This window comes from Antennarius striatus, chromosome 17 (genome assembly GCF_040054535.1).
Source record: "Antennarius striatus isolate MH-2024 chromosome 17, ASM4005453v1, whole genome shotgun sequence".
NCBI classification, from domain to species: Eukaryota; Metazoa; Chordata; class Actinopteri; order Lophiiformes; family Antennariidae; genus Antennarius; species Antennarius striatus.
In genome coordinates this window covers 16,431,540-16,575,718 of record NC_090792.1, presented here as the reverse complement: position 1 = coordinate 16,575,718, position 144,179 = coordinate 16,431,540, and the positions used below count along the sequence as shown (strand labels likewise).

At 41.4% G+C, this 144,179-nt stretch overlaps 1 protein-coding gene across 1 annotated transcript; it reads left to right on the top strand.

The window, feature by feature from the left end:
* The first annotated feature begins 29,664 nt into the window (after positions 1-29,664).
* On the top strand, positions 29,665-128,442 carry gfra4a (GDNF family receptor alpha 4a). Its single transcript, XM_068339264.1, has 8 exons — positions 29,665-29,903; positions 103,573-103,854; positions 106,163-106,243; positions 110,674-111,013; positions 113,706-113,815; positions 115,315-115,449; positions 126,295-126,464; positions 128,262-128,442. The coding sequence occupies exons 1-8, from the start codon at positions 29,846-29,848 to the stop codon at positions 128,409-128,411; spliced, it is 1,326 nt and encodes a 441-aa protein (XP_068195365.1). The 5' UTR covers positions 29,665-29,845; the 3' UTR covers positions 128,412-128,442.
* The last annotated feature ends 15,737 nt before the right edge of the window (positions 128,443-144,179 follow it).

The window sequence follows — 144,179 nt, the reverse complement described above, 5'->3', positions numbered from 1 at the left end:
AAGTAAACGCCTGAACGAAAGACGGAAAAACCTTTCTTGGCGTTTTTTTCCCTTCTTCTCCTTCTTCTTCTGCGTTCTTGTATTTCATTTTCCACCCCGCTCCTTATGTATATGACTGCGTTGCTGTAATGGCATTAGCCGAGGTTAATTTTGCTGGGCTAACAGCTTTAATGAGGTAATTACCTAGACAGTGTTATACAGATGGCATTTATTCCAGCAGCAGATATCAGATAACTGGCGCATGAGATGGAGCTTGAAAGATGAGGTCAGGATGTTCGCAGTTTTGGCAGCAGTAATTATTTATGTGTTTACTAGTGTTATAGAAAGATGGAAGAGAGTCAGCGCAGGGCTAAAATGAATAATAAAAATGAATGGTGTTAACACCATGCGGTACGATGTACAGCCCTCTACTAAATACATGGGGGAATCATTTTTAATAATATTAATCAATGATGAAATAATAATGAAGACAGAGTGGAATCAGAAGTTATACTTCTTCTGGCTCCTTTTTAATTCATGTCTGAAGTTGTGTAATTTGAAATAAAGAATTCTTTCATTCGGTCACACTGATTTACACTCAGCCGAGTCTCAGCTGCGGTGACACCAGTTGCACCTTTGCTCCAGTTACACTTTTGCACATGGATGTGTGAAAACACACTTCTTTAACAGTGTTGTGCAAGCCCTTTGAACTTTGTTGTGTAACTCGGCAGGCGCACACACACACGCACAACGCCACCAGTTCACATAAATTCTGCACAGAAGGTAAAAGTGAGCGTCGACGAGGACCGAGCTGTTATCTGAGAATGATAGATCCCCCTCCGCCGCCACACCGAGGATCACAGAGGAACCTTGAGCTGATTTATCTAGCTCAGAAAAACAGGGGGAGAATGAGGAAGCTGTCCTCTGGCTGGAAATCGCTGTCATTCTTCATTTAGGTGACGTTTCACTCAGTCCTTGAAGAGAGTCCCAGGGAATTTTGCTCTTTCTGTTTTTAAGATGATCTCCGTGGCACTTTGGCTCTCATGAAATGTTGTTTAGACACAAAACAGGACAGGAGGCATGAGAGGAATGACGCTTGGTGTGGACTCAAAACCCTGACACTGCAAATAAATTGCTTTTCATGTTTTTTATTTTCGACTTACCGGTGATATCTATAGCAGAATGTCACATCAAAATACTTCCAACACAACTCACCAATAAATAGACTGCAGACATGAATCAAGACGGCTTTGCAGCTCTCAGACAACATCCTTAAAGTAGACAGGATACCTTAAGACATATAGTTTTGCCTAAAGTCTTGCCTTTTCTCATCTATGTAGACATGAGGAATGAATATCAAGTGTACTTAAGAAGCATCATATGTATCATACCGCTGAATAATTCAAGAGAGAAGGAATAAATTCAATAAAATATTTCTCAAAGCAGTCATTTGAAACGTCTGTAGGAAGTGATTTTGCTTTATCCAAGTTCAAATTCTAAATATATGTCACAACAAACTACATGTTGACCCCACAAACAGCAGCATGCACAGGAAGTGGAATATAGGGGGGCTGTTGTGACCCACGAGTGGACCGATCCGCAGCAGTCCACCAGCAAGTTGTGCAACTGGTTCTATTTAACGAGTGCGTGAATTAATTTCAGCGTCACTTTCTGCTGCAACCACAGTTAAGAATTCATTACCAGATACTCCTTTGCAACGTCACCTTTTATTTTTTATTTTTAAAGATCTTTAATAATATATACAGGGAGAAATCTGTTCTCGGATGCCACGCTCAGCTCCTACGGTGGCTCCGGTAAACCGTGATGCAACAAATTCTCACTTTTAATCTTTTTTTTTCTTTTTTTTTTGCCTCCATCACCGTTGCTTTCTCCGCCTCCACATGCAGCACACAGCGGCGTGAAAACAAGCGTGCATCTGTTCTCTGGAGGCTGTCAGACGGGAAAGATGAGGCAGGTGGACGGATGCTGAATACACTGCAAGACTTGACTAAACACTTCATCACAAAACCTCCCAGACAGCGCTGCATATCACATTTCCAACAACGAAAAGGTTACCTGAGGTCATTTATTCATTTAAAAGGTTTACAAAATCCTTCTTTCGTTGCAACCGGGCAGCTGTCCAACACGGGCGGTCTGCTACCAACACAGACTCTTGACTAAATAATTAATTTTCTGCTCTATCACGATCTGGATGAAGCATTTTTTTTCTCGTACAGCTGAAAGATGTCCATTACAAGTTGTTGTTTTTTGTTTTTTTTTTGGCAATGGAAATGGCAAATAAATTCTAGTCTGATTGGACAGGGAGCAAACAGCCTCATCACCATAAATGAATACTCGCAGCTGTAAGGCTGTGTTTTGCTCATTTTCAGGAGAAGTCGGGTCAAAAAAAGACTTTTTCTAATAATTAGTTTTGTTTAAACAATAGCCGTTAAGTTTGACCGTTGCCAGGCAGCTGTGGTGAAGGTGGAAGCATCCTCTCCAGACTGTACCGTGAGTCGAGGAGCATCCTTAAAGGTTGATTGCTTGTCTGATTTGCTGTTTGATCTCGACGTTGCTTGGCAACCTGTGTAAACCCAGCAATGTCAGCTGCACAACACACAAGAACACAGACATGGAACTTCTGCTTTATTACCATGCAGTAGTCAACAAAATAACTTTAAGAAAATGTTTGTCATGTTGCTCTTTCTCCAACAACATCTCCTTTCTCCTGTCAACATCTTGTAGATGTCGATAGACTATATTTATTTTATCTTCTGTGTTGGGAACTTTCCAACGAGCTTCTTTCCTTGGGTTGTTGAAACTTGAACACCTGGAAGTAGAGCTGGAGCAGAGCCGCAGCCTTGAGGTGGTTTTGGGCTTATGATGCCTCTTGGGCATCACCCGTTGGGTTTTCTCAGGAGACCTCGGGTAATAGTCCTAGAACTTGTGGAAGTGATTTCATATGTCATCTATCCACAAAACAATCAAGTTTTATTTATAAAGCGCTTTATCATGGCAATAGACATTTCAAAGCACTTTAACAGACAGAAAAAGCCAACAGAACCCTCCAAAGCAAGCATAAGCAACAAAAAAAAACTCATTGAGGAAGAAACTCGAGGTAGGACCCAGACTCTGCTGGGTGGCCATCCGCTTTGAGCAGTTGGGGGGGGGGTACATTGAAGATAAGGACAGGGTAAGAGAAAGAGACATTCAGAGAGAGAGAATGGCAGATAGGCCAGACATTATGGGATCCTTCAGAAGCTGGGATTCCCTGCTCTGCTAGCCCAGGCGGACTAGAGAGAAATTTACTCCCTACATGTACAGTAATCCACTACTGTTCTAATTTGTCATCGATAAACTTGCTAGCTAATGCTCCCTTTTGTTCTATTATGAGTCATATGAGATTTCATTTCTGTTGGACTCACACTACCCCTCGTAGCAATAAATTACTGTAACACAGAATAAAAAAACTGAGTCATTTCAGCTTCCTATATATAAAAAAAGTTTCCCTCTGCAGTCCTGGAGCCATACTAACTCATCGCTCCTGAGTACAAAGAGTTGCTCCCTGTCGAATTCTACAATAATTCCTAGAATTATGATGTTTTTCAGGAATTACCCTGTAAATTTAGGAAGCTCCTCTGTCAGACCTAGTTTTTGGGGTCAACTACACTTCATCATTAAGACGAAGGATTCTATTCCAAGCCAATGCTGCGATCTTCACCGAATGAAGGGGATGTTCTCACGCTTTTTCACTGGGCCCCAAATATTCACCTGCTATGCTTCATGTTGTCCTATCATCCAGAAACGTACTGTACTGCCTCATCCATCTACTGTCAGCTTCATCAGCTGTCAGTCGGCTAGCCGTTGCTGTTTTTCCCGCCAATCATGGCTGGTGTCACAGCTAGCGATCATCTGTCTCAATGGCGGCGTTTGGCCAGTGGCAGAGCAATGTGGTAACAGGCAGCCTGAAGACACCGATGATTTCATGGATTTATACAGATGGATGGATTCATGGATCTGGCTCCATCACCCAAACCTAAACTACCGTATTACACTGATTCTTTCGGACTAACACCCTTTTCGGGTTGTTTTGTCATTCATATATTCATTGGGGTTGAAACAAATCTGTGTTTTTAATTCCCTTCCTTTGCGTCCCTGAAACATCTCTGTTACACCCCCGACTGACCCACCCTGAGCCAAAGGAGTGATACGAGATCTGAAGTCAGAGAACAACACATTGATTTATTTGGCCTTGCATGGATTTTGCTGCTCCGTAAAGTTTATCCCTGCCTCATCTCTTCAGGATGAAGTGTTGAAGGTGTAGATGGAACTTTTAAAAAAATTGCTCTTTGACATTTTATTGCACAGAGCAGGCCAGGAGAGACAAGAAACCAGGGAGAGAGAGGAAATGGCATGTAGACATACGCTGATAGTTGGTAGAAAACCAACACCAATTTGGGGAATTTCAGCCACACACCTTCTCGGATTCTTCTGATTGCTGGTTTGGCAGGATGAGGTGGGACGGGTAACAAGACGCGGCTCATGAGGAGTTTCAATTTGTGGCTTTTCAGTTGAATCCAGCATCATTAGGTCAATACCAGCCTGCCTGGGGATGACCTTTGGTGCTAAACCTATGTGACACTTTAATGGTTAAGGCAGATGTTTGGGCTCCATCAGGGAGAGAAATGTTTCCAAATGATCTCTTCACCCGATTGTCTTCCTCTTCCTCTGCTGGCTCAACTGCTCCGCCTTAGGGTGGATATGATTGGTTAATTGCCCCTGTGTTTAGCTGTGGCTTGCCCAGAATTGACCTTTGTTGGTCCATGACCTCTATAATAGATTCCAATGTGGTGTTACACATTTTACACATGATCGCTCTGTACATACATGATATAAGTCTTCATTAGGGTCTGATCCATGCTGGACTCACACATAAAGAAACAGCATTACTCTAGTCTTTGAGGTTGCAGCTGATTGACCCTAGAATTATTACAGAATTATAAATTATGATGTAATCAAATGCAATTATCTGAAGGTTATTTTGCATGTTAAACAAAAAAAGGATCCATTTAGACGAGGTCAAGGTAACATTTTAATGGGGATAAGGATGAAATTCAACATGCAGGAAAAGATCTGCTGTCCAACAACAGACAATTAAATCTCCAAACTTGAAATTTTTTGTGTTTTGGAGGGGGAAGGGGAGTCAATGTGGTTCAGATACGGTTTTGCAGGAAGTGAAGGAGGATTCCACTCTTACACGTCTCAGATCCAGAACTGTTTACACACTTTAATGGCAGCTGAATCAAACCTAATTCTTTTTTTTTTCAGCTCATGCTGGTGGCAAAACATTCATAGTGTTCCACTGGGGGGGGGGGTTAATCAAGTTATTCATCAACGCCAATTACTCACTCATTACTCCATCAGGGGTCACATGTATAAATTGCGCAACTTGACAAAGTGATTGAAAAAATAAAATGCTTTACAGCAGGAACAGCCCTGCGGCATGTGATCCAGACAGGCTAATTGTGCATTAGCAATTTATGCATTAGTATTTATGTGCTATCTATTTTCAAATGATATGCTTCATAATAACACATACATCTGCACCCAATTATAATAAGGAATTACTTCTTTGGACCCCCCCAGCGATTAACATGTCAAAGTTTGAAGCGGCATTCGTGAAAGGTGAAACACAGACACAGGTGCAGAACCTTTTATTTATGACCTGTAGAGGCTGCTTCATGGATGGATGTATTCAAAACATCTGTGTATCTAAAAGAATTATCATTCCGACACCGGTTGAGGTGAGGTTGGATGGAGTTAAACACCTTAAATGAGGAACATCTATTTATATTACCTGCAGCTGTCCTCCAGATGCAGAAATGATAAATGTGTCACCCCATCAAGAATCGAACACTTATGAACAAAGTGAACGATAAAATAGTTTCAGAGGAAAACGACTCTTCCTAATCAATTCTGAGCTAAATCAGAGCCGTCTGAAAATATTTCTATCAGAAGCTTAAAGTCTGATTCTGTTTCTGATTCTGTATCCTGTCATCTTCCACTTTTGTGCATCATTTTCTGAAGATATTTTCTACAACATGACCCATGTGAACCTGTCGAGGCTTATCTTAGTTTCTGACTAAAGCTCCCTTTAAATAGATAGAAAAGACCGTGCCATCGATTCCAGATCATTTTGGTCAGTGGAGCAGTGCCGTTCTGCTGCCTCAAGAGAGCAATGAACCAACAGTGTGCCTGACCACACTTCAATTTGAGATCAACACACACTTGGATGCACAGATTAGTCCGAGAAGACTAGAGTTTCTCCTGAACGAATGTAAGCGGTGGCTGTGACATGACAACTGTGTTGGATGGAAGCTAACAATGCTGCGTCCTGCACCTCTTTTGTTCTTTAGGGCATGAAATTGAAAATTGTGAAATATCTCTTTGACAGAAGCGAGTATAAAGACTTGTGATCAGCTGTTCAAAGTAATGAGATGGTGGGAAAGGGGTGAAGAAGAGGAGGCAGTGGGTGAAGAAGAGCGACAGAAATGATGGAGCGATTGAAGGGTCGGCAAATGCTAAATGTTTAAAAGACAGGAGGTGGAGCCGGAGATGATCAATTGGGAATCAGGCGGATTAGAAATGATTTTATTGAAGGGACGGCACATGAAGGGTGATGAGATGGTTTGGCCAGGGAAAGAGATGAGGATTGAGGAAGATGAGGAGGACAAGGAGGGTGAGATGGAAGCTGAAAGAAAAAGATCTTTCAACCAAAACAAAGTTTGATTACTTTGTATTGCAAGATTAGCTCGCAGCAGTCTCTGTACCGCTTCATTCGCTGTCCTTAAATCCATCAGCTGGTCAACATGTTTGAAGGTTATTGGAAATAGAAATGTCCTTTGTAGCAAATGTCACTTAGCAAACAGAAAGTCCAAATAGGATTTGAATGGGAGCGAGTTCATGTCTTTGCACAGTAAATATACAGTAGATGTTTCAAGATTCTCTCTTTTTTCCTTTCTCATAGATATTTGTCTGAGTTTGTTCTTGACCATGAAAGTAGCAAAGAAGGGCACTTTTCTCTTGTAGGACGACGTCATTTCTTTACTTTGCACACATAGAAAGGTCAGCTGTGATTTAATTACTTCAGACCACTTCTATAGATTCTGTTCAGGTGTCAGCAGGTGGAACATCCAAAGACTGCCCGTGTTACAAAGGAAGATGCAAAAGAAAAGCTGCTCAATCTTTCCTGGAGGGTTGGGAAATGGTTCCAGAAATGTGCTGCTTTTAGTAATAATAAGCTTAATGGTCTGAGAATAACAAAATGAAAATAATTTGAAATAATCTGTAATTATTTTGTTGATTTAATTGTGTTTCGGTTCATTGTAAGTATGTCCACAAATAAACTTTTACCTGACAGTTTCAACAGTTACAGAGAATTTCATCAGAGTAGTAATTTAATTGTTAGAAGAAGGAGCTTTTTTAAAATGTGTACCAAAAGCATAAGATTTGTTCCTAAAGTAATTGCTTTATCTAATTGGCTGACTCTTTCTGTCCTCATCATTTCGGCTCAAATTTTATTTTAGAAAATTTAAATCAGCACCTGAATCTCTTGCATCCTCGTCTGTTGTGCTCTCTTTATTTGCCGAGCTCTAATCTCTCTTTTCTATTTGGTAGTGGCAATTTGCAAGCAGCCCCATCTGGCAACGACTCCGTGTCACTAAACGAACAGACGTCAAGTTGCGGTGAGTATACAGATATTTGCTCGCAGCCCTGTGTTTGAAACAGCAGTTTAATTTTGTGCAAGCTCAATTTCCTTCCTAGTGTATTACCCGCCTTTGTGAGCGAGCCAAAGCTTTTCGATTGGCTTTTCCCGTTAAGTGCAGATGCTCTTGAACTGGGATCAGCATACCTTTTGAAGCTAACTTTAAAATGGTCTGGTTGGAAATAAACATCTCATATCTCCCTGATGAAGTGATACTTTTCTCAGTATTTCTTCTTCATAATATCTCCACTACAAATTATGAGTCATATTCTCCATCAAAAAAACCACGAACCCTGCTTTGCACAGCAACCCGCTGCACTCTTTTAATTAATTCTGCCATCTTTTTGCAAAATCACATCACTAAAAATTTAAATTTGAGCAGATATGCAGTTAAAGCAGCGAGCGCAGCGCTGAGCCTGCCTTGGTGATAACGCTGCAATTTCCCCTCCAAAATAAATCCAGCATAGCGAATCACCTACTGTGTCATTTTCTCGGCGTGATCACAGGTATTTCTGTGCAGAATGCATCACTCCATCTTACCATGTGGTGGAATCTTCAATGATGCGTCTGTCAGCAGCGTAAACAAAAAGTTGATTGCAGAGCTGAATGATCTAGATTTCCTGTCTTTCTTAAGCGCCCAGAGATATCATACCACCAAAGAACAGATAGAGGTACTTGCCTGGCATGCACTTGTTTACAAGATAGCATCTTTTGCGATAAGTTCCCCTTCTGAAGCCCCGCCCCAAACAATATAAATGTATATGAGGCAAAACTAGGGCAAGGCGGAATCAGAATTTCAAAAAGGACGCTTTTTTTTTTTGTTTAGACTTGCAATTTTTTCAGTAAGCACCACCACGCCCAGAATATCAATCAAAAGCTGTTATTCTTATGTCTCCGAAATGTGATATGAGTGAGACATTGCACTTCTCAGTGGAAACGGCACCAGTGAAAACATCGACGATAATCGCTACCGGAGGCGGATGTCACAGATTGTTATTTTTTCCTCCACATGAATTATTCCTGTGATATTAAGCGCTGACATCTCTTATTTATTTATTTTTACCCCTTCACTGACGATCGACATCAACATTTCCAAGTCCTATGTGAACCCCCACTTCACACCACCCCAATACATTAAACAGCAGCATTAGCTCGCTCATTCCCTGGTGCATTTTTACTGAAAAGATACTCACAGATATTTGGTTGTAGAGGCTAAAAATAGAAAGTAGGTGATGAGTATTCAGTTTATTGGACTTAATGGAGCTCAGTTTATAGGAAGGATAGTGAGATGTTGAAATGACAGAGCCGGAGCGATAGTCCCAGTGAAGCCAGAGGAGTCAAAAATGCAAGGAAACTCTTAGTCATGTGTTGTAAAAGAAGAATAAATGAGACGTCGTTCAAAATAAGGTATTGTGTCTATTCAGCGTCTTGCTGTGAAGCGTATTGTCATTCAAAGGCAGCACATTTTTATTTCAAAAGAAGTAATTAGGGTATTTTTTTTTGTGATGTCAAGATAAATGTGCAAAAACCAAACCGCGGTGAAAGCAGCTCTGAGCGGTAGAAGCCAGAAGTTGACAGACGTGTCCGCCACCTACGGTTGCCTCAGGTTGAACGTAAGCGAAAAGAAAAGCTGATACCTGCACAAAGGCGTGAGATTGTTGAACTGGCGTGCTGCATATTTTATCCCCTTTAGCTGATCGACTCCTGGCTAAGCCTCATTAGTGAGTTTTGAGAGGAAAGTTTCTTGCAGGTGGGACTGAATGTGAAGGCCAAACGTGCCGCTTCCCATGACAATACCAAGGATGTTGTTCCGCATAGTCGCGGCAAAGTCCTCGACTCATCGAAAATGCTGTTTCACATAATGGGAGCAAGCTGAAAACAGATAAACCTGATAATGAGGCTTTCACTCAAGTTCTGTTACATTTTCCAATAAGAGTCACCTGAGCTTCTACCAGGTGACCAACATCCTTTGGTAATCGTTGGGTGAGCACGCCAATGAGCTGCAGCGCTCTGCTTGCATCTGTGGTTCTTCCACTGCTCTCATGCTAGCAACATCTGCCACGCTGCTTAGAATGATGTACACAAGAAACGGTGACTAAAATGTGAGAAATATGCATACATTTGTATAAAAATTCCATTGACACTTTTGAAACTATTTTTCCATGCAGCGGGAACTTTGTCACTTCTCTAGAAATGCGTAGATGTTGATAAAATACAGGCAAATAACTTTTAAAACAGTCCATGTCAAAGACTTTAAATCGACTTATGTTATGTTTGAGCATCAAGATGACCGTCGAACATTAAATGCAGGCTAACTTCATTCATGCATTCATCTTCATAGCCACTTCTTCTGCTGCCGTGGGCCATGGGGGTTTCTGGAGCGTTATCCTATTGGACTTTACAGGTGAGAGGCGGAGGACACTCTAGGCACATCACCGGCGCACCGCGGATCGTACGGTAACTCTTTCACCTGTAATGTGATGCATATCTATAATATTTCACTGAAAATTATTTTGAAAAATAAAAGCTTTTAAATTCATGTGTTAACAACCCATGTTCTTAATTTAAAAAAAATTAAGTTGATATATTTACTCTTTATTTACCACAGCAGCGCAGTAGCTTAGCTGCCACATATTAACAATACTTTTGAAAGAAAGGCTTCAGCACCTTTCAGTAGGTAAATGCATAAATCATTTCCAAGTATTGAAACACGCCTTATTGACTCACATATATAAATTGAAATCAGCATGTTTACAGCCCGGAACAAAAGTTAATGTCTTCATTTATGACAACAATTTAAATTTCATTAAGGGGTAAATTATGGAGATTGAAGCTCTGGAATTGTTTGATTTGATAGCTAGCAGTCACCTTACCTGCCTGCTGTGTTGTGAGTTATATATATATATATATATATATATATATATATATATATATATATATATATATATATATATATATATATATATATATATATATGAGACACGGCCCAATTACAATGTACATAAGTATGTACAGGTACACATCTTAACATAGAAAACCAGGTTTGTGTGTTTGCTGTCCATTAAAAACCATTAATTGCAGCTGTGACATCTGTCAAAATGGTAGGACAGAGGTTTATGTATATATACAGTATATATATAGCAAATGCAATGCTTCTTTCTCCCGAAGTTTGTTTGTTGGAGAAGAAAAGTAAGAACATCTACTCAAGAACACTCTTCAACTCTAGGATGTTAGCTGCTGTAAAAGAACCTGACATCATTTTTCACAAGATGACTGATGGTAGCAAATTATGAGGTGGTCGGAAAGTGATGACCTTGGCTGACAAAACGTTTTTAAAGGAAGGCTGAGGTGTCTGTTCAGGTTTGGATGATCGACGGCGGGGGAGCACTCAGAAGTGCAACCTTTTTAGAAACTGGTTATCACCGGCGCCTAAGCAAGAGGAAAAAGATTTGGATGATGATGGCTAACGCTGACATTTGTGAATATAACTGATTCAGGCAGTTCTGTTGGAAAGCGCGACTGAAAAAAATGACATATGAACTGATTGGAAAAAGTTCTTGATGCTGTAAGACTAAGATTACTGCTGTTACCTGCATGAATTAAGCTGGGCATACATATACATGATTTTTACATTTGAAATGCTGCTCATGTTCATTGATGTTTTACATTACTCTATAAAGACTGAGCTGCTTCATCTGCTTCATCGCGGGTTGCAGAACGCTGGAGCCTGACTAGGGAGCGTGAGTCAGGGGACATTCTGGGCATCACGCCAGTGCACCACTGAACCACATGTAAACAGACGACCACGCACGCACACACTCACACTTACGGGCAATTTGGTATCACCAATTCACCTCGAACCGGGAGCCGCCTTACTGCGCGGCGACAGCGCTACCCACTGCACCACGGCACCGCCCGTCTGATTGGAGCAGCAGTGCTTTATTTAATTAAAAGCTGTTTCTGTTAAAACATGATGTGGATTACTGTGTTTAATGAACTATATTGAAATGTAAATGTGACTCACTTGAAAGCAGCTGCTAAATGATGAGCCTGTTTGTACTTTCACTTCAGCAAGGACTCGGAGTTCATTTAACTTTATCGAGGAGACATGTCACCAACTAGAGCCTGGATGTTGTTGGGATTTTTGTAACAGTGCCAAGTTTGCATGTTAGCACTTTAACATAGACACACACACATACACACACACACACACACACACACACACACACACACACACACACACACATACTTACACGAAATACTTGTAAGCGTGTGGCATTTTAAACAGCTTTATTGTCAAGAAGCATAAAGCAACTGTGTCAACCATGTCGATTACAAACCACAGAGCAGAGAGATGCTCAAACGACTGTCTTAAAGGTGGTTCTCCGTGGAAATAATAGAGCAAAATTGTGGGTTGTTTGTCTCACTAATGCCACTCATTTTACTTTTAAAGCAGGTACATTTTGGCAAAGTGCGCTCTTGATCTGAACGTGCCTGGTGTTAATGGAAGCTGTGCAGTTGGAGGTGGAGGGCTGCAGCCGTCCAGGGATCCTTGATAAAAAGCCATTAGTCTCCTGTGGCCAATACCTACTTCTTTACAGTGTGTAATGGACTTAACATGCTGGTCGTGTAGCTTTGTGTTTTGTATTTTATCCCTTGTACTGGAATTAATCCCTGAAGGCTGATAGATACTAAATGAATATTTATGACCCCAGATGGTGAGGGTGAGTACTGTAGATTCACACACAAACCACAACCCGCCCATTTCACCACAGGTACGTCTGAGGTGTGTGGTCGTTTGCTAAAGTGGACCGACATTATCAGCTAATGTTCATTTAACCAAAGAACTACAGTGGTTTAATGACCCTTGACTCTGACAACGTGGTGCAAAATTTATGCTATGAGAAAATTTGCTGTGTCTGCTAACGCTAAGCACGTGTATAAAGGATAAGACACATCATGTAACTTTTAGTCATTTATTAGTGAGCATCAGTCATACAGCCAAAAATATCCAATCTGCATCTTATGCCTTATATTTCAAGAACATCTATCAGGAGCTTTGATGTGCTTGTTAATGTTCCCCAGAGGACGATTCCTTAATTACTTTTCTGGTGTCAGAACAGAAAAGACAATAATCAAACTGAAATTTACTCTCTTGTCACTCACAACCGAGTTCAAGTTAACTCGTTTTTGATGTTACACAAGTGGGACTGTCACGATTGTGACATTTTAGCTGATGATTACTTGTCATGTAAAGGCTTTTGTTTTATTGATTTAATTTCTCTTCCACTGTTCATGTTTGCCTACCGTTACAATATAAACCCAATAACCTCTTAATAATAAAAATACAGCCTCTGAAGATGAGCCAGTTATTGGTACTGTCACATTTATTTTTAAACTGTCTTCTGAAAGCTTCGGTAATAACCCATCGCCTTGATGGATCTGCGGCTGCAGTCTACAGTCCCAGTTCAGTGTCATTTTTTTTCTTTTGCACATTCGCTCCAAGTTATTGGCTGTGTTTTTTCATTTGGCCAAACTAAAGTGCTCCCGCAGTGGTTCTGAGATGTTTGGCCTTACCTCTACATGATTTACATGTCCATATAAATAGTTCTGTTTCATCCATCTGTTTTCATCTACTTGAATGGATGCAGTGCCATCGTTGATGCAAATAACTGTGATTGGCTGTGATTTCACCCAGGAGACCAGCAATTGTGTCTACTGTAAAATCTAGACATAAATTTCACCCTGCAAGCTAACATCATGTACCGTATGCAACACAGGTAAACTAACTTTAACCAGAATCAAGACCCTAACCCTTATATAAGTCAACTGGGATCACAGATGATTTTATTAAGACACAAAGGTGAGAAAACCAAAGCCTTAATCCACTTGCACGTCTGTACTTCATAAAATATGGACAATGCTAAGCGATGTTGTGCCTGAAAGGAATAAAATTATAGTGCTGCAGTAGTTACATGCCATCTTATGAGATCCTCTTGTGCATTTACTGAATAATTTTACTTGAGCTATTAAATAAACACAATTGATTTCCCTCTGGATTTGATGTAGCTCCACATGTGGTTTGGATGTAAACAGCACAGCGTCATCAGCGTGTATAGAGAGCTGCCCTGCATAATGCAGCCACAGTGAGTGAAAAGTGCTCCCCTGCTTCCACTGAGACTCAAACCAGTGTTCTTGTTGTAATTATAAATCACAGAAAACTGTGAGTTATGACTATTTTTTAATACCCTCATACATTTTGCACTTACCGAATGTAAGTGTTATTAATCTGAGAGGGATACGGGGGAAGTTTGATTAGCTCTTGACATCTGCTGACAGTGAAAAGTTTTTTTTCCACTGCAGACTTTCAAAGATAACAAGCCTATTGAGCACAGCTGGCTGTATTTCTTCATCATCTCTATAAAATAATTGCCTTCCTTTTCTGTGACTTGTGGATATTTTTTGTTATTTGCAGCATCAACACAGGGTTTCTATGGTCCTCCTGTTCCCAACTGAACTGCACAGAAAATTGTTTTTCCTCCATGTGAAACATTACAATAACTAATATTGTCAATCATGCGTAATTATTGCATTTACAAGAGGGACTTAACGCCAGAGAATACATCTGTCCATTTCTTCATGTGCAGTTGTCAGTACACAGTTGCATGTCTACTAGTTGATTAATCACCAAATATACCTTGGCGGCTGACAATATACCCAGTCAGTTAGAGATTTGTGTGTGTGTGTGTGTGTGTGTGTGTGTGTGTGTGTGTGTGTGTGTGTGTGTGTGTGTGCAGTTCCAAAAATAGAAAAATTGATATGTGGTGTGAAATGTTAATATTGAGGCCGACTTCCCTGACACCCAATGAATGTTGCTGCGGTGCAGCTGGAACCATGGAGCTAACTTGCTCCACACAACATCAGCCTTTTGCTGGAGTTGCACGAAATTGCAAATCGGCAGCTGGTGACACTTTTTGTCATGTTTGCAATGAGTAATAGAGAAAGAGAGAGGGTGGGTGGTGGTGGGGGGTAGGGTTTGGGGAGAAGAGAGGGAGCCGCTACGATATCTTACACCTGCAAATGGAAACTGTCACAGCTTGATAACAGACCTGGAGGACTTTGAGCAGAATAAACACTAAGCTCTCTAATCCTGCTGCTTAATGAGGTTTTCAATGATACAATTCAGCGAGATGGAAAAGAAGTGACTGGCATTTGGGGTGCGTGATTCGCACGACGAGCCATGTCCTATGACACGCGAGGGTTTCTGAGACTTAGCGGCCATACATTTTGCTCCTCTCAGTGACTGAGACCCTATAGAATATCATAAAAGGAGTCACCGACACGGCTGGGCGCTCGGCTCACCCTTTGATTTAGTGCAGAGAGACAACCGGAGACACTGACTCAGCCTTGCATGACCAGGGGCAAATGAAACAGGAAACTGACCGCCTTGTCTTCCCAAGGGTGTCTGTGGAGGGTAGGAGGGGTTTTTCTAGGGGCCTGCAAGGGTACTGAGGTTGGGAGGAGTAACTTTTATTAATGAGGACATGCTCGCATTCACTTATGCCTTTGCAAATAGATGACATTGGAATAAATATTGTATTGAAGCATATGAACGTGCGCGGTTTTAAACGCTGCTGAGCCAAGCAAGATTTCCGTCCCTGAAGCGACAGTATTATGTGTGTATAATTAATATTATCATAATTAGTAGCAGCAGTGTATCATCCAATACCCTGAGAAAGGGTTTTATTCTGCCCTCTTCCTTGGGGAAAGTCCACCTGGGTTCAAATCCACCTGTGTGGAGTTGACATGTTCTCCCCTACGTCTACTTGGGTTCCCTCCAGGTTCTCCAGCTTCCTCCTACACCACACAATGCAGTATAGGTGAATTAGTGACTCACAATTGATGACACTAATAAGGACCGAAGTATTTTTCTGCAGTTTTCCCTTGAAGAACGAAGCAGATGGTCTGAAAACAAATCAGAATGTTTGTGGTCAGGAGCACAAGAATTCCTAAAAATGTAAATCTCATATAGCATCATATTTTTTAGCATTATGTTTCAGGTCTCTATGATGATAGGATGGCATGTTGTACTGCAAAAAAAAAGAAGAAAAAAAGAAGAAGAAGCCTGAAGACAGGTTTTAGCAGTCTTTTCCCTTTTGGAGTCTCCTCCTGTACATGTGGTTAAAAAGCATCATATTCCCCTTTAAACCTGTTGCTAAGGCTCCTGATCCCCCCATGAGTTTCAAACTCACCTGTTGAGAAACACTGTGACGTGGAAAATATGCTAATAGCCTCTCAAATGTTTCATCATAAAGATGTTTGGACGATCAAGGAGCAAAAATGTGTGCAAAAAGGAGAAGGAGGAGATGACTTCAAAATCTGTAGGCTACTCGCTTTACCTGCAAATTGGAAATCTAACATCACTTATGCTTTCTGAATGAGCAGGGCAGCATATTTTACTCAGCATTGAAGAAAATCTGGCATTCTGAATGCAGATGATCGCCGTTGAATCTGAAGCTTTTAGTTGAGGCTGTGAGCCTGAATTTTAAAATGTTTTTTTTTTTTTTTTTTTTCTCCAGTTCTTTTGTATAAGTTGGCCCTTCTGGGGATCCATCACAGAATGTTTCTGTTAACGGGGATGTCTTTGAGGGAGTTTATGCTACCTTTCAACATTTCACTCCGGCTTTGCACAGCTCACAAGTCCATAATCAATTTAGGCGTGCTATGCAAAGCCTGGGCTTCATTACAAATGAAATGGTCCATGTGTGGAGGAGAGGAGGAGGAGGAGCAGCAGGGAGTGTCATACAAATGGAGCGGACTTCATTATATGCTGTCACTTCACCGCCTTGAGATGTGCTCTGACATCGACTGGGAAAGCCTTCATCTTCATGGTTCTGTAAGCGATACCTCTCCACTCCGAGCAGCTCTCAAACTTGAACTGCAAAATGCCGAAAGTGCAGAAGGATCATTTCCCAAGTCTGACTACGACCAAATACTGTTAAATTGTCATTCGGGTGCCTCTTTCAATCCAATTCTGCACTGAAGAACTCCCCACCTGGGTATTCCACATCACTTCAGGCACGTTTGGATGATTTATTCATGCCGCATTGTTTTCGTCCTTGCGTCGGGGTGGACAGGTGAGGAGAATGTCATTCAAACTGCGCACATCACGAGCTCTGACAATGTAATACGAAACAGCAGCAGGAAGTTACGCCAAATTTCTCTCAGCTTAATGGGTATTAGAGGACACATGTTGATAGCTTATTCTAAGCAGAACCTGGGAGGAACAAAATGAGCTGAGGGTCTGGAGGGATGCTGAACTTCTATTATTTCATTTTCTTAAACCCTCATTTCCACTGAATTCCTCTTGTACTTCCTTTAGTACAGCAGGATGTCACGATCCTGTAATAGTATTACATGATGACAGGTGCTGAGAATTCATACTCAAGTTACCTCTTTTTTTTTTTCATAACAGTGGCATTTTATCAGAAATATTTTGGTTACCTTGTGAAAAATTTTATGCACGCACATCAGGATCCATGGTAACCCGGGGTTCTTTGAATAAAGTCTGAAGGATTTTAGTTATTTAAACACAGAAAGGGTAGATTATGGCTAAGAACACATGCAGGTTTTTCAAAGTCTTAGGTTAGGTAGCAGAGAACAGGATTCACCTTTTAATGGACTCTCTTTGGAAGGTTCGAACGAAGAGCACATCTCTGCAAACCTGTGTCAATAGAACCTCAGACAAACATCAGAATAACTCACATTAGCATCAGAACTTCACTTCATTGTGAATTCTTGTTTTTTCTAAAAACAAATAGCTTTTTAGCACAGTTAAAATTGCTTATATAAATCAACCCAGATTATGTTCAGGGATAAAGTACGAGTACTTTTATTCTTATGTCATTTCAGCCACTGTCGGATCGGCGTAGAAGACCATGATTATAATACATCACGCGTCGCCACTGAGGCCTTGGACAGAATTTATGATGCGGAAATTGTAATACATTTTTTTCTGCAAACTTCTTTATGGTGTAAAAAGAATCATCCTCATGCTTTGTTGCTATGACCACCATGATGCAACAGGTACTAATGAAAGTAAAGGCCTTTTAATTTTCCTCCCCTCTGTTTGTTACACTTTAGTGAGCGCACCTACGAACGCCATCCACTATGGTTATTGTCAAAAATTCATTAAAGAAACAAATCAATGTGGCGACGCCAATAACGAGGTTCTCTTCCTCATCTCTGTAACGAATGAAATAATCAGTGTGGTGAGGCTGCTGACGAATGAACATCAGGTCTAAGCCATTCCTCATCCACACTCCTTCTCTCTCGATGGGCTTATTAGTGTGCTGCTGAAAGTTGCACACGACTGCTATACAAATTTATTATTTAATGCCCTTTTTCCCCTGTTTCTTCCTTCTTTTCCCACTTATTTTGTTTACACTGCGCGTTTGACAATTCAGAGTTGTGATTAAAACCGAGCTTCTCTGGTGAAAGTGGTTCTCAAATGTGGTTGCTTTATTGAATTATTAAATGATGAAGCACAATAATTTATATCATATGCATCCTTTATTCATTTGGTAAGATGTAGATATGTTGCTGCTTTAAATTCTTAAATGCATTTACATTTGATTCAGGCACTTGTTATTGCATTATGCACAGAATAAATAGAAATAAATAAATGCATGTAAACAAAGTCTTCAGATTTGATATGTTGCTGCAGATTTAAAGATTTATCTCACTGTCACTATCGGCAACAGCATCTTTGTTGCTGATGCTCCATCAGTCCCGACCTGTCGACACCTTCATGTCTTCCTGTTTGACGGTGTTGTGTTCTCGCTCTAGTGTTTCAGACAGTGAAGTTGGATTGAATCAGTGTAACTGAATTTGACAAGAAGCGGATCCGTCGCCAGATGAACTTATATTTTTATTTATTCCCACGACAGTGTTGAAAGAAATACAGACAACCACTGAAAAATATTTTTTCCTTTATAAAAAATAAATAAATAAATAAAAATAAGCAGCTTTCATACAAAATGGGTTGCGTCTGTAAAAATACTTTTGATAATGGATTTTAACATCCACCGAAAAAAAAAGAAAAAAGTATCTCAGTAGTGATGACATTTAAATCAATTGTGAGGAAACTCTTGATCTGGTGAAGGAGTTTGAGTGCCTGAATGATCCCAGGAGCTTGTTTTCAGGAACTTTATGCAAACAGATCCTGGGTGACGGGCCAGACCAACAGCAGTTTCAAAACCCCAATGAGAAGAAGTGACATCACCAAATATGGCACAACAGGGGGGTCCCTACTCTCTCCTATAGCCCAGATCCAGGACAAAATCCTGGATACAAGCGGTTGAAATGAGATTCCTCCATAGAGTGGTTGGGTACACTCTTAGAGATGGGGTGAGGAGCTCAGTCAACAGGGGGAACTCGGAGAACAGCAACTACTCATCCATACAGAGCAGGATGCCTCCTGGACGCCTCCCTGGGAAGGTGTTCCAGGCAGGAGGAGACCTCAGGGAGAACCTAGAACCCGCTGGAGGGACTATGACTCTTAGCTGTCTTGAGAACGACTTGGGATCCACCCAAAAGAGGCCAGAAATGGTGTAGGGGGGGGGGGGGAATGGGAATCCCTGTATAGATTGTTGCCTCCACGACCCGTTTCCAGATAAGAGGTTGAAGATGGATCGATGGATGGAGAGCAGGGAATACTTCCTTGAACCAACACGAAGGAAATCAAACATGCTTGTGTTTTTGGTCACGCCGTCTTCATGAAACGTCTTTCTGTATTGTCTGGATGCAACTGAATCAGTCATTTGGAAAAGCAAATGAATAAAGTCTGGAGGACACAGAAGAAAGGTTTTTATTTCTGACCAAGGTTCTCAGCACAAGGACTAAATTTGAGTGAGTTTACTTTTTTTTTTACCAAGCGTGGAGGTGGGGCCGTGTTCCAAACCTGTGGCGAGGTGTGGGAAAACACACAAAATATGCAGTTAATTAAGGACATTTTTTTCCATCAGGTTTTTATTATAAGGATTATTTATAGTGAGGTGATCATCACTAGATTAAACAAGAATGTGAGAATACAGAAATAGAGATTGACAGTTGAATCGTGACCAGAAAGTCCGTGTTTAGAAACCCCAGCAGGGCGAGCAGCGGGTAATCCAGATGTATGGGAGGGAAATTAATGAGTAATTCAACATCTAGTGTTTGCATGCCCCCCAACCTCGCACTGCTCTAAAGCAGCTGCTCGGCGTTCACCAGTACGACCACAGTGTCATACTGGGGACCTCCCAGCTGTGAATGTAATTGTGTGCATGTGATGGAGGGGAGCTGCTGGAACACAGTGTGCATGCTCAATCAACTTTCCTCGGATAAATACGAGAGAGAAATTAGCACTAGCAGAGACTGTATTTGCAGTGCATAAATTTGAATTTATAACTGTCACATTAAGATGTTGCCTTTGGTTTATTATTTTTTTTTATTTCTTCGAAAAAAATGCTTTTGCTGAATAAATGAATTCTAAAATTTAATTTGAAGGAAAATTCACGGCGAGCAGCTTCAAATTTAAATTAAATTTGCGGCGTCTTTATGATATCTGTCATAGTTTGTTATCTCCCGCTTGCGGTCAAGCTTCAGAGCGTAGAAACAGCCTCAGGGTGGGACGTCAAATCGTACATTATGAGTGAATATTTGATTTTTCTTTGTTTCACTTAATTACATTTTCAAATTACATTACACAACTTTGCTTTCACGGATGATGTAATGCGTGCTTAGCAGGAATGAACAAGAGTTCAGTCTCCAATTTGATTTAAACAGCAGCTGATGTAAAAAAAAAAAAAAAAAGTCTTGAACCAGCGTTATTTAAAAATATAAAGTGATGTTTAATTTGTAACGTGTGCTAGATTTTGGCGTCGGGGTCTTTTTAGGCCAAACATTGAAAGAAGAAATTCTATTTAGATGACAGATCAGATTATCAGATTCCACCACGTCTGCCTCCATTAGAGTTCACCTAATTCTCCTCTGTTGACATAGTCAGCTGAGAACTCTCATCCTGCAGTCAAAACTATCCAAATATCTCCAATTGTTATTTTAGAGTGTCTTTAGTGAAACCAGAACAACCTGTTCCCACTCAACTCAAGAAAAAGAGAGCTGTAGACGCATGACTCAAATTTGATGACGGATTTGTGACCTTCATTACCATATTCTTTGTCATAGAGTGGCTGATAATTATCATGGCTGCTAGTCCCACAGACTAAGTGTTGAATTGTGTTGAATTTTTTATTTCCAAAGTGTCTGAGCTTTAAACTCCACCTGAAGAACTGAAACCTAGAACTTATGTTGTCATGTGACTAAATCACATCACGCCTTTTCTCCCGTAGTGTCAGTAAAGGTCATCCATGCTGTTAATTCCTCTCCACCAGATTACTGCAGTGTGCTCTCTTCTGATGTCAGCAGGAGAAACTTTCAGAGACTGCAGCTGATCCAAAATGCTGCTGCGAGACTTCTACCTCTTCTGATGGTCCAGTTGTTGCCTGTGAGATTGTATCTCATGGTTTCCAAACCTAGAATGATCTGGCTCCATCTTTAATCTCTGATTTTACTTGTTATGAGCTGGACTACTACATATGATGCTCTAGAGGTCCAAAGACGATTCCAGAGATGCTTTGGAGGTCCCTCCTGATGGTCCCAATGATGTTCTGGTGGGTCCAGATTCCTGATTCTCTTCATCCTCTTCCTCTTCTTCTTCTTTATTGTGGTGTTACAATATATGCTAGCTATTTAAAGTATATGTGGTGCTATTCAGATGTGGAACTTAATGCCCCTGGTACGTTTTGGTTTTATTTGATGTAAGTCGGAATAAATGAGACCGTGTAACAAGAAACTCAAAGCTCTCTGCTGTTATTTTGTGGAGCTCGTTCAACCAAATATAGTGTGATAATGGGGACAAAATACATTCTACTGAAGCTCATGCATCAGTTTGAATGTTAAAATGTTGTTTATTTATTTTTTTGTGGCTCTGCCAACATTAAGATTTACATTATCATCTTTGCTGTGGACGGGAATCGAAAACCATGTCAAGCAAGATGCTTTAAAGCGATCCGTCTGAATCTGATGATTATCTGTTTCTTTCTTGTGTTTCTGAACAGTGTGTTTTCTAAACAACCATAACAAACTCGTGAATGAGGCCAGAGATCGAGAAAGACTCGGACTGATAAGCAGGATCGACATTGGCATCAATAAAATCTCTTTTGGTCTCACCTTTCTGCTCTCTTCATGGTCAATTTTCTGCTGTTCAGTTGCGTTAATTACTCGTGCTAACACGTTTATATCCCAAAACACTGTGGATTTAGTAAAACTCACTGAGGCGTCAGATTTTTCTTTCTTCATATAGTCAATGAAACAACTTGCCGTGATGCACGACCTCGTCGTTCTCTGATGCGTTTCTCATTAAACTCCTCTGACAGTAGAACTAATTCATCAAATGATGGAATCCATCATGGGTATTTTTCTCTGAATCTGTTTCATGTGACCAGCTGCACCAATGGCAATCGGTGAAACACGTGAGTAACGTTTGACGGATTATTGCTGTGATAATGCTTTGTGAAGTGTTTGCGCCGTGTGGCGGCCATCATTAAACCAGTAATGACCAGAATAAAACTCACGACACCCCGCAGTCTTAATTCAGACACGATGCATTCAAAAAAACCACGCGACCATTGTTGTTCCACATGTTGGCGGTCTGGGCTTACATCAAACAGCTCACAAAACGCATTCCGCAGTCAAACCCTCATCTGTGCCACGCACAGCGTTTAATTGCTCTTTAAAAACCACAGATATGCTCTCATAAATAGAGTGTGGCCTAAAACTTCCTTAAAGGCAAATTAAAAAGGAAAACCATTTGATTTGTGGGACGAAAATAACAAGGAGCTTTTTTTTATTCCAATATCAGTAATGACTGGAATAATTAGGGCTGTGAGGCAACTGTCGAATGAACGTCAGCATCAAACCATTTCTCATCTTGACTTCCTCTCCCCAGATGGCCTTATTGATTTATCCATTTCCACGCATTTCTCGCTGTGCATCTGAAATATGCCGCTGCAAACACATCATGAAAACAGTTCCGAATTGCCAAGGGCATATGGGTCTTTTCGCTTTTATGCCTCATAGTTCTTTCAGGATCCATCCGTCTCATCACCTGCCCACTGGTATGGCCAGATATGATTATGATTACACCAAAGGCCTGCCTTGAAAATCCAAAACTCACTACAGCCTTGTTTGGCAGCCTGTTCCGATTTCTGGTTATACAGCTTTATTCTGCAGCAAGAGCAGAAACTAATGTCGCAACACACTGGAACTGCTGCAGCCTCCTCACAATCAGCTCCGTTTTCAAAAGGTTTTTTATTGTAGTTGGTGCTTTTCGACGACATTTCCATCGTACACGCGGGAAACAGGAAAATATTTCCTGTTTCTAATCAATGTTGCGGTCAGCTTGGATCCCCCCCCGGCCAAATAGAGCGATAAAAGTTTCCTCAAATGAGATGAAAGTGCTGATATTTATGAACAAAAAAAAAATAAAATTGAATCACCCCATCACAATCTCAGATTGGAAATGTAGACAATTGAATATACAACATCATAAGTGAGCTCTGACAACTTAAAAGCGCTCACTATGGAAAATGTCTCCATTCAAAGTAGAAAGTCATTGATTCACTTATTCATGCGAAGGATTTTAATGTTGTGGCTGTGCAGCTGGTACCAAACGTAGACCCGCTTTCATGCCAAGCCGAGTGCAACATTGTGCAGAACAAGGCCATTATTTTCATCAGAAGCTGCAGCTGCGCCTTGCCATGCAGCCTCACGAGTCAAAGCGACACACACCGCCCTGATTTTTGTCTGCTTCTGCAGCCAAAGTTCAAATGTGACTGAAGGCTTCACTTTGATTTTTGGGAATACCAATTAAATGAGACCATGTCCTTTTTAAATCATCTCTCCATGTCCCTCATTATTTTTGGTATTTAATTTGATTTTTTTTTTTTCTTAAATGCTGCCATAGTTTTCTCTGTGCTATTAATACAATTCTGGAAAAGAAAAACACATTTAAATAAATTTATTCTGAAATTGCTGGGGTTGGAATAGAAATACTACAAAATGAAAAAAATTATGATTAAAGATATATAAATATATATTGCCAGAACTTGTTGCATGTTTTATGAGAAGAAAGTCGGAGTTATTACTTTTGTATTTATGCTGTTTTTTAATACGTTTTTAAGCACTTGGAAACTAGTTTATTGTAATAATGACTACTTCCAGAGAAAAAAAAAGTGACCGACAGTTAAAATTGAATTATTTATAATACGAGTAGAAATAAGAGAACTTCCTCTTTGAATAGGAGTCACCCATTCAAGGATCTTGACTTCATCCATTTCCTTGTAAAAAATATATCTTGTCCTCAGCCACTGTCAAAGGTCACATGTCTGCTGGAGCCAATCCCTGACCTCGATTTTCAAATTGCGAAATCCCTGCGCACCGGACATCCCATGATGTTTTATTACAGGATTCAAAAAATGCCAACATTAACGGTCAGGCCACATTTTTAATGTGGTGACCGCTCATGCTTTACATAGATTTCTACCAGCTGGGACTTTCACACCTAAAAAGACTAATCTTGAACATCAAATGAGACATGCTGCGTTTCATTCCACTCAGATCTCATATCACTGCACACAAGTAATGCTTTCCCAGCCTTTAAAGGCTATGATACACAGGGAGTTTTTGTAGCAGTGTGGCTTGGTAATATTGCCCACAGCAGGGACAGAATTTGCAAATGGGACAAAATCAGTGTAATGGCCAGGAAAGTAGCATCAGTCCAGATCTTCATTTGTCGCACCACAGGCTTCTATTTCTACTATAATTCTGCCAAAGGGTGCGGTGGTGTAAAGTGTTATGAACTGAGCAGATCTTAACGTAATGAGCTGTTAGGAAGCACACATGAAAAATGTTCAGCTTTCCACCAGGGGAATGAATTTTACTATGATTAAAAAACTTCACATCCGGTTTACAGCAGTACAACAACTTTTTGATACAACACACGCCAAACACTGCAGTGACAAGCAAGGCTCAGGAGAAGCTCTGAGTGTTGTAGGCAGTTCCAAAAAAAAAAAAAAAGGAGGGGGGGGCGGGCATCTGTGGTATTAAAGGGGTTTGATGTCAAAACGCCATATGTGCAACACACCACAGTAAAATGCAAGAAGAAAAGGATGGAAAAAAGAAGAAAGAGGCTTATTCCAGTTATTATTCCTAAATTGAACACCACTATTTCTTATTCCAAACTTATTCTAGCACCTCGAGGAGATATGTGTGGGGAGCCACACCCGCTGGGGGGGGGGGGTTATTAAAAGCCTTCGTTTGGGATATCATTACTGCAGATATATTAGGAAATCTTTTTTTTTAATACACTGTTATAATCCCCGAAGGGAAATTAAGATTGTGCAGTGTTGAGGGGATTCAGTGCAACTTTTGACTGTATTGTTGAGTGTGAATGGAACGCTGCTTGTTAGTCCTCCAGGTGAGACACAATGTGCTCCAGAGGAGACCCAGAATCTGCTTAGGTGCTTCAAATATGCACCTAGACTATTTTTGATGGACATTGTGTCAAACTCTACCGAGTTGAATGACTAGGGCAGAAAGTTAGGAATGGTGGCATAGAGAGTGACATCAATTTTCAAAATAAAACACAATTTGACTCCGCTTCAAGTATTTATTTTTTTTTCAATTTGCAGTTACATGGCTCTTTTTTCTATGATTATCTGGTTACAATTGAAAGCTTGGCGCCACTGGCTTACCTTACTCCCTTATCCAGGACTCATAAAGCAGACAGTGGTATTTCTTCTGCTGCTGCAGTGCAGTTGTCTCTTCAGCTCAGAGATAATGCATTCATATTTCATTACTGACCTATAGCTACAACACAGCAGGTGCTGATCAAAAGGTGCAAAATGTTTTTATTCGTGGTAAAGCAGGAGACAAATATGTACAGTAGCCTGCAGACATGTCAATCCATTAAGCAACCGTAATTTTTCCACAATATTTTATCATTTGAAAGATGCACAAAGGGCACTCGGTAGCCCTCATGTCTGCCAATGCCAAACGATACGATACCAGTGTGTTTGGCTCGCCTGATCAGCTCCACAAAGTTTAAGGGAAATTGGTTCGGTAGTAAGTGTGTCCTGCCTTAGAATGTTCCTGAATGCACTCCTCTATCTGGATATGGACCAAAATTTCACAGGCTGTTTCCTGGCTCATGACCCCAGAAAGAGATCTCCAACGCAACAAAAAGGCCCGACAACGACTAAGATAAGACAAATCTGACTGAAAGACTATTTTCAGGGATATCTGGAGTGTTGTGCAGCAGCTGTCCTTGTGACATATTCGTGTAACTGCAACTTCATTGTCAGGCGAATCATACTTGCCGCTACCTTGAAAGCTGTTCAAACATTTGATTCAGCTTCATTGCTGGTTGATTTTTATTATTTTCCTTTCTCTTTTTTCCACCCCTCCCCCTCCCCCTCGTATTCCTCTCGCCAAGTGTCTCAGCGAGACAATCTATCAGCAGGCAGACACGGGAAGAAAAAAAACCACAACAACAACAACTCAGGAGCTGGCATTCATTTGAATTCATTAACACCTCTCCATCGGCATGTGTGTTTCATGACCAATCCAGCCGGAGTCTGTCCCACATCCTCTCTGGGGTTCTGACATCAGGGACAAAACTATTTTAAGGAAAAAGCAGAGATTTTTTTTTTTTGAGTCACTTTAATAGATACTAGCAGGAGTGCTTTTGATTCAAGGAATCCATATGATTCATTTGTGCTTGCGGGATGGGTGAAGCCAGATTATTCTTTTGTAACCCTCTGAAAAAACCTGTTTGGGTGACCTGAAAAAGCATCGATCTGCCACCCAACTGTATTCAGTTTGCCCTTGAGCAGGGCAGGTAACTACCAGCTGCCACTGAGTTGCTCTTTGAATGTGCTGCTGTACTGCCCAGGGCATAAAGCATCTGACAACAGACCAACACACGACAAACAACAGTTTAATGATGAGGAATGCAGCATGAGTTGGTTTACGTACTGACTTTGGCAAGAATTCAGCTGCAATTAGCTGGATGGTTAACTAAGCTAGATGCGAACGGTTTCCCAAAAGCTAGAATTGATCTCAAAACTATCTATCGATCAAGAAATCTCCCAAGTACCAGTTAGTTTTTATTGATTTTGACAAAAGAACATTCACTGTATTCATGTCATGAACCAAAGACACTATCTACAAGCCACTGAGGACATGGCAGCCCTACAAAAGGAATGTTCTTTCCCTGAGAAACATTTAATGCGCCCACATCGAGGGCTACAACCTACCTTTGTTTTTGCTAGACTGTATTAAGACACTTCTTGAGGCTTTCTGAGGTTGGATCCTGCAACAGAATCAGGTCCTCACCTCTTAGCTGGCAAATGAGGTTCAGCGGTGTCCCCCCTTGTTGAAGCACCTTTCCATTCGGTCCAGGAGATGGGACTGAGGGGCTTGCTTTGAGAATGTGCCTTCTGGATGTTTGGTAATGGGTGTTTGTTCCAGGCGGACAGCTGCAGTGTTTGGATTGGTCGTTGGGACCCCAAACGTTTGGATGGTCATGCTTGTTTAGAGCGGAGGTGGTGGTGCTGCAGACTTAGAAGTGCCCACAGGCAGCTTAAGTTTGTTCGGGTTATTGCTCAAACAAACCCGTAGTTCAACCAAACGACTCTTACGTAGACTCGTGTCTCTATCAGAAACACCAGACACATCAGTTTGGGAGGAATCTTGGGTGGGCGTGTCCTCAAGGAAGCAGTGCTATGTAGCAGTGGCTAGGTAGCTATACTCAACAAAGGTGTTCCTTGTTAATTTATACTGAATTAACCAGCAATGATTTGTAAAAAAAAATTCTTATTGAACAAAGTTTTTAAATGATTATACAACACTATACAGCCAGACTGAAGAGAATGATAATTTAATAACTGAGTTCAGAGCGGCACCAAACGATAAAATCAGGACAAACGCTACCAAAAACTGAGACTCTGAATGAAACCTTTTCGGACTTCCATCCATCCGTCCGTCCATCCGTCCGTCCATCCGTACATTTTCCTTTAGAATAGATGACTGTACTTGTTTTGTCAAAATACGCGTATCCACCTTGCTGTTGGAGCCCATCCCAGCTGGCAACAGACGGAAGGCGGTGGTACACACTGAATAAGACGCCAGCTCATCATTGTTAGATCACCTCACCACCCCCCACCCCCTTCTTGGACTTGATCTTTGCATAAATGAGCACATACCACTATAAAATTGTTATACTGTGTGTGAATCTTGACATTACTACTGTCTCTTTTATGCTACCTCACTGATATTGTGCAGGTGTACAACAAAATATAGGTTAAGAGACAAAAGTACATCCGCAAAACTAGCAATTGCTATGAAATGAAGAGAACTGATTGTGAAAAGAAAGGCACACATTCTACTGGCCTTGAAGAGCTCATCCAGGAACATCTCTTCTCCTGCATTATCTTTCTTCCCACAGTGTCTTTATACAGTCAGAAAATCCTATGAGGAGCACGCTGCCCACTCTCCTCAGGAAGAACACAAAGCGCTGAACACAAGTTTGTAAGTGTGGTTGTGCAACTTTAGAAACAGAGTATACTTCACACATTTCTGTGAGTGTCAGCCCTTTTTTTTTTTTTTTTTTTTTTTTTTTACATACTGCACAAACACGGCTTTGGATGCAAGTGTCCCAGAGATGCTGTAAAAGCATTCAAAAATAAGCTTGAGGAGGTAAAACAGCTCCCTCAGAGGAGCGGCTCGAAAATTAATTTCTCATCCAGAGTTTAATGGTTTGAAAATAATTCAGACTTTGACAAAAGGAAAGAAATGCAGCCATTACAGCTGTCATTCTGGAGGATTTAAACATTTTTTTTTGCATGATTTATGGTGTGTTCCTTCCAATTAATCTGTGTGTACAGAAAAAAATAGGAACAAGAATAGAAACACTTGTCTCGACTATCGGTCAGATACTGTCCTCCCTCCAAACCCAAATCAAAATACTACTTCTTTGTCCCATTCTGAAAAGAGACCAGCACAAACGCCCCAGACAGGAGGTAGCCTCAAACAGCTCGAGTTGTTTGCAAGATGGTCCCGTTTTCACCACCAACAGTCGCAGACACTGAGTCAATCTGGATCTGTGGTTCCCTTTGGCGCTGCTTCTGATGCTGCTGCGGGGCCCCCAATATGTTTTCCTCAGTGATTTCAATGTAAATTTACTGAGACAGTTTCTAATTTATGAGGGGAGAGGGGGGGGGGGGGTGCAAAAACCCACTTTCGGAAAGTGTGTTTGTGGTCTACCCACTCACAGCGTCTGCACCATTTTACGCAGGTTTATTGTTTCCATTCCGCGGCAGTATGAAATAGACTATCGATTTAACTTGTCCTTTTTTCAACTTTAGCCCAGATTGGATTTTTTTTATTTTTTTTTTAAACGAGCGCGAAGACCCGACCCGTCCGTTTGGGAGCGGGCGCACACGGGGGGCTGTGAGACTGTAGGTCCGAGTGCGCACGGCAACGCGCCCCTGTGATTCATCCGCAGTTTCTAGACGGTGCGCAGGTGGAGGCGAAGGAGAGAGGGAAGCAGACGCTCGAAAAGGACGTATGAAACGGCCAGGGATGTTCAACACGCGTAAGATTTCCTTCATCTAAGGAACGAACTGTTTTTTTTCCCCCTCCTCATTGGCATTTCTTTGATTTGGAATCAGTGGCTTGATCTTACGCAGCTGTAACCCATTTTTTTTCCTCCCTCCATGACAAAAGTTTGACTGTTAAAAAATGATGCTCTGCTCAGCTTCTGCTTTTTCATGTAATGCTGTGGACTCCGGCGTCAGCGTGAGTGGCCAGTCATCACTTGAGAAATAGCTGCGATTCTTTCCTCTTAATTTCGGTGCCAATTTCAACAGAGGGTTTTTTTTTTTGTTTTTTTTTAATTCTCGCACGTCGCCACTCGCCCCGGGATTGGATCCATTTGAATGAATGTCGCGCTCCGTAATGGACTTCCTCGGACTGTACTTGCTGCAGCTGGTTCTTATTGGTAAGTTGAACACCACTTTCAATGTGATGTAGTGTTGGTGAACTTGTGCAAAAAAAAAAAAAAAGAAAGAAAATGAATGCGCTGTTCTGCAGATGGTCGTTGCAGCTCTGCTGTCACTCCGAACCTGGTGCTTATTAGTGCAAGTCTTGACCGACTCCTTGTTCTATTGGTTTATGCCAAAGTTGCATGATGAGACCTTTACATTTCGTGTACAGCTGACCGGTTGTGTTAACGTTAACGGATGCTCTCCGGTTCCGTTTTTTTTTTTTTTTGTTTTTTTTTTTAACCCCCATAGACCTCACAGAAAATTCATGCATGTCTTTTCTCAGCCACGGAGGGTATCTTATGTGTCCCACTGCATCCAGGGGGGTTGCATACCCTTCCTTCAAATAACAGTAGATTAAGAAATGAAAAATCTTAAAATAAAAAAAGCCACCGCTGTTGCTAGACCCCCCCCCATCTTACTGCGAAAATTCCTATGCAGATAAGTCTGTGTTAAAGTGTTTGTGTGCGCGCATGCACACGTGTGCGTGCTTTGCGCACCTGCGTCTGCCTTTGCAGGTGATTGTGTTGTCTGTACGTCAATGATGGAGACGGAGCGGCTGTTTGGTGCGCGCGTATGCGCAGGAGCGCGCAATTCTGCGTGTTCGTGGTAGAGGAGCAGAAAGTGGTGTGTAGGTGTGTGTGTGTGTGTGTGTGTGTGTGTGTGTGTGTGTGTGTGTGTGTGAGCGGTGATAGCGGTCACTTTTCCTGGATCCACACACACACACACACACACACACACACACACACACACACACACACACACACACACACACACACACACACACACACACACACATCTTCTCCTCCATCTAATCCATTAATCATGGTACCGGTCCACTTGTCATTCTGTGAGAGCTGCTGCCAGTCATTTCTAATGTCGGAGTTTCTTTTGGTTGCTCTGATTTAAAATTCAACGGTGGTAAAAAAAAAAAAAAAAAAAGTCTTACTTTTTTCTGATCCTGCTGCACTCTGCTGCCAAATTCTTCCACCAAAAAGAATAATAATTAAAAAAAAGAAAAAAAAAGAAGACCTTCCAGCAAAGTGTGTACACCCTGGAAATGGAGACCTATGGATGTAAGACTTTGTATCTAAGAGATTTATAGCATTGATGATGACATCTCAGACTCCATTTCCCTTTCCTGCAGCTGTGGATTCAGCCACTCACCAAACTGAAAGCAGTCTTGCATATTGGGAGGTTATTGAAAATTCTGGAGCTTCCAGACAAGATGTTTCATCACTTTGAACCCCTGAACAAACAAACACACACACACACACACACACACACACACACACACACACACACACACACACACACACGCACACACTCATGTTTCCTGTTCGACACCTTTCCTCACAAGATAGCGATGGTATTACGTCTCCCTGTCTCCTCTCACTTTCCGCATCATATGTTAAAGGTGTGTTAGCGCGCCTGCGCTGTCATGGAAGACATGACTGAAGTGGGTAAGTGAAGGGGGAATGTTGAAGGGATTCCGGGGTAGTTAGGGCTCATCTTTTTCTCTGCAGATATTCTCACCTTGTCAAATAGATGTGTCAAACGGTAGAGAGTCTCTCACCCAGGGCCTCATGATTCCGTCCATCAGCCCCCACATGGCAGGAGGGGGGGTGGTTGGTAGGAACAAAACAGCCAACGCATCTTAGCCTGAAGGTTTGACAGGGCAGGAGGAAGGTGGTAGGTCTGAATCCGAGTGAGTGGAGAACAAAAGTAGAAGATGTTGTATAAAATGCTGTGAGAAATGTCAGGAACCAAGTGCACCTTAAAAATTTGATGGAAAGTCCAAAACATACGAGGAAATTTTGTTTCAAAACCTGAGTAGGCGCGATGTGGACGGCAAGGATGGGGCTCCAATCAGCACAAGACTAAAATGATTTCTTACTATATATTCATGTTTGCCATTAAGTGTAAATATTTGCAATTCTATATTGCTTTAATTCGTTTGGGACGTCGTGTGATTTGTCACGCAAATATTACAGCGCCACTTAAAGTCGAAGTAAAACACCCAACGCTATAAAAAGAACATTTGATTAACGGATCGCGTTTTGTTTTAGTACCCCATAAAAAGCGCTTGAGTGTGTAAAAACTGAAAGCTGACGTTTGCGTGGTGCCATTGAAAGCAGCATCAGTTCACCCGGGAATCTCTTACCAAATACTCACGGAGCATGTTTTACGACTATGCTTATCTGAAGGCCGGGATCACACTAAGCCCTGGGAAGTCCTGATGCACCCCTGATTGGCGGAGCAATCTGGTTAGGAACTTCAGGGGTCCCAGAATATCGGGTGGTCTTTATGGATCCAGTCTTGACTTCTCTATTTGCTCTGCAGACCCCAATGATTTTATAAAAGTCAAAATCTGGACTATTACATTCTAAGTTTTTGAATTGGACAACCACAGCCGAATGAGAGGGTCACACTGGAGCAACGGTAAATGCTCCAGCTAACATTATCCAGCATTGATCACCATGTTGACTTCTCAAACAGTTTCTTCTCTCACTGCTTTCTTTGCATTCGTTGTTCCCTCCGGCACAAGGATCATAATGAAATCCATTCTTCTGATCTTGCAGTGCATTCGATGAGACACGACTAGGTTAACATTTTGAAACTCTTGTAGTGTTAGCCGGTAACACTTTTGAGCACCAAACAACAGTGTTCCATATTAGGACCTTTTTTGTTTTTAATATTCCGTGTATATACGTTTGCATCCCACTCTTTGAGCTTCTGCTTCAAATAAAAAATGCTCCTCCACAACCCGCCGGGCTCAACAGGGCATTTAAAATGCCTGTGATGTCCAAGGTTGCAATATTATCCGTCTGGTCTAAGGTGTATTTGTGATGAAGTGAGATGAATTAAATGAATGTATGCAAGGTTAGCGTGGTGTGTTTTTGCATGTTTTGCTACTTTGGTGATCTAAATTCAGGAAAACAAGCATCTATTTACTTCGGATTTAAATTAGCATATTTACAGCACAGTCTTGTGATTCTTCAGTGATTATCTGCCCTCACAGCTCTGAACATTCTGCAGTCATTAGTCTAATTAGCTGACCAGGTTCATCTGCATATTAGTCTTTTTTAAGTGGTACGAATTAAATCAACACATCCCATCTTGCCCTTTGCGACAATCCATAGGGTTTTTTTGTTACAACCACAGGTCGAAGGAGTATTCATAAGCCTGGGGTGCGTCTTGTTTCAAGGCTGCATGTATATTTTTACCAGCATGATATTGTGATTATTGTCTCTTCATTGGGGAAGCAGTTGTGAAGGGAAGGTGTGAACCATTTGAGAAGGCATTAAGCTGCAGGGGCCTTCCACGTTGGTGGTGAGGGCCAGCATCACATCCTATGAAGAGGCCCAGCAGACGGCAAAGGGCATTTACTGTTGATTTTATTGTAATTTGGGGGTGCAAACAGCCGATCTGTTTGTAATACATAGCTTTAAGTACTTATCATTCAGCCTGGATGAGATCTGATGGTCCACAGACTCCAATTTGTCCCAGCTTCCTGGTGTTTGATGTGGCTGCCAAGTCCTCCACAGCGACCTCTACTGGTAGAACCCATATCCAGCAGTCCCGCTGTTATCTCAACAACTAAATATTGATTTACTTACTTAAAGGAATTGATAACGTGACCAAAAAAGATTAAATACCTTCCCTGTTGTTAAGGTGAGGTGCTAACTTCTACTAGCCGCTAACTTGCGTTCGGTATCTTACTCGAGGATGCCTCAACAAGCAGATTGTGGGGCATTGGAATCCATCGCTCAACCTTCAATTGATTGGATTACCATACCGAGGAAAATTACCATATTGAAATGAAGCGTATTTTCTCATATGTGATTGGTTGGTCTTCGCACATGATCAGGAGTGCTTTTCTGATGACGACGATGGGAAGCAAACCTGTCAAACTGAAGATTAAATATCCTAAAATAATATTTATGATGCTTCAATACAGCCGAAAGGTTGTTCGATTTAAATAACTGATTTAATGATACGTCTCCTTTTACATTCTCAGTAGCTAATTGATAGCGTCACGCTGACTGAGTGCGGTTTGCATTCAGATTTTTCAGAACTCTTCTGCAAAGTTACCCAAAAAGAAATTAAAGTGTTGCAACTACAGCTGACTGCTGATTACTATTCCTCACTAGGTAATTATACACTGATTAATTTTCCAGTCCACTTGGATTTTTAAAGAAGTCCTTGCTTAGCTTCATTATTCACTCCACGAGAATGATCTTATCTCTGGAAGAAAATAATAGAAGCTCCCAACAGTGCTAGAAATTACAAGCTGAATTCCTGACTGGTAGTGTTTCCTCAACCTGTTTTCCCTGCTAGAGTTGTTGCAGTGACATTTTCTTCCTCGTGTTGCAGGACTGTGTTGGATTTAGAAATGCCTTTTGAGAAGACTGGCAACATTTAAGCGTGTGGCTTTTATGCCATGAATGTCAGTGTGACGAAACTGCTGTTTCTGCCTCCTCCGTGATGGATTTCTGTCTAGTACGTTGCCAGATGGTTGGTCTGGACTACAGATTCAAAGCTTTACTTAATGTACCATGATTTGACTGATCGTATACCGATGACTTGTTAATGTCATTATGAAAGTCACTTTTTTTGCTGTCGGTAACATTCATTCAGTGACGTAAAGGGTCACTATACATGTTTTTGGAGCCACAACAATATGATACTATTAATAAGATAATAATAAATTAATAAAATATTAATTTTGGTATCAGTGGTGCAAAGTTGGATCTGTAAGTACAGTAATCCTTCGTTACTCGCGGTTAAAAAACAAAATTCTCCCATATAGCGACAAACTATTATTTATGGTAATTTAAACATTTATGAACCCTCCCCATGCTGATATTAAACCACCTTATATCTGCATTACCTTTTCCCAAACCCTTATAGACTGTTTAAAGCACTTCTGTGTTTCCGTGAATCTCTGAACGCAACTCACTTCCGGGTGCTGTCAGCCAGTAGCATGCGCGTACGGTATCACGTGACTACCTATTAAAAATCCACGATGTAGTGAAGCCACTCATCTTGAAGTGCGAATGAGCGAGGGATTAGTGCATTTGTTGATGACACAATTCAATATATAATACCGTAAGCAAGATGATTTGAACACACAGGCATGTGTTTTTGGTGGTTAAACAAGTGGAGTAGGCTAACCTTTTCCTGCAGCTTCTACAGTTGGTGCCCTTTTAGCTTCTGAAGACTTGAATCACAACATACGAGCAAAACAGAGTCATTAAAATGTTTTATGTGAAGTGCAAATATCCTTCTTTTTCTTTGTCTTCATCGTTCTCTCCTTCACCGCTATTTGCAACAAAAAGCTCCTGAATCATTTTGCAGCTAATCTGAAAGAAACTTCTCCCAACTTTTGCATCATATTGTGGAAATGGACTGATTTTTTATTGATATTTCTGGTTTGTTCTTAAATGAATGCCTATTAAATAATGTGTTCTTACAGCACAGAGCTGTAATCATTTTTGATAGTCGCACGGGGCCGATATCGACGTGCAGAACGACAAACACTTTTACCGATTATAAGTTGAAGGCTCCACATAAATAGCACCCTGATTAACAACCCTGCACACATAGAAAGACCTCTGGTGTATTCAGACCAAACTCCTGCTGCCGCTCTCAGACGTTATTCAGCCTCATCGTTATGCTTTGTATGGAAATGAATATTTTTGCTTCTTGCATGTTTGGTAACCTTGGATTGTGACAGATAATATTACGGTCTGTTGCGAGTGTGTGCCTTGTGTATTTTTTCTGACAAAATCTGAACACCTTTCCCTCCACCCCGACGCTCTGGTACATGTATAATTCATGCTCTACCCCCCTCCTCCTCCTTGATTTCTCTCAGAGAGGGTACGTCTCTGTTCCTTCAAGTTCCTCTGATGGAGGGGAAGGGAGAGTGAGTAGCGTTGGAGAATTACAGGAACAAACATAGCGCAAAGATGAGATGTACATGTGAGTAAGCCCCATACGACATTGGGAGAGGAGATTTATATTTCCATGAGGCTGGATCTGTTGTTGGCATCTAACAGAAAAAAAGAAATACGTATCCCCTGTAGGGCATCTCACCAGAGCTGAGCTGCTCTTTAGATTCGCCGGTGCGTTTTTGGAGCCTCGCATTTAGCTCCCGCCATTCTTGGAAATTCTCTTACGCTTCCTCTCGGTGGTTGTTTATGCAGCACCTGTTGCTCCGCATCCCAAAAAGTAGAGATGGTAGAGATGTCTCGCCCCGAGCTCTCTATCCACATTTGCAGATATTGTTTTGTGGGTTTTTTGGGGTTCTTTTGACACTCAATCCATCTTTGCCTGATTGATTTATAGATCTAATTCATCACTCGTCTCCTCGGAGAAATAATACATTAACGGAAAAGGGAAGCATTGTTATTGTAATTGCGACTCGACAAAAGGAGTTTAAACATAGATGGCCCGGGGTGTGTTCCATTGGTGACTGTTGACATTTATAGCCGGTTGCTCTTTGCTGTTTCACTGCCTCCTCTGTGTTATCTCTGCCAGGACAAGTCATACTGTATGTATAAAGAGCAGATGGAAGCAATTACAGGCCATCGGCAGCAAAGAAAAAGAACAAAATGGAGGCCTTAAGATGGAGATAAACATTCCCTGAAATAGAGGACATCACAGCACCGATGCTGGCTTGGGGAGGATCTTGTGAGTTGAAACCAAAGTGACAGTGTTCCTTATTATGTTAAAAACCCTGTCATTTCCACTGGCTTTTGTTGAGGGACGATTATGTCACGGCGACAATTACCCTGCCCTTGCCACGCTGAAAGGATATGGCATTTACCGCCACTGTACTCCAAAGGCAGACGTTAAAATTCGTAAAGAAAAGGCAGCAAAATGGTGTGGGTAGATTGTGGGAAGCTTAAAAGGATGCAATTAATCAGAATAAGTTTTCACAAGTGGGTTGGGTTAGGGTGTGTGTGTGTATGTGTGTGTGTGTTTGTGGAGAGGGGTTGTCAGAGAAAGGTAACGCGTAAGTTGCGAGAGCGATAAGTGGTAATGAAACCGGAGTCTTCCAGAACCTGTCATTCACGTGTTTCCAGTACGCAAAGACTATAAGTGTGTTTGTTTGTCGGCGTGCGTTTAGATATACAGAACATTCCCATGAAAGCTCTCATTACGCCGCCATTTTATTGATGGAAGCACTGGAGGTGACAGTCACATTCTCATCCGCCTGTGACGAAGCAAACGATTAAAAATATCTCTGATAATCGCAAAGCTGTTGTCGTGATCCTGTGCATTGGTAACGCACACAGTGGCAGGCTTAGATTTCAGCCCTCCTTTATTCCATATGCGCCCAGAGAGCATCTAAATGCCTTTCTGTCCTGTCGCCAGAGCCTGTTTTCTCAATAGCTTGGATGACACATCCCTTAATTATACTATAATGCATGTTTTCTATTTGCATGCAAGAAATCAACAAGCTGTTATATAATAACAGGGACATTTCATAATATTAGTGTAAGTACAAATCAGACTGCAGCCTTCGAATCCTGCTGTCAACTGACGAGAACGTGAATGTAATTTAAAAACAGTGTTTTCACTGCCGTACATCATAATAATAATTATTTTGCAGCTGTGAACGGTTTGTGCGCCGCATGTAAGTGCAGTCATGTTGCTGAAGGGTGGTGCTGAGTTCCGTGCTGTTGTGTTGAAGATGTGTGAAGATTGTACGTTTTTAAAGTTGGAGCTTCTTTGCGATAATGTCCAGATTTGAGACGTTGAGGCAAAGCTCACCTCCCAACATGCTGTGTATAAACTATAATTAGATGACAGCTTTCTAATTAAATAAGCTTTAAAAATGATCAAACCTCCAAATCCATTGAATTTTTTGTACAGAAATACTAGAAAAAAAACGCTTGATAGTACACCACATAAATCCTTCTTATTGTAGAAACAGGGTTATAAATGTGTTGAAGAGGAGTTATTTTTCGGCTTTCACCTGAATATCTGTCATATAAATGAAAAAAGGGTGATGATGATGAAGATGAATGAATGAACACGAGCTGGAACCGAAGGTGTATCCATCTCTGCCACCTATTTAGGTTAGGTCACGCTGAAGCAGGAGCTTCAGCGTCTCCTCTTGCCTTTTTGGGTTTTTCCCAGAGAACGACCAGCAGGAGGCCGGTGAGGAGAAGAGATCCCGGGAGCCGAATGGAGATGATATCTCGCGGCCTCTTCTGATGGGGGCCCCAGGATCTGGGGAGCTAATTGGTTTCTAATCAGAGCTGCAGTTTCTGATGTGTCGCTCTGTTCAGCCTGAGGAGATAGAAATAGAGAGAGTGTGAAATCGGGACTCAGGAATCAGGTTGTGTGCCAGGCTGTCAACTTACTGAGCCAACAGGAGGTGGGGGAGGATGGGGGTGTGTGAAAGAGCGGGCCAAATCTCAGCAGGCGAACCTCCCAGCCTGTCTCCGATATGTGCCAGATAACATTTATGAGGGCTAATGAAAGAGTGTGGCTCAACACTCTAACATGGCGTCTAGTCTCCAGTCTGTCATGGGCCGCTTATCTGATTATATCTTTTTGTGTTACATGTTCCACTCGTCACCCAAGCAGACGGAAAACAAGCAGACTGCAAAAAATATTGAAAATTGGAAGCCTTTCCAGGTTTTCGTAAAAAAAATACAAGAGGCAAAAACAGCATATTGGCAGTGATGATTGGCAGTTTGTGTCTCATTTCCCAGAATATTTATCACAGGAAGTCTGATTTAACTGTTATGTCACAGTATGTCACGTAGAATCATGTTAAACACACACCATATGTTCTTCAGAATGATTCAGATTTATTTATTTTTTTCTGGGACTTTGTGCTTACTTTTCTGAATCACATCATCCTGCTAAAAACACTTTTTGCCCCCCCCTCTTTTCTGATTGGCTGCCTGTTTGTCATTTGGACAACAAAGATACCATTTGGCGACAGGTGCGACAGGTGCAGTTGCTCAAACTGCATCAGATGCATGGTAAGGGGGCAAAAATACCCTCAATCCACCACCCCCACCACTACCATCAACATACTTCCATCCAGGAGTGTAAAAATAGCACTTTGAGATGTGAATGAGAAAACTGACATCAATGCTAGCATTCAGGGAGATGGGAGAGAACGATGCACCATAAATAATGACAGAATGTTTAATGTTAATGCTAGCTCTGAATTACACTCTGACCTTTTATACTCTCGAGGGCCACATAAAATGATGTGGAGGGCCGCATTTGGCCCTCGGGCCTTGGGTTTGACATATGTGATTGAAACCATCGTTTGCACCCCAAAGGCGGCGGGATGGTTTCCATGTGAATATCGGGTGTAGCATCTTGCGAGCATGAGACTGGGCAGCCCCCTTCTGGTCTCTGCTCGGTGGATCATCCCCTGAAAGCTGAGGTGATAAATCCTGCCTCCGAGGGTTTTTTCTGTCCCTTTTTTAACATTTACTTCAAAGGGGATTGTACTGATTGACATGCCACACACATTGTAGAAAAGGAATTAGCCGCTTTCCTTTCCTGTTCTGGTTCATGCTCATATTTTGCTGGTGGAATGGTAGAAATGTGTTAAAGAATCTGATACCGGTTTTAATGGTAATCAAGAGGTCAACCACCTTGGATTAAATAAGACTCTTCTCTAAATGAGAAGTGAAACCCTGATGTTCATGTGCATATTCTTTTTTTTAATTTTAAACTGAGACCTGAAGATTAGTTGAGCCAATCAAACCAAGGTAAGGAAGCTTAGTAACACAGGAATGAATGTAAATAGGATTCAGCCACAATGAAAGGTACAAAGTGGTCTAATTAAATCCCTCTCAATGCGAATTCAATTTCCCCAGCCTCATGGTGTCCTGTCAGTGACAAAGAGAGCGTCTCTTTGTCTTCCCTCTGAGTAAATTCCAATTAAGTAGTGGTCGTGTGTTGGTGAGCCAGTCAATCACAGTTGAGGCCTTTGTGTTAAAGATGACTACAGTGGCGATGTATCGATTCTGGACGATAATTTGGAAGACATTTAACGGGGCTATTGATTTTCTTTATTTGTTTATTGACTGCCTGGTTCATTTGGAAGCTGTCTTCTTGAAACCACGTGGCCTTCATTGCTCAAGGGGTCAATCGTAAATGTTGATGACTCTCGCGGAGCCAATGCTGACATCCTCTGCTAAAATGATTTCATCTTTTTCGAGAGTTCAACATATTTTCTCCTGGTGTTATCTATCACATATCATTGTGGTATCACGGTCTAACTAAACCCTCGCATTTCTTTTTTTAGCGACTCCTGTAAGCCGTGTGGAGTCGACAAAAGGGAGAAGCAACAAAGGAACATAGTGGTGTGGAGGAGGACAGTCAACACCTACACCTGTCTTAATCCGACTGGGCTTTCGGAAGAGAAAGAGAGAGACAGACCAGTTATACACCATGGCCGACTCAAACCACAATCGCACACACACTGAGATGTACCTTCAAATCGAATAACTGATGCCCATTGCGGCGGCTACTGTTGGCGCAGCCCCGAATCATCGCCTGCCTTCAGAGAGCCTCATTTATTTTGAGAGTTCCCTCAAGTGGAACCAGGTAGGAACTCCCGCCTGGTGTCTTTGCATCACGGTGAGATCAAACGACCAAAAAAATAAAAGAGATGGAAAGATTGAGGAGAGAAGAGTAAGAAAACCCATGAAAGAATGAGGCAACATATTGGAGGCCTCTGCTGTACGAATGCCCGTCTCCTTGTCAGGTGTGACCAGCTCCATCCCTCCCCATGATCGTTGATCATCACCCTCCATGACTGAGTAGCATCTACTTTATTTGGGACTCATCATTGTAGAGTGACCCAACTCACCACTACTGATTTTAGAGTAACGAACATCCTGGTGACCTTTCATGGATTTCGGGTTTTTTTACGATTCGTCCTATCATCGAGCCGCCAGATGGTTGGATGTTTGATTTTTCAGCATCACAGCTTCAAACACTATCAAAGGTCCGGCTCTTTTTACCCGGCATTTTTTTTTCTCACGGATCTTTAATAGCATTGCTGACGTGGAGATGAAGGATTATGAGTAGATAGCCTCTGAGATCAGAGCCACTTGACTTACTCAGATACCGCCCGATGGTATCTGTGTACGATGATGGACAAGCTTTTCCTAAAAGAGAAGCAGATGAAAAGTCGAGCTCGGACGGTACTGAAGCAGATTGGCTGTCATCGTCTTGTCCTACATGACACCAGATAAAAACGAGAGCCCCTTTTTACCCAACAGTCGCTTTGACCTCTTTTCAGATCAGCAACCTGAACAAACTCGGCGTCACATGTTGACACCACGGAAGAAGTCCGATCTTGATAACCACTCGATTAGATGAAAACCATTGAGCTGCAGAAGAATGCCTCTTAGTGTACTCAGGGCTTCGTGGGGTTCACAAGGTGTCAGCCCCCATCAATATCTTTTAAGGGCTTACACAGTGTACTAGTACTCCAGTGATCTGAGTGCTGTGAGCCCAAAACGCATTACAAGGCCAAGAGGCTGCCCTCAAACAGCGAGCCAAGAATCTGCCTGGGCCGGAGCCATGATAGATGATGAGGGTACGGCGAAGGTTTTATTGGGGCTGCAGCACGCCTCGTCCTGACAGCCAGAATGAATGAGATCCTTGGCATCTGTGAGCACCGTCGTCCCTTCTTGTCTCATTTTTTATTATTACGTATTCACACACGCCAATAATGTTGGTTCAATTATCCACCGCTATCAATTTGCAAACATAGTCGTTAAACTGAGGGTTATACAACAGAAAAGAAAGATGGTGACCAATCAACACGACAACGCCGGGGATATTTACAACCATCTCGGCTCCCCTGGAAAACTTTTAGACTTGCGAGGGGAATTATATCAGCTCACATCCCGGCGGTAGGAGTTTTCTGCCGGCACTCTTGATCAGCCGATCAAGACATCCATCCTGCTACTAGTCCGTTTGATTCATGCAATGATTAATATGTTTCTTAGGTAAACGTGACGTCAAACATGCTTTGTCTGTTTTAACGCTGTTGTGAAGCGATAGGCTTCCAGGGTGGAGATCATTACGATGATTTGTGTTCGTCTACAAGTTAAGAACTCAATGAAGTTTCTACTCATCGCATCTGAGTGACATCATCATTGCATTAAATGTTCAATATTATTTAAATGTTTTATATTTCAACCCATTCTTATGTTTTTCTTTCTTAAATTCCTGTAAAATAAAATAAAATAAAATAAAAAACTCAACATTTTACTTGTTCAACTTGATCAGGGTGAAATAGCTTTAAAAAACAGTTATAGAAGTACAGGAATGAACTTTCTAACACAAATGGAAGCACTTCGTTCTGTCAGTAATAGCAACTTTTTTTTAATGATGAACTGTGCTTTAACTGTCTCTTTTTACGCTGTTATGAATTGTACCCAAGTGATTTTTCTTGCTCGCGTATGACACTTCCAACACGAGGTGACTGCTGAGATTTCAGCTACCTGCTTGTTATACCTTTCCACCGCAGTCACGTCACACTCATTCCCATCTCCACTCATTAGCACCCGTAACGCATTGACTAGCATGTTCAGCTCCGCTCGACTAGATGATTCCCATTCATCCGCTCTCTGTGGAGACAGGTGCTGCCAAGTTCATCCCTTTGCCTGTCTCCTGACTTCGTTGGAAGCCTCTGTCAGCCTTGTTAGAGGAGCCTGCTGGTCCGCGGTCATAAACCTGTGCAAAGGTGGAGAGGCGTTAACGAACCTGGGCTTTACACAGCTGCCCGACGAGTGGCTGGAAGCCCAACATCTCCCTCAAACGATGCCTATGTTCATTACGGTTAGCGAAAAGCTTAAAATAAATCAACAAATCACCTTTGTCTTTGTTTCAGTGCGGCCTTTTCAATTTTAAAAGCCGGTCTCCTGCATGCGGACAAGTGCTCCGTCTGCTTCATTTACAATATTGAATTGCATCTGAATCGTTTTGTGTAATGACCCTAAAGTAATGGCCTACGTCTACACTGCTCTACAAAGCAATGAAGTGGTACAGTTTCTCAGCCCTGTAATCTCCCACTGTCCTCTAGTACCTCTTTATTGCATCCAGGTCTGCTGACTTTAATATCCTGGTTTGTTTCACTGCTGGCTACGCTGATTTGCTTCCAGCAGTTGCTGTAATTACCCCTCACGGAATCAGTTTTGTTTGTGATGTTCGCCAGACAAAACACTTAAAAAACAATCTACCCGAGGAGATGATGTACAGCATCCGACCCAATGGGAAATCTTTGCAAGATCAACACCATTAATTACTAATGTAGGATTCCCATTTGATAGGAGAGCAAGGCCGGTGCATGTTAAGCATGCTCAGCACATGTAAGTTGGTCTTTAATGAGCCTAAAAAGATGAGGAAAACACAACTATCCCTTACACGTGTTTAGTATGTTCTTTATATTTATTCATGAGCGTCTTCTTTATTTGCCATCTCTTTGATAAACCCAGACGGACCTTTTTCTTAAGACCAAACTGTGTGATTTAATTGGACGGATGTTGTTTCTACATGTGAGCCATTAGATGAAGGGTTGTAGCATCCGGTGGTACCTCTCATGGTGTATATGTATAGTTTTGTTGTTGTTTTTTTGCGCATATGTGAGTTTTGACTCATTAACATTTTAATTACGTCCGTTGGCTCAAAACTCAAAGATGGAGGATGGAAGGAAACTTGAAAATCGAGTAAAAACCATTGATTTACTTCAATAAATAAAGTAGATGCTAATCACAGCAGCTACGGTTCAATCCCTTTGCTTTTGGAGACTGTCTTTAACGTTTGGTAGCGTTGGTGAACTCAGCAGCAGCTTCCCCTCTTTATTCCTCATCTTCACGCTGGATATCTCGCTCTTCGCTCTGAAAATAGAATGTGTAAAAACTCCCGATATGAGTGAAACAAAACAGCTGCAAAAGCCAGACGGTAGCAAAACGCTTATTATGTTGTGTTGGGAAGTGTATAGTAAGATTCTGATGAAGCTTATTTTTAATCATCTCGTGTCAATAAAGAAAGATAGGAATAGAAGAGAAGGAGGGTTCAGCGTCAGAGGAGAAGGGCTAAAATGAGAGCGCTGACAGAAAGAGGGATTTAAAGGTGACCACGGTGGTGGCCGAGAGACAAAACCACTGCAAAATAAAGAAAGAGAGTTAAGAGAAAGCAGACAAGATTAATGAATTTCTTTTTCACAACAGATCCCATTAAAATTGCTGTCAGCGCCGTTGAACTGCTCCGTGGCTTTTGGCAAATGAGTCTTCATGAACTCTGATTATGGTTTCACTTCCATGTGTATTCAGGGCACTTCCATGTGTTTTCCTTTTTAGCTGTCAGATGGCTGTTGCTATGCTGTCTTAGATAACGGCAGATAGTGAGACGGCAGGTCGGTCTGTAAACACAACATCCGATTGATTCCAAAGGAGGGACGTGGCATTTCTCCAGGTCCGTAAGGCCAAAGAGCGACGGAGGAGCCGGAGGAGTCGGTGTGTGAGGCGGGAGAACGGCTGCTGGGAGACAGACAGGAGAGGTCGATGAAAGAGCCTGATGTCTCCTCAAGGTGACATCTCTTTTTTTTTTTTGACTGAGAGGAGGGATTTCTTCCCCACGTCATCTCAACTTTTGACTCCGACAGGAGGATGGAGCCGAGGCAGCAGGAAGCTTGAAGTCAGGGCAGTGAACCATCGTCTATTTCTTCTCCCTGGTGGACATTACTGAAGCTCTTGCACTTTCCTGCAGACATTTTTCAAACATTTTGCTCCCTGCAGAATATTTCGAAGAGTCGTTATCCTCCCGCCACCGCCCTTTCCTTTTTTTTTTTTTTTTTGTTCAGAGCAGCCGCGGTCCCGTCGAGGTTTCTTAAACATTTGTAGAGCTCTATTATGCCTGTCAGCATCATCAAACAGTGACAATAACGCCTCTGGGTGTTCATCTTCACCTTCGCTGATATTTACAGCAGCGCCATTTAATCTTTCAAGTCATTCCGGATTCCTCCCACACGGCTGCTCGGTTTAAACCACGCGAGGTTTGATCCCTCTCTGCCAAAGCGTTCCTGACACTTAAAAAGGCATCTCCCAACTGTTCAACCCTCACATACATTCACAGCGAGCAGCGTAGTTAGCAATAAGTGCTCATTTCACGTAATTGATTTCCCTCTCAGTAACATTTAGCAGAATTCAAAGACCTTAATTGGGGCGCCGAGTAATTCTGCCCCGTGTTTTTCACTTTCCATTATATTCTCCATAGGCTCTCAGGAGGGACAAACAAAAAAAATTCCTGCTTCAAAAATTTATGAAATGTAAAGCGTGGCGGCGGGAGAGGTCACGGAGGAAGTTGTCCGTGACAACGAGTTTGCAGTCGTGAGTCCACGTGCGAGTCCCCACCGTCCCTTTAGGGCTGCTCAGGTTCCCTTCATCAAGAAAATTACACGTCAGGATTGCGCTGCTCACTCATCTGGGCTTTCAGGAATTACCTCGTGAAAATAATTAGTTTATATAATTCATCCTTTTTTCTTTTTTTTTTCCCACAAACTCACCTGTCTTCCACCATTTTTGTAAGTTATTGACTGTTTTTCCCCACAATGCCTTTCAGTGTCCACAAGTACGCAAGTCTAAACCTGTTGTTTTTGAGTGTTGTAAGCCCAGATCACAACAATGCTGCAATCAGGAAGTGGAAGTTTTATACTTATAAAAATAAGATTTATTTGAATCAATTTTATTATTTGAAAAACACAAGCCAGAAAATGGGAACAAGGCCTTTAAGCTAAAAAGATTGTCTTCTTGGTTGGAGGATTGTGATTGGGTCCACCATACAACTCATTTTTGCGAAGATTTGGATAAGGAAGCTTCTTCTTACAATCTTTAACATGAAATATAATGTGTTTTTAACCATTTCTCTCGTAATGTAGTTGCAGAAGCTTCATCTAGCTGTTATGGAACATGAGCAACATGAGATTGTCCCTCATTGGCAGATGTCTGTTGCTCTAGTTTGTCCTTTTAAATTGCTAGTTGCTATACATTTAATTAAATTTCAACAACCGCACCTGTCCCTCAAACTACATTGAAATAACATTTCATTCAGACCTGGTTGGGTATTATTTGCTTCTCAGGTAGCGATAGTGAACTATTTACGTCACTTCCTGTGTACTTTCACAGAACCACCCCCCCACCCCCCCTTCTAGATTTGACATTTCCAACAACACATACAACATATGCCATGTGTACACTTTTAAAATTGGTTATTTTACTGCTTCTTTCACGCTTGGTCACACATGATAATACCTGGGAGAGTGTGTAAAGTTCATTCTGACGAGCAAACACACATGTTGGACTAACACCCCGAGGATACATACGGGTCCACTTTTTCTTGGTGACACACAGAACACACACAAGCTGAATGTTATCATGCTTCAGCTCCATAAAGTGCAGACACAGAAACACACAGAGAATCACAAAAGGATTAATGGCGTGACAGTGGCAACAAAGTGGCTTTTAAATTCTGCAGAAGCGGAACAAATGCCGTCCTCAGATTAAGCTGGACATCTGACATTGTGCGTCTCGCTCACTGCTGGGACAGAAACCTTCTCTTTGCCACGTGGGATTGAGTTGTTTCAAACAAATAATTGACCTTTAGTTTCAAAAATGAAGACTACATGTTTTTCCCTTTTGAAAATGAGACTGTACATATTCTTTTAAGGAACAAACATTATGCTTGAGTTCACCGAAAGTCAACTCCAGTGATCATAATGGCTCCTCGTGTTGGAAGTGTATGCCGTCCGGTATCTGCGGTACAAAACTGTCGGTGTGGTACGCCTGCTGTGAAATCCATTCATCGCCAGAGTTCAAAGTTACACAGATGCTCGGCTGTTAAATCAGGGGGGAAAAAAAAAAGGCATTTCTGTTCGTCTGGAAAACTATTTTAATGAGAGGATGTTTTTCCAGCAAGAAAAACTGCAACAGTCCGTAGGCGGTTGCAGTGATGAGCAGGGACGGTGGGAGTTAACCCATCCGGAGTCTTCTTTCTCCTGTTTTGATTTGAGTTGGGCAATTACTTCCCGGTTGTTTTTAGCAGAAAATCACATTTGTTATTTGGAGGCGCGCTTAAATCTGCAGAAGGCGCAAGATATCACCGCTTCCTCATGGAATAGATCTAATGTTGATCATTTTGATGCATTCAATGAGACATGCAGCAGGATGCGTCCTTTTTGTTCCTGATTTGAATCTCCCATTCATAGTTTTGCAAGTATAATACATTAATTTATGAGTACTCCAAATATGCTCATGAATTTACTAAGCATGTTCTTTAATTAGAGCCATCAGCGAGTGCAATTTGTTGTATTTACTCGGTTGCGTTCATTAAACTGGCCCTGGCATTCAGATAATTAGACTACTGATGAACTTTAGTGATGGAAATTAAAATTTAGAAAATAGGAAATGATGTCTGAAGGCATTAGAGGCTGTGATGCAGAAAGGACACAGAGCTAAAAGGTTTTTCACAACTTTGATATAACATGTAAAGGAAGAATGTTATGTCGCTTCCATCCTAACTCTAGACAATATATACCTTCAAATACTCTAAAGGTGTTGTAGGGAGTAGCACCGCCGCCTCACAACAAGAAGGTTCTGGGTTTGATTCCCTTCTCTCCGGTTCTCCAGCTTCATTTCACTCCCAAAAACAAGCAATTTAGATGAACTGATCATTCCAAATCGCCCGTAGGTGTGATTGTGTGCTTGTGTGGTGGTTTGTCAATGTGTGGCCCCTAAATGCTCTGGCGATGAATGAGGTTCTCTGGATTGGACACTGATTGGCTGTGACAGCACCCACTGCAACCAATAAGAGTGACAAATTCATAAACGTAACCTATTTGATTTACTCATGAAACCACATGGAAAACATAGGGCTGGTCAGTTAACTGGAACAAACAAGATGACAGTTCACACCAGGGAGGAGAGACACTAAAGACTTAAAGACATTATCAGAGTGATTAATGCGAGAATAGGATCACGGAACATCGGCCTGATGGATGCCGATGTGCCTTTCAACCCATGTAGTATGTCACGATGCCTCTTCACAACATCCTGATAAAAAGGAGATATTTGTTTCACCACCTGATCTCATGTCATGTTGTCAAGTTGACCAACTGGAGCGCAGATTGCTTTTCACACCATGTTAAACACGCCGGGGCAAAAAAAGAAATGATGATGTTGGAGCTCTCAGGTGGAACAAATCAGTCCCCGGTGCTTCCTTTGGAATATTCAAACCGTGCAACGTAGAAGAAGCAGTAAAATTTTGATTAGATGGCACGTTCAAAACGCAGCGTGACTCTCCCAAGTCATGCCAGAGATCGAATATGTCTCCGATCGCTCATTGAGCCCGGATGAAACCAAACATCACGCAGTTTTCATCATCAGGAATAACTAACCAGTTTATTGATTCACACATTTACTCATTTTTCACGCATAATTTACATCCGATCCTTTTGTTTCCGTTCTTCATCAAGTAATATACTGTGAGATTTCTATTTTACAAAGCAGTGAGACACCTGTTCAATGTTTTTGTTGCACCAAGAGTGCAAAATTAAAAATCTGTGCCATTTATAATGAGGGAACATTAATCTGGAGGTGGGTGATGGTTACGCAACCAGAGCTACCGATTTATTGGTGTGCTGTTTATCTCATAAAGTTGTGAATGCATTTCAATAAAATTTGTGCAGAGATGAGCTGAGGGCAAAGGGGAAGTTGGATTAGATTTGGAGGTAGATGTGGATTAAGAAATGGGATGCCCTATGCCAGCAATCGCCAACCTTTTTTTGTACCGTGGACCGGTTTAACGTCAAAATCTTCACTAACCAGCTATTAAGGTGTGTCGGAAAATACAATAAAATAAAATTGTGGTAATATAGTGGTATTGTAATCTGTGTTACCGGCTGGAGCGGCCCCTTTAAGACGTGGGGGAACACTGTCCTGTCCATCTGCCCTCATGGGCAAATGGAAAGCGAGGGATGAGGAGGTTCCAAGTAAAGCATCATGATGACATCACAAAGGGCACGCTATGACAAATAGTGTTTGGAAATGTGTGTGTGTGTGTGTGTGTGTGTGTGTGTGTGTGTGTGTGTGTGTGTGTGTGTGTGTGTGTGATTTACCATCTGGTGTAAGTTAGGGAACACCCACCACCACAACCATCCTTAGGTATATATGACCAGTGCTGTGTGGAGAGCCTCTTATATCCCACCTTCCCATCCCTCTTTCGTTCCATGCTGTATCTCAGCGGTTACATAAATCTTGTCTATTCGTCCCTGGGTTTGAAGTTACAGCAGTAAATATTAAACTTTGGCATACAGAGTGTACTTATGTTCTGTTAAGGTTTTATTCATTCTCAGTCTTCTGTTGGAGCTTTCTGAGTGTCTGAGGTTACATAGCGTTCACTTATCCTCATATCTCAGTCCCCGAGGTTGTATAACCACTATCTCTTCCTTTTTCTGCTATATTACAATATGTCCCTCTCTCTCAATCTCTTTCTCCCTAAAGTTACATTATCTCGCTCTTCCTCATTTTCTGTCTCATATTCTGATACTCATTATCTTTTTCCCTCAATTTATATGCAGCAAGTCCCCCGTCTCGCCCCATATAAAGGTACAGGATATTAGCGTTCTCTTTTTGCCAACCCCTATACCCCCCAGGATGTTGCTACACCACTTTGAAGCAGTGTTGTTATCAAGCCAATACTGAGGTGCCAACACCTGCAGTTCTTTAAATGGCCACTTGGGGTACTTTAATATTAAATCAACCCATATAATGCCAGAAATAAATGTGTGAATAGCTTGTGTTGACTTTGGGAAACATTATGGCGTTAACTTCTACTGGAGAAGGTGCTGAAATGTGTAGACAAAGATCTTCCCTTATTGGATAGTCTTGTTAACAGGAAGGAAATGTACCGTACTTTTATAAACATTCTATCAAACCTGTCTAAGAAAACCACAACAGGGACTGAAAATAGCTGGTCATAATGGACAGATACAGAAAAGTGTACCAATTCAGAAAAAGACAGGATAACAATTAAAACAGTCTATTTCTAATCTTGATTAGAAATGTCTTAAAATTTTTGATTTTATAATATTTTTTGGACCCCAAGTTTGACGTCTTGCAAACATTTTATCATTATCAAGTATTCAATGTGTTTCTGGGGAAAAATGTTGCTTTATTCCACTTTTCCTCTGCTGGTCATTATCACCTTTGATTGGCTTCTTCAAGTCAGATCTCCAAATGTACTGGTTCTGGTCACGTTGGACAAGTGGGTCTCTGATGGATGAAAAGGACACACACACACACACACACACACACATGCTGCTTGTCCACTGGCTGTGACTCATGGTCTGACCCAGGGAACAGGGTAATAAGCCTTGGTGCTAACACACCTTGACTGACCTTTACTCTCCTCCACCTTATATTTTATTGTATTTCTCTCCTTTTTTAATTGATATCTGTGACATTTCTGTTCATTTGCCCCCACAATATCTCTTTTTGCCCACCAAATCGGTTTCCTTTCACTTCCCTGCCTAAATCCTCTCCTCGATGTGTGTTAATGCTCAAATACCGGATTTCTTGGTTTTATTGGGCTAAATCACAAACTGGGTGCCGAAGCAGGGACGAATCTTCATCCTGTCTGCTCAGATGAGATTGAATGTTGGTGTTGGTCTTCAGGCAGGAGACTTTTATTAAAGTTATCATTACTCAGACTAGCCACTGAGAAGGTAGTTATATCAAAGGAGCATATTTAATCTGGGTTCCTATGTCTGTGTAGATTTACTTTCCTCTGTCAGCGGGGAGTGCTGCACAATCATTGCTTTATAGTTAAAAAAAAATTCAGCGAAAACTTACTTCCTATTGACAAAAACAAGAACACAAAACATGTGCATCATCTTTGTGATTTAAAAATAAATTACCAGCACCAAGGAGGAGGTTTTCAGATGATTCTGTGGAAGGTGATAACACGGGCCAATGAAGAATCCATATTTGGAGCAGATCCAAATCGCAGAATGGATGGATGAATTATTTTTGGCTCTCACAGAATCAGGATTTAGTTCAGGTTGGCTCCTCCTCTCCGGCTCGCTGGAGCAGCGACGGTCAAACGAATGAAGAGAGGGAGCATTGTTGGCTGCAACAAAAGCAGGGAGCTGCAGAAATAACAAGTAATTTCCTGGTTGCTTCACTGCGGTTACTTTCTAAAACACGCATAAACATGGTCACATCTCAGCAGGACGCTTTCACGTCAGATGGAGCAAGAATTATATATGAGGTTCAGTTAACATCCATGTTGACACAGCAAGATAATATCCATATATATTGCTGTTACAGATTTTCATATCATAGAGGAGTAGATTTTGTAGGACATGACAAAAAAAGCCCAGGCCAGTTGGCCAATAACAGTAAATAATAAAAATCTCGACTAAATAGTCTGTTTAATATAGTGCAATGAGTAACAAATAATGCAGTTCATCATATGAATTATAATAGATAATAATAATTAATTGATTTACCCAGAGCAAGTTGGGAAAGTGACTTCTCTCTTTCTGTCAGCCTAGTCTTGGTTTTCTTGTGCAGTTCCTCCAGCATGCAGAGAACATGCTTTCATCTGCAGTCTCTAAGCAGCATTCTGAGTAGTTTACCACCTTGAGATTTCCTTAAGTGTCCTTCAGTAAAAGGTACTTTTCTTGCCATCTCAAGATTTTAATCGAGTAAACCTCCTGTATTATTTTTTTTTTAGTGTCTTGAACATCTATTTCTTCTGCCTCCTACAGGGAGCAGTGATGTTTCAAATATGAATTTGCTCACCTGTCCATCAACTGCTGATCATCACAAGTGATTTAAAACTCCAGAAACCTCAGAACAGATCTATACTATCAGGTCTGATTGACACTTATGCATACTTATACTGTACCTTTGTGTACTTATTTCCAAGTTATACCAACTCTCTCATCGGTTGCTTTGTATCGATTCCAACGTCCCTCCGACCTCGCCGACCCCTCCGACCCGGCTGCAGGCTCCATCACCCTCAATCAATACTCGCATGCCGCCCGCCTGTTGTCACAATTTGTGTTTGTGTTGAGATCAGCAGCGAGTTTTTACAATCCGTGTCTGTGTGCACTCATGCATCAGCGCGCCGATCCCTGACGAAGCTGCAGCTGCCACAGGAGAAGGTGAATGTAAAAAGGCAAAGGGTGAAATAAATCATTAAAGGGCCAGTTCACCCAACTATGCAAATTCATGTGTTTTGACTTTCAAATGGAGAAACCGTCATTTCCAATGTGATTCCGTCTGAAGGCAAAAGATTAGATAAAAACTGGGTGAACTTTCTTGTTAAGTAATCCAGATACCGTCAAATATTATTGTCTCTTTTCTACTTTTGCAAAATTCCGACATAACTTGTTCCACTTCCCAGATGTCATCTGCAAGCAACTGAAAAATCTAAATCTTCATCATTAACAAGTCTGACATTAACATATCGGAACTGCAGCATAGAATAGTGAAACATTTTTCTTAACGTTGCATAATTGATGACAACACTGTACTAAGAACGCCCCCCCCCCACTTAATATTGATATTAGCCTCACACTCATGCATTCAGCTGTGCTTCTCTTAGCCAATTCAAATATTTACATTTGCAGCTTGATGACGGACCCTGTAAGCCCTTCTTAATGCTGCTCCAATAGGAATAGAGCTCCGGAATTGGATGGTGACTGCGGCGATGGAAATAATTCAACATGTGTCAAAGTTGGCAGCGATGATGAGGAGAGAGGCCTGCACGAATAAGCCGTCCCCCGCGGCCCCTGGATCCCACTGCGAGTCTGTTTGTAGGAGGACAGCTTGCGGGCGCAATGGTGCGCATATGCGTAGGATCGCTTGTGCTGCTAATTAGCATATTCACTTCACAAATTTAGAACCAAAGATGACACCCGTTAACCTGCATTCGGTCTTAATCACACCTAGAAAGCACATACAGCACACATTCCCCGTCAACACACTCGTATAATCGGTGGCTTCTGAAGCCAAGGCGCCGCATGCTCCGCAAACTCACTCACATTCACATCTCACATTAGAATCCTCAAGTGTGCTGTTTGATAAATCTTCTCCTTAAGTCTATTATCCATGGAATACTCTGGTGCCACAGAAAAAAAAAGCCGCTTTGAAGTCTTCCACCCTCTTCCTGCTTATTCCTCAGCATGAAAAAAACACAGACGCGACTCGACTGCCTACTCGCCTCAGATGCAAAATATTCTGCTGGAAGAGTTCATTTTCAAAGTGCATTGTAGAAGTCATTCTCAAGCATGTTACCTATACTGTAAATGGAAGTAAAAAAATGTTTTGTTGAATTGCTGGTGAACCCTCGTTTTTTAAAGATTAGGATTTATCTTCTTTCTTTACAATATTGAAAGTATCGCAGAGGAAAGGCTAATTTATCGTAGCACCGCTGAGGTCAATACTGTTTTCTTAAAATCAATTTAAAAAAAATTAGAAGATAATTACTTTTTTCCGCACATAGAAGAAATTAGATTGCTATCGATGGTGATCCTGACTTCTTGGAGCCAATTTAAGATTCAATGTTTAGAATTTATCTAATGCTGTATTCACATTACACCCCTCGTCCGACTGTTGTCACAAAATACATGCAAAGTCTTATCCACAGTCACTTTTTAGGTTGTTCATTTTGTGCTACTGTGGTGGGAAACAACACCCCACAATAGTTCTTTGTTTCATTTTGTTTTCCATATTTATTTAAAAGAAATAAATGGCACCAACAGCATCCATGTAGGATGCATGTGGGAGCAGAAAAATAGGTCCTCTCACCAGATTTATGGGCCAATCCGGGGATATCAATGCGAAACTTCTCAAAGAAAACTTTGCAGCAAAGCCTTCTTTCTATAGGAACATATATCATATGCATCATAAAGCATTTTTTTCCCCTTGGATATTACTCCAAATATGACTACCTCAAGAGGGGTTTCTTTGTTGCACAGCCATAAAAGAACTTTAAAGCGTTAAAAGTGGTGCTAGCACTTATTTTACTGCTGCACATCTGACGGAGAATGACACACAGATAGATGCCCTTTTCCTTTCGTCTTTCGTTAACAGCCAGCAGGATCCCTGGTTTCCCTGTTTAATGGAGGCTAACAAACACCGGGATAGAAACATAGACAATGATATGAAAAAGGAGATTTTCTTTTACCGCCTGGCACATCATGAGGGAAACATCACTGTGAATTTAGAGCTTAATGACATCTCCCTGATGTCTTTTGTGGAAGATGCAGAGATGGCGGGCACCAAAGAATACTTATGTGTCAGTTTTGAATAATTAAAGACACGCTCTTGTTAGAAAAACCTTTTGTTGTCATGCAACTGACTCTAAGGCAATCTGAGCCATCAGACCTCCCTATGGCATAGAGTGCATTAAGCAATCACTCTCCCACTGCTGAAACGGAGTCGCTCGTGCTCACTGATGTCTTTATGCAGAATTGGATGTGTATTCTAATGGAGTAAGACGAAAACACTTACCTGAAATAAAATTAGCAAGTGTTTGGGAAGCCATAAGAAGTCTGCAAGGCACAAATGCTTCCTATTTGCTATTCATCTCTGAAAAGTAAATGATCCTGAGTGCTATTTAGTAATTTCCAACACAGGTCGTGCCTGCAGAGTATGGATCGCTATGGAAACAGTATGTTTTCAAACTCCTCTCCAGTGTTCATAATGATGATAAGGAACACTAGACTTTAAAAAAGATGTGTGTGGATGTTTGACAAGCAGAGTCTTTCCAGCTAAGCACAACTGACTTTAAATGAATGAAATATTATCTAAAAACACGACTTTTGGTAAAAGTGTGAACCAGGGATTGGGTTTGACTGTCTTCTTGTCCATCATTTTGATGAACACGGTCTCTTAAAAACTGCGGTTTTACTGGATGAGGCAATAACACTGAAAATAAGAGTAAAACATTTGAAAGAAAATGCAGTGATTTCATTTATTTTCCCATGGGCATTCATGCTGCCAATAAGAATGATGTGCTAATCTATGCTTATGTTCCACAAAGTTCTTTTGCTGCAAGAGTGACTTCTTTTACAAGCAAAGAAAAATCAGAACTGACCTCTAAGAACTACAAATGTAGTTCTTGCAGCAGGAGGAAGTAGATTTTACCTCATCAGACAGCAGGAACTTTATACACCTGGTTAACTCTCGAGATCGTGGTAACACCTAATCTGTTCAGTCTTTGCGACTGGATCAAATTTTGTCACCCCTACATATTATTGAGTCAAATCATCCACCCCAAAGCACCGCTTTTGTGGTACATTTCCCCCTTGAGCCCCCAGTACATCAAGATGGGGAATGTGAGGACAGGTAAAGGCCATGATTCCATCCAAGGACTTAGCCTGAGCCCTGAAAATCATTAAACTTTGAATAAAAGTTGGTATCACAGCACCAGCTCTCTGTCAAATTGAGATAGTGCACGCGCCAGATGAATGTAAGGATTTACAGTTAGAGCACTGAAGGTCACCCGCCTGAAAGCGTCAACTCAAAGGAATACTGTGTCCATTATCTCGCTCCTGCAAAATCGACACTAGGGAGGGCCTGATTCTCTTGGGGGAAACCTGCGTTGTCTTTTATCCCCTTTGCAGATTTCACCGCTGGCTGCCTGGGCCTTTTTCCAAAAAATACTAGTGGCAGGCATGGTTTGCCAGCGAATGCGAAGCACACTGGATGTTATAAAGACAGACTGTGCTTCCAAACCGATAAGAAGTCATGCAGAGGACATGTCGGAGACATTTTAGTTGACAGTTTTATTCACAGCGACGTCCGTCGTGCTTTACTCAGCCCAGTATGCTCCAGATCTCTGATAAACAACACAACACACCATCAAATGCAAAGAGGGTGCAGAACGGGCTAATAATGAATGTCGCTTAGAATTAACAGGCAAAGTCAGAGGAAACAGGGAATTCTTTACAGATAGCATACGAATCATTTCCATATCAAAGTCAGGAAAAAATCTGTGGGATTCAAGCTCACTGGTGTATTCAGGCCAAAAACTACAGAAATGAAATACCTCAGGGCAAAAAGGAAAAGAAACAGGAAAAGGCCTGGACGGTCAAACAGACAGAGGACAGCAGGACAAACGGAGCACGGATGAGACAAGCTTGAAAAGGAATAGTTTGATGAGTCTCAAGGAAAACACACACACACACACACACACACACACACGCAGAGGACAAGCTGGTGTTCTCACAGCCCGTTCTACTAAGACGGAGGGGAGATGGAATATTTATCACATCTGGTGCTGGACTGGATTCCCTCTCAGAGATGGCTGGGACAGATCTGGGCTGCACAACACACACTGAGCAGATTGGGACTCTGCAAGTCAGTCTTCCTTTGCCCATGATGGCGATGAAGGCCTCGTCACCAATCTGTCACTCGCTAGCCGTGCATCTCAGCCTGAGCTGACATATAGGAAAAAAAACTTCACGGATTTGCTAATGAAAAGAGAAGAAAGCGTAGAGGGTTGCTGGCTGCTTGGCTAAAAATTCAGGTAGATTAGCTTGTGTGCAGATTCACAAAAGCACGGGAATATCATATAGACTCTCGATGCCTCTTGGCTAATTTGAAGAGTTTCACTGTGCAGAGTGTTGAAAGCGAGCCAGAAACATGCCATGTTTGATTCATCTGATGTAAATACCACCAAAATAAACCACTCAAGTAAAAAAACCCCATTCTCTTCATGCTTTGTCAAGACAGTTTTAGGACTGCGTGAATGTCTTCATCGGTGCTAATGCTGAGATCTGTTATTTAACACGGTGAAGAAAACATCTCTGCACTAAAATTTGACAGACTCTTTAAGCAGACAAGCATAATGGTTGCTTTCCTTCCCATTTGTTGACACCGTGATGAAGATGGGAGTCAGATAGTCTTTCAGTCTCAGGCTCAACACATTGTTGTGATGCCCTGTCACGTTGGTGGTTTGTGTCGCCGAACAGAAAAGGCTCCCTTTGAAGAAACGCTTCTATCCAAGAGACTCTTATCCTATGCAACCCTCTCTATTTCATAACGCTTGTAGTCTTTTTATCCCACTTGCTCTTCTTTTCTTTTTTTTTTCGTGCATTATGAACTTACGACCTACATCCTCAAAGCCGAAGACCAGCATTCGCTGTGAGCATTTTCTGCTTTGATGATGGAATTAAACTGCAGACAGTCCTGGAGGGGTACACAGTAGGGTGTATAAAGTCCGACAGTCCCATCTAATTAATCTAAAGTATTTTATGTAAAATTATAAAAAAATCTTTGATTCAGTCACCGATCTGCGTTTATTCCTGTATCAATTCCAGTGTCTTCTTTCCTGGCACATGGTGCATTTCTTCATCTAGTTTCATAGTAATCTGCCAGTAGCCTTTTGAGTGACAAAAAAATTGGGAAAATTGATCCTTAGTCCATCCCGTTATCTGGATTCACTCCTAAAATTAAACAGGGTTTCAATCCATCACTGTTGCAGAGTTTTATTCAAACCAAACAAACCAAATAACTACATGACAAATAACTATTTCGTGCAAATGATGAATGCAGCTTCATTCATGTTGTCCCGACTGAAAGGCATTTAACGTCACTGCGTTGATAATTGCTCAACAATATCTCTTATTTGACACGTCAGACTTGTGCTGTCAGACGGTTGCGGTTGCTGATGGCACAATTGTTATGAGAAAGATGCAATGTTTCTCAAATAGGATTTGTATAAAAGTCACATCTGTCACCATCGTCAAACAGGGAAATCAAATGTTCTGAAAGCTGTGACACCGAGTTAAAAATCTGATTGTTTTCTCCCCAAGCATCAGTGCCTCTTGACAGCTTTCAAAATCAGAAAACAGCACTTCTGGAGATAAGTTCCGTGCCACATTAGGACTTAAGGATAAAGTAGAGGCTCCCTTGGGACACATTTCTCACGTAACGATTTCTTCCTCCAGAATCCAATTTAAACAAAGGAGTTCAGTGATCCATTTCCTGGTGTTAAGATAAGAAGAGCAGTTAAACTGGGGGGTGGAGGATGGGGGGTTGCTGACGGTGTACAGCATCTCTAGCTCCTCCCATCCATCCACACTCTTGACCTCCTATTTCTTTTTCTCCGTGTCCCCCTTTTTCCTTCTCGTTTCTCCTGGGTTGTGGGCTGACAGAGGTGGTCAGCTAAATCATTCCAATTATAGGAGCTCATTCGATTTTGTTGGAGGGTCTGAGGTGCTCTGGGGGGTGGCAAATCCCTTTTTTAAACCCAAAGCCTACTGTTCTTTTCACATTAATATCCCCACATTCCCAACCCCCATTGATATCAAGGTGATCACCTTCCCCTTTTCCTATCCTCTCCTCCTTGTTTCTTGCACAAATAGGGCATCTCAACACCGGCAGTGTACCAAGAGGCAGGGAGCACTGGTTGGTGAATTGAGTCTGGGCTAGCTTGAGCATGTGGATTATCCATCATCCTGTCACTGCTTTTAATTCAACGCAGTGCACACGCCTTTAAGGAGACTTAACCTGAATAAGTTGTTTGTATTTTGATGTAAAGGTCAGACTCTTTGCTAATGATGCATACAAGGCCTGTGATTGGTGCTGGCCTTTCTGCCCGGGGAGGTTCAGAGGGCAGGTGTATTCTGGCAGGATGCCCTGCTCTCAGACTGCTAAGCCAAACGCAAGAGCAACAAAGCAGCAGGCTGCTTGTCTGAAAACATATGTATTTGCGTGATGCAGAGCAAACGGCAGCGAGTGCGGCGTGGAGCTCCCTTTAGTTTTGCATCACTTAAAAATCAATACCGTAAAGCAAACAACCGTCCAACAATCGCCTTTGACTCAATGAGGAAAAACATTAGAACAGAATATAACATTTCTGTGTGCATGTAGGAGATGTTAGTAGTGTATCTGCGTCCCATTCACATCTGTTGGAGCATATCATTCGATTGTGAATGCTTTTATGCACATACAGAAATATACTGCAGCTGGATAAAGGATCCTCCGTAGGCTTTGCACATCAACATGTGAATGCACAAAGAAATATTTGTGTTTCCATTAATTATTGATTTGTGTTGCAAGAGGTGTCCGAGGATTCCTATTTGACCTTTGTGTAATCACAAGCGAGATAAGCTGATCTAAGGGGAATGACAATGGATGGGCGAAGGCTTAATGTACTACTAACAAGGCAGATGCTGCCAGCTTTGTAGAATGAGCAGCGTCACACCTCCTCCATAGGGAAGCCACCTCATTAAAAGACAAACACAGTAGGCATGTTTAATGCAAGCTGACACTCTGTTAGATCACTGACAGGCTTCTGTGTCACATACCTGAAGGCTCAATGGCACTCAGGCAGGTGAGGATTCAGTGCAGCGCCAACAGCAATGGTAGTAAGTTTGCATTATGACCACAGTCACGTCTGTCTTGTACTGTGTTTAAAGGTTTTCTTGACAGAAAAGGACAAACCGAAACCTAACCATAAAATCTCGCATTTGTTTCCATCTTTTGCGTCATCTAATTTTAATCAGTTTTGTCACAGTTCAAATTAAGCACTGATAGATTCATTGTTTACCCATGCGAGCTCCGAGGAAGGCAGTATTTATCGATCAGTCCCCCACTTTGGTTCAGGCTAATGTATCCCAACAACTATGAGATTGATTCCTGTTGAATTTTGTGCAGACATTTATGGTCCATAGACGATGAATCCTAATGTCGTCTGTGATCCCTGATTTTATCTCTTGTATCCCCATGAGGTTGTTATTTTGAGTGAGGTGTCTTGCTGATGCCCTGGCATTATGAACAGACAGTAATGTCCTCCCCAGGATAGATTTATACAATTTTGGTTTCAACTTCCGTCTCATTGCTCTTGCATTTTACTATTAAAAAGACTTACACAAAATTGTAGACAGTCAGGGTCATTTATCCTGAACACTTGGGTGATGCTGACTTTTTAACTTTGATACAGTTATTGGATGGATTGCCTTTAAACCTGCTGTACGGATACAGGTCCTATCTCAGAATGGTTCTATCAGATGGGTTGTCACCTGGCCTAAGTTCAAGATTTTACCATCTTATTAGCATGTGGTTCTGACATGGATGTTAGCGTAGCTTTCGGGTCTTGTAGAAAACAACTACCTTGAAGCAGTGGCTCAATAAAACACTTCACAGTTGTGTTTTCAAAGGTTGGATCTCACATTTGGTTTCTTCACTTTGCATATTTTAAAACTACTAGCCACATTTGAACTTAAGCTTCTCGGTTTATTCATATTCAGCTATGATGTAAGAAGTTACAATCCATCCACATCAGCACAAATGGAGCTTTTCTATTCGTGGGGGCATCTGTGTCCTTGGACACAAATAGGCTGGTTTTTTTGTTGAAATGATGATGCACTCCATCTCATTTGGGATTATCACGATACTGCAACAATAAATATGATTATTTAGAAAAGGATGAGCAAGTCAAAGCTTCTTTTTTTTTATCTCACCATAGCACTTAGACACAGTGGAAAGGATTAGTTCTCTGCAAGCCTTATTTTAAGCGTGTGATTACATTTTCAAGGGCGAAAATCACATTATGAGAAGTGACTCAGGGAAAAGCCAGTGTCCCCAGTGCACCAGGCAATGGTGCAGCGGAACTCTGTGTATTTCTGAGGCCTTTGGCTGTGGAGAGATTTGTAATGTTTTGTCAGGAAAGTAGTTTATCGACGCTGAAACACCCGACCAGTCACACATCCTCGTGCCTGCTGGAACTGTGTTTTCATCTCTTCCGGTGAAAAGCCTGTGTTATGTAAAGCGTGACTGCCCAGATACATCCGTGCCTTAACACCATTCATCTAGCATCCACACACCTACCCAGCCATCCCCATGTTTTTTTTTTTTACCAATCCATCCACTTGTTTATTTTATTCCTCTGATCTACCGTCCCATCAGCTCTGAAGGCAAGCCAGTGCTTTATCTCAATTAACCATTCTCCACTCCTCACCCCACTGATTCCATCTCCCGACCTCTTGCATGAAACGGGATCCCCTATATTTCAAAAATCCTGCCAAGACGGGTAGTTTGAACTCACCAGGTTGGTCACGCCTTTGATTTCAACCACATTACTTTGATGAGATGAGATACATATATTTGAAAAACAACATTTAAGTTCCAGGTTAGTCAAAGCATAAAATATTTGCAGAGACCTGCAGTGTGAACACTCACGTATCTCCCCTTTCAGGGTAAAGACGGCACGGTTCAGTGGACTAAGACACTTTCTGACTTGAAGGAACACTATTCATGTGTAAAATAAGTACCTTCATGGTTTCCTCGCTAAACATCTCGCAGGCTGAAATGTCAGGGTTACTGGCTATGCGGTATTGTCGATGAATGCCTTCCGATGTTTTGTGCCTACCGTTTCCATGCTAGCCAGGTATGTTGGTGGACTGAGTTCAGAGTTCGGGTAAAATAAGCAAATATTCTTGTTTCAAAAATTAAAGTCAGCAATTACCATTTCACAGCTGGGAATTGTGGATTGTTTGTGACCTGCAGAATGGTTTTGGTGATCCTTGGATCTATCCACAACCATTCATATTAATGGTTGGAAACATCTCACCTGTGTTTTCAGTGTTTCTGTTGAGCTAATCCCAACACATCATGGACCACTCTCGAATCTCTGAGTATATTTAAATATATATCTTCTAGTAATGGTATTTAAATGACCTCAGATGGTGATTTTAGATAGATAATAAATAATGAACAATTCAACCTGAGAACCGCCTCTCAGACCAATTGTTGTCTTAGGTTGAGTACTTTCTGTGTTTTGTGTGTGTGTGTGTGTGTGTGTGTGTGTGTGTGTGTGTATGTGTGTATTTATATATAATATGTAAATGTAGAGTCTCTGCTGTCCCTCTCTTTTCTCTCTGTGCCTCTGTCTAATCTGAGTCTGTGGGTGATCGACAGGGACACTGTACCTCTGAAAGTTTCCTGGAGATAATTGGGACTTTTTCCCAGGTGATTATGATTCAAAGGGAGTTAGGATCAAAGCCAAGGTGTTTTAGGAGCTGAGGCGACAGGGCATTTCTACCTTCAGTAATCTTTTTTTAGATAAAACACTCTCCATGTCTGCCTTCCCCCCAGGGTTCCATCATCCCATTCCTTACCTGAATGTCCCTTGCTGTCACGAAGAGACAGACCTTGTTTACGCTCGCCAATTGGATTAGATTCTAAAGTTTAGATCAAGATTGCACAAATGCTCCAGTCATGTTCTCATTAGTAGAGAACAGTGGCAGCATCTATATCTGTTCATCATATAACATAGATCACATGAGTGTTACTGAAGGATAGTAGGGGTTCTACCCAACTGACAAATGTACACCGCAAATTCCTTGCATTGACTCGATGACTTCAGTAATTAATATGAAGTACAACCACAGGGCTTCACCTTGGCCTATGCTTACAGAGCTGTCAAAGCTGTCAAATATGCAATGTCAATAATGCAATTCAGTCTTTTTTTCCTATTCTTATTAAAAAGACAAACCAAATGGGGTTTTTTGCCATCAGATGGTTACATATAAGAGCAACACTTAAAGGCCACCGGGGCTTATTTGAATGTCATGTCTTTGTCATTCTAATCTACTTGTAAATCGTCTGGTCACATGTAAAAGGCAGACGTTGCTTTGAATATAAATATTAACGGACTGTATGGCAAAGGCTTCCCTCATTGATGGATCTGTATCTGTGGTGGATCATGGGAACTAGGCTGCATTACGCACAGCTGCAAATGAAATTGTACACCCATGAGGGTGGCAAATCCAGTGGAGACCACACAAACTTGACCTGGCCTTCTGCTCATGCTGCTTTCACATCTCTTGGCTTCTGTAAATCCTTGCATCACTGCAGTGGTGCATACTGAACAAGTAGACGTATCCCTATGGATAGCTCCAGGCTCTTCAGATTAGCAATGAGAACAGTTTGCTAAGAAACATCATGACAGCGCCATGTGAAATGGAGACCCAATAAGGGCGTGCATGAGCAGTTCCTGAAATGGGTCGAGTTCTATCGACGTGAGTTTAGCTGGAAGCCCCTTCAGCACCAAATGTTAAAAAACAACTACCCTTTTCCTTCAAAGGTCCTGTCAGAGGTTTTATTTCCTTTGCTACAACACAGGATGACATAAAGACAAACAAACAGTGGGGAAAATCAATTTTAATCTTGTTTACAGGCGTATGGATAGGTAGGTTTTATGTGATGGCATCTTTTTATGAATGATAGCACTTTGAACTCCTGGTATTTACTATTTGCTTCCATTGCTATTGGTGTAAAAGGTGGGTATTACAATTTGATCAATACAAAAATATACATCTAAATTACTGCCTGAGCCTGTTTCAGTTCACAGCCTGGGTTCATTCATTTACCCATTGTTACAGGAATGTCTCCTAACTCTTGTCCTAGTTTCAAAATAGGACAGATCTCTGTTGAGGGAAAAATCCACACTTCACAGTTGTGTCCTAGAACTGTAAACTTGATTTTTCAATGTCCAAATCAGATTATATTACATACACCAGATGTCCTGTATCCATGTCAGTGGCTGCTTCAGCTGAACTAACTTGTTGTAATTGACTAAAAAAAAGAACAGGTGCTAAATATGAAGGATATAAATCATTTGAATTGTCTGGGAATTTTTAAGTGTCATTCACAATTTTTTCTATTTTTAAATTATATATTTATATTTTCGTGCCTCATCATCATTGCTGTGCAGAACTAATGGTGGTGCTGCTGGGACTTATTGGCAGCAATTTTGAATTTAATGAAGTCTTAGCCAGTCATAATTTAGGACCTCTAGCATAATCAAGTTTTCACTTAGAGTTTTAAAATTAGGTCCTATCCTAAAATAAGATTGGATTTTCCACCAGAATGCAACTTTTTGTATTCGTCCCAGTATCGAGTTTCAGTACCCAGTATCAGTATCGAGGCTTGCGCCTTGGGCCAGGATATCCTCCTACAGCACAGCCCTCTGGGAAATGAAGGCGGAAGCTACAATCCTGATGTGAATGCAGAGCCAGCGCTTTAGTCAATAAATCACCAACTGTGACTGATGCGCTTGAATGTTCAAGCTAAGTGTTTGAATATGTGTCAAGTTTTTCTGTAGAGTTACATTCGAAGAGCTGTGTCACTGCTGATGGATGAAGTCACCCAGAGGTGGGGGGGGGGGCACAGTGAAGACCCTCTTCTGTATTTGAGACCTCATTCCTCTCTGTCATACACCTTTTAGACCAGAGTAAAGGGTTAATATGTGCTGTCAAATAGGATTAGATTCTCTGATAGAACAGATAATGGTCCTCTGAGCAATTTGATAAACACCAGAGATGCCATCCACCGAAAATGTGATTGCCTTATTGGGAAAGTTAAATCACTGTTCATTTTATCCAGTAACTTATCATTCAATCGGGCTTTCTCTAAAGCAACTCTTAATCAAAATGCAGTAATGTATTTTCAAAACCGATGGTAGGGTCACCCTGCCTCAAAAAAGGGTTTTTACTGTGAGATTCTTGGTTTAATCAGAATTTTGGACTCGCTGCCTCTTGTTACAGGAGCTCCCTCAGGAATAATGATCAGCAAATACAGTTTATAATTCATTTTGTATTTGGTCTGGCATGTATGATCTGATATGGTGTTCTGATCGTATCAGAATCACCAATAATTCTATGAAGTTTCAATGCAAACTGCACCGCATATGCTGTATCTGTGTTACTTAGCATAGATACTAACAGCAACTAATATATGAAGCAGGCCTAATCTTTAATGTATGTATTCGTCCATGAGTATGTATTATGTGTGTCCTGACGTGCTTCCACTGCTCCCACAATAATATCATCACTTCAGCCTGAGAATAGCAAATGTATATCATGTGTTAGGAAGGATTTGAATTGCAAAGAGGAAGGAATTGTAAATAAGAAGTGACAGTGAGTTGGGAATGGCTTGAATGCTGAAATGGTTTGGTTTTGTAATTACAACTGCTTTGCAATTCAAATCTCTTTTTCTCTCGTGCAGCCCGGCTCTCTGCAGCCGCTTCAGCTTGTCTGTTTCTGGATTGTTGCATTGTTCTGCTTGCGCCATTTTGGAGCCGCAGGAGTGGAGCATTATGTACTTCAACAGTTTGAAGGCAGGCTTACAAGGAAGTTATTGATTTGTGAAGACAGCGCTAGCAACAAATCCAAACAGAACTAACACAGCATGCTGGCTCCAGTTTCTATCCCAATCCGCTGAACATGACTTTGACTACAACTTTACCTGCTGGAAGTTCATAGAAGATCTCAGGTTTGTTGTAATTTTTCATTTTGAGGTCATGACCCAAAAATGTATATTTTGCGTCAGTAGCAAGAAACAAGGCTGAAAAAAAAAACCACACTGAAAAATACACCACCTAATAGTGAGAGTGATAATTAGGCTTTCTTTTATCTCCAAATAGCTCGTAATGACCAAAAATGTTACCGCATGCCTGCTGGATGTGTAACTAAATTAGCAATCTGCTCATTAGCTCGCATAAAAATAATTGTGTAAAGCAATAACAATGTGTTCCTTTTCTTAACTTGTTGTGGAGCCTTGTGCCTCAGAGTTAATAAAATTAAGTAATAAGGTAATGGGCCCTTAAAACATTATGCAAGAAATTACATTCCCAATTTGAAACTCGATTGCAGCAATGCAAAGGAATGTGGACATGTGTGACTTTTGTGATTCATAACTACCGAGATGTGTGCTAACTGGGCTAACAATGACCAGCTTGAAGTCCTGCTCAGCTTCAGCATCATGATTATTATTAAACTGAGCTTTTTTCCCGTATCTTCATCAGTCTCTGTGGTGACATCCACAAACTCTAACTCACTGACAAGACCGACCCACAACAAAAATGAACTCATATTGTGAACTTGTGTTCAGTGAGTGGCTGAATTAATTCCATATGAATTCTCTCCTTCCTGGGAACACTATCAGAAAATTACACGAGGTGATAATAGATCACCTCCAGCTCTTGAATGGCTGGAAAATCAATTAATCCGGCTTTACTTGAAAGATGGAGAGGGACACACCTTCATGGGAGTTAATATAGGAGAATGAGATCTTTCAGGCCTGTAAACGCTGGATAAACTCTGAAATACTCCTAAATTATGAAGTGGTTTGAAAAGCATAGACATGCTCAGATAATCTAATTGAAAATGAATGAGTCAGCCCTCGCTGCACAACTCGCATCAATGTGCCTTTGAGCTGAATTCAGCTCAGTCGTATGAGCTGTGATTGTACCCGGTGGCACCCGAGGCCTCAGTGTGTGCAGCTAGTGTGAATACCAAGCAGGTGCCTGTTGCAAATGAGCATGCTCAACAAACTCACCCTGGAAGGAAATATAGAGATTGAAAATTGTTCAAAACAAAATGCTTTCAGTTTCAGACAAAGTGAGGGTAAGGTATGAAGGCACACGATGTTATTCGTCATTGTTTACAAGACGTGCCCCCCCCCCCACCGAATCAAGATCAGATCACTCGGTCCTGACCCCACTGAGATAATTTATCAGAGCTGCTTGAGCTGGTTGATGTTTATGGTGATACATGCCTGTGGATTCCTGATCATTACACTAGCCTTACAAGCCATTATTTATGAGGTATCACCCTGTTCAAGCTGTTACTGCCTGTAGTCCCCAGCCGTCGAAAGTGGGCGCTCTGAAATATTCTACTCAAAATCGATGCGATTACAAAAATCTCCATCAACCAGATGGAATCTGTATTCTTAGCTTTCAGGCTACAGTGACGATTTCATGATTAAAAGGGTGCAAATAATGTCTTTCAAAATCAGTTTGGGACTCCAGAGCTTCTGGAGTCTTGGCTTTGAGCTGGACAGAGACAGAGCTTTATGTTTGAAGATGTTTTGTCTACTTTCTTAAAAAGTGTTAGACAGGATAAATTGCAGTTCTGTTTTGACATGAAGCTCCTAGCTAGCTAGTAGCCATTCAAATATATTTTTCAGTGTTTATTTGTCTTAAATCACATGTGTCAAACTCAAGGCCCCGGGGCCAAATGTGGCCCGCCACCTCATTTTATGTGGCCCTCAAAACCATAAAAGGTCAGTGTCTAAAAATAGGTCAAAAGTGTGTTGTGACCAAAAACTACATTTCCCACAATGCACTAATTAAGCACATTTTAACTTTAACAAAACCATTTTGAACAAAGTGAATGTCTTGACTTGTGGTTGATGTTATTTTTTCTTTATTCGCTTGAATAGTTTAAAGGATTTATGTTATGACAGAGACACAAAAAAATTTTTTCTGTGCAACTATAATGTTTGTAACTTGAATAAGTTATAAATTCAGGGTTATTTAAGATTAAGGAGTAGTTAGATTTATTTTACATTTATTTTAAATGACGTTACATTATGTTTAAGGACAGTCGTTACGCTACTGTGGTTTGACATTCCTGTCTTAAATGATCAAGAACACCTTTAGAATTTGAATTTGCAGATGATTTAATTTCAGTTTCGATCAAAACAGCGTAGAAGTTTGGAAAGATGTAAGCAAGAAAATGCAAGAGGAAAAAAAAAACAGGAAAGAAGAGGCAAAATGACAGACTGATGGACACTATGGAAGACAGAAGAAGAAAGAAGCAGAAAATTTCACATCTAACACTAGAATTCAATGAATGGATTTATAGTATGTTCAAATGGAAATCTATAATACTGACAGCCGTCACATAAAAGTACAGCATTAAAAATGACTATTTCACTTCATCACTTGAATAAACTTCATTATTTTCCATCTCTGACAGAACTGCATGCATCTGCGTCTCTGTGCACAAACTTTAAAACACATTTCCTTCCAGCAGGATGTTACTTGGCCTCACTCTGATTAACCGCTGCAGACACACTCGCGCTATCCTCCATAGATGACACGGTCGCCGACTGTGTTGTTGTCATCGTCGCCGTCATTTCGGCTGTGTGATGAATTTCAAACCTGCATCATCAGTTTGTCACTTCTCTGCGCTTCCTCCGGACTCCCGGCTCGCCGCTTTTCCTCATCCCAGCGCTCTTCACAGACCTCCTGGCTGTTTTTAGCATGACCCCCGTCTGTCGACGTCTGGGAAAAGTATCAAGCAACTCGCTTTAATTACTCTGCTGTAGTACAGTTTGTGTTTATCCTACTCGGCTGCACTTGAAAATCTGTTTTTTGTCAACTTCTTGAGCAGCAGATAATTCCTGCAATTGGATGTGAATCATCGTTTTCTTCACCGAATACAAAAAAAGTCTGACGCATTCGTCCTCATTTGGAGTCAAGATATACAACTCACTATCACATTAATGCTAAAACTGTATCTGTCCTCTGATTGAACAAAGCAACGCACTAATCAACACCTGTCAAGACGAATTTCTCACAAAAACAACAATCAACGCCTCCTGATGATGGAGAAGTTCTGCAAAACTTTTGTGAGATGATGTGATTGGTGCTCTTGGGACAGACAAAGCAGGTGGGATTCTAATCAGAAGGTCTGTTGTGTGATTCCTGACTCCATCTTCATGCTTCAGATGGTTTGTGTGTCTGTGTGAGCAGGTGTCGCTTCCGTAAATTTAGGTGTGAATACGGGCTTTGTGTGCCCCCAGTAGGAAATTGACAGCGGAATATTGTGATCAGTATATCCATCCCTCCAGTTGTCATCTTTCCCATCTGGAGCATTTTGAATATCTAACAATTTTTGTGTGTTTTTTTTGTTTCTGTGGTGACATTGGTTGAGTTGTGTCAGGGTTGTGGCCATCTTTAAATTGTCTATACCTACCTACCTAAAACATAGTATATGGTTATTCTTTGTAGGACAAAAACTGTATTTTAAACTAATGTTTAGGGTTTTCTTTTTTACAGGAAGAAGACTTTTGCAAAGCAATATCCTAAAACTACTTCATGGATAAGCCTCACCTCTGAGAGAGTTACTTACTAAGAATGAGGAAGTGACATCATCCACACTCGATTGAAAGTTGTCTGTTTGTTGACCTGATTTCATGGAGCTTCCTGTCTGTCCGACCTGAAAGCGGAATAATTTGTTTAAATTAGCGACGGGCTCTTCCTGTTAGAACACCCAGATCTTCTGTTGTCCTTTCTGGCCGTGCCAGTTCGTTCTTCTCCCCTCTCAGTTCATTTTTCCACATTATCTTTCATTCAAGCCATTTGGGTTTTGTTGTCAATTGATCACTTAAGATTGCATCACCACTCAGATGTTTAATGGAAGACAGGTCACTTCATTTTGTGTTTAACACCTATAAACATTTTGTTGCTGAGTCTTTTTTTTTTTTAGTGGAAATCCAGAAAGCACCTATGATTAGTGCAAGACAAACACTTCATAGTAGCCAAAACTGGGATAATAGTGCTGAGCACCAGCTGCCATATCTGAAATTCAACAGAAGGATTCCTTTATCATCATTCAAAGCTGGGTGTTTGTGAACCGTTCTCAAAAGGTAATCGATTATAAACCATCTGTTACTGATTACTTATCAGTACTAAGCCAGATCCATCCAGTTTTTTTCCAGATTTAGAAAGTCAAACAAACACGAGTGATGGTCGTTTCCAAAAATTGTTCCCGTGGTGTGAAATCGTGTTCTCTTCTAGTTTGTCAGGAAGTGATGTCACTTGTTGCTAACACGCCTAAAACAAAAGGTTTGTGGGATGTCGCTGAATCCTTTGTCGATTACTATTCCATTATTTAGTAGCAGATTCCGCAGTTGCTTGGGAATTCAGAATTATGCAGCTCTATATTTCTCCGTGGTGTGTTTGTTCAGTGGTTTGCCCCAAGGTACGGAGTCTTGTGTTATGATTGATTCAACAATTTAGTCTTTTATGTCCCCGTAGTGTTAATTCCACTTCTGCGGATTCTATCGCCATTGGCATCTTTCTGTGAGGAATTAGCATGCTCTCCTGGTGTCAGTGTGATTTTCCTGCTGGGGCTCTGGTTTCCTTTCGAAGACATCGGATGAACGGCACACTGCATTGGGATTGTCTCATCTATTTTTGCATTGCATAAATCAACTATGAGTTATCCTTAACAAGACATTACTTTCCAAAAACCTAATGTCCAGCGGGAAGTATACTCTCCTGTATGTTTGAAAAGTAAACCCACTGAAATTTAATTTAATTCCAGCCAATCAGAATAGAGAACCAGTGGCTTTGGGTTTTGGTGAAGTTTTCATGTTGTCTTTGTAAACAATAAAAAAAGGGAAGAACAGGGACTTGAGCTGAACTTCTGAGGTAGAATGAGTAATTGAGCCATTAGTTTGGATCAACAGCCCTATCAACCACTTGCAGATATATTACGGTCATTTTGCTGTACAGGTAATGTCAAAGTAAGTCGAATTGTCTTTGATTCACTCCTAATGTTCTTCCAGAATGCTCCTGATAAAAGCGTTCAAACTGAAGAAGCAGCTGATATTATCCTCACCTACTGACCGCGAAGCCGGAGCTCCACCAGTACTGATCCTTATTATCCCACTCAACACGTGCTAAATCCCAGCGATATGTAAAAGGAAGCATCGATCGCATTCCGTCTTTCCATCTAATCTCTCCGAGTACATGAGCCGTTAATGTTTAAATCAAAATCAATACATAACTTAATCATTCAAACTCATCTCTAATTTGTTTGTCACAATCGATTGCTTCGGTCTGACCGTGCTGTCTGCCTCTCTTCCCGTCAATTAAAGTGTGATGTGAGCCGACTGTAGCCGCCAGACAGGAGGGGGAGGGGGCAGGTTTGTGTCCAGCCCTGCTGACATTATGATCCATCAAAATGACGACCTTGGGGATATTAACTTGAACTAATATGAAGGCATTAGTGGGAATGAATCTGCAGGAATGAGTTTTAATTCGACACACGGTCGTGTGCGTTGGGGGGGGGCAATGCAATTAGAACTGTGATAGCGCTCATGAGCATTTATGTCATCAAGATGTGGTTTGAATGCACCATCCCACGTGTCGTACTGTATATACTGTACATCAGGAATCTCGTGTACAAGAAATCTTCTCGACGTTATAGCCGTGGGTCGGCTTAATCTGCACAGATGCGATGATTCCTAAAGCGCTTCGGAGCTCTGATGGAGGGATATCAAAGTAATTGTTCGACAATGGGCGTTTCGTGGAACAACCTTCCCTTCTTAGATTATAAGCAGCTGATGTTACGGTTTCTACAACTGAAAGCCATGGAGTCTCGACAATGGAGGAAATAAATACAAGACGAAATCACCGCAACCCTTTGTGCAAAAATCCATCTTTTTATTGACAGAACAGCTTCTTTCATCTGTGCTGTTCCTGCAAGAAAATCCCGAGTCAGCAGTGGCGAGGCGATGAGAACCTCAGGCAGTAATTATGGTTCACAAAAAGCCATGCCATGAAACAAACCCCCCTCCCCATCGTACTTTTTCTTCTCAGCACTGTGTACACTGGTGCAATGCCGCCCCGGAGGACACAACGGCAGATTGCGTTTGCAATGTCTAAAAAAGAGGCGTTCGCTCAAATCCGAACTCATTTTGGCTCATCTGGCGTCGGTCCCTTTGAAGCAAATTAAACGTAAACCCTGCCTGCGTGGCTCAGATTTACAGGTATCAGTGTAGTCTCTTTAAGCAGCCTGGCTGTTGAAAAGCTTAATGCGGTGTCAGTGTTTCTGAAGGCTTTGAGGGATTTGAGGGATTCTAAAGTTGCAGTGGCAGAAAGAGTCAGTGGTGGTGTCCCATGGCCATTTATACCAACTGAAAAGCTGCTTTCATGGGATCACCGTACAGCTCCAATTATGGTGATTCTATATATTCTCCAACATAAAGACTTGATATTAATCTGTAAAATATAAGTAGATAGCTAATATAGAAAACACGCACAGGCAATAAACCGAGTTTGAGGTGTTAATGGACTGATAGTCTAACAGTGTCTTTTTCACAGCAGCTGTAGAGTCATGTTTCAGGGTTTGTTGTGTTTTGACAAAGACGTGTCAAAATAATCTCAGCCAACGTGGCGCCAACTGACATCGAGCAACCCGTGGCTCTTAGGAGTGTAACAGCATAAGTAGGCATCCATTCGACTGGAGATACTGCACCACAATCACGTGTCACTTTTTATTGTGGGGGTAGTTAATGGAGGGCAGTTGGGCGATGGAGGCAGGTCGGCGCTGGCGCCTCACAGCCAGGTGGGGATAAGTTTGTCCCTCCGGATTGTCTGGCTTTCTCCCTCCATCTGAAATAATGCAGCAAAGGTGAATGGGTGACTCTGAAGTGTGAATGAGAATGACTGAATGGGTTTTGTCTCAGTTTGATGAACTGATGGCCAGCCCAGAGTGTACCCCCACCTCTGGTCCAATGTCATCCGAAATAGGTTCCAGCCTCCCCTCACACCCCCGTTTCCCCCGTGACCCTGCTAAGGATAAGTGTTTATGGAAAACGGATGGATGGATGTCATTAACGGGATGACACTGCTGGGAGGTTCTTCTTGTCTCATTCTGCGCTCACAGCCTGAACATTAAAGAGCATGATTTGTGGCCCAACAGAATGAACAACAGAGCATAATGCGAAACAAAATATGTTTTCCTTTTGTGAATTTATTGTCGTCATCAAGGTTATCAAAATCCATTTCACACTTGATGAGTTGCGTTGCGGTCAACCTTTTAAACAGATCTGTTGTATGGAAAAGTTATGATTCAGCATCATCACCCGACAGTGGTGACCTTAACGACTCGATGAACTCTCACCCCATAGCCCCCAACTTAATCCGCCCTTCTACCAATTTCAAAGGCATGTAAAGGTCGCCCTGACCATTGGGTGGAAATAATTTGCTTGAATCACAGTCATAAATCCAACCAAGCGCTGAAGCTTTATGAGAAACATTGGCTTTATCTGCCAAGTCAGGAACCATCTCTGTATTATATCTAAACTTCCGGCTGTACAAACGCTGCACACTGATGAGGTTGATTGTGTCGGAACTCGCTGCAGATTTAGAAGCAATAAAGGCTTTATCATCAGAATGAAGAAATAGTTTGAGCTTTGCTGCGGCTGATTTGTTACTTGCTAATATTGCTATCCAGCGAGACGCTGCTCAATGGTGCCAAATGTGAACTTACAGCCCCAAAGTGAATTGAAACTGATGACAAATTCATGTATCTTCAAATCCTTTGATTACATCAGTCCCCACACTATATTCTCCATGAAAAAAATTGATATCTTCATGTAGTAGTGCATTAACTCAACAGTTTGGCAGTAAAAGTACACTTGGGTGAATCATGTTCAGTGCATAGTGGTTCTGTCCTACTTTAAGATTTTGTTTCTAAATGGGTAATGTCATCTTTAGAGGGAAACAAATGGAAATCACTTTTGTGTGAAGCTTAAAAAAATGCCAAATGGGATTGGATTGTAAATGTGGAAATAAGTATTTTGTAGATGAAATGTGAAAATATGAGTCACAGTCTTATAAATACTGTTTGTTACGACAATTACTATTATACACTATGTTAACATTTTCTAGATTGGTGCATTTTAGTTTTTAAATTTTCTACATACTAAATGGGCTCTGGTTCAGCTACAAAGGAATCCAGATTCTTTTCGTCAATTGTATTTTTTATAGTATGTGCACATTACAATAGAACAGCCGACACTCAAATAAAAATACTTTTTCTAATGTCAAAAAATACTTCAAAATCTAAACTTACCATTGATGTTGAAAGTTGCTGCTGGTGAACGTGGGGCTAGTTTGAACTACTATTCGTCATTCTTAGTCTTTCAAATGTCAGATTGTTCTTGAACGTCCCAACATGAAAACAGGCTTCCAAAAAAACCCAACTTAAGCATAAAGGTAAAATATGCATAACATGTAATCATTGGACCCAAACATGCCTAAAACAGTTAGTTTTTAGTGTATTTGTAGAGCGCCAACCCTCTTTGTGATGTACAACCAGAAAAGGAGGGATCTGACGACAGCGATCCACTCACAAGGTGACATCTACGACGGCATGTTCCTTAATTAGAGGCAAATCTTCTAAGGGGCTCTTATATTGATGGATATTGCTAGAACCTCTGCAGATAAAAACGTTTTCTGTCTCTCTTCTCACTTCTAACGACCCCCCCCCCCCTTGAACCCATCTGCATGCAGAAGGTGATGGAGCGATATGGCGAGTGAAGTTCAGAGTGGGTTGGCAGGAGGAATGAGCGGCGGCTTTCGCCTCCGAGTGGAATCGATCGCTTGTACAAGTCAAGGGAAATGAGAGGGATCTGACCACCTTTGGGTTGGCTGGAATCACTAAGACCATAAAACAAGGGAGCGCTCACGGCTTGAGTGTGTGTTTGTGCGGTAGAATAATGCTGGGGTGGGTTTATGTGCCTGATGGTGATGACTGGATGAAGCTTTTTAGTTTGTTTGCACTGTTTGTTTCAACCATCAAACATCTCTACTCTTCTCCTTCTCTTCTTTTGCGGAGGTGAAAATTACTGGGTGCTTTTGCTGATTCAGGTCATTTCAGAATTTATTGATCGCCGTTCAAATCGTCAGTGAACAAAAATACAACCTCTTGCAATGCGCTGGCATTAAAGTCATGGGTTCAGGAGGGAACTGTAGAAGTCGGTACACCTCTTCCTGAATTTAAGTGGTCAACATCAGAGTCAAATGGTGCAACAGATCTTTCAGGGGAACAGGTTGTCTAGGGTTGTCGTTCTCCCCAGTATCACTGCTTCGTCCTGGGCCTCCTTAAAGGATAAGCCTTGAAGAGCTAGGTCGGAATTGACTGGGCCCAGAAGGTGGAACTAGTGTGAAGTTGGAGCGATATGTTCAGGTGTGCTCCTGAGCATATCAGGTGTGCGACCCAATCATGTGCGAGCAGAAGAAGAAGAAACAGACTTGTATCATCCCCTTGGGGAAATTAGTTTTTAGTTTCCAGCCTATTTTTTTTACACACATATGTATATAGGTACAGGCCCACAAACACACAAAAGGTGCATGTAGGCAGTTGGCGGGCAGCTCCTTCATGGTACACACTGAGCAACTTGTAGGGGAATGAAGCCTTGCTCAAGGGCACATTGGCATTGCTCAGGAGGTGAACTAGCCAGTTCAAACTTTTTGGTCAACACCGGACTTTAACTGGCCACCCTTCGGTCCCCCAGCCCAAGACCTAGTGGACTGTCTACTGCCGCCCAGACTACAGGACGTCTTGCATTCTGAGCAGTGTTTGCAGCTGTAGCCAATCTTGAAGACAACATAGAGTGAAGTCATTTTATCCGAATGGAATCACAACTTCTCCTAAGCGCACTCTTTGAAGTTTAATGTGTTGCTGGTTCAAAACGTTAGAAACAGCCCCTCAAGCAGTTTGTTTAGCAATGACCTCTACATGTTCTGTCAGCACATCAGAATAGTTTCCACAGCTTCTGCAGTCATATCCAACCAACCAGCATGGTTAAACATCAAGGTTAAACAGTATTTCTTTTGTACAGATTGTGCTGAAGACTATTTCATTTAATGTCCTGAACTCTGATATTTTTTGCAACTCATGCTGTCTACAAACCTGGTATTATGGTAGATGGATGCCCAGCAGCAAGCAGCTCTATGGGATACAAATGGGTATCTTATTAACTCTGGCAAGAAGGTCATGTTTTCAGTCAGGTTTTATATTTTTTAAGCAAGATGATGGAGAAATAGTTGAGTGAATAATTAAGAAACTGGGCAGAACATGCAGCTAAGGCTAAATAAGAAAAATCTCCCTCAAGACTACATCTGAATGCATCCAATGTGCACATCAAATATTTGCGAAACAACTTAGTTATGCTGCTCAGACCAGCACCCATAATCTTGGGACTTGCTAGCCTTACCGAATTTAACAACAGGCAGGAAACAGAACAAAGAAAAATCTGTTTTTACCATTTAGACAGGACTGATGTTTGCAGAGCTCAGTTTAAGGAACTATCAGAGCCATTGGACTTCCTCCTTGTACCGGGTTAGCCGAGGAGACAGAGGTTGGGGTAAAAGGATGACTGGGGTGACTTGGCTGGAAATAGAGGCCATAGATCTGTTTGTTTGGGGATTAGGTGGGGATTAAGCCTCTAATTCCCTTCGCTTGTGTGCATAATTGAAAAAAAAATGTCTCTGCCCACCGAAGGAAGATGAGAGGCCGTAGAGCCTGAGCCCCTCGCGGTACTCGATATTTAGACTGACGAGCTCTGAGCTGAAATGACTTTCAGTTGAAGTCCACAATTGAATTCCTCTCGGATACTCGGAGTCGGTCTGTCTGTCTGCATGTCTGGGAGGGATGAGCTTTCTGATTGTACCAACAAAGCGTCAGGCAGATGCATCCGACCAGCTTTATATCCCTCAGCCGTGAGGAAAGAGTTGCTTTCATTGTATTCTGGAATAGAGTGCCAGTCTGCTTTGATTCCTTGCTTTTCCCTGTAATCCTGCCCCCCCTCCTATAAGCAGAGACACCCAAGTGGAAGTTTCTTGTATAGTTATTTGATGCATGACACCTTACAACATGGAATACTTGTGTAATTTAAGTCTGGCGTGGTGCTCCGAGGAGTCCGGATTCACAGAGTCACTTGAGGTGTCAAAAAAATCCATTGTAATTTAATTTTATTTCCCTCCGCTCTTCGGGTATTTCTGGCATTGAATGATTGCATTGCGGGACAGATGATGAAGCGACCGGCAATGTTACTATAAATCAGATCATATGGTGCCTCGGAGCTGCATTAGACTTTAGCGGAAATGGCATCTTTTATTTGTCAAAACGCACGTGTAATGATCTCTTAGCCAAGTAGATTGAGGGTTATATGTTCGAAATGCAGCAATAAATCCAACCAAACTGTCTCGCCTTTTTTGAGAAATACTGGGTTTATCCACGATTTCTCTCCTTTATGTCAGTCCAAGTCAAAAGCATCCCGGGATCATTCCTCGTCCTTTATCTTAACTCTTGACAATAAACATTGAGCACTATGATGAGCCTTATAATGTCTGAGCGCTTTGCAGATTGAGTCATCAATTCTCTGCCGTCAGCACCGCGTGGTCCAATAATGGATTCGATCACACTTGGACCTTTCACCTGGCATAGGATCACCCATTTGTAGTTTGAAAACTAAAGATGAGACAGAAAACATTCAGGTAGTCCTCTCAAGTCTCTGTTTTATTAAAGGTTCTCACTGAAATCGAAGAAACCAGAGATCCTCAAAATACCAAGCCTGCTTATTGGTCAACAGTGTATCATAGGGTGGAAAGATCTGGCTGCATTAAATAATTAATGCACTCCTCTTCTTTAACAACCATTTTCATGGCGTCTCTGAGCCAGAACGGCTCTTCAGCCAAGAGTAAAAGCCTCTAGCAGCTCCCTGTTATGAATTTATGGTTAGTAGCTGGATGAATGTAGAGTAGGTTGTCGATGAAAAAAGGGGTATTTCTGCACGGCAAACTCTCTCTGGATCAATAAAGGTTAAAAAAAAAACACTTGGGCAGAAATTTGGTTTAAACAAGATTAAAATTATCTTTTGATGCTTTTGGGAATCCCATACAAGAAGCATTATCGATCACATTATCTCCCCGCTGGGGCGATGGAGATAAGGAAAAGATCGGTGAGATATGCAACCTCTTCTGCAGTTAATTATGAGTTAGGCTATTAAATATTGCATCTGCATTTGTACAAGACTAATTAATAACATGTATTCTCCGCTGAACTGCAGGCATTGAAATGAAATGCAGGTTTTAGAGAGAGAGTTTGTCGGAACGGGCTGAAAGATTTCACCTTCTGTACCGGTGTGAAAGGTGTGTGATTAGATAAGAGCAAGAGATAACCTTTTTGGAATTCGCATTAATTAAGATTCATCCTCCGAGGCCCAGTAACTCTCCTCATTACGGGTCACCCGGAATAGAAAGCCTGATTTAATGTGGTGAATACTTTCCTTATGAAAGCTTCTGTTTGATCTGACGAGAAGTTTCAAATGTCCTTAAATATAAAAGGTTAGTCATCGTCCAAGATGTTTTCTTGATAAACCAAAGGTCTTTCATTTTAGTAACTGTGTGTAATTTGGTTTTGTTTTTCTTTCTTGACACAACTTGTATATTAAATCAAAACAGAAATAAATGGACAAACATGCAAAAGGACAACCAAACTAAGTAAACAGGGAGGACATATTTATGTAACGTAACAAAACCATGATAATTCATCGCCATTGGCAACCCCGTCACCATTACGGATCACTGGATTCACTGCGGATTTGAAAACATCACTTATTTTTCTAGATTCCTCCTGAAAGTTGAGACATTTTTAAGTAACTTCATTGAAATTTTACTTAATCTGATCTTCATTACTCATTTTATGAAAAAGAACTAGTTTTATTCGCTCTTATTTGGTCTATTAGTGATGTAAGATCAATCGGTGTGCAGCTGGATTGGTTTTGAGGTGTGCCTGATGTTTGTCTGCTGTTAATCAGATTGCATTGAGGTCTTGCTGAGAACTATGGGTTCTCTGATAAAATGTCCCCATGGGAACAGAAGACCTTAGACCATAAAAAGACTATTAACCCAGACTTTCTGCAGTTTACCCAGGCTCGGGGCTTTGTCTGTCATTACTGCCATTTCCTCTGGCCTGTTTCAGCTCCAGATTGCCACTGCGGTAGTGAAATAGAGAGTGTGATAAATGGCAGAAGGACTTTCTTCGGCCTCTGCTTTTCATTTGTTCAGGGTTGCATGTATGAAATTCTGCAGTTGTTTGGTATTCGACTATTTGTAGACCCCGAGGGGCAGTTGGAGATATATGACTGACTGAAAATGAATGGAGACAGAGATAAAGGCTCACATGCAGCAGACATCCCCTGATGGACCGGAGCTGTGAATGTTGCTCATGTGTTTGGCGTCCAGGGGCCTCCCGGCTGCCGCACCACGTTTCCAACATTTTGAGAATGCATGTGAAATGAGTTGATGTTATATCAGCAGCAGCAGCAGCAGCAGCATCTACCGTGATGCGTGATATAAAAATGTCAACCAGTGCAGCTGTAAATCCTACATCGCATCCACAGGCAGTTCTTAAATATGTTCTTAAATGACTGTCACCTGAAATAGAAAAACTACTAGGCTTGGCTGTCAGAGCTACCAGTTGGCCAACATGGGTGTCATGGGGATGTGATGGTATTCTGATAAAATACAACTTCATAACACATGAGACAGATGAAAACTAAAGTTATAATATAAAACACATATTCTTTGAGCTTTCTGAAGGGTGTAGTTCTATCTTTCTTTCTCCTGATTGAAATGAATATTTAACATTAATGCTGTGACATGTTGTTCTAGATTATTTTAATAATTGTAATTTTAATTTATTTGTGAAAAAGAAAAAAATAAGCCAGATAAACCCTAAGTGAGTAGCCAGCTCATTGTAGTATTCCATTCGTTATAGGACAAAAATTGTATTTGTCTGGCGCATGCATTGAAGCATGACACCAAGGATGATTAACGTTGTGGGGGGGTTCATTAGGGATAATCACTCAATCAATTTTGCTCTCTTTGTGGAATTACCCAGGGAATTTTATGAGAACATTTCTGGCTTTATCCATTAAATCCCACAGGGCTGAAAGCAACAAATGTACTCAACCCTGGTGGTGATTTCCAGGGTTGTTGTTCACATTACAGAAAATACAGTAGTTATGTCTGTGATTTCATGCGTCCAATACTTCTTCCTCCCCTGCAGTGTAGCTGCAGGTATGCACTGTGAACATTATGGTCCTGTCACTCCAGTGCCAAAATACACACATACAGTATGTATGAAGGTGACTGCAGGGTTGCAATAATTGGAGTTTTATTTTTACAGCGTTACTAGTGATTTTACCCATAATCACACATCTGCTGATAGAATGTAAGAAAGTGTAAAGCGACTGGGGTTCGTCAGCATCAGGATCTTCAGTTACTAAAAAAATTAACCAAAAGTGCTGAAGTGCAGGGTGTTTACAGTGTCTTAGGTGAGAAAACATGTTTACCAGTAGTGGGAAATAGGGAGGGCATATTTAATCAAAGATCATAACTTTGTAAACATGTTTACTCAACAGAAATGTTTGTGGGAAGCTGATAAGGGGCTGTCCTGAAACATAATAAAAAGCATCAGGATCCCCAACAACTAGCTGATGTTTACAACCATCTGCTGTGCTAAGGTTAAGATAAGCGTTCACACTGGCTACAGAGCGATCTGATGTTTTACTGTCACAGTGATTAGTATTCTAAGGAAAGGTGGTGTGACGCACATGCTTTTCTAATTTGCATTATTCATTAGGACTTTGCAAACTTGCTGTGGGAAGCCCCTCTGTTACTTGTGGAGCCCATGGGAAAGGCTTCCAGAAAAGTTTTTGGGGAGGAGAAACTTTTTCGCTTGCAACGCCTAAAATAAAATGCTGTCGCTTCAAAACTCGCCCTGATGCTCTTGTCTGAAATGGTGAACTCAGATGACGGCCAGCGGATCAGACACTTTCCGTTTCTGAAAGGTCAAAGATTTCCTGTGGCGAAATCCTTAATCCTTCGCCCTAAGTCGGTATGGATCATGGCCTTACCTGAGGTGAACTTCATTATTCACTTGTAACATGAAGTAGACCATATTAACACTTGACAGCTAAATGAGGAAAATGTTTTGAAAAATGTGTTTTTGTGGATATGATATTTAAAAGTCCAAGCCATTTCTTTAAAGATGATCAAACGTCTTGTGTCCCTCATGCTTCATACTTCTTTTGGAGTATTCACAATAAGTGGAGTAATATTAAATTAAAAACTGTGGGATTTGTTGAAATTTTTCAGCTTTTGGAAGGCAATTTTTCTTAGGTAAAGTGAAAGGTTTTTTGCCCTGTCAATGAGGATTTAATAAGTAGACACCTGATTTAAACTATTTTGTAGAAAGCGTTGCATTGTTTTAAAAGAATTGTCAGCTCAACATCTCACCTCCTCTGTGTGTTTCCTGTCATTAAAGGATTTTTATGGTTGAGTATACAACAAACAGATGGAAAAATAATTAAAATGAAATGAAAGCGAAGACAGGTGGCGCAGGAAGGTGTCAGGTATTTATGCTTTTATTATGTTTTATGGCGCTGTTGAATGCTTCTATACATCTATAATATTGTTCATTAACAGTTGACAAACAAAAGTGTTGATTTTCCATCTGTAACTCAAACTCGATAATTGACAGTATGTGAATTTAGCTCATACCCAAATAGTAAAAATGTACTGATGGGGCCTTGAGAGTCTCAATAATGTCACTATATGTGCAGTTAAAAAAAATCACATCTAAATAGCAGTTATGGTAAATATTCCATTTTAACTGTCACGATAAGTGGGATAATCTGACCTCTACAGCGCCACCTAATGTTCCTGATGCCATTTGTAAACATTCCCTGCACCTGAATGTAAATCAGAGCCTGGAGGCGTTTCTGATGGAGTCCAAAGCCCCGCCCTGCAGAGGAGACTGCTGGGCGGGGCTTGCCTCTGATTGGTGGTTTATTGTCAGACCAGTGGATTGGTATTAGGAGCGCTGATTTTAGCCATTTCAAAAATTTTGAAATATAGGTCAAAAGTTGTAGATTTGCTTTTTGTGAAAGCCGTTGTCATTTTTATAGATAAATCACCCGATGTTTTCTGGTGCCCATATCGTTTAAATTTGATTCCCTGGTGAGTATTAGCAGCAGCAGAACAAGCCTGGTGTCGTTCTCAAGATATCAAAGTCATTTTTGCACATTCCCATCTAATCCAGGTCACCTGACTTCAGTATCTCTCCAGTATAAATGCATCAATATTAAATTATAAGAGCAACTGCACAAGGCAAAATATTTTGTAAGAAAGTCCCATGAGGCTCGGAGGTTGTTGAGTGGTGGGCTGCATGCACAACTTTCAAGCATGTAGTTTTTGTTCCTAAATGAACCAAAGTGCTGTTTCTTGTTAGCTACATGTTGCTGAGGCTTTGAAGCAGAAAGGCTTCATGCATCTGCATCTCATTGAGATGCACGGAGCATCGTCACGTGACAGCCGGTATTGGAATGTGTCAGCAGGATGGTGTGCGCGAGATTGAGTCCAAAGCAACTGCAGTGTGAACGATGCACATTTTGACAAAGTGGCTCATTCTGAACTCTGGCCGCATGCAGCACGGATGCAGCGACAGGGATTGGTGGTTTCTCATCCTAGGCCGCCATGATGATAAGAGGACCTTTGGCCTCCTTACGCTGCATCATCACACAGAGGACATGGAATGTATGCTACAACATGTGTGCAGTAGAGTGCGTCATTGATATGTTTTACAGTCTTTTGCTCAAACGTGAGAGACAAATCATTGGAAAGCTTGGCAAATATCCACCTCTCCTGAGTCTAAACCACCAATCACACCCAAAAGGTGTGTCTTGTACATTCAGGAGGTGTGGCTAAAGGTCAGTGTGTGTTATCATGAGTTGTTTTTCCTTTCGCAAACTTTCAGATCAGATTTTAGCTGCAGCATATTAACCACTGCCCGGGTTGTCTTCCTTCATCAACACCAGTTACCTACCTGCCTACCCTCCCATGCTGGTTTGTGATGCAGCGAGTGTGTGATGTAACACCAACTCTGCTCAGTAAAAATACTATTCCTGTCTGAACCACAAAATCCTCTGCAGTGTCTTGTGATGCATTAAATCTGTAAATTTCTGGAGGGTAAGATTTGGGCTCCTTTTTCTTGTCTGATTCTCCCAGATTGTGGCTCAGTGGAATGCGATGTGCCGTGGAAGAACACAATCTTTTTATTGTCACATTGTAAACAGATGGGAAAAGGGAATTAAACATGACAAGGCATCAATAAGCACAAAACAACCTATTTTAGCCTTGCATTTTTATGCCTGTACATGATCTCTGCATTGTGCTGCAGATGGGTAGAAATAAAAAAGCAGGACCACAGTTCCTTATAATGACTCCTCTCTCTGGAGATTATGACCACTCTGCTATGGTGCTATGTTAAGAAAAAGCTTTTCAACCCGGGAATTAGATATGCCTCTGTGCCCCCCCCCCCCCCCCCGAACCAATAGGTATTGAAAGTAATTATACCAGTAAGATAAACATGATTAACACAGCATGAAACTCCATGCCTTTTTCTGTGAATTTTCCATCTCTAATTATCCTGGTGTGGTTCAGCAATGTGTTGGCTCATTGTCAGTAAAGAGACATTCTGTGGTTGTCTTTTTATTTCACCTGAGAATTCCATATTTACACATCTGTTCCCCACCAGTTGTAAATGAGCGAAAAAAAAAAAAAGTTGGTGGGATGGCGTTACCATTCATAGTGTCATCAGTGCACACATCTAAGTTTACTACTTATGGTTCTTTATTAATGAATTGTGTATTTTTGGGGGTGACTGATCAGCTGGAGTATAGTAGAGGGAAAAATGTTGATTCTTGTCCAAGTCTAAATTTCAGTCCTACCACATTCCTCTATGTTTTTTTTCAAATCATGCTTTTTTTCTCAGTAATTTCTTTTAATACGTCTTGTCTTGGGAGATCCATAAAGGCACATCTCGTCTCATCTCATCCTCTGTCTCATCTTATGTCATTGTATATCTTATCTCATCTTCTGTCATCAAACGTCATTTCATGTCATCTTATCTCATCATAGCTCATCCTGTAACTGTCACATCAGGCCATGTCTCCTCTCACCTCCTGTCATTGATGGTTTTATGAAGCAGGAGACCCTCATGGTGGCGACCAGTGGGATCCTTTTTCACCCATTGGAGGAAACAGTAACTCGGGGGAGTCGTCCTCCTCTAGGGTTGTCTTTTGAACCCCCTTCGATAATAAACACACGAGAATGAGGCAAAATATTTCTGCACAAATCTAGCTGTTTTTTTCCATTTTTCTCATATATTCCTGACTTGCAGTACTTCAAATAGGAAAACCGTAGATGCAAGTAAAATGCATGTTATTGTTGTAGTAAAAAAACAAACATCTGTGAATTAATGTGCATGGAATGAAATTAGTGACAAGACTACAGACTTATGACCTTTTTTCCCTCTCAAGTCAGCGACCCTGGATTCTGCAAAGTTTTCAGAAGCTTGACGCTGCTACTTCACTTCTTATTAGCCCTGGGACTGGAGCAGACAGACTGTGGCTGGCTTCCAAACCTTCCTTTCTAGCAGCCTTTGTAGGCGATTGGGACTTTCTCTCAATTCATGTCATCTATTTATAAAGTGCTTTCAAAAAACTGGAATGTCACAAAGTGCATCACGGAGGGGAGAAGAAGTGGAGAAGGACTAGTGCTTCACAAAAAGGATAATGGGCTGCGGGAGAATAAAGGTGGGGAGACAACGGGGTTTGCTTTAGATACAGTGTCTTAGTAGGACTGCATGCCTTCGCCCTCAGTTGCAACCATGATTCTCTCCTTTAATGACCGTTGAAATACTTTAAATGTCAAAATGACATGCATTCAACCCTCAGCTGCATTCCACTGAATTTAATTCAAATTGGATCACTGATTATTTGATAACGTACAAACAATTGCACAATGGAGACTCACCAATGATAGAGCTCAAATCAGATTTCACCCTCGCTTAAAACCTCCCCATCACTCAAAATGAGAAAGGGGTGGAAACCTAAAATGAATTTTAAAACTTTTAAAATGAAAACTTTTTAAAATTTTGAAATGAATTTTAAAGTCTTTCTGCATTTTAAAGTGGGTTCTGTCTTTATATGTATACCAAACAACTGACCACACCCTGCTAGACAAAAATCAGGATGGACATATCCACCGATTGCCTCCAAACCAATAAGAAATCAAGGAGGTTTACAGCTTTGTCTGCTGACTATGGCACCAAAATTCTACTATTGTTACTGATTAAATTAAGACATGAAATGGAAGTTAAGAAGAAAACAAATCCTTTCACTTCACATTGGTCGATGTAGATTTTTCATTACCTTCGAACGACCCTAGAGGTAGAGCAGGACTCGTCCATGAAGCAGTGACGTCACCCACTTACAGCCTCGTCATCCCTTCCGGCTCACAGCGGCGTCCCGGTGCCGCCTGAGCCTCGTGTGTCACAGTGACTGTCAGCTTGATTAATGAGGCCCGGGCTCCTGCGAGTCCCCTCTTCGCGGGGACAACGCAGATCAATACGCAACGAAAAGCTCGTTCCTCAGCGGCCCGATCTGGGGCTCTCCACGTTTGTTGGAGGTGTCAGGTGATTGAAGCTCTCAAACAATCGTCCTGTGTCTTATTACACCGGCGCAGATGTACTGTAAGCGCCATCAAACAGCCCAAAGTTGAAACAGCATTTGAGATTGTGTGTCTCTGGAGACGGCAGACATACGGAGTGGATTGTTAGACGAGAAACTCAGATCTCTGCTCACACACTCACCTTTAAATTGAAGTGCACCACAGCAAAAGCCTGGCAAGGTCTCAAGGATAGATGAGGGGCGGCTTTTAAAAGGCACAGCTATGTATGATTTGGCCTCTTTACTCCCAATGAATCTTTTTAATGAACTTGTCCTCTTTGTTCCCTTCCTATCGATACCCCCTGCTGTAAAGCAAACTATCAGTGGTCTCGCAGGGGTTTTAATTGTTCCGACAGGAGCTGGGGCGACTCGTTCCCCTTCTCAGATTTGGGACCAGTGGGGATCGATAGCTCCCGGTCGATAATGTTTTGTGTCACGGACATAGCAGGGATAGGGTGACAAGATCGGTATTTACAAGCCCGTATAGGAAAAGGATTTTTAACGGCTGAATGATTGTTGATATTGAACATTGGTGCATTCTAAATAGGGCAGCTTTATTTCAGCTATTTCAGGGACATAACAGGGCGGCGGTCGTCCTCCTGAATTCTGTAAAAGCCTGTTTCTCTGCAGGCTATGGTCCATGGAATCGCCCTGCATCACATTTATTTTGAGCTTTACTAAAAAAACCCACAGGGCTGAAACTGATCACATGGCCTGCGTACAGTTTGTGGAGTTCTGTGTTAAAAAATTCAAGGGCTTCAATTTATTCCCCATGAATTTCATAGAACTTTGAAAAAAAAAAAAAAGAGAGAGAGACAAGTTTGCAAACTATGATAGCTCAGGTGTTTGAAATCATCACGGCGTTCAAGCTGATGGCTGGAAAGACCTTCCTGTTTGCAATTGTTGCCTTGAAAACATAAATCCATAGCTCCTCTTTTAAATTGTTGCCCCAACTCTCCTCCCGGTCGATGATCTTTCTCTTTGCTCGCAGCTGGTTTTGTCAAGGCTGCTTGTGTGATGCCAAGTTTTATCATGTAGAAATTTGCTTTTGAGTTGCTGTAAAATGAAAGTGAACAAAACAAGACTATATTGTTGTTTTTTTTATATCAGGTAAACAGATGAACTGATGTCTTAGGGCAAAAATATGTGCCATTCAATCAGTGAAGTGTGAAAATGTTATTAAAATATCTATATCTACCTATACATATACAGAGTGCGCCCACATTACTCACGTTTCATGTATTCCAGGAACTAATCCCTCTGACTGGAAGAAAAAGCAGAAATTCTGAACAAATAAAGTTGTAGAATATGTAAAGCAGTAGTTGTTTGTGTGACTGTTTATACATTGTCATTCATGCAAGTAAAACAAAGAAATAAATTAAACACAAGCTTGAATATGGAAAGGAAAAAAAATGTATTCACTCCATCTGTTCTTAATTGCATGTGAATGAACGATGAACAGAACCTGAGGTGAAAGTCTGGAGGATAATTTGAAGGAATAAGGCATGAATCTAGTACATCCTGTTCTACTTTAGCTCATATTTAAAAAAAAAAAAAAGTGCAGAGTCAATTTAATGAAATGAGTCTCTACTTCACAAATTGCACTGATAGTTTCAGGCAAACAAAACCCTTCTGATGCCCCAGATGACAAATCCTCTGGAACAGCAGCTTCCACGATGGAAACCGCATCAATATTTCAGCCTCTGATTGTAATTATCCCAACTACTTTCCACCCTTATCACAAACACAGTTTGTCATATGTGTGTCTGTTTGAATGCATATGGTGTGTTACCAAGCGTAAATTTTTCTTCTGTCCACTTGCATCGAAGTTACACATTCCTGAATTATATAACCGATGTTCCTGCCCATGGGACTCCGCTGAGAGAGCCTATGGCAACGCCTCAAAGAAAAAGTATTAACTTTCAGCTTTATCCAGGTCAGCGACAGGAAACATCCTCTTTTATTTAGCTGGGGGGGGTAGGAAAAAAATAAACGTGGAACACAGTTAAGAGATTATTTCTGTGATGTCTTTTGGGAATAGGTTATCAGACTATTAACTTGTCACAACTGAGTACATTAAATTAGGTATTTTACTTTGGAGCTAAAAGTGCAAAAAAAAAATAAAAATCATGACATACTGGAGCTGTTTTTTTTTCATCTTCACAGAAAGTTTTTTCACTCTTCTGTTATACGTTGAACATTTTGCCGTAGAGAATAATCCAATGGGTTCTCTTCATCAAGCAAAACCAATTTCTCACACAGCAGCTTACTTGAGCCTCGGCGTAGCAGGATTACATCTCCTTTAAGCCTTTTACTATGTTCTATTTGTATACAGTTATGTCTCTAACACACATATTATTCAGATGTGAACTAATCCACATTGGCTTTTCATATTAAGATCATCTTCCAGTGAAAATGTGTCAACAAGTCTCCGTTAATCCATTTAGAAGTAAGTATAATTTTTACATGTCATTGTTATCAGATTACAATTCCTTTTTTAAAAAAATTTACTCCTTTACTTGTTTTGGTTTTTTTTCTTCACCATTAACTGAACACTTGAAATCATTTTCTGTCATAATTCTGATTGGGAAGGAGGTGAAGTCGTACCAGATACCCGGGACAGATGAAGAGCCCATCAGGCTGCAGAATCCATGGCCAACGAAAATCAACCTAACACCACGAGAAGTGAAATTGCTGACCTCATGGAATCAGATTAACGCAATCGCAGCTTGGATCTCTGGGAATGGATAATTGCCTCTTCCAGTATCTTCTCTATGTTGACACACGGAACAGAGGATTTGATGTAGGAAAGGCTGACCAGAGTTCAATTTTCTTGCTTCATCTCACCACTGGTGCTTGACTCAATCTAAGATTCCCATGGGACATTCGGTCTTGTGTAGCTCAGCCTGACATTTTGGTTAAAATTGCTTACTTCATTTGAAAAAAAGGCTTCCGCATAGGTCTGAAATGCTTTTTTTCTTTTTCATTTCCATTTACTGTATCCAATCTGGGGCTGATTTTCCTCGGTTTTGCCTTCTCTGATTGAAATAATGACTTGGAAAAGTTGAAACATGTTATTTTTGATTGCGTTGTGGCCTTACGTGTCCTAGCAAAAAAAAAAAAAAAAAAGAATTATGCTTAAAACACGCTCGTAAAAACTTTTTTTTTTGTCTTGTTAATGGCAAAACTGCTATACATGCAGATGGGACCTCATAATTTCAAGCTCATGATCTTCTCCAGTAGGCGTCTGCATACAAAAACTGAGGCTGCATCCACAATGGAATATTATGATCAAACTTTTATTTTCTTTGCAGCACACAGAAGGCAGGCTTTGCTGTTTAAACATGAGGAAATCTGACTCTGTGGGGCTTTTTAGTGCTGGGAGCTTTGGGTCAGAACCGGGTTGCAGATTCCTTGTGGTTCGTTCTTCCAGACAGAGGATCAGAGCTGCATCACAAGGACTTCAAATTAGACCTTTGCTCCGGCTTAAATCCATCCCAGATTGGATTTTTTTTATTTTTTATCACAGCCTTTCTCAGCAGCTCTCAACCAACAAATAACAGGTGTTTTCTCTCTTACTATTTATCCAGTTGCTCCAAATCTCTTCCGGATGTAGAGAATGTTTAGTCAGTCGACTTCTGTCTTCTCTGCTGCAAACACAGACACAAGGGCAATGTAGAAAACTTCAATATTCCACATATACTGAAGCCTGGAAAGCAAGTAAGCCAGTGATAAATGTTAAATTCTTGTATACTTGTTCTATTATGTGCTACTTCTGGGTCTCTTTTAACCTTTCTCTGATTAAAAATAGTTTCAAATACTAGCAAACTATTTTTCTAGTCCAGCAATGACTCAAACTAATGTGATGCAAGTTGGACGTTGTGTGTTTAAACATCCACACAAGTACCTAACTGATAAATACTTTCCTTTGCTACTTATGTTTTGTCCTTTTAAATTAAACTTATACAAGTGAAACTAAATATTCTGACTTACTGAGAGCTTGAAATATGATTTGAGACTAGCTGCTATCAACTTGGTGCATCTCAGATGAAAAAAAAGTTCCTTTTCTGACCCTGTTGTGGATCTACACGGCTCCTTTCAGATTCTGTTTTACTTTCCTCCGATAAGATAAAATGAACTTTGCTGTCCCAAAGTTAACATCACAATCGGACCCGAGCAGAGACATAAGCCGATTCCATGCACTTCTTACCTTGTGTCTCTGCAAGATGTACCATTCTGGTCACGTCTTCCCGTTCACCTGTGAGTCCGAAAATATGCCGATATCTCATTTTGAGCTGTTTCAGCACACGGAATGTGTCTGCCTCACGGCGAACCTTCGGAAATAATGCTCCTTCTTTGGTAAATAAACTTCCCCAGGAGGAGTTTTAGACTTGTTCTTTATTGACAGCTGTCAAAAACCGGCCAAGCACAAAAACCCAAACTCTGACTCCACATCCCAGACAGTTCGAATATAGAATGTGTCCTTCAGTGAATCAAACAGCATCAATAATATCAGAATAACGCTTTAGCAGCTTTTTTTTCTTTTCTTTGTGTTCTGGTTCTGGAGTTATTGTGGAAAGAGAGATACGTGGAGGGAGAGGCGCGTCTTTTTCACAAAGATTTGCTCATAATTACAGCAAACTAAAAGCCGATAAACATATTATTGATTCAAAAGACTGTGAAATGGAACAAACTCAGTTCTTGTAACGACCTTGTATGTCGTATAGAGTTCCTACTATATTTGAGCAGGTATGGAAACAGAAAATGTTGCTGTGAGGTTCTGTCAGCATACCCGTTAGTCCTCTGCTGTTCACTTTAGTCACAATTAATGAGGTCGAGTTGCGGAAGGCCCTCTTTAAAATATGATTTAATTCATAAAAGATAATAATAAAAAGGATAGTAGAGGACCGAGGCGGGTGATTGTGTGCGCTGCATATTTTATTTTACATTTTCATTCAGGACAAACGATTACAGGTCTGCTGGAGCCTGTTCCAGTTGGCTAAAGGCAAAAGGCTGGGTACACCCCGGATGAGACGCCAACTAATAACTGGATCAAACAAGTCAGCTCTGTTGAAATTCATTAAATATATCTAAAATATAACATTAAATTTGACTATACTACTCTTGATTAATATTTTATATATATATATATATATATAAATAATATGTATAACATATACACACTACAGTAGTAATGGTGCACTTATGTGCTGGTGTGATTTTGACAGCCGTGAAGACGCTTTAAATTTCTGTATAGTTTGCTGAGTTTGGGCAGAAAACTAAAAATCTGTCCTGACACCACTAAACTTTCTGGGTTTTTAAAGTTCAACTTTAATACGGTTTGCTTCTAGCAGTTAATTAAAAGTACTTCACTATGGCTTTTGCTGTATTCTTTTCCAAGTGTAGGTAAAAAGTATTTGACTTGGAAAATAAACTCCTCGCACACGCTCAGTAACGGAAAGGTGGCATTGCGGGTTCTGCCCTGCCTGGCTCCAGCAGCAGCAGCAGCTCTGAACCACCTACGCACTCGTGTTCACGCCAAGAGAGAACTCTCTTCCAATTCCTCTCCTGCACTGAATGTCGAGTGAGTGTCGACCGCCCTCTCTGTCTCTCTCTCTCTCTCTCTTTTTCTTTCTCTCCCTCTCCACCACTAGTGAAAAGTTAGTACATCACTCACCTCACCATTACCAGACAAAGAAAGTTTCCTCATCAGGTCATCTCACTTGAACAGTTATGTTAACAAAAGATCCCGAGGTGACGTCGCAGCTGCAGACTGAATTCACACTGTTCTGGTTTTTTTTTTTTGGGGGGGGGGGGGTTATGTAGTGACACAACCACTGTGAATTCACTCGCATCCAATACCTGATTAAATATTCAGTCCTTTCACCATGATCCACTTAGAAAATAGGCTACAATAGCTATTATAGCCTCCTTGTAACTAACAAATACTTTATATATCTGGCAATTATGATTTAGGTGATTTAATATTCAAAATCCTCCTTCCTGTTGAATGAAATGTTAAAATAGACAGGATATAGGAAAAAAGTTCTTCAATTTAAAGGTTGATCATGTGATTATTTAGTATTGGAGTAATGGTGTTGCAGTGCTATGATCTTATTGGATCAATACATATACTTAGTGATTAGTTTTCTATCAAGGTAATCTGACAGACGCTACATTTTCCTGGTCTTTTATATCATTCTCTTAGCTCTCCATTCAGAACCAGTGCTCTAAAGCACCAATTCAAGGTCCTTTCCACCCCGGCAACAGACAGGTTCTGGGGTGAAACTCGTGCAGATGGATGAAGGCTCTCGGCGTGTTCATGTGAGCGAACATGGAGAAGCTGCTCGGCGCGTTGGCAGTCTATAGTAGGCACTTCGAATTGCTTTTGACACGAAGAGAGCCGAGCTAGTCATTTATGTCTGACTTGATCTGTATCTGCAGGGTTCGTGGATTTTTTTTTTGTGTGTGTGTGGGTTTCAGTATGTCTGTGTGTGCGTGTGTGTACACACTGAGTGGTGGGATGGAGCGCTGGCTCGGTCCTGGCTTGTATCAGGTCAGCTCGCCCCTGTCACACTGTCCCTCTTCCTCATTAAAAAGATGCCTCCGGCTCCAAACTCATGACCAGAGAGCTAAACCGAGATAGCTCTCCTTGAAGTGACAAGGACCATATTAATACTGTGATGTCCTCGGCCCAGTAGCTGGAGAATACAGGCATAAACAGCGCCAGCAGTGACAAAAGAATAGAGTAGAAAATGACCAAAATTCAATTTCAAAGTCACTTTTTTTCTCTGCTGCATCAAACCTGGGCTAAAGCAAAAAAAAAACAAAAAAAAAACTTATTCCCTCGGATGTAGCCGAGAGATTTGAAAAAGATAATTTTCTCATGCAGAATAATTTTTTTTTGCTTTGAAAGTGTGATGGAGCATAAGTTTAGCCGAAGAGAGAGATGGAAAGAGACAGGAGCAAATCTGTCAATACGCATATCATTTCATCCTGATCTCATACGGAGCGTAATGCTCTCCTGACTCAGATAAGGGGCGAGCCGAAAAAGCAGCGGTGCATCTTCTAATCTGCTGCCTTACATAATGAAACATCAACTCACTTCCTCGCTCATCACGGGTCATCTCCCAAGGAGTTCGTGACCGCAAAGCTTTCGCCGGGCTCCGACATCAAAGCCCCGTCTATTTTTATCATTCGGAAATACATTTGTTAATTAGATTGCATCTGAAATTGGTGATTAATGCGGAGCGGATTCTCTACCAGTGAGGGCGAAGAACAAAAAAAAAAAAGATAACAAAACTGTAATGAAGCCGCTGTCGCAAAGGTTAGAAGTCGTTCTCGGAGTGCTTCAGTGCTCCGTATGTCAATCTCAAGGTTAGTTTTTCCTACTCTCGCCGATTTTGTTCAGCTACTTAATTGTCTGCTGACCTGTGCCCTTCAGGTTAAGGCACACATTTGGAAACCTCTGTGCTGAAACTATAATTGAGGGAACGAGGATGTATTCGCATCCAAAACTCACAATCAGCACACCCACGTCCCGTCACCTCTTCTGACCCGGGTAGACATACAAGCAGAGGCAGAAGCACAACAGATGGGAACACGAGTGACTTGTACTTGAATCCGTCCAGTCGTTTTAATGCAAAGACATGACTGGATCGTTGCTTCATTCGGGGGTGTTTCCTGATTTTTGTGGTTGTGTTTCTTTATGTTTATTTCATGTTTCTGTGATTGCAGTGATGTGTGTGAGCTCATCACTATTATTTCGTTCAGAAAGTGACACTGTTCAGTAATTCAATGCGTTTTCAGTGTCTTATGTACGATCTGAAAAGTATTAGGGAAAGTTCTGTCTGTTTTCAGCACCATGGACAGAGCAAAGAGGAAGAATAGCATATGCAGCTTCAGTCTACGGACACAACTATCAAATAAATGATGCATGGTTTATATTAGAAGGAGAAGCGCTTTTACATACTGCCATTGTGTGTGTTTTGTTTGAGTTAAACAGCAGAGAATTTAATTTCCTTATTAAGGTGTGAATTTAATGCAAAAACAACAGAACAATTCCAGTAGCTGAGTGACAAGAATAGCAAAATGAGTCATGACTTGTGCAACATTAAACCCATGGAGGCAAGAGGTGTGTTGAAAATATGAAGGATAATATCTGCTAATTAGATTCGTGTATCTTTAAGGCATGCGGTCTGAAATATTTTTATGTTTTATATTTATATTTTCTCATGCGAGTTTCTCTTATGGAAATAAGTTTTGTTTTTCTTCTCTTGAGACATTTATTTATGTCACTGAGTTCTGATTGGGCCACAGAACCACATGTCAAATGAGAAGAACATCACGTCTCTTTGACTTGCTGCACAAATCTGACGTGTGGAATGATTAAGATGGAAGGAACCAAGCTAAAAAGCACACAAAGATTTAGCTTAACAATTATTGTCGTATTGCACTTACTGTCAAAAAATCACTGCCTGAAAGCACAGCATCTTATGCATTTGGTGTAATCTGTATTCTATGTAAAACTGTAATTCTAAGTCAAATCATTTTAGCATTCATTGCTAAATTTAAAATAGAAGTTCTGTCTTTGCCGCTCGAGTTTCTCGTCTTGCAGTTGTTCAGAGAAGCTTTGTTTTCTGCTGCTCAGCCTACTCTGGATTAACTCAAAACAATACGATTATTTCCGCCCTTGGAAAACGTGCGTACACAAATATTTGTGTAAGCATGTGTTGCCTCACAAGAGCTCTAAATAGAGACACTGCTGACAGGGAGATACACAAGTATTTACAGTCCAATAATGTAATTCTAGTAAACACAGACGCTGCTGTTTCTCTGCTGCACGTGCAGCGACACGCCGGCCATCCTGGGGACGTGAGGTGAAAGGTCAGCCTTTACCAAAGAGCTATTTTCAGGGTATGTGAGACACAATGAAGCATGTCTTTGTTTGTGTTGTTATTCATGCTTTTTGTGCTTGCAGCAAAGGTAAAAACAGAGGACAATGTGGAAAAAAAAGACATTATGTGCAGAATCTGCAGCTGTTTTGTGTATTTAATGTGTTCATATAGGACAAAGATGGATTTTTGGCATTTCTGTTTTAGAGGGAGACATAAGGAGCTTAAACGTCAATCTTTTTGTTTCATGGTACCTCCAACTGTGCTCTAATCAGGTATTAAAGCACTTTGTCTCCAAAGGAAAGCGAAGCACGAAGTGATGCAACCGAATAAAACTATCATGAGAACCATCAGGTGAAACTCTGCCAGAAAAGAACTATATAATCTGTGTGAAATGTGCCAAATGTTTGTAGCAACAGTTGCTTCGATAGGGAAACAAGAGGGGAAACGCTAGCGGAATAAATGTACATGCATCTTCTTATAAATTCCCCATCGGATCTGGTTTGATGAACCAAACAGAGGCAGATGGTGAGAAGATGGTCCTCAGCTGAAACTGCTGCCGTCAATGCTCCTGAGGTCAGGAGGAGCAGCAATGATGGAGAAGACTTCGTTCTCCACGAGGACCAATCCCATTTTTTCTCGGGCTGCTTTGTCTTGGTCGTAAGACAGGCAGGATTTTGAAATCTATGTCTACAAAGATGCAGAATTAAAATGATGTGTGTGATGAGGCAGGAGTTTGCAGAGGGAATGGAGATTGAGGATATTTATCGTAACTCAAGAGGCAAAGATTTCACAATCTGAAAATCGGATTGAATTATTGAGACTTGAGAAAAACCCTCCATACTGCATCAACAACAGTGGTTATTGATCTTTTACTTCATTCTCTCTCTGATTAAACCTGGACTGGTCGAAGTTCAAGCACCGATTGAACGGAGACAAATGGAAATGTCCAGAACTACAGATCATGTTGAGAAAAAAAAAAAGACAAAAATGATTTTGTCCACCAGACTGTCAGTTTTCCAGCCTCATAGATTGGATCAGGAGACAAAGAGTCGATCTTAATGGGAACCAATGGGACTTCTGCCCACTGTAGATTGAGCTTTGTAGTGTTGTGTGGTATTGATGTACTGTTCCCTGCAAGCCACTTGTTCCTGGGGCAGTTTTTAGCATGAAATTATAGACATGCTTTGGTACAACTCACAAAATTTCCTGACAGATTTTAGTTTAACCTGTAAAGATGGGGCTTGCGCCGGGAAAGAACCCATCAAATTTGTCATTTTCCAGTTAAAATCTGTTGAGCAGTGGGACGTGGACCAGAGAATTTGGGCGCAGATGTCTTAATTTACAGTTTCTACACTCACCTCATTACCGACTTTATAGTCACATGAACGGGATCGCAGCGTTAAAAGGAAGGTGAGCTTTTCAGCAAGACGACTGCTGTTTATTTATTTAGGTGAGGACTTTAACAAATTCATCTCGATCACATTTAGAAGAGTCAGCTGAGGTGATTTGGATGCCACGGCAACAAAGTTTTTTTTTTAACTGTTTCAGACTGAGAAAAAATTAAAGTCGTATTTATTCCTGGATCGTATTCCCTTCGAACAAGACAAAGTAAATGTCAGCTCACCATTTACTTCAGTCCCAGCAGTGTTTTCTGCATTTTTACATCTGACCTGGCATTCTCATCCAGAAGCACGTGGTGGGAATAAGGTTCAAATCCAAACATCCCAGACATTACACTCAATCAACAACGAACGCTGCGATTGTCAAAGCCCCTTTGCTCAAACAGCGGTACAGATTTTAAAGGTCAGAGTGACAGCGCCCAGAAAACGGATGGAACAAAGCACCTTGTTTCCTCAGATTGTTTTCTACCTGAGAAGATTGGCAACAATTACATCGAGACTGACACTCCACTCTTTTATCAAGTCCCTGCATTTACTACCATTAAAAAAAGAAAAGAAAAAAAAACTGATTCAATGGAGATTTTTTTTTAACCCAGAAGCCAAAGGCCCTTTCACGTGTGATTATCCACAACAGTCATTTAACCCTTTCTTTCCTGGTTCTCCTGAACATGAGCAAATAGGAAGTCAGCTTTGTTGAATTCTATCAGCATTATCCATTCGTCCATCCATGTTCTTGAAGACAAGACGGACATAATCGTCCTGCTTCTTCGGGTATGTGGGTCACAGGAGTTGCTGGAATCTATCTCAGCTAACTATGGGTGAGATGCGTCACAAGATAGACACCCACTCAGGCACACACACACACACACACACACACCTATGAGCAATTTGGAGTGCTCAATTCATCTTAGCTGCATGTTTTTGGAGGTGGGAGAAAACTAGAGAACCCCCTCGCAGACATGGGGAGTTATCTTTGGTTTCTGTTTGCAATGTCCACCAGTTGCATCATCTGCTGTCCAGAACATCTGAGTGAACGACCCATGCAACACCTGGACTCGTCTTCATCACCATCATGATGAAAGGGGGAGGGGTCAGAGGGGAGACAAACGCAAGAGAAACACGATGGCGAAACAGTAACTGTGACAAGGCAGCACGTCGCGCAGACACGCCGTCACAACATCGAGCACTTTGTGCTTCCAGAACATCTCAGGATGTTTCATCTGTGCCGCATCAGTCCCCTTTGTTGTTCTGCTCGTGTATGTGTACACACACACACACACACACACACACACACACACACACACACACACACACACACACACAAATAGTGTTTGGTTTTTACCGTCAGTTCAAAGATGATTTAATGTCCTTAAGGAATTAAGGACAAAATAATTTGTTCTTTTTCCATTACCAGACTGAAACAGTTCCCTGATGTTATTATCTGGTTATCATAGCAAACAAGGTGCGATGGTAATTAATTCTATACATCATGCTTACTGGCTGGTGTTTGCTGTAGAAACCTCCAGTCCATCACATCACGTACTGCATGTTAGATGCGTTTATTCTCCTCTAACGTCCAATGAGAAAGACATCCCGCGGCGGCCGATGGAGCTGCCAAGCAACAGTAAACACTGTGGCCCTTGAGGCCAAAGTTAGCTAGCATGCTACTGCTGACAGAGTGAATATGACCTCCACTGCAAAGCGTTAGTACATCAAGCTGTTGTACTAAATCAATCTCAGTTTGTTAACATGTGCTCCCCCATGAGATGCCGTGGGAAAGATCCCAGGAGGGTTTCCTGCCTCTAACATGCTAATTTTTATGAGTATAGAATGTTTAGCATGTTAAATAGTGAGTGTGTGTTGTGGATTTTTATGCATCAAAGCTTATTGCATTAATAAGATGCCTGGTAGCCAGGGTAGCCAAGTCAAATAATGATGCAAATCCAGAAAAAGAACGATTACGGAACTCCCAGCAATGGTTCAACCTGTGCAGAGCTGTGTGAAACGGTCAGAACCGACCCCCACCGCCGGTCGTAGATCTTTACACTCTGACTGACCGTGTAGAAAATAAAGGAAAAAATACCTTTTCAAGGACCTCAGTCTGCTCAAAGGGGGATTCATTGCTGAACCTTGCCGTAAACTCATGGTTTTCACTTTCCTCATAACCTTCTACTTCTTTTTAGAATCACCCTCAGTTCAGAGTGAAAAATGTTGACGCGGGTGTGAAATAACTTCTCCACCAGGCATTTATCTCCTTGTATTTTATTCTAGTTTAGCATCTAATCGCATGCAGTTCAGTGCCAGATTCAACTCCTCTTTTTTTCTTTTTTCTTTTTTTAATATATTCTCAAGCTGTTTTGTGGCCTCTGTGCCAGCAGAGGTGAGGTAAAGTGAATTCATGGAGTGTTTTGGAGCACGGCTACATTTCACCTAAATGCATGTCAGGATGCATGTCTTTTTTTAAGCCAAAGCGGCAGTGGAATAAAAGTAGCACTGCGAAGATATATTCAAAAAGCCCTATGTTCTAAAAAAGACCAAAAAAGTTCACAGTACAATTTACTGATCTGTGAAAGGTCACTCACTAGCATGTCGTTTTACTTTATGGTGTTTCGTGCTCATATATTAGTTGAAAAACAAGAGCAAAAAGAATGGAAAGAAAGACAAATTACCCTCGAGGCCCCTGAGATACATTAGAAAGAAGGCTGTTCTGTAAATATTCCACTTTTACGCAACAGCATCCACAAAAGTCTGAAACTGAATGTATAATCCGAATCAGAAAAATATGCACAGCGGTAAGTGCCTGAGAAAAAAAATAAAAAATAAATCTTAACATCCACCTACTCAAGGACTTTACCACATTTCTCCTGAACAACAGAGATAGTAAATAGCCACACTCTCAATGTAATAAATACAAAGTACAGAAAGAAAGTTTTTAGAAAAAGAAAACTTCAGATTTTTTGGTCATTTCACCTCAAAATACTTAGGATGCGTAATATCGGAGAAAGGTTACTTATTCTACTGTTAAATATTATTATAATCTCATTCAGAGCCTCTAATCTACACTCACATAAAATGTCTTTGTTATCATAACCCAATGTAGACATTTAAGAGCCGCTGATTGAAGTGATGAGGCCTTATCTTTTTTTCTTTTCAAATACGGATCTAGTTGTCTAACTTCAGTTTAAAAACCATTTCATCCTCCCATTATATCATTCACCCCACTGATGAGCTCCATCAAAAATCAATTTATTATTATCTTGCAAAACATAAATGTGTCTGTGAAAATCACGATCCCTGCTTTCAGAGATTATTATCTCAGAGAAAATAGACTTCTGGTGATAAAACAATATTTCTTTAATAAGCTTTGGTGTCTCACCTTCACGCCCTGACACCCTCCCAGTTCCTAGGAGACAAAGAAAAGAGCCTAAAATTGCAGTTGTGTTGTTATTCCGGAATAGTTATGGGATGATATTGCATTTCTTCTGAATGGATTAGTCGCTGAAGAATCCTGTAAGAGAATTAGTATTCTGCATCATGGTTGAAGTGGTCTCTTGGTTCCACTCCAAATTTCATCCGGTTTTGCTGAATCAATGAGGAAAAAGGCCCGATCACAATGTATTTTAAGGGCCAATTATTTTTCAAATAAATCTCTCTGCAAACCAAATTTGTGTAAAAGCATCTTAAACAGTTTTCCCCCATTGTTGGAGTGGATTTACATAAGCATATTTGGGGGGGTTTTCGCAGCGATGTTTGCACGCCTACTTTTATCGGAAGAATATTGCTTCTTCTTTGTTTTGGCGCCATTGCTCGGGAGTGAGGAGGGCATTATTAGCAGCTGTGAAAACAGCGACAAACATAGCAGAAGAAACCCCAGCAGACGAGTGAGTCATCGTGGTTTAAAGTGTGTTCAGGGAGGCACAGATCGCTAATAAGGAACTACAGTATACAGAAACAAAGGCAAGGTCCCCTGGTGGTGATGTCACAGATTTGCCAAACAATTCAAGAGTCTGTTATCTCTCATAAGATTCCTATTATTCTCTATAGGAATTCACTCAGCCGTAAAAATGATGGTTGTAAGATGTTTTTTTTTTTTTTTTTGTTATTGAAAAATTAGAAACGGTTCCAACAACATGAACTCACAATGAAATTTAGTTGTTGCTCATGAATGGCAGCCCAGATGTTTGTTTGCGGCGCGCTGTTGATCCCAGGAATGGTCTGTTTAAAATCTTTGCAAAGTAAGTTGGTCCGCTGCCTTTTATTGATTTCATGTCTAGTTCATTTGTGTAGCTCACACACAGTGTGTCACTCAGGTTTACAAGCCTCTCCAGGGTGAGAGCAAAGGACTGTTTGTAGAATGAAGCAATCTATTTATTGCTTTTTCAAATGGCAGATCGTCACTTTCTGACATTGTGTGCTATAAATAAACTTTTTTTAAAGTAATCTGTCTGCTTGGCAGTGATTGACAACAAATCTCACATATTTAGCGCTAAAATATGTGTTTTTATCGAGGTGTAGCAGAGTTGGGACCCAGTTATTGTGTTATGAATGAGTTTCAAGTTTGTGAGTCAAATTATACTTCTGACCAAAGAAAAAATGACAAGCCTTGTGTAAGGTCCCAAATCAAGCAAGTGTTGCATCAAGTAATAATAATAGATCAGAATAAGAAACTTCTGTGTTATATTTACAGTTTGAAAAAGAGAAGTTGCCACGGACGAGTCTTGCATCAGGTTTCAAAGTCAAAAATGTCCAAGTCCCAAATAAAATCAGAGCAAAAAACAAAAGAGGCAAGTCCTGCTTCAGGTATCCAAATGAAATCAGGGTTGGGGTTAGTCCCCAGTCGAAAGAGGAAAGTCTACTGATGAGTTCTAAACTGAAACAGATAAGCCTCTCAAAAATGAAGCAGACACGTCTCGTAACAAGTTCAAAGTCAAAACAGGCAAATAAGTAATGAGATGTGAGGAACAACCTTATCGAGAGAAGGAAACCTGAGCTCTTTCGCCATCCTGTAGCCGGTTCCTCCGAGTAGAGTCGGCCTAGAGAGTTAGAAGGAAGATTACAAGAAATGTGGCTATTTGGGGTTATTTTGTGTCTTATCTCCTCCACTGTTGTCTACAAAAGAAGTTGGTCGATTTGCAGCTGTAAAGCCACATAATGTATGCCTGCAGGATTACAGTTGCTTTCAATTCATGTCCCAGAACACCATCATCAGCGGTGTTTGAGTTGAAGCTAATCTGGACGGGGCTTGTCAAAAACCTGTCTGCTTCCTTTCAAAAAACCACGAGATCACAAGAAGGAAAAACTGAATTCAGTGTTGGTCGTCCCCGTCTTGCTCGGAAATGTTTCTTTAATTTCAGAATCCAGAATCTGCTCCTTGAACCGTGGCAGGTGTGTTTATGTGCGTCGAGGGATGAGGGGAAAATAAAGCAAGAAGGTGGGGGGGGGGGGTGATAAGTAGAAAAGGATGACGTTAGCTCTGAGAAAAACAGGAGGGAGACAGAAACAAAGGGGCAAAGATGCAAACAGGAGCAGAAATGGAGCTCAAACAGATTATTTACCTCCGTGGGATAAACAGGGAAGCATATAGGATGGAACGAATTTGAATGACAAGGCAACTGACTTCTCCTAATTGGTTTTGACTGTTTCTCTTTGAACTGCCAGTGTGTCGGCGCTTTCTTTCCAGGCAAAACAGCTATCTGTTACAATCTGGATTGCTGGTTAATTTCTAAGACAAATATCAAACCTCTCTCCACGCCGGATTAGCTGCAATTTAATAAGATTTGCACTGTGGCTGCTTTTTTTTTTTTTTTATCACTCTCTCTCCTTTGCCTCGAACCCTAAGGAAACCAAACCTGGCTTTAACATTCTGTCGTGCTCCACCTTTCATATCATGACACCCACACACACACACACACCACCCACACATCTGCCCACACCTACAGTGCATGCTTGGATGAGAGAAGGGGTCTAAATATGTTAAAATATCATTTCTTTTAACACAGGTGTCGAAACTACCAGAGGGGGGATAGATAATGTTAAACATTTACAATGCAAATGTGCATTTTGAGAGTTTTCTTCGAGCGACTGAGGTATCTTGACATAAGGCCGATTCCCCCGCTTTTCTCAAGATACCTTCATTTGATCCAAGAAAACTCTTGAGCGGCGCTGATTTGCATTGAAAACGAATGACATTATGTCACCCTGCAGTTTTTTTCTTCCTCTCCTCTCCCATAGCTGTACAGAAAATTAATCAGATTTTAAGTCTCTATAGAGGAATAAATGACTTTATGAAGGGAATATACTGTAACTTTTGGCACACTGAGTGCTGCCTGTCTAGACGTGAGTGACAGATTATTTCTCTTAGTTGGCTCCACAAACACATGGTAATATGCATTTTAGTGATTCTGCCTCAGTTTGCTTGTTTGCCTACTTATTTGTTTGTTTGCCTGATTTTATTTATATATTTACAAGGTGGGGGAGGCAAGCCTCCTGTCACCTTTCCTCTCATCTACCTATCAGATCATCCCTCAGGTCGACCCAGAGAGCATTTGTACTGTAGTTTGAAGCGAAAGGTAGAATATTTAGTCTCGTCAGTGAGCCAGTAGAAAATGAGCAAACGATACTTCTTTAACTGCTCATCTTGATTGACCTGTGACCAAATTAAATTTGATCAAGATTTAATTACTGAGGCAACTTGCTGCTGAGAGAGTCTCACAGTTGTAAGCAAAACAGATGTGACTTCTCGGAGTCTGATAAGTAAATGACTCGTAAAAGACAAATCATTTAGATCACATGTGTCAAACTCAAGGCCCGGGGGCCAAATGTGGCCCTCCGGATCATTTTATGTGGCCAGCGAGAGAATAGATCGGTAAAAAGTGTGCTTTGACCAAAAACTGCATGTTGGATGTTATTTTTCTTTATTCACTTTGAATGTTTGATCCTTGATTGATGGAGTTATGTGGGTTACATAACCTGACAAAAAGATTTGTTATTACAGCAATAAGCAAACATATTTTTCTTGTGCAACTTGTATTTGATGCTTTATTCATCATTCTAACAAACGAAAGTAGGATTGCGCAAAATGAATAAATGTATGCCAACATATTACCCTGTCAGCACGCTAGCCTGCTACGTAAGGACAGCCTCACGGAGTCACGTGCACCCAGTAGCTGTCAGCTCCTTGTCTTGTTAATTTGGACGCAACATTAGACACATGGTCGCATTAGAGGGAAACACTACATCATCAAAGATCACTATGGGGAAAAGATTTCATTTGCATTTGCCCCCCCACAGCCCCTCTGTTGGCCAATCAGTACGGAATGTGACACTTTGTTTTGACTGGAGCTGAATCACATCACTGTAATTTTGAACGTCAGGTTGTATTGGTGAGATAAATCTAACCCCCAAGTTCCATCAGCATCCACCCGTGCCGTCAGATGTACTCTATGTGACAACTGCATGAATTCATGAATAATATAACACCACCCCTGGGTTTATGAATATAATTTTAACGAGCCAGAATTCTGTTGTGAAATGCATCATTGACCAATTTTGATCGCAGCTGACAAGTGTAGAAAATGTAATCTGATTATTAAAATTCCATTCCATTTATGCTATTGTAGCAGTTAACATGATTTAGCAATGGGATGCAGAGGTTTACGTTCGTCTTAAAGGACCGACCCGAGTTAAAATCAGTTTTCTTGGAATGGGAAGCAACATTCTAATGGTAACCCACAAGGGAGGGATACGGATGTGTTTCTGGAACTTGACCCATATTACAGAAAAAGGCATCATGCATCAAATGTGGACATAAATTCCTCATAAAGTTCTCTTTTTAAGACTGTAAGACTGTAAATCAGGAAGACTTAAGCTAAATATCTGCTCATTCTGATTAAAAGTTCTCTGGAGAAATCACTGCACTTCTGAATAATTTAGTACTCCTTGGATTCCAGTTTTTAGTAAGAAAAAAAAAAGATGACATAGAGCACCTGCACAAAGCAATGCACGGACCTCTGCTCACATCTCATCACGGGAGACCAGGACCCGACACTAACCTGTGCTCTGCCTTGTCTGGCCTTGCAGGAGTCCCCCGTATGGCTCTGTCTGCGGGTGGGAGGGACTGCCTGCGTGCGGGAGACACCTGCTCCAGCGACGACACCTGCAGCCCACGACTGCGCACCCTCAGGCAGTGTGTGGCGGGGGACGGCAGCGTGAAGCTGGGGCCGGGGGCGCGAAACCAGTGTGAGAACGCCATGACAGCGCTGCTGTCCACCCCTCTGCACGGCTGCCAGTGTAAACGAGGCATGAAGAAGGAGAAGAACTGCCTGAGCATCTACTGGAGTCTGCACCAGTCCGTCCTGCATGGTAAGATTGGCACAACGCACAGAATCTGACCGTTCTGTTCCCGAGCGGCGAACTGGAGCTGGTACAGTCTATTACCGTGATTACCGAGCCTGTACCATCCATCTCATATAAATAAGGATTCCGCCTCCACACAGCTCCACGGTAACTTCCAGGCTTAAATGGAAAGAGTTATTATTGTGTCAAAAACAGTTTAAAGTGAGGCTCTGATTCCTTTTGTTCTACCCACACTCATTGTATTTAATCACTTTACTGCTTAATTCAAGAGCTTTTCACTACTGTTGTCATTTCCTACGCCGAATCCAATCTTGGCGTAACACTTACATTCAAACATAGGCATTTAGCATACATTTGTACTGTCAAAACAACTGCGGATGAATACAACGAAAGGTTAATGATAAATTTAAACATCAGCCACCATAATTTCCAGGCTTCAGTTTGTTCAGTGAACAAACTAAATGCATAACAGTAGGATGGATGATATGAAGTCTTTGCTTTTTTGCAAAGACCTCATGCTTATTGTATTTTCCGCACTATAAGGCGCACTGGACTATAAGGCACACCCTCAATAATTTGTTTTATAATTTATTTCATATATAAGGCGCACACAATAAAAATAAATACAATTTATTTGATAAACTGCAGCAGCTGTAGTTGCGCAATCCGTCCACTAGATAGAGCCGCGCTGCTCAGACGGTCATGATTGCATTCATGACTTCCTGACTACCTTTGAATGGCCCCTGTTGTTATGTCAATAAGCCATTCTGAGCCTCAGGAAACCTGATCACTTGATCAATTTGCCATCTTAGAAAGAAGTCAACACGCATATTAAAAAACCTGACATTAAAAACTGGTTAAATTCATTACGAGTGCAGTCAGTGCGAAGAGAGCGGATTATTTCCTGATCTGAAGATCGAAGCAGATATTTAAGCTCCGACGTTCATCTTCATTTATTAATTAAATATTGTTTCGATCGATCGGTAGTCCAGTCGGAGGTGAGGTGCAGCTATTTGCTGCTGTGTGTCCTAAACAATTTTTTAAATAGTTTTTAATGTCAGGCTGCTAATTTACTGTCAAATGTGATGCTGTTTTACTCCCAGAACTGACTTTAACGTCGGTGTCTCACCGCCGTGAATCTCACCGCACGTCGCTGCAGACAGAATACACGAGCCTGAATGCACCCCTCCGCCGCCCGCCCAGAGCTATCAACTACATTTGTAAATCACTGCAGCACGCCTGTTAGCACCTTTGTCTAGCAGTGACTGCTCTTGAAATTTCAGAGAAGGCTGTAAGTTCAGCTTTGAGGGTCTTTCATTCGCCTTATGTCGGTTTCTCCGTGTGTTTCCACAGACTAATAGAATGGACCGTCACTAGATTCCAGATGACAGCACAATGGCATTTTTAAGTCCAATCGAGTTTAAAGTGGGTTATTTCCGACGCCAAATAGTTAGGAAATACTGAGATCAGTCAGTCAGTCAAACTTTATTAATAGAATTGTTGAAAGTTCCTTATGTTTCTCTACGTAATCACCGGTGCTCCTACAGTCTGCTCTACCGTCTGAGAGCAGCTCAGTCAGAGCCGGGACTTCGGTGACGCCCCTTGACTACCGTTGTTAGGGGGCGTGGGCCCGAGTGCCTCGTGGGGGGGCTCCTCTGGTGGCGGAGTGCGGCAAGACTGGCGGCCAGACTGCCGGCTTTTTTTCAGCGATCATGTTTTTAACCAATATTAATATTAATCCATATATAAAACGCACCGGATTATAAGGCGCACTACGGGATTATGAGAAAATTTTAGGCTTTTAGGTGTGCCTTATAGTGCAGAAAATACGGTACAGTGTCTTAGAGCCCAGGCGCACTGGATTATAAGGCGCACCTTCAATGAATGACCTATTCTAAAACGTTTTCATATATAAGGCGCACTGGATTATAAGGCGCACTGTCGGTTTTTGAGAAAATTAAAGGCTTTTAGGTGCAGAAAATACTGTAGTTTGTTAGATTGATGTTGGTTAGCTGTTCCTCCACAGTTTATTAACATTTATCTCAACAACATTTTAGTATTTCAGTGCTTGGTTATGGCTTGTTTCACTTCACCTTATATATTATGTGCTGTTTGTTCACGGGGACATCAGCAGTAGATGAAAAAGCTGCAGAAAACCCAAATGCTTCTCATTCTTACAGTTGCCTGGAGTTTGGCCATGTGGCCTCTTGTCTCCTGTACAATACACGGAACGGAGCCTAGCCAGTGTGTTTTTGGCTGTAACTCTAATGATATTGATTCACAACAGAAACCTCGCTTTCCTGTGTGTTGGCAGGACTCAGCCTGGTGGAGAGCTACCCCTATGAACCCGAGGAGAGGGGCTCTGACTACGTTCGCCTGGCCTCCATCGCTGCAGGTGAGTGGGCAAGCTGCCGCCGCTGCTACTGCCTTTGCCTTCAGTCAGAGTAAACTTCTATTTTATGTAACAACGAAAAACTAAATGGGTACTCAAAAAAAAAAAGAAAAAAAGTTGTGCGCTGAAGGTAGAAGAAAAACAAGATGTTATTTGTGTTGTTCTGGATGAGGAGATGGAGTTGCGGGTGAGCTGGCTGTGTGTTTGAAGAGTAACAAGACACACTTTGCTTCTGTCTTTCCTATGAGCCTGTGGGCAAGCTGCAGGGTTGGTATGTGCTGCTGTTAGCCCCCAAGGCTCAGATTAATTACCTATTTACTTTAATATACCTGGAAGCAGCTAAATCTATGGGGGTGGGAGGGTGAGTCAGACAGAGAGAACAGAAGGAAAAATGTCATGGTAGGAACTGAGAACGAGAGGATGAGAGAGAAAGAGAGAAAGAAAGTGAGAGGAAGAAAATGGGAGACAGACGGAGCCGCGTTGTTTACTCGAACAACAGTTCGCTTTTCTGCTGTTGGAGGTTTGGAAATGAGACGAGTCGCACACAAATGAGGAGTTACGTTTTATTTAAATGGAGAGGACATAAAGTCAAGTGTTTTGTTTTCTCCGATGGCAATTATACTCTGGATGAGCGAAGCTGAAGCTGAAAAAGAGTTAAATAATGACTTAAATAAAGTGATTAGTATGGAAGGCATTTATGTATGCCATACAGTGTAAAGATAAATGTCCTACACACACACACACACACACACACACACACACACACACACACACACACACACACACAAAAAACCTTCAAAGAAGTGGATAGTGACAGCTCAAAGAGGGGACGCCACCTGATTTACAAAGCAGCTGAGGAAATGAACAGAAGTGGTGTGAAACTACATCTTAAACAAAACTCATGTTTTTCAAATTCATTCATTCATTCATTCATTCATTCATTCATTCGATATGACACCCATTCATTACGTTTTAGCATTGTCTAAATTTTAAATTTGACCAAATCTATCAAATTTACTGTAGTTTCAGTCATAAAGTTGCAGCTGTGAAATTGTTAGTAGAATATGCTGCTGTTCCCACTTTTTCTCACATGTGCTTCATATTCTAACTTGTTCCAAATATCTATAATTCAGCAGCTGCAGCAGCTTCACACAAACCCCCCCCCCCCCCCCCCCCAAAAAAAAATCAGATTTGGCTTTTCTATTAGCTTGCTTTGCATTATTAAGCAAAATTGCAGGACGAACATAATAAATGTCCCTCATCTGTTTGTGGGAGATAGTCTGAGTATTTAAGTCCAAAATGCACATGTGTTTTAAGGTGCTCGATCAAATGTATCTGTGACCTCATGCACGAGCTCTTATTAAAATTACAGCGCTCATTTCAGGCTTGTTTTGATTTAAGGCCCGCACTGTACAGCCTCCTCGTAAATTTCACTCCAGCAACTCCGCGCGAGGTCAAAGTTGACATTCATGCCATGCATCTCAACAAGTCGACTGCCAAAACAACAAAGATGTGATTAATGGATGTTTTTCCACCCTTATAGCATCTTTCCCTCAGAGTAATGACCCTTTTCAAAGACAGAAGCCGGAGCTACAGCTCATCGTAGTTTGAGAAGTATTCAAACAACAAAATGGTTCACCCTTTACGCATTAATCAGTTCACTAAAAAAAAGCAGCTTTTTGCTGTATCCTTGGCCTCGAGAAGCAGCAAAAAATTGTTTATCCCTTTTCTGTTTCATGCACCTTAATTGTAAAACAAACACTTTTCCAATTTGTGCAACAGGTTAGCTACTGTATCTGATTTAATAACGAAACAAGCCCTTTTGATACAATGATACAATGACTTTTGTAGTAGCTCTGGCCTTGCATTGTATTCCATGTCAGTTCAATGTATGTTCATTGTTGTGTATTACAAAAGGATGCCTTTCTCATAGTATTACTTTTTGCCTTTATGTGAGCTTGAAAAGGAGCAGTGATGAGTTTGAACTTTGGAACTTTTGAAGAATGACTGCTGCCTTCAACTCCAGACAGTGCAATAGATTTCAACATCTACTATGAAAGCATAGATTCACAAGCTGGAGGTTACTTCACCGTGGAAGAAGTTGAATAGCCAAGGTAGTCCGTAGAGAAATCTAGAAAACCAGCCATGTCTTTGCTGATGAAATTCTAAATATTTGTAAGGAGGAATAGTTCTCAGTGTAGAACTCAAGAAGTCAAAGTTTCCAGTTCAACCAGTAGCTGTTTGGCTTTGGAGCTGCGCACCAACACTGAAAGACCGCCTAAATTCACTAAAACTGAGCGTAACATCTGTTTAAAAGAGAGGATATGTGGGTTTTGCAATTTCAGTGCTGGTGAGAAAGAGATGGTAACTGCTGTGGCTCCAAGTTGACGTCCAGTTTTGTGTACCTTGCATACACCTGGTTCGGTTAACATTAGTTCTTTGTTTCATGGACTTTACACACGTTACATCACTTACATACATGACAAGACAGTTTTTCTAAATTCAGATGCCATTTCTCCCATATTCTCCCTCGTTGTTGCAGAAAACAAGTTAGAAGATTCCAAGATTTAGGTTTTTGGGGGGTTTTTTTCCAATTGATGTTTGATTTCTTCATTTGACCATATCCCAATTAAGTGTTAACCACTGCTTATTTTTTAAATTAAACTTCCTTTGATGCAAAATTCTGATTCTTTCCAAGAGCTCCTTTCACACTGTGAACAAACTGAACCACGTTTCAATTTAATCCGGGCTCAAATCACCTCTATGTGTCAGAGGAAAGGCGGACAGAATTGTTGGGGGAGGTTTGACACCTTTAAATTTCATCCAGATCAAAAATGAAAAGTTCAAAAGTCTGGACTAAATGAGGTAAGAATGAAAGCACCCTTAGAAACCCACAGTTAGTATGGACTGGAAAAACTGTAGAGAACAGTGTTCCTCAATGAATCTTCATTGGTATTTGCAAAAAATAATCACAAATATCCAAATTTACTTTCACTTAATGATATGATTTTCGTCTACACAGGAAATGAATAAGCAAAACTGCAACTGACCCAATACTCCCAGACTCCAGTGCAAGTTTTAAATTTTTAGATATGTGGCGATGAATATTCCAAAACCAAGCGGGCGACTTTTAAGCCTGCCGGAGCGCCGGGTCATTCCGCCTCCAGCGACTCCAGAGAGGAGCTGTGGTTATACTGGGAAGCTTTGAGTAGTAAATGTATGTACAGTAAAACACGAGTGTGACGCCTGATGTTTATGGATAAAAGCATGCATGCTCAGCAGATATAATAAATAACACAGAGCATAAAAATATATATGTAGACTGCATTTCCCATGCATGGAGCCATTGGATGCAATTTGTCATCCCACCCTGCAGTTCTATCGTGTCCCTCCAACCTCTTACTGCCTCCCCCTCGTATGCTTAGCAGTTAAATTGGGAATAACCTATGCTTTGTGATGGGTTGTTAGCTTGCTCTCCAAGGCCATTCATATTTTATATGACAGCTTGGTGAGAGGCAAACTCACCAGGAGACACAACTACAGGCAGTTTACAAACTAATGAGCAGCGCTATCTGCCAGAGGAGCTGAGCGTCATCATGGCCGTATTGAGTGGTTGGTCGCTCGGGGGAAAAAAAACACACATGATGATGGATTAGGAAATAATGCAGCCAAAAGAAGATGGTGATGTGGTGGTGGGTGAGGCGGGGGCGGGGGGGGGTGGTGGTTTCCACCGCTTTAGAAAGAGGTGGCTCATTACTGCAGGAGTCAGCAGGAGCAGGGGCACCGAGGGAGGCAGGGGATGGACAAAGTTGATGGAGGAGAGTGGAGAGCGAGCTGAAAGGAGGGATGGGAGGAGGAGACAGATGGAATGGGTGGTGATGGCGGCTCGCAACGAGGAAGGGGAGGGAGGCGGCGAGGGAAGTGAGGGAGTCAGGTGAGTGAGGGATGGGCAGAGATATGGGGGAGAGAGAGAGCGATGGATAGATAGATAGACGGAGGGGAAGGGAGCATTAATTACAGGCTTTGTTGTGCGGTCACAAAGAAGACGCTTTTTTTCAGAGCTGCCACTCTGCATTAACCCGGCAGAATGAAATATTCACCCATTAGGCCTCGACTGAAACACACCCAGTGCCCAGGCTCATGCAACATTTAAGCATAATTCATGTTCTATTCATTACGCAAGGGCCTGTTATACACATAATCATCATTTTGGTTTAGTTTGTATTTCTATACACACACACACACACACCTCTTTGCAACTGTAAATGCAGCACCACACTTCAGTCTGGAGATGAGAGCGGCGAGTCAATACCGACTCTAATTGGGCCTAGAAATCATTGGTAAACATTGCCTGGGATTTGATTTTCTCGAGCCACCACAGAAGGGCCCCGAACGCTTTCTGACTCTCATTTGCGTCTGATTCTCCTTCGCAGAGTCCGAAGTGACGACGGTGAACCGCTGCCTGGACGCCGCCAAGGCGTGCAACATAGACGAGACGTGTCAGAAGCTTCGCACGGAATACGTCTCGGCCTGCATCCAGCCGTCCGCCCGCTCGGGGCCGTGTAACCGACCAAAATGCAACAAGGCGCTGAGGAAGTTCTTCGATCGCGTTCCCCCCGACTACACCCATGAACTGCTGTTCTGCCCCTGCACCGACACGGCCTGCGCCGAACGCCGCCGGCAAACCATCGTGCCGACATGTTCCTACGAGGACAAGGAGAAGCCCAACTGCCTGGCCCAGCTGCGGATCTGTAAAGCAGACTACGTGTGCAGGTAGAAATGTTTAAAAAAAAAAAGAAAAGAAGAAAATCTGTGTTTAACATGCTCCCTGCTGCCAGGAACAATTTTGGTGTAATTTCCTGAGTTGATTCATTCAACCGAAAATGTGCAGCAACTGGAGCTGCTGTTGAAGGTTTGTAGAGGTGTTTGTGTATGTACCGTGTTTCCTGTGACCATGACCTTTAAAAAAAAGACAAAAACAGTTCACCCAAATTTGCTGGTGGAAATTTTGGGTCAGGGTGCGCAAAAACATTTGTAGAGCTTCACAGAAAATGGAGGAAAATGCAAATATATATTTTTATTTTTTTTAAATGACATCATGCAGCTCATTCTGTGTAATCCTGAGTCTCCAGAGTCCAATTTGAAATTTGAAAAAGATGTAATTTACTTTCTTTGTTAAATTGAAACCTTCACTTTAGCCTCCAAGCTAAAAACTTTAGCACGCACATTTTTTGAGGTAGTTGCAGGAGCTCGATGACCTCGCAACAAGCTTCCAAAATCCCCACGGCTTTTGACCATCTTAACCACAAGAGCATCTTAAAGTACGACTGAAAAGTTTTTAAATCGTTTGGAAAAAAATGTTCAGTAAAACACATCAATCGAATTTCCAGAAAGTTATCAGTGTCATTTTTAATTTTTTTTTAATTCATTGACTTGTTGCCCAGACTTAATATATTCAGGTGATCCATGACAGCCTGTAAAAAATTGATTCGGAACATCTGTTGTGTCGTGTCGTGAAGACGTGTGTGAAACGTAGAACCGCTCACAATGACTAAAACAATGAACGCTTCATCCGCCGTCTGACAAACAAACAAAAGCAGTCATGGATAACAGTCAACTGCTGTAAATCCCAAACAATGAGCACAAAGAGCCTAAAAAACCTCCGTTGAGCCGTAGATTTGGGCAAAAATTCTCCGTACTTGTTCCCTGCAGTCCAACAGGGCTGTCTATTTGAAACAGAAAATCATCTCTCTCTCTCTGTCTCTGGCGGTCTGTTGATTCACTACCTGTTTTTACAGAAGTTGATATTAACGCCGGCTCAGTGAAAGCAGTGTCACAGTTCTAAATCACAACTTAGACCTGTAGTTATTTATTAAAATAACTCGTGACACATGGTGGGAATTAAAATACAGCAAAGTGATGCATTTGGGTACAAAACTCAGCAGCGCTCATTAGTCACAATTAGGTAGCGGCAACACAAAATAACTTCATCTCGACTGAGGACTCGGAGAACAAACGACTTCACGCAAATTGTTGATGACAGTCTGATCCGGGAGTCAGTATCCCAGCATGCCGTTAGCGAACCAGCTCATCAATGGACATTTGGTGAGAGAGCTGATTTGGTGCAGACATATTGGCGCTTAGATAGCTAGTTCTACGTTTTGCAAATCCTTGAAGGTGACACATGTTTTACCGTTTTGTAATATTTATTTATCTATTTGCACCAAGTTTAACCCAAATACTACAAATCGGCATGTATTCTGAGGTCATTAAATTTTCATGCTGCACTATCTTCTCTGTTGTGTTCAGGTTTTTGTTCAAGCGTGGTTTTGGACACTTACGATCCCTCTCAACAATGAATTGTGTATCTTGGAATGTGGCCCTGGCTGGCATGATATCTTCATTTCAGTTTAATTAGTCAGCTGTGTTGAATTAATTCAATTGTTATACTTATTAACTGCATATAATCAGCCAATGAAAAATTCAATTTTCTGAGGGGACGCAGAAGAAGCATCCATGTGAAATATGCGTTATTGGGGCGGTCGTTGTCGTGTTGTCATTGTCGAGACATCAAACTGACCCTGTGCAAGACCAGTAATCTGATCGGACACACTTACTCTGTCTTAAACCAGTGTGTGTGTGTGTGTGTGTGTGTGTGTGTGTGTCTGTCAGAAACACAAGGGGTTACATCTGTCACGCTATCGATCAAGCGTTACCCCCGATGGATGGGGTGGTACCCCAAGGCCTCTGGGTAGGACGGCAGTCCTGCTGGAGTCAGGCGGCGTTAAGGGGCGTCCTGCAGAGGATGCCTTCACTTCCTGCACAGCCTATGAGTTTTACACACATCATTATAATGACATGACAAACGAGGGAAGAGCGGGGAGTTGTGGTGCCCTAAGGGGATCCTGTTGCAAATGCCAGCGGACGGGGGCCGATGATGGGATATGATGGGCTGCGATAGCCTTATAACGGTGATGATGATGACGATGATGAGGTTGGATGTCTGAGCCCTGGCAGGAAAAGGTGAAGGACGGAAGGCAGGAGCGGCTGTGGGAGGAAGTATTTATATGGAAGATCCATATTTTTCTAATCTCCTATCCAGGTATGGCCATGGTATTTAGAGAGCAGAGCCCAGGCCTGACATTCTGCCCCTCATTGACTCTTCACAGCCTGATATAGGGCAATTCAGTGGGAAAAAAAAAAGGGGGGGAGGAGGGGGCAAGACAAAGAGGGATAAATGTCACCGGGAGGTGAGTGAATTTGAAGTGAAATTGCTGCAGAGTAGAAGCTCTTGCGGGTGGAGAGAGCTGATGTGGGGACTACAGGTAGATTAGCATTGTGTGTTTTCAGGTCCACAATCTGACAATGACAGAAAAAGCGGGAGCTAGCCACCCCCCTCGGTGGCATGATGAGAGCAGCAGCCAAGCGCAAATAAATGATGGATGGCATGTTATTGCTCCCACAGGTCTCGCTGGGCACAGTTCCAGTACGATTGCCAACCATCCGAGCCGAGCGCCAGCGGCTGCAAGCAGGATAACTACGGAGCATGTCTGCTTGCTTACACCGGGCTGATGGGTAAGAACTAAATCTCTCTTTTTTTTCCAGTTCCAGTTCACCCACCTCCTGTGATGGAACAGAAACAAAAAAAAAAAGAGGCTTTAGAAGGTGGGGGGGGGGGGCGGTCAGGTGCACCGAGCAGGATTCAAAAGAATGAATCAAGAATTGTGATGAGAAGCGCGTTTCAAAGATCGATGGAGCGATGATTAATGTCGCCGCGGCAGACCCTGCCAAGCCGTTGGCATTATAAGTAGTGCAATTACAACTATTGACCGCTCTTTAAGACAATCATCCTCCGCTGTGGCGATGAGTAGGAGCAGGTGAAGACGGCAGGGCTTTGCTTATTGTACTTTTGATAAAAAGTTATCACATAGGCTGTGAAAAATCTCAGACTTAACATGTCATTGTGTGATAACTACATCACAATGAAGCTACAAAGAGCGACAAAAGTAGGCAGTTTAATTTACCAGGGACTGGAAGAGACGGAACGCCACGGCTGTGATTGGCTGTTCTAGACAGCTGAAGTGGAAGTGAGATGCTGAGGTGTTGTTTTTGGTGTTGTTGTTGTTGTTGTTGTTCGGAAGGCCGGCACCAGAAAATCGATGGAGAAAAAAAATCAAAACTTTTTGCCACACTGCTTCAAAGTGAAGCAATTCTATTTCCCTCCTCCTTTTAAAGAAATCAAGTTGTGAGGCTGTTGCCCTTCCTAGAGAATGACTCCCCCTAATCATTTCCTTTTTTCAAAGGCAGAACCGAATAAAAAGGAATACACTCGAGATACTACTGTGATGGTGGACTGTGTCGCTCAACCGAACTCCCCGCTCTGGTTGATGTAGTTGTTATAAAATCTAGAAAAGCCGATCAGCAACGGATTTGATAACAATAAGAATAGAAATCAAGACAAGGGTGCTTTCCAAGCAGACGACCCTGTGCCTCTTTTTAAGCATGCGTGTTACATGTACTTCCACAAAAGAAATCACATTTTGAAGTAATTCCCAGTATAAAAATCAGTGTATTTAATCAAATTATGCCAGTTTTCCAGTCCTTTAATATCCACACAACTTTATCGACTTCAGCGTGCCACAGTCTGCAGCAGCAATATCACATTTGATCACAAGGGCGCTGGCACTTTCATCTATTTATATTCCTGTCAGTTTCTGCTTCAATGAATACATTTCCACGCATGCTTATAACTCAGTCTTAACCTGATTAGGCAATGTTGTGATGATAAAAATTGCCACATAAATGCCTTTATTTGATTATCATAATCAAGCTGCAACAAGATTTAATCAGCCAGAATTCTGCTTCAACGTTCACTTTATCCAGACATGAATTTTTTTTTATTTTTTTTTGCCTGAGTTATTTACAAAAAATGATGCAGGATGGGAGGTAGAGGATAGTAAATTGCAAAAGACAGCAAAAGAAAAAAGAGTTTCTGTTGTTTACGTTAAGATTCAATCACTGCAAATGTACAGAATTGTGATTTTTTTTCTTTTCCTGTCTCCTCCCCTCCACAGGAAGTACAATTACTCCCAACTACCTTGACAACTCCACATCCAACGTGGGACCCTGGTGCTCCTGCGCAGCGAGTGGCAACCACAGGGAACAATGCAACGACTTCCTGGCTTTCTTCCACGACAATGTCTGCCTGAGTGAGTAGCAGCTGCACGGATAGACCTCTTGCAACACAATGACAGTAACAATCCTGACAAAGACCAAGACGGGTTGTTTTTGTGTTTGGTTTTTTTCTAGTGAACCAAGTGATCGATGACACTTTCAAACTGTAAATGTCCTGTAAAAAAGGGTAAGGCAGGTTCACGTGTTTACGTTTCCCCTATTTTGCAGCAATCTCTGGGACTATTTTGTGGTTTAGTTTGTGTGCAGAATGGACAAAAGAACAAATCTTAGAAATTGTTTTAGATTTATTTTTTTTAATACCCCATTTTCTTAAAGCTTAGTATTTTAGGCCAGAATAAAAGAATGCATTAAAATATACCTAAAGAAAGCGATGTTCTTTTGCAGAGCAGGGCTGGCGGAGAAGAGAAGGTTTAGAAACATCACTTAAGCAGATAAGAACAAAACATAAAGTGAAACAGTCAAAGGAGTGTACTGTAGGTAAATCGCTGCTGGCATACACCAGAAAAAAAAATCTTTTTCTACAAGAGGGTTGTCTATGAGGGTTGTTTTTGGTTTTTTAAACGTCAAGATGCAATCATCACTTAAACATACATCATGTAAGATAGCAAACAGGAAGAAATGCAAATGTCAACATTGTCGTATTGCCACTTAAGCTGTCTTGATGGATGAAAGTCATCTCACGCACCGAGTTCGGTCTGAAGTTAGCTAACGTTAACAAGACGACGCGACAGCAGACATCCTATCGTTCATTATTCACTCCTGTGACAGCTTTTATTACGAAGCCAAACAAGGACAGTTGTTTAATGGACACCTGAGCTACAGTTCCATAGCTCAGCCCATTAGATCAGCCGCTGACGCCTAACGCCGCGTGTTCTCACAATGAATGTTTGCTCGGCACAAGTATAGTGAAAATAATTCTGATGATTCTAGTACCGGTGATTGTTTTTGCCTAAATGATTCATTCCATGCTGATTACGGCGCCCTGCTTCTACGCCACCTCACAACAAGGTGTTTGAGTGAATGCTGCTAATTGTTTTTCATTTACACAATGAAGCTGATCATGAATTCATTGTGTTTGATTGTGCAGTCAGGTGTGGTTATGAGCATACTTGTAGTGCATTAGTAGTTTCAATCAAAAACATCTGCTCCTTCATCCTGACATTCACCAAAACACAACGGGTTCTTTTTTCTTGGGCCACCATCCTTCCACCAAATTCCATTTAGTGGTTTTTGCGTAATCCTGCTAAGATTCACAGCCTTTTTTGACTTTTTTGTCCTAGATGCATCTATATTCCATGTTACTGGCGGTAGGAAGGCAGAGAACCCGGAAGGAACAGGTGGAGATGCGAGGAGAATCTTTATTTTAGTCCAAATACATTTATCTTTGCAGACAGTAACAGCAATGATGGTATAATAACAACAAAGTTAAAATATGTAGTAACCATAAATTCTTATAATAACAACTGAGTAAATGATAAAACAGACATCAGACATTCTGGGGAGACAAAAAGCAGCTCCTGGTACATAAACATCATCCACCCATTCTCCACTCTTTTACCTTTTATTCACCCCGACAACAGAAATCTAAAATGACACGAGATCATCCGTCCGAATGAGCGATGACACCAGTGACACCAGAATGACACCAGTGATGAAGTAACACAAAGCAGAGCTGTTTGGTGACACAGCAGACACTGTAGTTAATTTTGGGTTATTATTTTTTTCCCCAACAACAAAAGAAGACAAGTTTCCACATGGCTGTCAGTATGACTAACAGGACCAGTGACAAACCAATTACACCAGTGGCAGCACAAAACACAACCACAGCTGCTGCCACAGGGTGACAAAACAAAATGTCAGTGTTTTTAAAAAAACAAAAAAAGAAAACCCCGCATCAGGTGTGGGTTCATCAAACTGTCAAACAATTAGTTTGGTTAATAAATACATACACGATTATTTTAAATTCGGGCGAGGCTGAGTCTTTTCCTTTCTCTGCAATTATAACAAAGGATAAAAACCAACCATCATGCTAACATTATTACCCTGATTTATCTTTAGATACCTGATTTTTAGTTGTTGTTTTTACAACAAAGAATTTCATCATGTTCCCAACTTGTAAATCAATTTTTATGAACTTCAGTTGCAAAATTCTTCTTCAAGCAACAAATATGCAGGAATGCCTGAATGTTGCTTTGGATATCATGTTTTGAACCCACATAGACTCAGTATCTGTGTCTAGGTTCACATCTTTTATATCACTACCAAAAAAAGTCAAATTTTTGAATCAGTTCAGGGAATTCAAGCTAGAACAGATGCTTGCAGGTTTACAATGGAAACCAGTGAATAATATCTGTTTTGTTTTATTGTGCTTCCATTGTTAGCTGGTTACCCGTGTTGTCATTCAAGTCACATGACTCTGTGACAGATATAGAGCCAATCTAGGAACCAAATTTGAAATCAAATCAAAAATCTAATTGAAAAGGTCATATTTTTCATTCACTACAGGTGACAGAAATATATCTGTTGACCCTTTCTCAGAACAGTCGATTGAAAACTGTTTGATTTCAGATCCACCTCCATCTTCTCTGTTGCTCCACTACCTTTACTCCAGCGTTATTTTGTTCCACACCGGCCCACACGTAGTGTGAAATTCACACCAAAACACTTAGCTGCCAGCAAATTACATTATTCACACCCACATTTCTTTATACTCCATGCTGCAAAAAAAAAAAAAAAACAGGCACAAAAACACAATAAAGTTTCTGATTGAAAGTATGCCTCATCAGAACCTGAGCTCTGATTTGTGAAACTAAAGCTGTCATTTACCAGGTCCAATAATCACTCAGCAAAGTTCTCAGACTCAACGACAAAGGTAAAACCAACGATCTGGTGCAGCAACTAGTACAAATGAGAAAATAATACACAACATTATTCACTGGATATATCATCTACTTCTACAGTAAACCGTTTGTATGACGTGTGTTAAACAAAAGGATTGCTGCTCATCGCACGTCAGCAGGTTTAATGAGTGAGTCAGAGGTTTCAGATAGATAGATTGATAGATACGTAGTAAATTGTGCATATCCACTGCTCCACCTGCAAACTTGTTTCAACTTGCAGCTGCAGCTTCACCACAAGCAGCACAACGACCGTCCCTTCATTTTCACCCTTTATTTAGCCCTCAGTTGTGTTTTTGTGGTAAAGTCACTGCTATCTCTGACTAAGAACACATGGCGTGGAGTTGATCAGAACTGAGGATGATTCAGATTGAGATTATTCAGTTCTAAATGCTGATAGGATGATGATCTTGCCAGGCCTCCTGGCAGCCACAGGAATTATAATATCTGTCCTTTAGGAGTCAGATGACGTTCTCATGGGGTTTAAATACATTTACTGTTTGCTAATACTCTGATTTCAGAGTCAGTGTAATGTGTAAATTTGAAGCATCCGGTGCACATACACTGAGAATTTAAATTTAAACGACATCTCCTGTCCAGCAGTTAATTTATGAAAAGGAAAATATTTGCATATTTGTATATTCTAGGATTTTTTTAATGATGGAAATAATTGGCTTGAACTTTAACGTTTTCTGTGAAGTTCTTGTGTCTTAAATGACAAAACAAAACTCTGATGATCAAAATTCTACATTTTACATTGTAGAAAAACTCTGTCTAAAAACAGATTCAGCTGATTCTGTAAGGCTCTTTCTCAATATTTGCAGTTGTGTTGCAGTTATCTCTCTATTTCCATCGACTGTAATACCCTGAGATGAGAGTTACTCATCTTACATCAGCTGGGACCGGATACAATGCTGCTTTACAGAGTGCAGATGTAGCTCATGTGTTCTCGTAATATTTGTTGTTTTTTCATGCTTGATCGTTGTTTACATAACTTATATAAAATGAATTATGCATAGGCAAAGTATTCATGTCTATTGGTTGATAAAAAGAAGTTTTTTTTCATAATTTAAACCATTTGAGACTTTTTTGCAAGGCTGAAATGGATTCAAGCAATTATTTTAACAACTTACAAGTTGTTTGACTTACGAGCTCAGTTTACTGTCTTACACAGGACAATTTAGTTCATTTCACTTCATTTTACTAATGTACTTCCGATGTGTACTTCACATATTCCCACAAACAGCACATGAAGACAAAGCGTAGGAAAACCTAAAACCAAGACACAACGTCCACTGGGCATTTTTAAAGAACATTCGCTACCTCGTAATGCGTTGCTCAATGAGATAATGACGCATGTCATAATGCTACTTTCCTCTAATTAGCCAACCCCCAGGTAGCAATAGAATATACATTATCCTGTCGGGAGTTAACCTCCCACCGTAGTCTGATATGTTTTGCAACCGCTTGATGGATGTCTTGTTTTTCCGTAAAACTCCTCATGTGCATCCTGTAGCCCGGACTCACACTTGCCGGGACAGCTACTGTGTGCTGTTTACTGTAAGCTCCTTAGAGACCCAGAAAAACAAACCTCAGACTGACTGGCCTCATTTCCCTCCTTCTGAGCATAAAAAAAAAAAAAAAACAAGCAATGCAATGCTTATCGTCTTCTGTCAGAGCAAATCGGTGAAGCCAGATAGCGAACGTGGTACATTATAATAAGGATGAACAAGTTCATAATGGGAAAGGTGATTCACGGACCAGTGATGCACGTCGTGCTCTCATCCCAGTTATACTTCAGTCTCTTTTGCATTGCAGAGGAAGGCTACAGCTCTATTTAGGGGGGGAGGAAGTGGGCTTCATGTTTTTTTGGCCAAGAGAATTTTGAGGTAATAATTGGAAAAATTAATCCATCCTGGGAGGGCACCTGAATGTTTTACTTTCCCCTTTGTTCCTCAGGTGATCATACAATGAAATGTTATTCATTTTGACTACGGGCAGAAGAGTCGCCTTCAGTGATGGCTCTGTTCCGTAAGCGGATAGTGTGATCGCCAATTAAATCAATTCTCCTGGTCGTTTTTTTGGAGTTTGCATCTTTCTGCTACTGAATACAGAATTATTTTGTGTATGAGGCTGTGCTGCTCAGCTGTGCCAGACCAACTTGCTGAGAAAGGACTTCCGATGGCCTTTTGAGGACTTTGTAATTGAACATAATTTGGTTTCCTGCCTCCGAACTAATGAGGTGGACAGAGAGAATGGAACACAATCGTTTGAGATAGATAGGGGATCGGGGGAAAACTGCTGAAAAAACCCTCTCTGGAGTGAGCGGGTTCAGTTTTTTAAAAACAGCTGTCTCGCTACCTTACCTCCTCATCAACGCTATAATAACCACATCACTATGCAGCACAGCGGCGTTGGACTCTTTTTTTTTTTTTTGCTCTCTGAAAGCTGAGTGTGTCAGGGAAAAAAAAAAAGAGAGGACAGATGGAGGTGAAGCCCATTTATTTCTGCCATTATTTTAATTTGTCTGTAAGTTAAATTGGTAGTGTTGGAGAAAGAAACCAAGGGTAACCAGAGATATGTAAGAACAGTAGGGGTGCTGGAGGTTATGTGCGGAGGATGTGCCCAGCAGTGCAGCTGCAGGGAACCAACGAAAATGTCTCACAGAAGAACCTTAAAAGTCAAACGGATGCGAGATGGCGGTGCTTAAAGAGCCGTGTCCAAACATTTACAAAAGGAACTGTCACAACAGTTCTCTGCCGAAAATATCAATTGGCACTTTGTTCTGCGCGTGACGACGGCGGTACGAGTGTGGCGGAGAGCAGCTGGAGTTGCACTCTTGGCTTCTCTCATCCGTCAGCATGCCAGGTGATCTCCACGCACTGCCGGGCGCTAACTGCGCACTTTCCCACCTGTCCCACCAACACTAATGGTGCACGACACTATTATCTCCTCCGGACTCTTTCCTGCGAGGATGCTGATGTCTACACACACCATCAGCAGGGATCACTTCGTTTGGTCCACGCTGTTGACTCAATTGCTGCACCTTGCAAATTCTCTAATTGGCTAGAAGAGCCGGTGATGACCGGTTAGGTTAACCACCCACCGCCTCCATCTCTTTCTGGTAGTCGATGCCCCCGTGTTGCACCAGCGGAGGGTGTCGAGTCAAGGCTCAGCATTGATTGCTGAAGAACCGTGTTTACGAAGGTACCCTACCTCAGGAGGATGGATCAATTTGTTATGATCCTGTGAGAAATCAATGAATGTGTGTCACACCCCAATACTCCACAGAAAGCTTTGAAATCTCATCACTAATAACCGGTGAGTTGCCTCTGAAATCAGAGGCTTTTTTTTTTTTTTTTTTTTGCCAGTAACAGATGGAAGAATGGTGCGAGTTTCATTTCTACATGCTGACATCCGTCTTACAGTATAAACCGGGGATATGAATTGATGGATCTCTCATTCATGTCTTCATTTGAGCATATTTTAATTGAAGTGACTTTCATGCAAGCATAATTGCTGACGTGCGCTCCATTAGCTGAATGAAAATGTACGCTCATGGAATATTAATTCATTGTGAGATTATAAGTCATTCTGGCGGTGGTGAAATCAGTAGAGATGTCCTTAGGGGTCCATAAATCTATATGAATCCAACAAAATGTTAATAATTCACAGTACATGCTATCGTGTTCTTTCCAATCACAGCCAAATTACAGGAAGTAGCCGTTTATATGTTGATCGTGATCGTTAAATCCCACCATTAAAGTCAAATTTTTAATTAATAAATATTTACTGCTGTAAGTCCAGAGTCGCTTCTCTTATTGTCTTACATTTCATAGACTAAAAGGACCATATTACTAGGTTATATTACTATTATAACCATTATCTGTTCCATCCAGGAGGTACCAGGATTCAAACACGAAGCACCGCAAACATCTGTTTATTTAACTGTATAAAATCCAGATATGAACACCTGGTCTTTTAGCACTTGTGAACACGGGGGTGCTATCTCTGAAGAGGACACTCCTCTGGTGATCGTTGCAAACATGAAACCGTTCCAAAAACTCGACGACGAGCAGCGTGCGGTTTGTGTAAATCCACATGCTATAACATCCTGGAAGAACAAACACTGTGAGGACTTGGCAGTCAGTGTTGAATTTTCCGCACATGTGTGGCAGGAAATACAACACATGTAGCGTGTGTGGATTCCATACCACTGCATGTTGCGTTGTGTCGCTATGTCTGCCTGCTGTTGCAACAGAAAGCTAGGCGTAGCTACCTCAATCAATAAATTCCTGTTATTGATAGATATTATCAAGGATTAATCACTTTTCTTTTCATCAATGTCGCAGGATATCCATAGAAATGTCCCAGGATTTGTGGTTTCCATAGGTTCTACACAACTTCAGCTAACTGATTTGTCTTTTGATCTGTGCTTTTTATTTATCTTTTTTTTTTCCTTTTTTTTTGCAGTAACTAAAAAAGATTTCACCACGCACTCCTAGCAATCAGAAGAACAACACGTTTTGCATTTAGCAGCTAAAGGGATAAACTTTTTTTTAAAATAGTTGACACAGCTTCCTTCAGTCTACCCCGAGAGATGAAGACTTGCGTAAAGCAAAAGAGCGCTGAGGGAAACCTCTGAGTGGCGTGATGATTCATCACAAGTGACCCCTTCAATTTTACACGCAATTGCCTCCGCTAACAAGGTTATGTTTCCCCTGATGTCTGTTTGCTTGTTTGACTGTTAGCAGGATTAAACAAGAGGTATTCAAAAGGTTTTCATGTGATGTGGTGGAAATATTTGGCATGTGGCAGAAAAAGAACTTGAATTTGAAATTTCATTTTAAATGGATTAATTGCACTGGATTTGGATGAAGGAACGAATCCATTTATATCTTTCACTGCCTTTAAAATTATGCATAAATGACTTGACAGAGTCAGGCGTGGGCCGAAAAAGGAATGATTGAATTCTGCAGTAAATCTGGATAAAGGCATGGGTATACTTTTTTTAATTTTTTTTTATTTTTTTAATTTCTTCAAAATTGCAAGAACACTTAGGGCAAGTCATGTTAGGATTTTGGATAGGTAGTGTTAAATTGGATTGGTAGTGGCCATATGGAGGTGGGTTGTTACAAAACTGACAGGGAAAGAAAGATCACAAACCTAGAATAGTGGCAAAGCGCTTGCAATGTTGAGGTTGTGTGGAAAAATAATGGACTTCCTGTTTAAACATTTGCTGAGATTCATTTTAAAATGAGGATTACAATTATTGGTCGGTCAAATCGTGTCTTAAAAAAGAAATGGGGAAACTTTCTTTTCATCAGCCGTGTAAACAGTAAGGATGTAAGACAGGTGAATCGGCTCTGCTGTAGCATTTCATCATCTTGGAGTCTTACCTCCTCCTCCTCCTCTTCCTCCTCACTATCCATCAGACGTGCACTAAAGGTTTTCAGCTAAAACACGACGGCGCTCAAACTTTAATTTAAATCAGCACCAGAGATGTGTTGCAGAGAGACGGGGCGTGATTTCACAAAGCAGCAGAAGGAGGTGACATAGCTTTAATTTTGAGGCTTTTGTTGAAGGTAATTGTTCACAGCGGTTGTCAGGTGCCAAATCAAAAATCTATTTAACATCACCAGCATACCAGTTGTTATGACTCACTCGTGCGTTGCTATGGCGGTCAACTTCCACATTTTTGTACCGAATAAAACGTTATTTCACTGTGTCGTATGAACAGCACATGATCAGCATTTTGCAGGATAAAAATACATGTATTTTAATGTAATGTATTGAAATTTATCCCAGTTTAGCAACCCTCGTAGCTGCGTCTAATGGTGAATAATTGGCAATCATGCTAAAATGATCGATTTTGTTTTTTTGAATCTTTAAAAGAATTAGCAGATATTGCCAGATTGTGTGCAATGAGGCTCTGCTGTCTGAGCTCATGTTGGAAAAACAAGAGAGATAATACTTCCTCTGTCTGAGAGTCTGTCCTTGGTTTTCACTGAGCGAATGAACCCAAAAGCAAAACATATAAAAATTTTACTTCATAATTCATATAATATAACCTTACATAAAATGAAAATGTGTGCATGAAATCAAGTATTGTTTGCGCAGCTTTAGTTTATCTTTGAAAATGGCCCAAATGGTTGAAATGAAGGACCTTTGTCCTCTCAAGTAGATCCGTCATGAGGTGCAGCAAGGCAAAATCGCTTTTGTCTTGATAGTTGCTTCGTGACCAGTTAACGGGTTACGTTTATGTTCTTCCATAGGGTTTCATTCAAATCCATTGTCTTTGAGTAATCCTGCTAACAAACAAGCAAATTCAGATGAGAACTTCCTTGTATGCAAGGAGCTAACTCCTCTTTTGTTGGTGGTGCGTTCGCTTTTACATCCAGATCATTCAAGCACTGCTGTTCCTACGTGTCACAATCACAGTGTGCATTTGGCGCATCGATGCTCACGACTTCACCTCATCGCGGATTTATGGGAGGCAGTCACGTGATATGGTACGCGCGTTCTATTGGCTGACAGCATCCGGAAGTGCGTTCGGTTCCGTGAGTCTCAGACTTCTGTGAGACACAAAACTGCTTTAAACAGTCGATAAGAGTGTGGGGAAAAGGTAATACAGAGAGAAGGTGGTTTAATATCAGGAGGGTCATAAACATTTAAATTACAATAAATAATAAGATAAATAGTTTGTCACTCTATCGCGGAATTTGTTAATCGCGTGTGGTTCCTGGAACGCGTTAACCGCGAAGAACGAGGGCGCACTGTACATGCATTACATGTAATTAACCTTTAAAAATGCATTTAATCTTACTTACACTGAACGTAACCCTCCAACGGTTAATTTTGTCTCATTTTCACCTCTCTTCTCTCTCACACTAGCATTAAAAGGGCTAATAGTGGCATCTGAGTGTGATTAATGATCAGTGCAACGCCTACATCGTTCTGTTCCTTGGACAAAAACACACTGTTCCATTTACATCTCATTCTCTATGTACATGAATGATGGGACGATCCATTTGGATGCAGGCTCGGTGCTGAAAACCAGCAGGACCACCGGGTCAGGAAGTTGTTTTGCTGCCCTGCAGCTGTTTAGGTAAGCTGGTCAGAGAACCTGCTGACTGCGAACAGATTCAGAAAGCATCTCTGGGCTGTTTATTATTCATTATTGTTCATTATTTTATCATGACCAGAGTTCCCTTTTTTTGTTTTTATTCAAATTCACCATAAATGAACTTGGTTATTTTTCTGACTCGTGGCTCCAGGCTCTGAACTTTCTGTGATTAAAAGCAAAGCTCTTTAGACTGAGGTGCGTTTTCCACCCAGCAGGCCACCGTCCAATCACACAGTAACGGTTTTTACATATTACACTGCTCCTGATTAGTCTGTAGAATGCCAGGTTTTCTGTCTTCGGAATATCCTATATGTATTATTCTAATCAAATGCATATCACGTGTCAGTCGTTTCTTATTGTGTTGCACACTGGTGGCTCAGAGCAGCGACTAAGATGTATGAAAGGGGAAAAAAATGGGAGCCTCCATTATTCAGGAATCTGCTGTCTGTGTGATGAGAACTCACTTTCAGGGACGGCGGGTATTTCGTCTTCAGCTCCTGATGCATAACAGACAACAGAACACAAATCACTCCTCTCCTGCTTTAGCACCTCTTACGTACATCGGCTGAAAAGAAGTGCATTCAGAGTGCAGTTTGAAATGTTCCTGACATAATGGTGTACATTCAGTCTTTGATGACTCACCTTGAATGCCGCTGTGACCTCATCATAATTATAGTCTCCGGGTTGGTTATTATAAAGTGACCAATCAAAGGAAGGACACTACAGGTCCTGTCTGCTGTGAAATTTGATTAGAAAGAGTAAGTTTAGCCGTCAGATGTGGAGAACAATGTCGCTCTATTGAACTATTAAATGTTTCTGCTGTTCCTCTGCTACAGAAAAAGCTATCCTGGCCTTCGGGAATGGATCGGATGTGAAAACCAGCGCCAGCCAGCCAGGAATACCCAATTTGGTGACAGAGATCCAGAGCCCACACTTGGCAACCACCACCCTGGGCGTCCTGATGGAAACAGAGCAGAACACCCTGAGAGCACAGATACCTGCTCAGGTGAGACGAGCTGTCTAATCCAGTAGGGATTATATTATCTGTATAATTTAGACAGCATCGGAATTGCCAACCCCCCCTCCCCTCCTCCTCCCAGGGCTCAGTCCTACACAAACCTGGATCTGCATTTAAATCCAATGCAGTTCCCGATCCATGATATCCAAAGGACAAAAAAAAAAAAACGATTCAGAAGTTTCCTAAATGTCACCTTCGTCTTCATTAGAGATCGATCAATATGAGGCTTGTCAAGAATATAGAATTTTTCCTTTTCCTTTTTTTTTTGACAGCTGATGCCTCAAATTTAGTCTTTGAAAAAAGAGAAATGTCCCGAGGGTTTTCATAAAAAAGGGTAAAAATCCGTGTGCGTGCGCATTGACTTTTGACTAACGAGTTCTGGTTGCTCTGCTGCTCAATATGGCCTCACATATAATGTTTATCATGTAAGTAAATAAAGCTTTGAGATTGGATAGGACTTCATTGATCCCAGTGGGTTCATTAGATCTGTGCATTATTAAAAGGATCCAGCGCACCAAGTTAATCATAAAACAAACAACTTAATGAGAATAAAAGTGACAAGACAATTAAAGTGTATGTTATATGACTTCATGCTATACTTTACCGGAGTATAGATGAGTAATTCATGGATGAAAGAGTTTGATATAAACTCTTCTTAAGGCGGGATTGCAGACTTAAAATGTGCTGCGTCATCAATAATAATTTGCACATAAACATGTCATTGTGAAGCATTGCTCATAATCAAACCCTGGAAGCTTTTTAAAAAAAAAAAAAAAAATCTGTCAGCAGCCGGGAGATAAACACAGGTGTCAGGATGCTCCGGGTGCGTTAGTTGAAATGAAGTGATATATTCATAACGGCTTCATGAGCCGGTCTTGTAAACATCATCAATGTGGCTTAAACAATGGAGGAGTAAAGCGAAACAACTGTTAAACTGTGTTGAACGCGGCCCCTGATGTGGACGGCTGCTGTTCTTCAGACAGCACACAAATTTAATAATGAGAGCAAAAACATAAATAATATTGTCTGCAGCCTGAGGAAATTTGTTCAATGGGTTTTGGCCCCTAATGGGAAAAAATGCTGCAGATAAATTGACAAAGCGCCAACAGATAAAAATAAACTTCACAAGCAAAAATGTATAACTAGGCCACTAATTTATTTCCAGAGGGAACTCGGAAGAAAAGGGCCAAAAAGCCCAAATTGCACATTCTCGCCTCCGGTCTTCTGTGCCCCACCCCCCCCCACCCAGCGGACCCGGATCCAAACACATTGTTTTAACGGCCTGTTTCATCCTCTGACTGCGACGGCCTCGACATGAAGTAACAGGAATTGATTAAACATTACTGAACGCTGACATTTCTTTACCTGACTGTGTCGATCAGACCGGGTGAGGTGTGGACGGGGGCCGCAGTGGGAGTTGTACATAAAACTGATAATTTAATTTTTAGTTTCAACATATGCGTCAGAACGTCCGGAATCCACTCTTATATTCGGTTCCCTTTTAATTTGCCTCATTTTAATTGTTTGATTTTATATTTATGAGTTTCTTGAAACGTGGTCAATATTAATGCAGCAGCAAAAATACACCATCATCATCATCATCATCATCATCATCATCATCTTGTTTGTTTGCACGCCGTGTCGCCCTGTGCTGCAGATACACGCCTCACACTCCGCGCGGGTCAGACGCCATGGCAACACTTCAGATCCACATTTTGACATCCTGGTAATTCTGCTGGAAATGGATCAGCCTGTTCGCTGATGACTCACACTTCTATCCTTCAGGTAAACGAGAACGACAGATTGTGGGGCGACGAAGGAGACTCCACCCTCCCCTCTCCAGGCCTGTCGGACTGCGGCGCCCAACCCGACCGCCTCTCCCTGCTGCTGGGCCTCGGCTGGTTGCTGCTGCTGATGCTGACCTCTGACCAATAAGAGGCTTCGCTCCCATGGCCTCCACGGACAAAATCTCCAAATGCGGGGGGGAGGGGTGGGGATGGGGAGGGGGGTTGGGGTGGGAATGGGTGGGGAGAAGGGTGGACACCGTCCTACCCCACTCCCCCCTCCCCCTCTCTCACAAAAAAACCCCACACTTTATCTCTTTTTTGTGAATCATGATTCAGAGCAGATGCAATGAAAAGCCACGCCCCCTGAGGAAGACTGTCGGAGAGGGCGGGGCAAACTGCGCCACAAGGAGGGGTGGGGGGTGGGGGCAGAAAACAGGAAGTGCACACCTCATTTCTTGCTTCACGCCTGCCGAAACACAAAACTGTTTCCACACGACACAAGACTTTTCTCATTCGTCCGAGCCGCCGCGGTGAAAACACGGCGTGGGTTCAGGAGGTGTACAGCGAAGAGACACTGAGGACGCAGTGCTGGAAAGAAAAAAAAATTAAAACAAACAAAAAAATTAGGGATTCTTTTTTTTTTGTCCCTGAACATTCCTTGATGTAAAAGAAAAAATCTTAAATGTCAATACGTTTCTCTCAGATGAGCTGTGATGAAGTGTTACACAAGATTTAACGGTGGATGTGTGTGTTTGTCCACATGCGGCTTCGCTTTTTTAAAATTTTATTTGATACCGCATTTCTAGCTCACTCGGGCGTTGTTTTTGTTACCGCACATGTTATACGCAGTAGAAGCACATGTTATAATCAAGATCACAATGGAATTCTTTGAATGTTTGTTGTTGTGTTTCCAGTGGCAGGAAGAGGAAAAGTTCATTTCTGAATAAAGAATCAGAAGCGGACAATTTTTTAATTGAGATTTTGACGCTCTGAAGATTGGAGAGAGCTGTGAAAAACGAGGACCTACATGAATTATTAGCCTTTAAATGTACTTAATGTGTTTAATTTGGAAGCTAGAAATCACTTTGTAAGACTAGATGTTGGTGGAATGGGACTCTTCATGTATTTATTCTTTAAGCGTTCAGTGTGAAGGCCTGACAAAGATTCAGACTCGTTCCTCCTCAGAAAAATCCACATAAGTTCTTGGCAAGAGATGGAAATAACTTTATATTTTTCAAATGTGTCCGGACGTTGAAAACAGATATCTATAGAGAAGTTGGTGACCAATCACGCTCCGCCGCAGCAGAAGGACTGTCAGAAAACAGACGGAGGGGGTTTTAATGCACGAACAGATGGAATCCGTCTTCGGAGAGACTCATGAGATGAAGGTGATAATCAGTATTGTTCCTGCTGCATGCTGGGAATTTTCACTCCACGCGGGATGCCAGAGGATTTATAATATGTGCTGTGAAAAGCGCAGCTGTGATTTGGGGATGTATCTGTTAAAAGATTTCATCCCCAAAGGCCAAAGGTGGCTTTGTGTCATTGAATCCCGTTACCTGAAGACTCAAGTTGGACCTAAAGTCTAAAAAAATCTGTTCATTCTTCCTTATTGATTTAGTTTGCAGCCCAAACTAATTCCAAAGACCTAAAAGAAATAAATCAGGACATTTAAGGTGGTCTTAAAGGGACAGTTCACACAAATTACGAATTTTTGGGAGGTTTTTTTTTTTACCATTTTCCGCTGCTGCAGATGCGATCAGGAAGCTCTCATGGAGCGACTAGCGCCTCCAACGCCAGCGTCGTAATTTACCCCAGGAATTGTATTAAAAAAAAAAACCCATCAGGTCAATTTCTCCTTCACCCCCGGCCCATCCATCCACGACATCTATCCATCACTTCCTGGATTTCATTATACACATACGTGACTGGTCGCCCACTCTCCATCCAGCGTCGATGGTGGAGGTTCTGATGGTCGGTGAACGTTTATAAAACTCCACCACTCAATCTGTGACTCTTCCATCACTTTGATCAATGAGTCCCATTGCCTTTATATTTTCCTGATATTTTCTTTCCATTTTAAGCCAGCTTCACTCTCTTTTTGCTCTGTTTTTACCTCCATCAAATGAGAAAATTGTCTCTAAATTCCTCTGTTCTCCCCCAGCTGGTCGCTAATTTGGCCGCCAAAACCAGGAGCTTACGCTCAATATTTTTATTTTTTTCATGTTTTGGTGAACTGATCCTTTAAATTCACGAAGAAGAAAACTAAAAGCTTTCTGTGTGTTTCTGCTCTGTCTCTTATCACCATGTGACTGGCAGCTTCTGTTCGGCTGTGGCGGCGGCGACAGAATGTCAGGTGACTCGTGTCACCTCCTGCAAATAAAGACGACATGATAAACGCTGGTGAATTCTGAACAGTTGCCTTGGGAGGGGAAAGATTTTTGGTCGCCTGACAAGTGACCCCTGACCCCTGACGAGGTTCATCTCATTTCACAGCCTCCTCTCGGTATGCTCGCCCTCTCCGTCCCCCCCCAGCAGCATTCCTGGCATCGACTTTAAAATCCACACGGGATGGACTTTGTAAAGATGTTATAGTGTGTATACTACACAGTGTATACCATATATATGATGTCTATAACATTCATATCGAGTAATAATAAAAAGGATTTCATCCAAAGTTTTGCTTTCGACCTGTCAGACAAAATCAACGATTCTGATATCTGACATCAAAACTTTTCAAAGCACAACTTGGAGCACAAACCATCCCAGACTTTAATAAACCAGACCCCTGGTGTAAACGACCCCGGAGCACGTTTGTGGTTTTTTTCTTTATAACTTGTGTTATGAGGTTCAGTTAGGGAGGTAAAAGCGGCCACAGCGCTGAAAATCTCTGAATGACAATGAGCTACGTGAACCGTAAAAACAAAAGACACGGATAATCCGTTTCAGGACCACCCACGAAAAATGAAATTACGCGATATAGCAAGGTTTGATTCGCATGTTTGATTTGGCAAAAGTTTTACGCCGAATGCCCTTCCTGATGCAACCCTCTGTTTTTATCTGGGCTTGGGACCGGCACAATAAGACACTGGCTTGTGTCCTCTTGCGGCTACATTTCCGCGATATAGCAACCAAGTATTTATTATGTTATTTATGGTAAATTAAACGTTTATGAAGCCTCCCATATTGGTATTAAACCACCTTCTGTCTGTATTACCTTTTCCCACACTCTGATAGACTGTTAGCCAATAGCATGCGCGTATGGCATCACGTGACTATTTACTAAAAATCAGCCATGTAGTGAAGCTGCGCATGTTGAAGCGCGAATAAGCGAGGGATTGCTGTAAATAGCATATAGATAGCAGTGCTAACCCTTTTACCACAGAACAGACCCATCTTTTTTTACAAAAAAAAAAAAAAAGAGATTCCAGTCTCCAGCTGGAGCTTTCAAATGAGGTAATTGCTCCCAATTTTCATGTTTTGGTTGAATCGCTATATGGGACAGACCCCTAACCATCCCCCCTCCTGCTGTCCCACATACTGTAGCTGCTCAGGTTGTTTTAGCTTTAGCTTTAAATGGGGTTTTAACCTCTGACAAGATTCATGGACTTTGAGCAGCATGGATGTAGACATCCGGTCTCTACGCGAGCACGTCAGTAAAATCATTTTAAAGTAAGTGTAAAGTGATGAGGTTAGGAGTTCATCAACATGTGAACAGATAACCTGATCTGAGATCAGCACCTCCACAAGCGCTGACATCATTCAAACAGCAGAAAGGCTGAAGAATTCTAATTTGACAGAATGTGATGAAGTATTCCTCCGAGGCAGGTTTCAGTTCATGTTTCGCTTAATCTTATTTAATTATTTCAGCATCAGGATGGGCTAATTTCTTTGAGCAGCAATCTGGAAGAAAAAAAATATTAATAAGATATTTTACAAGCTGCAGCCTGGAGGGAACTTTTCCTTCTGCTACAATAAAGCCAATGATAAGGTTAAGATTTTTAATTAAAGGCTAATATCAAACCCAAACATTGGTCTAATCTCAGGAGTTAAGCACAACCAGAATTATTATCGCTGCTGTTGCATAATCCACCTAGGCATTCTTTTGTTTGTTAAAAGAAGGTGTTTAAACTATTTATTAGCGATAGCAATGGGAGGCTCATCCATCACGTTGTGCGCTAGTTGCCAACCACTCATTGGATTTTAGCCTAAATATGCTTTCTAGGGGATGCCGGGACTCGTCAGAGCATCCTGATCTGAATGAGTAAATATTTCATCTGCTGCACTGTGAGAAATTGGCAGCTCACCTGTTTAAGCAGGACTCAACGTCCCAACGGCAGCAGTCCTGGTTTGATTCCAGCCCCCCTCCCATCATTTAAACTGTCGCTACAAGTGGAATCTAAGAGGCAGCGGGGGCAGCACTACCACCCTGGTGGCACCATTTCTGAAAAATGCAGAAAAAACACTCTCCTGGAAGCCTGCTTGATAAATAAAACATGGTAGATTTTCCTTACGGGTCTTGTGTTATATACCTCTGCAGATCTTGGCGTTAATTTTAAGGCCTCTTTATGTTTACGCCAAAGACGGGTACAGATGTTGACACAGATAAGGACGGAGACCATCCTTTTTTTTTTTTTTGAACAAATTTTTACATGTTTTTCACCCCCCTGTGGATGTACCATAAATAATGCATTAACTGATGAAGAACTGATGAATCTATCCACATATGGAATATGATTCGATTTGCATATTCCACTCACTTAAAACACACTAACAACCGTACATGACTTCATCTTCTTTACCGTTTGGTTTGTCCCGTTGGGGGTCACCACGGCGTGTCATCCTTTCGCGTGTCAGCCTGTCTTCTGCATCCACCAACTGTCCTCATGTCTTCTGTCACTACACCAACCACCTTCTCTTTGGTCTTCTTTTTGTCCTCTTACCTGGTAGCTCCATCCTCAGCAACCTTTAACCACCATAGTCACCATCTCTCCTCCGGACGTGTCCAAACTATTGAAGTCTGCTCTTTTTAACTTTGTCTCCAAGACATCTCACCTTGGCTGCTCCTCTGATGAACTCTCTCTGATTTGATCACTCCTCGACAACCTCAACATCTTCATTTCCACCACTTCCATCTCAGCTTCCTGTCATCTTTTCAGTACCAGTGTCTCTAACCCGTCCATCATTTCTGTCCTCACCGCTGTCTTATAAACTTTGCTCTTCATTCTTTTAGAGACTCTTCTGTCATATCAGACACCTGATATTTCACCTCCTTACCACACTCACCGTTGCTCTGGATTGTTGATCTCAAGTATTTCCATCGACTCCCTGTAGGTTAACCAGGGCCATGTCCGATCTGGTATGGAATTCTTTAGATGAATACTGATATTTGTAATATTTTACGCCAGATGTTCTTCCTGCCACAAACCTCTGCATTCACCCAGACTTGTGAGCGGCCTCCAGTTGACACTGGTTTGTGTTCCCATAGGGCTCCAATGACAGAGCAGCATGACTGAAAATAATAAATCAAGACAAGTTTTGTTTTTTTAATTTCAAAATTTAGAGTGATGTTCCAGACTGTCAAAAATCAAACATGGAGCATGACATTATCATCCTTCACTTGTTCTTTTTATTTTGGTTCAAATGATGCTTCTTATAAAACATTCAAGGAGAATTATTAAACATTCAAACAGCTTTGGATAAAATTTTTGCACAAACACAAAGATTGGAAAAAACAAAGAAAGTCTGTGTTCAATTTTGCTGTAAAGGCCACTGACTTAATTTGACTTTTATCAGGTTCCACTTCGATCCTCATAGGATGGAGCTGCTCAGGCATTGTGGAGCAACTAAATGGAATGAGTGGGAAGACTGATTAACTTAACAACTTTTAAGCCAATGGTAAAAATGAAAATCCAGTCTGAATTCAAAGCTTCTTAGTTTCTCTGTCCACTCATCAGTTCTGAAAGCTTCCCCTAACCTTCCATTAGCATCGAGCTGAGTTCCAAAATAACCAAATTTAATTTTTTGGGTTCAAAAATAAGGGCTGCTGGGATTATTTGTGAGTTTCAAAAGCCAGAAATCACCTGAAAAACTAATTATTTCTGATTTAATGACACCTGGTAGAGAAATTACAGCCATTCTTGGATGATATCTGTGATTTTAAAAGGACTCCTGTTATGTTTCAGAGTCAACAGGTTTTCTATCTAAATATGGATGAACAGCAGTTTATTCATGACATGGGGGGGATCCGTCCTTGTAAATCAGAATCTGGCACCTCGGTGCACAAGAGGAGGTGGGGGCAGATAGATTGGATAACCTCCTCAGAGAAAAGTTAGCTTATTGTGATAAAAGGTCTTCGACAAGTCGTCGTGACAACAAAAAAAAGCAAATGCAGCATTTAACAGAGTTACATTTCACTGAACCTCTGTTCAGCAACTTGGAAATACAGCAGGGGAAATATTTTATGGATGTTATTGCCCCCGACAGCTCTGCTGAAGAAACGACCAAGTCGCAGCAGAGGAGAGGTAATAATATTAGACTGTTTAGCAAAAGCAATAAAGACGAGATGACCTGAAAACAGGCAGACATGTGTTAAATGTGCAAAAAATATCAGCAAGTTTGAAGAGGAGGAGGAGGAGGAGGAGGGGATTTTGACTTGTTACATAAACCGTGAAGAGAAATAAAGACTAAAATGTGCTCATTTACAGAGCAGCTCGGTGATTAGAACCGTCAAGAGGGATTTAAAGTCAAAGGGCATCACCTAGTCATCTGTTTACAGGAGGAAGGAGGAGAAAGGAGGAGGAGAAAAGTGATAGAGCTAAAAGAAACAGGAGAAAAAACGGAGCAATGAGGAAAGATGGTGAGAGAATGAAAAATGGAGAGAAGAAGTAAGAAGTATGGAGTGGTAGAAGAAAGATTAATAAGATAAAGCAAATATGGAGGGGAAAGGGAGGATCAGATAAGGCAAGAGGGAGAGATAAAGAAGGAGAAAGGAATGAGGGGAGGATTGGAGATTAAGAGACGTTTAGAAAGGGTTCAAAAAATGAGGAGAAGAGAGGAGTGGGTGAGAAAGTAGAGGAAAAGAGAACAGAAAATAAAATAAAGTAGATCAAAAGAGAAGAAGGAAAGAAACAGGTGGAAGAAGAGAAGAGAAGAGAAGAGAAGAGAAGAGAAGAGAAGAGAATGGAGGAAGTGACGATAGAAGAACGGAAGTGTACAGGAAATGTAAGAAGAGTGGGGGAAGAAAGAAAGAAGAGAGGATAGAGGGATGGTGGAGTAGAATGAAAAGAAAACCTGTGGAAGAGAGAGAGGGGATAAAGAAAAATAGAGAAATAGAACAAAAGAAAGGCTGAGGTTTGGGAAAGAAATTTGAAGAAATAAAGATAAACAAGGAAGGATGGTGTGTGCGGGAGAAGAGTGAGACGGAGGGAGGTATAAACCAACAATGTGGGAGGAGAGCGAGAAAAAGAACAAGGTGTCAGAAAGAGAGGGAGAAAGTGAAAGGAGTGAGAGATGAAGGCAGAGAGAGGAAACGAGGAGCTCAGAGGCAAAAGAAAAAAGATTAGGAGTGGAAAAAAAAGAGGAGAGAGTGGGAGAGAGAAGCCAAAAGAGACAGGGTGGGAGTGAGGGGGAGGGAGGGGAGGTCGGAGACAGAGAGATTAAAGGGAGAGGAAGAATGAGAGAGGGATCTGGCGTGACTCCTGATGAATAATTGCTGGTGAGAACACAGCAGATCACCGACACTCAGCCTCTCCTGTCGCTGCGTAGCTGCAGGCCTCGGAAATATCAACAGCGGAATTAAAAATAGCTGCGATTATTTGAAAATGAGCCCCAGGAAAAGTGTTTTTACAAATAATCATTGTCGACATTTGTTTCATCTCGTTTGAAGTTGCAGACGGTGTGTCACTTTGTGAAAACCCAATGTGAGAAAAACTTTCACTTTTAATCCAGAGAGAGGCTTCAACAGCAGAAATTCATGATCCCCTGAGGATAATTTATAACATTTATGTGACCTTTCCTCCATCATGCAACCATTAGGTCAAAAGGTTCCGCTCTTAGCATAAATAATAAAATGTGGACGGTCAGAGTTGCTGCAGTTATCATTTCTAGTATTTGTGTCATGTTACTTAAATATGAGACAACTTTCTCATTAGGAGATGATGATTTTGAGAATAAGTCATTTTTACATTTTTTTCCAGTAGAACACCAGGTTTTGCTTTTTCTAATATCCAAGCAATTTTAACAAAAATTTTAACAAGGCTGTTGTGTGTGTGTGTGTGTGTGTGTGTGTGTGTGTGTGTGTGTGTGTGTGTGTGTGTGTGTGTGTGTGTGTGTGTGTGTGTGTGTGTGTGTGTGTGTGTGTGTGTTGTTGTCTTTTTGGTTTTGGGGGTTTTTTTTGGCAAAAATTGCTTCAGAAATAAATCTAGATTTTCTAGATTGAATTTCTTGCACTAGTGTGACACAAAAAACCGCCGTGACGTTTCCTGTATTGCATATATTTTCTGAATAAAACCTAATATAATCTAATTTAATGTGTTAATCCTTACTTGCTATATCATAGCCATATTTTATAGGAAATCGATTTATGATTATTGATCCTTGCAGAGTTCATGCATGTCTATGTAATATAAATATATACATGTGTGTTTGTGTGCGTGATTTACATAGGAGGATTAAGGTGCAAAAAAACAAGGTCTATGTTGTGCGATAAAAGTCGGGATTCCGAGACGTCATCACAGCAGCACCACCAGCTTTATTCTCATGTCTGGATCGGTGATGCCTCATTATTGATGACATGTTGTTACTGTACGTCAGGTGCTGGGAACAAAGGAAACACTTCACCTGCAAATGAAAAATGACATGTGTGTGGTTTATTCTTTTCTCCTGTGTGAGCAACAGATCCTGAAAATGTTTCTTAGAAATTAAAATCTACTTTGTTTGGCGGCACCAGATCTAAATGTTCCTAGACTTGAGATCTCTTTCTAGTTGGTTCCATTGCAAAGCAATTGGAAAGCAAACTGCCGGCAATCTGAACCCCAATCTGATCAATCCAGAAGGTATAGGCAGCGCACAGTGCCATTTCATCCACTCTAACACATCTGGGACTCGCCGGTGTTTCAAATCCCCGCCCATTGATCCGAACCCCTAAACTGGTTCACCTGGTGAATGAACCGAGTCTGGGGCGCGTATCAGAGCACCTAAACACAGCTGGCATCACTAGTGTTACCCTTTTCTGAGCACTCCGCTGTTTTGCGTGGTATTGAGATGTGTTAAGTTCCTCGCCCCCTCCAGATTGCGCGTCTCTTTATGTGTCTAGAGAATGCAGGTGTGATGCGCAAAGAGCGGATCCAACGTTACAGAAATGCTTCTCAAGTGTGGTGAGTGTTAACAAAACAAAGGGTGAGAAGGTTACCTGTCTTGGATGGTGACATTTTGACGCGCAAACGGTCTCCTCGTTTTTCCGATTCTGAGTGGAGTGCTGTTTTACCAATAGTGGTGCCTTCTGTGTGTCAAACGCATGTTTCAGCTCTTCCACAAAGCCAAACCTGTGACGGTCGTACCGCATCTGCCAAATTGCAAGGAAACCAATCCATTCCTCCCGCCCCTCTGTTTGAACGAATAATCATAGACTGCGTTTGGAACCTTGCCCAGGCCCAAGAGTAGAAATCAGTTTTTACTTTCCATTATGTGCGCCGCCCCTTGCTTCCCCGAAGCCATTCCTCTGCGTAAAATCTGTTGTCAAGGCCCTAACCCGGTTGTTTACCACCTTCGGTCTCCCGTCGGTGATTCAAACAGGGCAAGGCATTTTATATCATTTTTTTAGAAAAAGATATTAGCACATTTGAACGTGCAGTATGCCATAGTTCTCACTATCCCGATTCTCAGGGCACGTCAAAGCGCTGGCACCAGATGTTCAAGTCGATGCTTCGTAAGAATTGCCTGGAAATTACAAAAAGTTGGGATGAAGGACTTTTTTTCGTTGTGTTTGCAGTCCATGAAGCCGAGCAGGGTTAACCCTAACCCTAACCTCCTAACCCTAACCTCAACCCTAACCATAACCTTACCCTAACCCTAACCCCCTAACCCTACCCCCATTACCCCTAACCCTACCCTAACCCTCTAACCCTAACCCCATAACCCTAACCTCTAACCCTACCCGTAACCCTAACCCTCTATCTCTAACCTTAATCCTAACCCCTAACCCTCTAAAAAAATTTTACCCAATAGGAATCCTCCGTGTTTTGTTGTCACAACACACGGGCCCATAAATATGACGTCACCGCAGTTTTCGTCGCAGGCAAGACGTCAGCGTTTTTAAAGGGGACCTATTATGAAAATCACACTTTTTCAGGTCTCTACATATACATAGTGGTCCTCCCTAACCCGACCAACTCCTAGAATCTGGTAAACAAACACTTCCTGCATCAATAGATATTTGGACTTTTAGGAAGTCATGGCTCTGAACGACTCGATTGCTAGAATAGGCATCCTTGACGTCAGACTTTGAACTCTGCTATTGGACAGAGTATTGGACGATATGGATTGGTGGACATGCTCAGGGGCGTGGACGATATGGACTGGTTGACACGCCCAAGGGCGTGGCCATCCCCAAGACGGAGTTCTTCGTGTCGGACGAGAGGTAGCAGTCTGTTGAAATGGCGTCTGTCACAGGGAGACAAGGTAGTTGCTCAGTTGTTGATTGTACAAATCAACACCAGTGTTTATTTTTCATCCCATCCAATGAAGAACAGAAGAGACCGTGGTTGCATTTCATTTTTAATGGCTCTGTGCTGCTACATCTCCTGCACGTTTGTTTGTGTGTGGAACCACTTCACTCCAGCCTGTTTTAGCAATGGGGGTCAGTCCAGACGGGGCTTTGCCTGAGACTGATCCTCATTCAAGGATCACTCCCAACCATACGGGACCAAGGACCTGCACCCCGGTTACAGGCTAGTCTCACCACATTTATCTTTTAGCAGTTGTCTGTTAGCATGGGTGATCAATTGCTATTTGGCTAATTAGGTGGTGCTGCTTTGTTGCGTGTGTGCGCTCCGACGTGTGTGTGCTAAACCTACAGTATCTACTGTAGGTACAACGTGTGTGTGCTAAACCTACAGTACCTACTGTAGGTACAACGTGTGTGTGCTAAACCTACAGTACCTACTGTAGGTACAACGTGTGTGTGCTAAACCTACAGTACCTACTGTAGGTACAACGTGTGTGTGCTAAACCTACAGTATCTACTGTAGGTACAACGTGTGTGTGCTAAACCTACAGTACCTACTGTAGGTACAACGTGTGTGTGCTAAACCTACAGTATCTACTGTAGGTACAACGTGTGTGTGCTAAACCTACAGTACCTACTGTAGGTACAACGTGTGTGTGTTAAACCTACAGTATGTACTGTAGGTACAACGTGTGTGTGCTGAACCTACAGTACCTACTGTAGGTACAACGTGTGTGTGCTGAACCTACAGTATCTACTGTAGGTACAACGTGTGTGTGCTAAACCTACAGTATCTACTGTAGGTACAACGTGTGTGTGCTGAACCTACAGTATCTACTGTAGGTACAACGTGTGTGTGCTAAACCTACAGTATCTACTGTAGGTACAACGTGTGTGTGCTAAACCTACAGTATCTACTGTAGGTACAACGTGTGTGTGCTGAACCTACAGTACCTACTGTAGGTACAACGTGTGTGTGCTGAACCTACAGTATCTACTGTAGGTACAACGTGTGTGTGCTAAACCTACAGTATCTACTGTAGGTACAACGTGTGTGTGCTGAACCTACAGTACCTACTGTAGGTACAACGTGTGTGTGCTGAACCTACAGTATCTACTGTAGGTACAACGTGTGTGTGCTGAACCTACAGTATCTACTGTAGGTACAACGCACCAGAGTTGGGCTCACATTGTATCTTTTTTATTTTTGTCGGTTAGCATGAATGAAGTCATGCTATGCTAGGCTATGTAGGGAGGTCTCCTTTGTTTCGCGTTTGCGTGCTGTGTGTGTGCGTGCTGGACCTACAGTATAAAGCTAAAACACACAGTAAGTTGGTCTCATATTTTCTTTCCTATTATCTATCAGCATAAATAAAGTCAACTTATGCTAGGCTAAGTAGGGAGTAGTGCTTTGTTTCGTATTGTGTGTGCGCGCACGTGTTAGAGTCGATTGTTTGTTGGTCGTCATAGCGACAACACACACAGGTCTGTCCTTCTTCTCCAATATCAGAACATTGGGGTCCTGAAATTAGTGTCCCTCTTCCTTGTGCATCCTTTCAGCCTACAGCTTCAAGGGACGTGGGGGGCCAAACTGACCCAGTGGACACCCATACTGTTGGTACACAGCTGTCCTGCAGGACTCTTCATTCCCACTATTGAAGTAAAGGTATGTACAAGTCATATTCCATACAATGTTTTAATAAAATTGGTTACACTAATTTTCTAAATATAGTTGTCTATAGGTCTTAGTGAGTGCACATGTGTTGATCGTAGTTCAGTAAAAAAATAAGTGTTGTGCATTAGAATATTCCAGCAAGACAGTAAGTGAAGTGAAGACTTGAGTATAAACATTTTTGAGACAGATTCATGTATGTCATATATTGTTTTGGCTCCTTATTTTGTTACGTTTGGTGTACCCCTCTACAAGATCCACTTTCCAAAGGCTTTTGAAGGGACAATCCGACAATGAGTCAAACCTCACAAGAAAGAGCCAACTTTCTGTTAGTGTTGCAATATTTTAATATTTCAAACAAATATGTTTTGAAATTCTGTTGGTAATTGTTCGCACCAAAACACAGTGAAAAGTAACCATACAAATAAATAAATTAGAAGCAAGTACCAGGATGTATTTTGAACGCAAGTTTTCTAAACAAAGAAATGAATCAAACAATATCAATAACAGTAAAAATCTATCTTTGTGTTTTATTGAACAGGTTTTGTATCTGACATGTTGGACCTCATATGTGACAAAGTCTTGGTGGACCCCATGCCATACACAATTGAGATGTTGTCCATTCCTCTCCCCGAGAATATGTCTGCCCAGTATGAGCGTCCTGCCAAGGAGGAGGTCATTGCCAGGTACATGACCAGGTTCAACCAAGACTCGGTCTAAATCCAGCGTAATGGCCTTTGTCTTCAGGAAACGTCTGGCGTATGTGAAGGACCACACATGCTGGGATGACAACCCGGATTCTGCGTCCTAAGTAGCCCCAGCACCAGCCAACAAAGGTGCAATAGGCCAGAGGTCTGCACCGTCTACAGAAAAAGGACACAAAACTATTTATTTCACAATGTTTTCAATCCCGAGTATTACAACTGTTGTTGATTTCCTGATGGGATGGCCCTGTGTTCTCATTATTATTATTGGATGTATTGTTTTATGTAAATAAATGTTTGTATATGTCAACATAAATGGCTTGTGAATACCAAAAATTTTTCAACATGTCTATTAATAAGATAAAAATCAAGGTGTCACAAATACAATATATTAGACTTTGTTGTACCTATATATGTCATGTTACTGCATTAATGAAGGAGTGCTTAATGAAGACTCCTCAAAATAGAGTAGATAAAGGCATCACTGCAATATGGTTACATCATTTCACCATTAACCTGGTGTGATGGTAGCAGGTGTCAGCTCCGTGTGTCTTACACAGAGGACTGGCTCAATAATTGTGCAGCTTAGTAACGAGTTAAATCAATGTGATAGCAAAATAAAGTAACTTAGCCGTGAGCAGAAGCTAGCATTAGCCACATGGTAATAACTATCAGAACCACCATCAGACTTTACTGTCACTTATAAAAGTACAGCAACTTTTTAGCAGTTAACACATCTGTACATATACAAAATACATAATAAGACATGTGACATTATTACTGTGTGATGAGAGGCGGGAGTAGAAACTAAAGTAGCTAGCGGACGATGCTAACGTCCTGTGATGACGTAGGTTACACAACAAAACACAACAAGGAACCAACTAAGTAACGTTCACACGTACTAACCATTCAGAAACGTCCTGCTGCAGCCGCACAGTCGGTGTTTATTTAGGAGCTTCTGGGTCCGACTCAGGGTCATAAATGTACGCCGTAAATGTACGTCCTCCAAACGCCATGATAACAAACGTAATGCCGGTCAGTGTCCCGTTAGCCTAACGCTCTACTTCAGAGGGGCGTGGCCCAGGTGAAGGAGGCGTGGACCAGCGGAGCTCATTAACATACTGCAGCCGGAGGCCCGAAACGAAGCGTTTTGTGAGTAGCTCAGATGAGCGATTTTGAAAAGCTGATATTTAGGACCACAGATCACTTTAGGTCAAAATATTTGTAATACAGCCTAGTTGGACATCTGGCAGCTGAATGACATTAAGTTAAAAATACATAATATGGGACCTTTAAAAAGTCGCGGATACGCCGTCCACACGACAACGCAGACCCAGCGTTTTTTTAAAAATCCACCTGGCCAGCGTTTTTAAAAAGTTGCGTTTTCGTTCCGGATATCTGCGTTGTCGTGTGGACGGAAGGCGTAAACGCAACAAAAAAGTTGCGTTTTTAAAATCTCCGTTATCGTGTGGACGGGGCCTTATAAAATGAGGAGCGCAGAACACAGAAAACTCACCCGGACACTTCGTCGGGAGAAGGGGGTAAAGAACACAATGAGACTCGTACTCGAAAGAGAAAACATGATGTTGAACTCGGACCTATGTTATTTTGAGTCTTTGTGGTGGAGTAGTATATTTGTTTGTTAATAAATGTTAGTTTGTTAAATAGGCCTATTTGTTACATAGCAGGGCTCGAAATTACGCCCATTTTGGTCGCATATGCGCCCACATTTTTATCAGTGCGACCATTAAATATATTTGGGAGCACCGGTGTTACTAGGGGGGAAAATCTGGTGCGCCTTTTTTTGTGAGACCGCGCTCCTGCGGTCCTGCAAGGAAACAATGAGAGCGCAGCTGCGGCTGCTCTCCTGGGCGGGGGGACGGAGATGGACGGAGCGTCTCTATCGCTCCATCACTGCTTTGCTTTCGGGTAGGTGCTCCTGAAGTCTTTGCTGGTGCTACTAACTTCTACATTTGGGAGCACCAGTGCTACCAAGAAAAAGTTAATTTCGAGCCCTTGCATAGTAATAAGTGCTGTTCATCACTCATCTGTAGTCAGCTCGCTCGGCGACCATTTTGACTTAAAATATTATTATTGTCATTTTTATATTGTTACTATTATTCTCCCCACCGTTTCTAAAGTGAGAGATCATTAGGCCCATTATTGCACAATCTATTCTGTGTTAACAGGAGCCTATATTATTAAACTTGATACCTATATGGCTATAAAGACTACGCCTTTTCTCTCCTTTTTTTCATGTTTTGGCTATTGGGGTGCGTCAGCTAAGTTGGGAGCTAGATGTGGGTGCGCGGACTGAAAACTTTGGGAACCACTGGTGTAGAGGTAACGTCCACGCATCCCATCCAAAGACTATGGGTTCAAACCCCAAATGAACAGCAGTCCTTTTTCTCATCATGTTTGTAACTGTTGTCTAACTCATATGTGTATCTTTCCACAAATATCGCAGAAAAGGCATAGCTCAATGCACTAAACAAACGCTTTGCAGTTGGGGGAGCAGGGTTCAATTCTTGCTCCCTACATACCCCTCCACCACTTGTTCTTCACTTCCAGTATGTTTTATTGTGGACCACATTAAGCATTATTCAGCTTTGTCCTGCTCCATTTTCCTTTTCATCAGAGTGCTTTTTAAATTCTTATGTCCATCTTATCCAAATCCCCCCAAGTTTTCCTCATTCCCCTAATCTTCCTTCTCCGCATACCAATTTTAATCGATTTTAATTTATTTTAAAGGTCCCATATTATGTATTTTTAACTTAATGTCATTCAGCTGCCAGATGTCCAACTAGGCTGTAT

Coding starts and splice junctions, on each gene's coding strand:
- gfra4a (XM_068339264.1), top strand. CDS start 29,846: ATGTCGCGCTCCGTAATGGACTTCCTCGGACTGTACTTGCTGCAGCTG. Junction 29,904..103,572: donor GCTGCAGCTGGTTCTTATTG/GTAAGTTGAACA, acceptor CTGGCCTTGCAG/GAGTCCCCCGTATGGCTCTG. Junction 126,465..128,261: donor GAGCACAGATACCTGCTCAG/GTGAGACGAGCT, acceptor TCTATCCTTCAG/GTAAACGAGAACGACAGATT.